This window comes from Dendrobates tinctorius, unplaced genomic scaffold, assembly GCF_039654945.1.
Source record: "Dendrobates tinctorius isolate UK_male_01 unplaced genomic scaffold, ASM3965494v1 ptg000030l, whole genome shotgun sequence".
NCBI lineage: Eukaryota > Metazoa > Chordata > Amphibia > Anura > Dendrobatidae > Dendrobates > Dendrobates tinctorius.
Window position 1 is genome coordinate 32,235,633 of NW_027361698.1, and position 144,179 is coordinate 32,379,811.

The 144,179-nt window shown below is 46.3% G+C and overlaps 1 protein-coding gene across 3 annotated transcripts; it reads right to left on the reverse strand.

Annotated features, from left to right (window-relative positions):
- Positions 1-18,085: 18,085 nt before the first annotated feature.
- ANXA5 (annexin A5) lies at positions 18,086-107,664 on the reverse strand. Of its 3 annotated transcripts, none has more exons than XM_073572004.1 (13): positions 107,511-107,664; positions 103,304-103,336; positions 87,916-88,000; positions 86,259-86,353; positions 83,113-83,226; positions 78,159-78,249; positions 77,909-77,988; positions 63,824-63,880; positions 63,615-63,708; positions 49,358-49,453; positions 22,910-22,968; positions 20,053-20,175; positions 18,086-18,798 (listed from the first exon to the last, which is right to left on the reverse strand). In XM_073572004.1, exons 2-13 carry the CDS (start codon positions 103,310-103,312, stop codon positions 18,736-18,738), a joined length of 966 nt encoding a protein of 321 aa, XP_073428105.1. In that variant the 5' UTR covers positions 103,313-103,336; positions 107,511-107,664; the 3' UTR covers positions 18,086-18,735. The 3 variants fall into 3 exon arrangements, 2 of the variants coding, with proteins under 2 accessions (XP_073428105.1, XP_073428104.1); XM_073572003.1 differs by lacking the exon at positions 107,511-107,664 and adding an exon at positions 105,310-105,393; XR_012231530.1 differs by lacking the exons at positions 18,086-18,798; positions 20,053-20,175; positions 49,358-49,453; ... (7 more) ...; positions 103,304-103,336; positions 107,511-107,664 and adding an exon at positions 41,403-46,762 and having other exon boundaries at positions 22,906-22,968.
- Positions 107,665-144,179: the final 36,515 nt, after the last annotated feature.

Sequence of the window (144,179 nt, forward strand, 5' to 3'; positions counted from 1 at the left end):
ACTTTTATTCTTCGGGTCAGTACGGTTACAGCGATACCTCATTTATGTCGTTTTTTTATGTTTTGTCGGTTTTATGCAATGAAAACTATTTTATATAAAAAATAATTATTTTTGCATCGCTTTATTCTGCGAGCTATAACTTTTTTATTTTTTCGCTAATGATGCTGTGTGGCGGCTCGTTTTTTGCGGGACAAGATGTTTTCAGTGGTACCATGGATATTTATATGCGTCTTTTTGATCGCGCGTTATTACACTTTTTGTTTGGCGGTATGATAATAAATCATTATTTTTTGCTTCGTTTTTTAATTTTATTTTTTAAGGGGTTCACTAAAGGGGTTAACTAATGTGATAGTTTTATAGGGCAGGTCGTTACGGACGCGGCGATACCTAATATGTGTACTTTTATTGTTTTGTTTTGTTTTTTATTTCCAAAAAAAGGATTTATTGGGGGAATATTTTTTTTTTTTCTAATTTATTTGGCGATTTTTTTAAATTTATTTTAACACTTTTTTTTATTTTTTTTTAACATTATTAAATAGTCCCAGGTGGGACATCACTGTCCTGTGACAGATCGCTGATCTGTCACATCACAGATCACTGTGACAGATCAGCAATCTGTCACAGGCAGTGCAGAAGGCTTCCTCATGCCTGCGCTTTGCAGGCACTGAGGAAGCCAGCTTCCTGCAGGCCCCTGAAGGCCCCCGTCGCCATCTTGGATTCGGGGGCCTGCAGGAAAGGAGACCCCCGCAGCAGCGCTGCACGTTGCGCTGCTGTGGGGGGCTCAGGGAAGCACGGAGGGAGCCCCCTCCCTGCCAATGCGTCCCTTTAACCCCCGGTACACCGCGATCGTGTTTGATCACGGTGTGCAAGGGGTTAATGTGTCGGGGGCGGTCCGTGACCGCCCCTGACACATTGTGCCGGGTGTCAGCTGTGATAATCAGCGGACACCCGGCCGCGATCAGCGGCGCTCACCACGTGGGCGCCGCTGATCGCGGTAGACGTACTATCCCGTCCATGGGCATAGGGGCCCGGGTCCCATGGACGGGATAGTACGTCGGATGTCAGGAAGGGGTTAAACAAGCATCTGAACAGTTGATGCAGGCTATCTCCCTCACTAGGACAGCTCTGACGGAGAAAATAGAGGATGTCTACACTGAGGGGGGCACATCACGGAGGTGGAGACATGAGTGTCCCAGGTGGAAGACACCATTATGCCTATGGAGGATAAGCTCACCAAGGTAGCGGGATGTATGCACGCCTGGGGGCAGAAAGCAGATGACCTTGAAAACAGAATGCGTCGGAATAACATCCGTGTCATCGGTCTGCCTGAACGCTCTGAAGGTCAGCACCCTGAGCAATTCCTAGAAGGCTGGCTTAAGGCCTCTCTGGGAGATGAATTCACCTCGGAGTTCGCTGTTGAGAGAGCTCACAGGGTTCCCACCAAACCTTTACCTCCGGGAGCCCCACCTAGAACCTTCTTGGCGCTTCTCCTCAACTGTAAAGACAGAGACACCATTCTACGCCTCGTACAACAAAAAGAGCCCCATCAAGTTCAACGACGCCGTGATCTCAATCTTCCCGGATTTCTCCATGGAACTCCAGAAGCAACGTGCGCAGTTCATCGACATCAAGAAGCGGCTCAGGGAAAAGAACATTGTATACTCCATGATTTATCCAGCTCGGCTTCGGGGTGTCCACGGGGGTTCCTCCGTGTTTTTCACGGATCCAGCGGAGGCTACTGAGTGGCTGTGGTCCCATAGAGGATCTCCTGCAAAGGAATCCTAGAGTGTCTACTTTCATCTGGATCCTTTCATTGCAAGCCTAATCGGAGCTCACCTGGCGGGCACCCAGAGATCTACAATACCGGACACTGCGCTCAGTGATGGTATCCCCTTGTTTGTTTTTTGATAGAGGAACGGGACTTTGCTCCTATGTTACTAGGTTTATATTTTGTTGTCTTTTTTCCAAAAGCTTTAGTTTTAGCTTTAAGTGTTACTTAGGTAGAAGTTGCAGCCAGTGGAAGTCCTGCTATTTATGTGATCTCTCTGAGTTCTACTTAGGCACCGATACGCAACATGCCCAGATAAATGGAGATGGGTTCTGAATTAATATGCATGACGTGGAATGTGAGGGGTATCGGAACCCCCCGGAAAAAAGTTAAAGTATTTATTTTATTTTCACAAATCAGGCACTATCACCCTCACATTGTGGCTCTGGTCGAAACACACTTGACCAGGGATACGGCTCGGAGTGTACAGAAACCATGGGTTCAATGGTCTATACATGCATTTCACACCAGCTATTCCAGGGGAGTCTCATTACTAATACACAAGGACGTTAGATGGGAGGTCCGGGAGGCCCGGAGAGACTCTGAAGGGCGCTTCATATTTGCGTATGCACTGATCAACTCTAAGAAATATGTCATTCTGTGTGTTTATAATCCCCCTCCAGCGGGTACGTCAATTCTCCAGAAAGCATTGAGTTTTGCTTTGAACTACCCAGACGCAGATGTCATTTGTATGGGGGACATTAATTTGGTTATGAATAAGGCTAGTTTCACATTTGCGCTTTTGAGCGCAGCGACGGCCTGCGCACGGCCGCCGCTAAGCCCCGCCCCCTGCCGCGCCTCCGCCGGTAGCTCCGCCTACCGGCGCATGACGCTGCATGCGTCCTGCATCCCCTATCTTTATCACTGGGGGCGCAGGCCGTGCGCAGTATGCGTTTGGCGGCGCATGCGTCCTTTTCAAAACAGCAGCAGGTTGCATTTGGCGATGGTCGGCGCACCGTGAAAAGGACGCATGCGCCGCCAAACGCATACTGCGCACGGCCTGCACCCCCAGTGATAAAGATAGGGGACGCAGGACGCATGCAGCGTCATGTGCCGGTAGGCGGAGCTACTGGCGGAGGCACGGCAGGGGGCGGGGCTTAACGGCGGCCGTGCGCAGGCCGTCGCTGCGCTCAAAAGCGCAAATGTGAAACTAGCCTAATTGTCTCGACAGATTGAGACTGGATGATGGGACACAGGGTAGGACCCCGGCAGCAGCTACATCCCAATTATCACAGTAGTGGATGGTTGGACCTATGGAGGACGCGCCACCAAGAGATAAGTGAGTATACTTGCCATTCATCCACTAAGCGCTCCTTATCTCGCATAGATTACATTTTTGGGTCTAGTGGTTTGGCGATGTGGGTGGATGGTATTGAACATGGAAATAGAGGGATTTCAGATCATAGCCCAATCATTCTTAAACTCAGGTTTGGCCCGCCAAGTGGTAGGATGACATGGAAATTAAATCCTTTCTGGTTGAAGTTGGTAAAGTCACCTGACAGAACAGTTGACCAATTACACAGCTTCGTCTCCTCCCACCCCGAACCCGGAATGTTAATTTATTTTGGGGCACCCTTAAGGCATACTTGAGGAGCTGCCTATCTTCTACGATCTCCTACATCAAACGGGTGACGCCGGAGGATGACGAAATAGAGCAACGATTGAAGGATTCAGAGGCTGCTTACATATCCAATCAAACTAGTGGTAATAGAGTGGAGTGGTTGGCTGCCCAAAGATTATATACTCAACATATAGACACCAAGTCCAAACGTAAATTATTTTTTACTCTCCAATCCTACTTTGAGCTAGGGAACCAGTCTAGTAAATTTTTGGCCTATTTGGTGCGGCAGCATAATACAACCAACACAATATTACAGATCCTGTAAGGGCTCTGTCCTGGGCCCTGTATTGTTCAACATCTTTATCAACGATTTAGATGAAGGAATTGAGGGTAAACTGATTAAATTTGCTGATGACACAAAGCTAGGAGGGATAGCTAATACTAGAGAAGAGAGAGGATTCAAAAAGATATAAATAAACTGGAGAAGTGGGCAGCAACAAACAGAATGGTTTTTAACAGGGAAAAATGCAAAGTACTACATCTGGGCAATAAAAATGAAAAAAGCATATACAGAATGGGAGGAATAGGGCTAAGCAACAGCACATGTGAAAAAGACTTGGGCATACTAATAGATCACAGACTGAATATGAGTCAACAGTGTGATGCAGCAGCAAAAAAGGCAAATGCAATTCTAGGATGTATTAACAGAAGCATACAGTCTAGATCACGTGAAGTCATTATTTCCCTCTACTCCTCTTTGGTCAGACCTCATCTGGAATATTGTGTCCAGTTTTGGGCACCACATTTTAAAAAAGACATCAGCAAACTGGAGCAAGTTCAGAAAAGAGCGACCAGAATGGTGACCGGTCTGCAAACCCTGTCTTATGAGGAAAGGTTGCAGGATTTGGGAATGTTTAGTTTGCAAAAGAGAAGACTGAGAGGAGACTTAATAGCTGTCTACAAATATCTAAAGGGCTGTCACATTGTAGAAGGATCAACTTTATTCTCATTTGCACAAGGAAAGACTAGAAGCAATGGGATGAAACTGAATGGGAGGAGACACAGATTATATATTAGAAAAAACTTTTTGACAGTTAGAGTGATCAATGAGTGGAACAAGCTGCCACGAGAAGTGGTGAGTTCTCCTTCAATGGAAGTCTTCAAACAGAGGCTGGACAGACATCTGACTGGGATGATTTAGCGAATCCTGCTCTGAGCAGGGGGTTGGACCAGATGGCCCAGGAGGTCCCTTCCAACTCTACGATTCTATGATCCACAGCTCAGACGGTACATTGGTATCCTCGAACGGAGAATTAATGGGATGTTTCCATGATTATTATAGTTCACTGTACAGTTCAAAAAATGACGTTGATAGCCAAGGGTGTCTAGACTAGTGTCTATCGGATATAACGTTTCCCACATTTCCTACTTTGGAAGAGATAGAAGATGCTATGAGGGACATGGCCTCTGGAAAAGCCCCTGGGCCGGATGGGTTTCCTATTGAGCTGTACAGGAAATACCGGAAGATTTTGGGGCCACTTTTGTTGTCAGTGTTCCCGGGGATCTGGGAGGGGGGGGTCATGCCGGAGTCCTTCTATGAAGCGAATATAATAGTGCTTAAGAAAGAAGGGAAGGACCCTCTGGACTGTGGATCTTATCGCCCCATATCTTTAGTAAATGTGGATTACAAAATTTTTACAAAAATCTTGGCTACTAGGCTAAACTCAATTATTTTGGAACTTATACACCCTGACCAGACTGGCCTTATGCCCGGTAAAAGCACCCCCATTAATATTAGACGGGTTCAATCGGTGGTCCAATACAGCTCCCTGGTACCGGACAATAGGTGGGCATTGGCATCATTGGATGCAGCAAAGGCCTTCGAATCCCTTGAATGGCCTTTCCTCCACGCGTGCTTGCTGAAAACAGGATTTTTTGGGTTGCTTACCGTAAAATCTTTTCTCGGAGCCTTCATTGGGGGACACAGAGACCATGGGTGTATGCTGCTGCAACTAGGAGGCTGACACTATGCACAAAAAAAGGTTAGCTCCTCCTCCGCAGTGTACACCCCACCGACCGGCAGGAAGTTCCTCAGTTACTGAGAAAGCAGTAGGAGAAGTAACAGAATAGATTGAAAGCAGAACAAACAACTCAACTGTGACAAACATAAGAACAGGAGTTGTAGAACATGGGAGGGTGCTGTGTCCCCCAATGAAGGCTCCGAGAAACAGATTTTACGGTAAGCAACCCAAAAAATCCTGTTTTCTCGTTCGCCTTATTGGGGGACACAGAGACCATGGGACGTCCCAAAGCAGTCCCTGGGGTGGGAAACAAACTTCCATCAGGCCAGTGGACTCGCCACCGCAGCCTGCAGAATCCTTCTACCTAGGCTGGCGTCCGCCGAAGCGTAGGTGTGGACCCTGTAGAATTTCACAAAGATGTGAACTGATGACCACGTTGCAGCATTGCAAAGCTGCAGCGCGGAAGCTCTGTGGCGCACCGCCCAGGAGGCACCCACCGCCCGGGTAGAGTGCGCTCTGATCCCTGGAGGGGCCACTCGATGCTTGACCCGGTATGCCTCCAAAATTGCCGATCTGATCCAGCGCGCAATAGTGGCCTTTGAGGCTGGGTGATGAACAGAGAGTCTGACTTCCGCAAGGAAGTCGTCCGGGCTAGATAGACTCTCAATGCCCTGACTAGGTCCAGCTTGTCCAAAGACCGCTCCCGAGGGTGAGCTGGGCTCGGGCAGAAGGATGGCAGAACAATGTCCTCATTGAGGTGAAACGAAGATACCATCTTCGGAAGAAAAGAGGGCGGAGGCCGCAGAACTACCTTGTCCTGATGAAGGACCAAAAAAGGAGAGCGGCAAGAAAGTACCGCTAATTCCGACACGCGCCGGATGGAGGTAATGGCCACCAGAAAGGCCACTTTCCAAGAAAGGAGGGAAAGGGAAACGTCCCTGAGAGGTTCAAAAGGAGGACCCTGCAGAACCTGAAGAACCAAATTAAGATCCCAAGGATCCACGGGAGCTCGGTACGGAGGAACCGTGTGAGCCACACCCTGGAGGAAGGTTTTGACCTGGGGCCGGGAGGCCAGCGTTTTCTGAAATAAAATGGACAGTGCCGAAACTTGACCCTTCAAGGAACTGAGAGCAAGCCCCGCATCCAGCCCTGCCTGAAGAAACGCCAGAATAGAAGGGAGCGAAAAAACCAAGGGGGCGATGTCATTGGCCTCACACCAGGAGAAATAGGCTTTCCAAGTACGGTAATAGATCTTCGAAGAAGAAGGCTTTCTGGCGCGGATCATGGTATGAATTACCCGATCAGAGAATCCTGCCCGTCTCAAAACCTCGGTCTCAACAGCCACGCCGTTAAATTGAGCGACCGAGAATTGGGGTGGCAAATCGGGCCTTGAGACAGCAGATCTGCCCGTCGGGAAGCTTCCAGGGGGCGTCCGCGAGAAGGTTGACAATGTCTGCGAATCAAGACCTTCTGGGCCAATTCGGGGCGATGAGGATGACTGGAATCCCCTCTGCTTTGATTTTCTTCAACAACTTGGGAAGAAGAGGCAGAGGAGGGAACAGGTAGGGGAGCACGAACTGTGACCAAGGGACGGCCAGAGCGTCGGCGCCCACTGCCAGAGGGTCCCGAGACCTGGACACGAATTGTGGGACTTTCCTGTTGAGGCGAGATGCCATGAGGTCTACATCCGGGGTTCCCTACTGACGGCAGAGCAGATGAAACACCTCCGGATGTAGGGACCATTACCCTGCCACGAGACCCTCGCGGCTGAGGAAATCGGCGGCCCAGTTGTCCACGCCGGGAATGTGAACCGCGGAAATCGTTGGAACAAAGGTCTCTGCCCATTGAAGAATTCTGGACACTTCCGCCAGGGCTGAGACACTCCGTGTCCCCCCTTGGCGGTTGATATACGCCACCGCTGTGGCATTGTCTGTCTGAATCCTGACAGGCAGGCCCTTGAGGCGCCTTTCCCAGTGGACGAGAGCTAGATGGATCGCCCGTATCTCTAGGACATTGATCTGCAGAGCTGATTCCTGAGTCGACCATCGACCCTGAACAGTGTGATTGCGGAACACTGCACCCCAGCCGATGAGGCTGGCGTCCGTAGTGACAATCTGCCAGTGAACGGGAAAAGACCGCCCCAAGAGAATGAGGGGAGACGTCAACCACCAGTTGAGAGACCGCCTGATCCGGCAGGAAAGGCGAACCGGACGATCCAGAGACAGAGCCGACCTGTTCCACCTGGACAAAATGGCCTGCTGGAGTGGCCTGGCGTGAAATTGGGCAAAGGGAACTGCCTCTATCGCCGCCACCATCTTCCCCAGGACCCTCATGGCTGACCTGAGGGATGGAAATCGTGTGATCTGTAATGATCGCACGCCCTGCTGCAGGGAAAGAATCTTGTCTTGTGGGAGAAATACCCTTGACCGACGAGTGTCGAACAGAAGGCCCAGAAACACAAGGCGTTGAGTAGGGACCAGACAGGACTTTTCCCGGTTGACGATCCACCCAAAACTGGACAGGGTGTCTAGAACGATCGCCACACTTAGGCGGGCCTGTTGAAAGGAGGGGGCCTTGATCAGGATATCGTCGAGGTACGGAAAAAGAACGAGACCTCTGATCCTCAACAAGGCCATCAACGCCGCCATAATTTTCGTGAAGACTCTGGGAGCGGTGGCGAGCCCGAAAGGAAGCGCGACGAACTGGTAATGTTCGTGAAGAATCGCAAACCGCAGGAACTTCTGATGTCCGGGAAATATGGGCACATGTAGATAGGCATCTTGGATGTCTATGGAACCCATGAATTCCTGCTCCTCCATGGAAGCAATTACCGAGCGAACTGACTCCATCCGGAGTGGCGAAGGCGAATTCTCTTGTTGAGTAACTTGAGATCCAAGATGGGTCGAACTGTCCCGTCCTTTTTCGGCACCACAAACAGGTTTGAATAAAACCCTGTGAAACGTTCCGATTCGGGAACGGGCACAATCACCCCGGAACTGAGAAGAGACGCGATGGCCGAACCGAACCCCGGGACCAAGGCCGGATCCCTCGGCGGACGGGATTGTAAGAAACGATCCCGTGGAAGAGAAATGAACTCTATTTTGTATCCTGTTGATACAACCTCTCTGACCCAAGCGTCCTCTACTGAGGCGAGCCAGACGTCGCTGAAGAAGAGAAGTCGACCTCCCAATTGGAAGGGACCCACGGGAGACCGATGGTAGTCATGCGGACATAGACCGTCCAGATCTAGATCTGGACGGTCTTCCCTGGGAAGAGTGGGACCGCCAGGACGGAGTGGGCCTGAAGGAAACCTTCTTTCTTTCCTGACGTGCCTGTGGCCTTTGCTGGTTGGAAGGGTTTTCCGCCGTATTGAAACGGCGGAAAGTCCGACAGGGACGAAACTGACGCCTTGGAGGAGGTCTGCGAGGCTTGGAGGGGAGAAGAGAACTCGTACCTCCGGTAGCGTCCTTAATAATCTGATCCAATTGTGATCCGAAGAGATGCACTCCCTGAAAAGGCAGATTGGTCAGAGACTTTTTAGAGGACAAGTCCGCCTGCCAGGCCTTGAGCAAAATTGTACGTCGGATTGCCACGATGTTACTTGACGCCTGAACTGCGCAAGATGCGGCATCCAAGGAGGCAGAAAGCAGATAATCCCCCGCATGGGAAATCTGATTGGCGAGATCGGCCAAATGCTCTGGTCGTGCCTTATCCAGAATGCCCTGCCGAAGGTCATCTGCCCAAGTGGATATGGCCTTTGCTGCCCAAGAAGAAACAAAGACTGGACATACCGCTGCGGATGCCGCTTCGAAGGCAGATTTTGCTAGAGATTCTATGATCCTATCATTAGAATCTTTTAGCGACGCCACACCTGACAGCGGAAGGACCGTAATATTAGAAAGTCTGGACACGGGAGGGTCCACCGAGGGAGAAGCGGCCCAGTTGTCCGTGAGCTCTTTAGCAAACGGGTACAGCACGCCGAGACGCTTTCCTCTTTGAAAGCGTCTGGTCGGATCTTCTCTCTCCTTTGTAAAAATCTTTCCAAACTCAGAATGGAAGGGAAACACCCTGGATGGTGTTTCCGCCCGTCTGGACGAAACCTCCTGATCTGAGGATTTCGCAGGGGCGTCAGCGATGTCAAAGGTATGGTGAATCGCGGCAATGAGGTTTTGCACCGTAACCTTCATGTTCGCATCCTGGTCCGAATCCAGCTCTAAGACCCCTTCCGATTCCGAAAGCGCTTCGCCTGACTCGGGGGAGGAGGCCCGAGAGGGAGACTGCTGGGGACTATGGGGTGAGGTAGGACGAGGGGAGGACTCCGCCTGGAGGTCCTGCCTGGGTCTCTTGCGACTGCCGCTGGCTGGCTCAGATGGGACGTCCTGAGACGTGCTGGGTCCCGCCGAAGCTCCCAAGGGCAACTTGTCCAGAACGGCTACTAGGGACTGAGACACCTTGATGAGGTCTGCCACTGACTGTGATTGAGAGGAGGCCCAACCCGGCATGGGGGGCTCACTCGCCCCTGGGGCTATGGATGGCTCCTGAGCGGCGTCGGGCTGGACGCAGAGCGGGTACGATCAGACTTAGCGTTGGACATAGTGAAAAGAGAGGCTGTGCCGGATGGTTGGGGGACAGAAGGCAGAGAAGGGTGTCAGTCTGCAGGTGCAGAGCTACTCACGGTCCGGTGTCCCCAAGGGCGACGCTCTCTGATCTGGCTGCAGGATGAGGCCAGGCCAATCCGGCTGAAAAAAAGGCCCAGCGACCGAAATCCGGCAGGGAATGAGGTCCGGCTGGCAGGCTGAGAAGATGGCGACCACCAGGGAAAGGGCACGCTGCCAGAGGGAGAAGGGCGGAGCTTGCCGCAGAGATCCCCTTAGCACCGCCCGCTGTCCAATAGCAGGCTGGTGTGAGGCAAGGGGGCTGGGAAGGCCTAGGACGGGCAGGAGAGAAGCCCGCTTAGAAGAAAGGGGCAGGGGGCTTGGCCGCGACGCAGCGGTAGGCCCGAGATGAAGCCGGGGCCTAAATTAATAGCGCCGGCCGCCTGTCAGCAGGGGGTCGGCGCGGAAGACGCGCCGCAACACCGGGCCACGTCCCTGCTTCCCACAGCCCAACCCCTGTATACCCCTGCCGGGATGAAGAAGAAACGGGGGGGCGCAGAACAAGGCCCGAAAGAAAAGGGGCCTTCATGGATGCGGCGACCGTGGGGAGAAGCGGGCGCGCAGGCCCTACCGTGGTCCCCTGGCGACCGCCTTAGGATGAAAACGCCGGGGGACCGCTAGACCGCATACTCACCCAGGCCGGGGGCCACAATAAAGGTACCTGAGAATCCCACGCTGTCTGTCGTCTTTATGGAATCCACGCCTCGTCCAACCGTCAGGCTCTGGTAGGCGAGATGGTGGGGGGGGGCAAGGACCGTCCGTATAGCTGGCACGCACCTGTGCGAGGCTCCTGGTCCTGCTGCGGAGACCTACGAGGATACGGGGTGGCAGTACACGCCGTACTCATAGTCTCTGTGTGGGAGTACGGATGTGACTGTTCACTCCGTATCCCTCCGAAACCTGTAAAGGAACTACGCACAATGAGGTAGATAGGGGTCTAATAAAAGACCCGTGTCCACCTCCTACTGACACTAAGCTAAACTGAGGAACTTCCTGCCGGTCGGTGGGGTGTACACTGCGGAGGAGGAGCTAACCTTTTTTTGTGCATAGTGTCAGCCTCCTAGTGGCAGCAGCATACACCCATGGTCTCTGTGTCCCCCAATAAGGCGAACGAGAAATTTCGTTTTGGGGATAGGTTCCTAAAATGGGTTAATACATTGTATATGAAACCTAAGACCCGTGTCATTGTAAATAGTTCCACTTCTGAGTCCTTTTCTTTGCACAGGGGAACTCGTCAGGGGTGTCCCCTTTCCCCGGCCCTCTTTGCTCTTGCAATAGAGGCTTTGGCAATTCGCATGAGAGCTTCCCCTATTATGGGTATAGAGATAGCAGATCGGGTGGATACCATAGGCCTATATGCTGATGACATGGTAATATTTATGGATAGGGCAGAGACACTGACGGAGGTGATTACTACTATAAACGAATTCAGTAAATATTCCGGCCTGTATATAAATTGGGAGAAATCTGCTCTGATGCCTCTTTCTCATACCCCGATGCCGCGACTTGGGACTCTCTCCTTGCTGCCTATTGTACCACATTTTAAATATCTAGGTGTTTATATCTCTCAGTCCAGCACGCTTGATCTGCAACTTAATATATAGCCATTACTAGAAATGGTTAAAGTCAAATTTGTGATCTGGAGCAAACTCCCACTGTCTGTAGCCGGACGCATTAATTTAATTAAAATGATACTACTCCCTAAGATCAGCTATTTTCTCCAACACAGTGCTGTGGTAGTGCCCAAGTCTTTCTTCACCAATTTGAATTCCCAGATTACGTCTTTTATATGGGGGAAGGCCAGGCCCAAGCTTAGGCTATCCACCATACAAAGGCCAAAAAAAGGGGGGGGGGGGGGGTGGCGCTGCCGGATTTTTTTCTGTATTACCTGTCCCAGGCCAGAGCTATAAATAAGTGGATGCCCGGTAATCATCTTCCTAACTCTGAAAGCCATCTGCATCATGCCGCACATGTTGATTGCCCGCTGGGGTTTTTGGAATTGGAGAAAGTAAATGTTCCACGTCTGCTACCCATGCTTCGTCTGGCAAGATTAATATGGAGACAGATTAAGAGGGTGGTTGGATTTAGTGATATCATAGCTGAAATGCCCTTATGGAATAATAGTTATTTTCCGACACTGCTTGCCCACCCGTCTGCCGAGTTCTGGTCTCAGTACAATGTTTCTACGATAGGGGATTTATGGGACTGCGGTACACTATTATCTTTTGAACAATTACAAGCCAAGTGTAATGCCCCGAGGTCGCAATTCTTCCGATATTTGCAATTAAGATCAGCCTTTCAATCGCACATGAGATGTCGGTATAAGTAATGCTATTTCGTCTCTACCCTTGATAGGCATTCTTAAATCACAAGGTCCCCAGGGTCTCGTCTCCTCTCTGTATACTTACATGCTATCGGTGGGGACAGAATCTGCCATATGCTTAATTAGGGGGAAATGCTCATCCCTAATGCGCAGGGAGAGGAGTGGGAGGAAAACCTGGAGTCACCAACGAAGGTGTCTCCGTCAATCAACAATTTTATATTATAAACCAATCATATTTGACTCGACTCTTTAAGATGGGTCGTTTCCAATCTTCGGAGTGTCCGAGATGTCAGATTTTATTCACAATTTGGCAATGTCCAATTATAGCACACTATTGGAAAGAGGTGACATCATTATTGACCTCCTTGGCACAAATTCCTGTTCCCCTTGAGCCATTGGTTTGTCTGTTTGGGGTGTGGGATGACGAGACATGGGGACATTATACGGGGATTTTCTTACAGGAGACATTGTTTATGGCGCGGAAGGTGCTAGCACTGCGGTGGATGGGGGGGGGGGGGTTCGGATCCCTCCCTTAGGGAATGGATTGAACTCGATCATACCATACGAGCGTACGCTGTACCAAAACAGAGGGTGCCCCGGTAAATTTGAGAAGATATGGGAGAGGTGGAATTCCTCTCATCTCACGTTGTAGGACAGAGATATTGCATGATAAGAGTTAACTATATGGACATAGGCTGCAAATAGTTGTTGTTTTGTAGAAGTAGTAATGGTTTAGTGGTTGGCAGACTTTATTATTTGAATAATAACACACAGACTAATGTGAGGCAATTGACAGTATGTTTTATTTTATACACAACTGGTATATGTACACTGACATTAGTGCTCGGTCGAATGTATGTGTTATGATATTTTTATCATTGTCAGTTTGCATATTGTATACCCTTGCTTTGGTTCAATAAACAAATTTAAAAAAAAAAAAATCATTCCAATGAATAGGCGAAGAAGAAAATAGTCAACTACAACTGTGGTTTGCCAACTATGTAAGGCGGTGGCAGGGACCCTCGGTTGCTCCCTCTCCCCTTGATATGGCCCCCCATGCAGTGCTGACTATGGGTCATGATTGTCTTGCCCTGTTCATTGTATTAATGTAATGTGTTATGCTGTGTTTGCCTTGTTTTACTGTATCACCATTATAACAAACAATGTATATAGTTTAGGGCTAGTGAGGGGTTAATACAGGAGGCTGACCCACCAGCCTCAAAGCAGACAGGAAGTTCCTGTCTGCAGTTCAGTGCCTAGGCAGGCTTGCCTGTGACAGGATGTGCTCCCCTGCTGGGTGCTGGACATACCCCTGGAGGGGGAGACAGAGCTGCCAGTCAACTGTCGGGCAGCAGTCACAGGCACTGCGCGTGTGCCCCACGAGAGACTTGCAGTTCCTGTGATCTGCCTGGGACTTACCCAAGAGACTAGCAGCTCCTGGAATCTGTCTGGAGCTACTGCCTCTGCAGCTGTTGCTGGAGATAGGGACAGCTCAGGAATTGTACCTTCCTTTCTTACCTTTATTAAATACAAGTTGCCACGGTTGGGCCAGGGCCGGACTGGCCATCTGGCAAATGCCAGAAGGGCCTGTCTGGTCGAGGGCTGCCTTGTCTGCTACATTGTTAACTGAATCAGTGATCTCAAGACACCCATACTGTTAACAATTGTGATGGAGCACAAAGTCACTGGCTCCATCACTTACCCCAGAAGGCCACAGGTATCATTAGAAATATTGGTCTTGTAGTAAATTTGTGGTTTGCCAACTATGTAAGGAGTAGATACCTGGGTTGAGCCCTACAATGTGTGACATATGGTGCATCCGTTCCAGCATGGAGCGGAGCCAGATGTCTGAGGTACCTACTGTGACCTGGGACTGAGACTAGAACTGTCATTTCATGTGCAAGGGGCTCACTAACTGTGACCTAGTGGAATCTGCTATGACTACCACCCCATGCCACCTTGTTACAACTACTGTTTGAATGCACAACACTAAGACCACGTGCACACATTGAGTACTTGGGTGTTTTTTTTATATCAGTATTTGTAAGCCAAAACCAGGCGTAGGCAAAGGAAAAAAAAAAAAAGTACATGTTGTGCAGATGATTCAGTTAGGCCGGGGTCACACTAACCAGCGCAAAATACGGTCAGTATTTTACATGCGTAATACGGATGACAGACCCCTAAATAGTGCTCCGTATGTCATCCGTAATCAAGGTGTGGTCGCGTATTTTGCGCATGTCAGCATCCGTATGGCGAGATTTTCTCGCAGGCTTGCAAAATGGACATATAATGGAGCCCTATGACAGGGTTTCTAAAAGACACCTCGTGCGCATTTCTCGCAAGTCACATCTGGTCCGTGTGTAATCCGCATTTTTTGCGCACCCATAGACTTGCATTGGCGTACTACGGGCGTAGTACGCTGACAATCGCAGCATGCTGCGAGTGGCACAGAGCGTAGGATACTGAGGAGAAATATACGGCTGATGGGAGCTGCCTCATAGCGAATCATTTGTCCGTGTCTAATGCATGCTTTTTGCGCCTCTCACTCTCCCGTATTCCTCGCCAGTGTAACCCCAGCCTTATACTTTTCCTCTGATTATTCAAATCATGGTTTTGGCTTACAAATACAGAGGTTAATAAAAAAAAACAAAAAAAAAAAAACACCAAATACTCAATGTGTGCACATAACCTTAGAGGGCAAGAGTGCAAAAAAAGGATCACTTTGACTGTGCAGTGTTTTTTTTTTCCATTGCAATCTAGTCTTCTATTGGCCCAGGTTTAATGGGAGGGTCAGAATTTGGCCTAAGAGCTGAAAGACATGTTTCACATGTTGTATATGCAATTTTCACAGTACTCATAACCCTGAAGTCTATGGGGCTGTTCACACATCTGTATATATTTGAGGACCAAGTGGTTTGAGACATCAGTTACAGCTCAAAGTTCCAAAACAAGTCGAAATGAAAAAAATATGGATTTGGACAGCACTCAAATAGCACCCGTGTCATCTACATTTTTCACTGAATGTTTGAGAGAAGCTTAAATAAAAAAAAACAAAAAAAAAACATTATTTTCATTTCCTTTGATTTGAGAAAAGCTGACCAAACATGGAGTCAGTTTTTTTGAGCAAAAAAAAAACAAAAAACACTGACTTCAAAAATGAAGCCGAAGCAGGATGCATCTATGGGCCTACAATCTTGTCACGGAGTCAACAGTGTAGGCTGGTATGCGAAATGTTTTCTTGGTGCACCCTGGGTCTACCTTTTACCTTATGTCAGGAGTACACATTCAGCATTCCTAGCTTGCCCACTTTTACATATAAATAAAGCAAGCTAGAGCTTACTCACCCTCCCTGGTTACATCACTGCCTCTCCAGTACAAGTCCCCATTGACCGGCTGCAACAACGTCAGATGGGATTGTCAAACATCCATGTGCTACTAGGTGGATGTCTCTAATAAAATGGCTATTACAGTAAGTGTGCAACTTTTTTAGGCAAGTATTGAACGAATATGAATGCTTCCAAAATTAGATATTTTAATAGCTGAACATCAATTCTTCTAGGTACACTTGCACAGTTTGTTAACAAACTCTTCAGGGAAGTTGCTACAATCATCTTGGATAACTAACCACAGATCTTCTATGGGAGTATGCTTGAGAAAATCCTACTCTCCAAGCAATCCCAGACAGACTGAATGTTGTCGAGATCAATGCTCTGTATCAGTCATATTATCACTACCAGGACTCCATGTTCTGTACTCTCAAGGTGGTCTTTAAGCCCTTTCTGACATGGGGCGTAATAGTACGCTGATGACGGACTCCCTCCCCTTGATGTTGGCTCCGGCGCTGAGCCCACATCTTCCGACACGTCATCTGTTTTGAAGAGCTTACATGTGTCTAACAGCCACGGGAGGAATCATGATCCACAAGCTGCTATCAATCTGACAGCAGCATTTAACGCACACTTCCAGCAAGAGCACCGGAAATCCCGCCCATCGGTGACCCCGTCCGTCACGTGAACGTGGGTCACTGATGGGTTGGCATGACAGCCAGAGGTCTCCAGTAGACCTCTTTGGTTGTCATATTCAGATTGCTATATGCCCCACCCGCTGGGTCAGCGCTCATAGCAAGTGAGCATTTCTGCTACATATAAGCAATCTGATCATCGCTTGTATGTAGCAGAACCGATCGGACAAGTGCAGCTTCTAGTCTCCCATGGAGACTATTGAAGTGTGCAAAAAAAAAACAAAAAAAAACACAACATACACATTTGGTATCGTGTGTTCAGAGTAGCCTGATCAATAAATAACACGATTGCTACACGGTGTAACGAGAAAAAAAAAAGTCAACACCAGAATTACGTTTTTTTTGTTGCCGCAACATTGCATTAAAATGTAATAATCAAAAGATTGTATCTGCCCCAAAAGGGTAGCATTAAAAACATCAGCTCTGTGCGCAAAAAATAAGCCCTCGCCCAACCAGAGATCACGAAAAATGGAGACGCTACAGGTATGGGAATATGAGGCAATTTTTAACAAACTTTGGAATTTTTTTTTTCACCACTTAGATAAAAAACAGACATGTTAGGTGTCCATGAACTTGTAATGACCTGCAGGTCAGTTTTAGCATTTACTGATCATGGTAAAAGAGAAACTGTTTTTGCAATTTTACCACACTTGGAATTTGCCAGTTTTCCAGTACACTATATGTTAAAACCAATGGTGTTTTTTGCGGGACAAGTTGTACTTTCGAAATAGAAGCCCTCACATGGTCATATTGACTGAAATAAAAAGTTATGGCTCTGGGAAGAGGAGCAAAAAACAGAAACGTAAATACCTACGGGGGTTAAGGACATAGACTGTATGTCATGAAGATGAAATGAGAGTGGACACTTTAGCCACAATGATCCAATCACACAGCCAAGGAAACTCAGTTGGTTTCCGAGAAAGAAAATAAAGCTGCTTGAATGGCCCAGCCAATCACCTGACCTGAATCCAATAGAAAATTTATGGAAGGAACTAAAGCTCACAGTTCATAGGAGCAGCAAACAGAGTCTTCAGGAATTGAAGAGTGTGTGGAAGACTGGGGTGGGGAGGAAATACATTAGCAAGGCATGTGACTAGTTTCTCAATACAGGAGGCGTCTGGAAGCTGTCACCGCCAACAAAGTTTTCTACGAAGTATTAATTCAATTTTTTTTTTTTTTGGAAGTATTAAATTTCAGTAAGAAAATTCAATACTTTTTCCCAGTGTTATTTCTCATTATTACACAAATTATATTATGGACATCTATGGTTTGACTTTCTTTGTGTGGATTGGATGGGTTGTTACCGACGTCTGATGAGAATTTCAAGTCACTAGAACTCTTAGAAATATATTTACTTAGAAAAATTGTGGTGTGTGCATATATGAACACATACAGCAAAGCAAAAGGTTTATAGATGTAAATAGTTTTTATCCTTTAGACAAACACCCCACACATTTGTTTCTCAGCTTTGACTTTTACGGACTAAAAATATTCAATTATTTTCTATATCTGGTTACCACAAACTGGAAAAAAATAAAAAAATTACGTTACAAAATCTGTTCAGTAAGAAGTGTTCCCTGCCTGTGATGTAAGTCAGCTGTAAAAGATTTCAGGTTTTGCTTTGCTCTACATTTCTTCAAATCGGACATTAATAAAAAAAAAAGAAAAATCACACCTTTATTTTAGGATATTTATTTCTCAAAGGAAAAATGCAAGTTTAGAGGATTCCATGTACATGAACGAGTCAGGCTGGGCTCGGATTAGTGCAACATCTGTCACTATGTTCATGACCAAATACTGTGAAAAGCAGCAGAAAAGGTGAGGAATAGTTAGAAAATCTACAGAACAGATATTGATAGAGTGACATACACATCTAATCTGAGCTGGAAGGGTCCCAGGTGACGGGAAATGGCAGCTACTGGCTTCAATGCAACTGAGGACATGACTAGATCAGTTACATTCTATAATATTAACGTCTGCTGTGACTGGAATGTATTAGCACCTAAAATATTGCCTCAAACTACAAGTAAGGCCAGAATCACAGAGTACAGGCACATTTCAACATATATTTTACCCTCCATCCCCCCATGACCCAGACACCCCCCAACTTATCTACTGAAACACTTCCATCCTGAACTAGGCTTACTATAAATTCCTTTCATGATATAAGAAGGGGTCTGGGTGAAAGCGAACATGAAGCACTAGTCTAGCCCAGAGACTATGGGACAATATGGTGGGCAACAATGACCTTAGCGATTAGATATAGTGAGTGTTCTCGTGTAATATACAGGCTTTACACATGGTTGCCTTCTTGGGAACAGTAATATTACTCATCATCCCCACCACACACAAGGAGGAGAGTGTTCCTGTAGTCTCCAGATGTGTCACCCTGCAAGAAAGAATCTTCAATGAGTCTCACAGAATCCACAGAAAAGAAAATTGATCTTGCTTGCATCAAGTTCTTTGATGGGTGTTGCACATTTTAGCAGTTAAAACATAGGAAACCTAGCATTATAGTATTAAAAAATGTGTACTTCTCTTAAAAAGGTTTACAATATCATGAACATACAGTTGGGTCCAGAAATATTTTCAAAGTGACGCAAATTGACATTTTAGCTGTTTACCAAAACATATCCAAGGTGTAGTTATTATGGGCATAAAGTGCAGACTAATTTGAGGGTACTCACATTCTAATTGTAAGTAAGGGTTTAGGAATTACAGTCCTTTAATATGTAGCTACCTCATAAAAAAAAAAAAAAAAAAAAAAACAAAGTGGGTCAATTCCCAAAAGCTCTTTATGAGCTGCATGGGCTGGTGAGCCTGGAAGTGCACGGAACTCCATGTGTCACCAAGGCTTTGCTATGTAATTGAAGAGCAGCATAATGTAGGGTCAGAGACCCAGATTCCAGCGATGTGTCACTTACTGGGCTGCTTGTTGCAGTTTCAATAAAATCACTGCTATCAGCAGGTGATTATCAGTACAGGACTAGTAAACCTGCTGCCATATAGTCCTCCCTATTCAGGACCTGCCCAGCTTTGAGCACACTGTGTGTGGGCAGAAAGCTGCCAATCCGTGGTATGGGAGGGGGGTTATATAGAGTACTGCACATCTAGTAGTCCTTTGAATGTTGAAGAGAAATCAGCAAGCAGACCAGAAAAGTATCGCAGTCTCAGACCCTACATAATGATGCCTTCAGATTACATACCAAAAGCCTGCTGACAGATTCCCTTTAATATATCATGGGCATGGGACTATTGGATGGAGGATGGGTATATGGGGACTAGACTATGGGATGGAGGATATGTATGATGGGTATATGGGCACGGGCCTATGGGATCGTGGATGTGTGATGGGTATATGGGCACGGGACTATGGGATGGAGGATTATTATAATTTGTTATAACTAACCACAGTTAGTTACTATGCCCGGGCAGCGCCAGGCTCTTCAGCTAGTATATCAATATTTTTAGAACTTGTAGTTTTTAGTGATGGCGAAGATGTAGGCCAACTCTATTTAACCTGGTAGGAGACAGAATGAAAGGAAACTATCCAAGAATTGTAAATTATAATGATCCTTTTAATGATGTCTGCACTGCATCAAAATACATGATGTTTGCAAATAACTAATGTAATATTATTTACCCTAATTGCCTGGTGCAGAGATTTCCCAAAGTTCTTTCGGTACTCCTTCCTGATGTCAAGCAAATCTATTTCACTCCTGGAAACCATAACTCTAACCAGAGTGGAATCATCAGTGCCAGCTCCCTGCATAGAGAGAAATGGAGACCAACATGAATATCATCATGAAAACATGGAGAGCACATTCTGGCATTCAAATCCATCTTTGAGCGCCTCAATGTTTATAAAAATAAAAAGATAAAAAAAACTGATCAGATCATTTGTAATTTTGATCACCACCACTAGGGGGTGCTCAGTGTACAATATCTGTAGCCTGTGTAATAAAAGAGAAGGTTATTCATTCTTTCCTGTGCGGCTCTCTGCACATTTGGCTTTTCAGCCATTGACAGATCCTGTACAGAGATAAAAATTTGTATCCTTACCCAATTTACCTGATAAAACACAATACACAAGACCATGTCCATCATACGGTCAGCCTTTTACAAGTAATGCTAATAAGACAATTCAAGGTTTGAGCTACGTTAACCAAAATGATGATCCTAAATCCAATAATATAAAGAAGCGGTTTTTATTCCACCATGCGCTTCCCCGCCGGATAGGAGTCTCTCAAGACGAAAAACCAACTGACCACTTGAGAGCGATGCCAGTCCAGCGTGGAAACGCGCTGCGGCAAGAGAAGCACGTCTTTAAATCATTCGATTAACAATCTCTTTCTCGGTTAGCGGATGAATTAGTTCCCCACAACTTCAAGCATCCTAGTGGCGTTTCATCCCCAGCCTCGGGCAGCAGCAGCCGCTATGGAGCTTTCCCAGGGATTGTGCCTAGACAGGTGAGCATATATCAAGATATTAGATCCCGGTTCTAATGGTATCACCTTATGGTCTGGTGCGCTTTATCCCTACAGATGGACAAAACATTATACATTAGTGTATGAATATATAGTGATTGTATATAGAGAGTAGAGACATGAAATCTCAGCATAAACCAATTTTACAAAATGCCTTCACTCACTGCTCTGCAATCATACACTTGTTTGTCTTACATAGAAAAACTTGGAACAATATTGAATTCACATTTACAAAGAACAGAACATCACAAGTTCACAGTTTGGCTTTATCACATGGTACTTGGTTATGCCACCAGATCTGCAAAATACAGTTACATGCTGATGTTTCTTGTGGCCACTAGAGGACACACATCTAATGCACCCAACATGCTAGTACATGGCGAGAGATCATACATGTGCCCTTATTAGCACTACTGGCATTTGTCAGTCCATCAAACCCCCCTCTTCTAGAGGCCAAGCATGCACAGTGTTCCTTCTGCCTTAGCCAGCCCATCTCTTCTGGCACAGCGCGGTACTGCCGGCGATTCAGCTGCTTCCACCGACACGTCAACAGCAGTGGCTTCTCTTCCGCTCTGCTGACGAGGCGTTACTGCAGATGTCATGCTGACTCACAGCCGGCTCCGCATTGACCAACTCCAGGAAGCCGGTTGGCAATCGGCATGACTTCGACAGTAACATCTGGTCAGCAGAGCAGCCCCGAAGAGGAAGAGCTGCCAACATGAAGCAGGAATGTAGTAAGGGACTATTACGGGAAGCTACTCTAAAGACATTGACTGGCAGTTGTGGGAATGATCACAAGAAGGCCCATGTGACCGCAATCTCTCCTATTCACCATGACATGGTTGGAGCACAAGCGAGCCGGAAAAACATAAGGCATTTCTTATTCTTCAGGTTTATCAACTTTAAACATTTTCTCTGAACATTTAGGCTGTGTTCACACGTAGCTTTTTTTTTGCGGCGTTTTTAAACGCGCGATTTTGCCGCAAAAAAACACACAAAAAAAAAACAAACCATCCCATGCAATCCCGCAATGCTGTGCTAATGCTGCGGATTTTTCCGCGGCGGAATCGCATCATGCTAATTTTGCGGAATCGCGGCGATTCCGCCCACATAGGAATGCATTGTTCTACTTACTTTCCGCATGTGGCTGTGCCCACCATGCGAAAAGTAAGCAGAACATTTGCGGATGGTACCCACGGGCTGGAGGAGAGGAGACTGTCCTCCGGGCTCTGGGTACCATATCCCTGTAAAAAAAAAAAAAAAAAAGCCATATTCTCACCTTACAATGTCCCTTGCAGCGTCACCAGGCCTCAGCGATGCTCCCGGCAGGTCCCATTCCCAGTGATGCATTGCGGCAATGACCTTTGATGACGTTGCGGTCTCACAAGACCGCGACGTCAAAGGTCATTGGCGCAATGCGTCACTGGGAATGGGACCTGCCGGAGCATCGCGATGATCGGGAACGCTGCGCGTGACGTCGGAGAGTGAGAAAAACACCATTTATTTTTTATATTGTTTTTAACATTAGATCTTTTTACTACTGATGCTGCATAGGCGGCCTCAATAGTAAAAAGTTGGTCACACTCGTCAAACACTATGTTTGACAAGTGTGACCAACCTGTCAGTTCTCCAAGCGATGCTACAGATCGCTTGGAAAACAATAGCATTCTGCAAGCTAATTACGCTTGCAAATCGCTAGTTTTTCCGCAGGAAATAGGCAGGAATTAAAATGCGGTTTTCTCGCATATTTCCTGCAGAATGGAATTACGGAATTCCCGTGGCAATTCCGGAACGTGTGCACATAGCCTTATACCTGTTTAAAAGCTTTTAAAACAGCAAAATGTGTCATGGCACATCCCCTTTTAGGTTACACAGCTTTAGTGTTGGCATCCATAGCTGATGGTAATTCAGTCATTTATCAGTTCCAGGCTGAGCAAGTCATAATCGCTCCAATTCAGATACAGGGTTAAATACCGTGAAATAAGTTAGGGTGGTTGGGTCGCGGTAACATACCTTTACTGCATTATGCAAAGTTTCTGCAAGATACGCAGGCACACTTCGGACACTCTTCACTGAAAACAAATACAAAGCAAAAACGAGTCGTCATTGCAGAATATTATTTTTTATATATCAGTGTATCATCTTCACTTAAGTGGAAAAAGTTCTTTTCTGTTATAAGTCATTTTTCTCCACATAGTGATCATTCACTCAAACTGCTCAAACCTGTCCACAGATCTGTCTTCACTGAGAGATGAGACGATAGTGCCTATAAAAGTCTATGAAGAAGCTTAAAGTAGACAGAAGTAGAGAAATTGCACCAGCTTCTGGTGCCTACAGCTTGCAAAGAGAAAAATACAGAATCCAATGACCAAAAATGGTGTTTTTCTCCTGAAACAGCTGCAGTTACGTGTATATCAATGTCAGCTTTAGCGCTCATTCACACAGCCAGTTACAGCTCTGCTATGTACCCATGTAGAATAAAAGTACAAGAGAATATCCATGCATCTATAAGTCTCAGGCTGTGTCATGGTGTACAAACGTTACAAAAAAAAAAAAACAAAAAAACAACACACACACCTCTATCTCCAGCATCGTACAGAAGATTAATACATAAGCATGTAAAATATAAAAAAGAAAAAAATATATATTATAAATGTATATTTTACACACACACCTCACATCTTAGAAGATCATTAAAAAGTTAACAAACAGTGATCTTTTCCAAGTGTTTATTTCTGTTAATGTTGATGACTACTTACGACCAATGGAAACCCAAAAGTTCTCAGTAAATTAAATACTTTATAACAGCTTGAAAAATTGGGATTTTTGTGTACTCACCGTAAAATCCTTTTCTCCGAGCCAATCATTGGGGGACACAGACCGTGGGTGTTATGCTGCTGGCCACTAGGAAGACACTAAGTAAACCAGAAAAAAAGTTAGCTCCTCTCCTGCAGTATACACCCTCTCGCTGGCTGAGATTCTCCAGTTCGGTGAAAAAGCAGTAGGAGCATAAACAGTTAACAATAACCATAACAATATCAACGCCTAAGGCTGGTTTCAGACTAGCGCATTTTACATGCAGCGCATGGCGCCGCTAAGCCCTGCCCCCTACCCGACCGGTCATTTCCTCCTATCATCGCACACGGCTGCGTACCCTATCTTTAGCATAGGGTGCACAGACCATGCGCTAGTAGGATTTTTGCGTGCACTGCGCACTTTTGAAGGTGTGCCGGTGTGCGCCGGACGCACCACGTTGCATTTTGCACCTTCAAAAGTGTGCAGTGCACGCAAAAATCCCACTAGCAAACGGCCAGTGCACGGTCTGCGCACCCTATGCTAAAGATAGGGCGCGCAGATCGCATGCAGCCGTGTGCAATAGTAGGAGGAAATGACTGGACGGGGGGGCAGGGGCGGGGCTTAGCGGCGCCGTGCGCTGCCTGTGAAATGCGCTAGTCAAACCAGCCTAAGAATGCTACAGTGTGCCAATAGGCTAAAAAGGGTGGGTGCCGTGTCCCCCAATGACTGGCTCGGAGAAAAGGATTTTACGGTGATTACACAAAAATCCCTATTTCTCCTACGCCTCATGGGGGGACACATCCTAAAGCAGTCCCTGGGTGGGGAGCATACATATGCTAATACCCCAAGTACCACTGCGTGAACACCATGGTACTGCCGATTGTAGGCTGCGTCTGCCGAGAGCTGCATCCACAGAAGCCTGAGAATTAATTGGTCCAGCTTACGTACCTTTACAAACATTGCCCAAGTCGCAGCCTTGCAGAGAGGCCCGAGAATGAATTTGGTAACTTTTTGTAAAAGTATGCAGACTGGACGAAGTCACAGCTTTGCAGCCCTGTTCTGCTGAGGCCTGGTGCCGAAAGATCGAAGAGGCGCTCCCTGACCGGGTAAAGCGGGACAGGCGCGTTCCTGACACGGTAGGATACTCGAGTCGCCAAGCGAATCAACCTGGCTAGAGATGCTTTTGACGCAGCTAGACCCTTCCTATGCCCCTCTGGAAGTATGAACAGGGCATCTGACTTGTGGAAAGGAGCCATCCGTGAGATGTACCGTCTCAGCGCCCTAACCACATCCAGAGTGTGGAGGGCCATCTCAATGAGATGGGCTGGCGCCGGAACAAAGGGAAGGCAAAACAATATCTCAGTTGAGATGGCAAGAGGAGAGGACCTTGTCCAGGAAGGACGGGGACGTCCTGAGAACCTTTTCCTGATGAAAATTCAGAAACTGAGAACGGCAGGAAAGGCTGCCAATTCCGAAACTCGTCTGATTGACGTAGTTGCCACTAGAAAGACCACCTTCCAAGAGAGGACGGTCAGTGACACTTCCTGCAGCAGTTCGAAAAGGAACCTCCTGAAAGGCCTCGAGAATCGGGTTAAGGCCCCATGAGTCAAATGGTCTTCTATAAGGAGATGCCACATGGGAAACTCCCTGAATGAACATCTTGAGCTGATGCTTGGTGGCAATTTGTGTTGGAAAAGCACTGACAAGGCCGAAATTTGGCTGTTGAACGAGCTAAGCGCGAGGCCCGATATTAATCCAGATTGAAGGAATTCCAATCTGGCCAGAATGGAAAATACCGGAGGTGATCGACCATGAACCTTGCACCACAAAAAAGGAAGGTTATCTAGGTGCGGTGATAGATGCGCATGGACACAGGCTTCCTAGTACTAATCATGGTGGAAACCACGTCGTGAGGGAACCAAGCCTGAGCTAAAAACCAGGATTCAACGGACACGCCGTCAAAGACAGGACCCCGGAGTTCTGGTGGTAAATTGGACCCTGCGAGAGTAGATCCATATGATATGAAAGTCACCAGGAGACGTCGGCGACTAGTTGTATTAGTTCTGCATAACATGCTCGGCCAGTCTGGCACGACTAGGATCACTGGCTCTACCTCCGCTCTGATCCTCTTGATGACCCTTGGAAACAAGGGAAGAGGGGGGAGGGGGATTACAGGAGCCGGATCCGGAGCTATGGCAGAACTAGAGCGTCCACTTTGATGGCGCAAGGATCGCGCGATCAGAAAATGGACCAAGAGACCTTGTTGTTTAGTCTTGAGGCCATGAGATCCACATCCAGAGTCCTCCAACGATGACAAATCTGCTGAAAGATTTCCGGATGAAGAGACCACCTACTCGAGGCAATGCCTCGGTGACCGAGAAAATCTATCTTCCAATTTTTCGAGCCCGGGATGTGGCTTGCTGAGATGGGCAAATGGTTGGTCTCGGCCCCATGGAAGATGAAACTCACTTCGGGCATGGCCATCCTACCCCGAAAACCTCCCTGACGGTTGATATACACTACAGCCGTGGCGTTGTGGGATTGAGACCTGATGGGGAGACCTGCGAAGAGATTGTGGAAACTCAGAGCTAATCTGATTGTTTTTATCTCCCAATGTTAATGGGGAGACGTGACTCTCGGGTTGACCAATGACCCTGAACCATGAGATGACGAGGGACCGCACCCCAACTGGGGAGACTTGCGTCAGAGGTTACTACCAACCATCTTACTGTGGGTAAAGACCTCCCTTGATTCAGGGAGGACCTCGGTGTCTACTCCCTGAGGGCTTCAGATACAAACCAGACAGGCCTAAATGCATCTGCACTAATACAGGGTGCAGCGGACCCAAGTAAAATGGCAGCTGCACAGGTGCATAAATACCAAATGAAACCGCCAGCCTACAATCAGGGATTGGCCGTGTGGTACACCAGTGCAGAAGAAATCAGGGAAAATTGAACGGGCAAGGTAGTCATTTTGACGATCGGAGGGGTTTCTGACCGAGAAACCCTCAGAAACAGATAGGAGCGTTGTGGAAGTAAGACGCGGTAGAGGAGGGTCAACCGGAGGGAACTGTAATCGATCCTTCATTAGGTCTGAATCAAAAAGGGTTTTTAGCCAGAGTAAACCTTTTGCCCAGTGAACCACTTATGTGGCTAATCTCTGTGATACTGGACGGCTGGTAAATACCAGCGCACACGCTTATTCCTTTAATGAGATAAGGAGTGCAGGAGCAGGAATATTCTTCCTCATTCAACTTCAGAATCATGTTGACTGATTCTACTTTATAAGAGAATCAAGCGACTCTTGAACAGTTGGGGGATTCTGAGGGGCTGACGTGACAGATACCAAATCAGAGTTATGCTCGCTGGGAACCTCAGGAGAGGGTGAGCAAGAGACAGGAGTCGCTGATGCGCAAACGCGACTAGGGGACGCGCCATGAGCCCGCTTTGGCAGAGACAGTCCTCCCGGAGGGAGAATATAGCCTTGGTCAGAGGCTCCACCGACTGACAGGGGCGCAGTCCACTTGGGGGTACCAGACGCAGGAGGCCCGTCAGCAGCGGCTGCGAGGGGCATTGGAGCGCAGGTCGGGGCGCGGTTCGGGCGCAGGCCGGGTCGCGGTCCGTGCATAACGGATTAGCTTGAGCACTGGAGAGTCAGGCTCGCTGTGGTGGTACACATGGTAGAAAAGCGCAGTGTGCTTCTTAGCAGCCCTGTGAGTGAGGCATAGCGCTCCAGAAAGGGTTAACGGCAGAGTGACTGCAGCTGCAGGGAATGCGCCGGGAAAGGGTCAAGCTTTAATCTGAGGGCAGATGCAGCTTACCCACGGTCCTGTGTTATGTCCCCCAGGAGGAAAATGGTGGCCCTGTGGCGTCACCAGTAATTCGGCTGCTGCTGAAAGGGTTAACTGCAGCAGAGGTAACAGAGATGGCCCCCGAGATTAGAAGTGCACATCTCATTAGGAATGAGGCGCCAAGAGGAGGGAGCGCGACGATAGCGGGGCTATACAAATTGCGGCCGGGGCTAAATTTCTGGCCTCCCCGCGGTAAGCGCCGGGCGGGGGGGGGGGGGGGGCGCCGCCGCGATCGGTACAAGGACCCAACCCCATACCTCCACTCCTGTGCTCAGTCGGGTCGTCGCTGTTCAGGGTCTTCCAGTCTCATCCTCCAGGCGATGTAGCAGAGCTGGAGGTTTTACAGGGGGGGTATTGCTCAATCGATCCTCCCTCTGGACAGGGGGACAGAGAGCTCTGGGGCTGATTCAGGGCATCCGAAAAAGCGCTGTTCAGGTCTGCTCCATGCACTCCTGTGCTACATCCTGTTGCGCTTGCCCTCGTATCCGTTGGCGTACCGACCATAAGGGAACCATCATCAGAGGAATCAGCCCCATACGTCACAGGAAAGTGTACGTGAAGGGTTACTCCACGTGCTTGCCTGTTGTTGGTTCAGGGGAGAGCGGGCCGTAGAAAGGAACCGTCGCCCCCTTCACTCCGTTAATTAAAAAATAAAAATGTAAATGTACAGAAATTTCAAAAATAAAATTAAAACGGTGGGGTCTGAAACCAGACCCAAGTGCCTCCTACAGACACTAAGCAAGAACTGGAGAATCTCAGCCAGCGAGAGGGTGTATACTGCAGGAGAGGAGCTAACTTTTTTCTGGTTTACTTAGTGTCCTCCTAGTGGCCAGCAGCATAACACCCACAGTCTCTGTGTCCCCCAATGAGGCGTAGGAGAAATTATTTTAAATCCGAAGTGTTGGCTTACTGAAATGTATGTTCAGCGAATGCACTAAATACTTGGTCGTAGCTCATTTTGCATTAATTAGTGCATCAATGTGGCGTGGCAAGGAGGCGATTAGCCTGTGGCACTGCTGAGGTGTTATGGAAGCCCAGGTTGCTTTGATAGCAGCCTTCAGCTCATCTGCATTGTTGGGTCTAGTGTCGCTCATCTTCCTCTTGACAATACTCCATAGATTCTCTATTGGGTTAAGGTCAGGCAAGTTTGCTGCAAAATCAAAGACCGTGTTTTTAAACCAGGTATTGGTACTTTTGGCAGTGTGGACAGGTGCCAAGTCCTGCTGGAGAATGAAATTTCAATCTCCAATAAGCTTGTCGGCAGAGGGAAGCATGAAGTGCTCTAAAAACTCTGGCAGATTGCTGTGCTGACTTTGGTCTTGATAAAACACAGTGGACCTACACCAGCAGATGACATGGCTCCCCAAACCATCACTGATTGTGGAAACTTCACATTAGACCTCAAGTAGCTGGGATTGTGGCCTCTCCACTCTTCCTCCAGACTCTAAATTTTGCATTTCATTTGGAAATCAAGGTCTCACTCATCTGAAAACACCTTGGACCACTGAGCAACAGTCCAGTTTTTTGTCCTTGGCCCAGGCAAGACGCTTCTGGCGTTGTCTATTGGTCACGAGTAGCCTGACACAAGGAATGCGACACTTGTAGCCCATGTCCTGGATGTGTCTGTGTGTGGTGGCTCTTGAAGCAATGACTCCAGCAGCAGTCCACTTCTTGTGAATCTCCCCCAAATTTGTGAACAGCCTTTTCATAACAATCCTTTCAAGGTTGCGGTTATCCCTTTTGCTTGTGCACCTTTTTCTACTACACTTTTTCCTACCACTCAACTTTCCATTAACCCCCTTTCTGTCAGCAGACGTACTATCCCGTCCATGTGCCCTGGGACTTAATTCCCAGGGATGGGATAGTACGTCATAGCGATCAGCGGCGCCCACGTGGTGATCGCCGCTGATCACAGACCGCCCCCGACACGTTAACCCCTTGTACACCGCGATCAAACACAATCGTGGTGTACCGGGGGTTAAAGGGAAGCATCGGCAGGGAGGGGGCTCCCTCCGTGCTTCCCTGAGCCCCCCACAGCAGCGCAATGTGCAGCACTGCTGCGGGGGGCTCTTTCCCTACAGGCCCCCAGATCCAAGATGGCGACGGGGACCTTCGGGGGCCTGTAGGGAGCCGACTTCCTCACTGCCTGCAAAGCGCAGGCATGAGGAAGTCTGCAGCAGTGCCTGTGACAGATCGCTGATCTGTCACAGTGATCTGTGATGTGACAGATCAGCGATCTGTCACAGGACAGTGATGTCCCACCTGGGACAATGTAAAAAAGTTAAAAAAAAAAAAGTGTAAAAATAATTTAAAAATCGCTGAATAAATTAGGAAAAAAAAAAAATATAATATATATATATATCCCAATTTGAAAATAAAAAAAAAAAAAAAAAAAAAAATATAATAAAAGTACACATATTTGGTATCGCCGCGTCCGTAACGACCCGCCCTATAAAACTGTCCCATTAGTTAACCCCTTTAACGAACCCCTTAAAAAATAAAAAAAAACCACGCAAAAAAATAAATTATCATACCACCAAACAAAATGTGCAATAACGCGCGATCAAAAAGATGCATATAAATATCCATGGTACCGCTGAAAACGTCAGCTTGTCCCGCAAAAAACGAGCTACCATACAGCGTCATCCGCAAAAAAATAAAAAAAAAGTTATAGCTCGCAGAATAAAGCGATGCAAAAATAATTTTTTATATTAGTTTTTATTGCATAAAACTGACAAAACATAAATGAGCTATCGCTGTAACTGTACTGACCCGAAGAATAAAACCGCTTTATCAATTTTACCGCACGCGGAACGGTGTAAACGCACCCCCCCCCCCCCCAAAAGAAATTCATGAAACGCTGGTTTTAGTTCATTCTGCGTCCCAAAAAATCGGAATAAAAAGCGATCAAAAAAGTCACGTGCCCGAAAATGGTACCAATAAAAACGTCAACTCGTCCCGCAAAAAATAAGACCTAACATGACTCAGTGGGTCAAAATACGGAAAACAGGATTTTTGGGTTGCTTACCGTAAAATCTGTTTCTCGGAGCCTTCATTGGGGGACACAGATACCATGAGGTGTATGCTGCTGCCACTAGGAGGCTGACACTATGCACAAAAAAAAGGTTAGGTCCTCCTCCGCAGTGTACACTCCTCCGCAGTGTACACCCCAGCGACCGCTAGGAAATTCCTCAGTTAGTGAGAAAACAGTAGGAGAAGCAACAGAATAGATTGAAAACAGAACAAACAACTCAACTGTAACCAATCAACCAAAGGAAGAACAGGAGTTAAAGAACATGGGAGGGTGCTGTGTCCCCCAATGAAGGCTCCGAGAAACAGATTTTACGGTAAGCAACCCAAAAATCCTGTTTTCTCGTTCGCCTTATTGGTGGACACAGACCATGGGACGTCCCAAAGCAGTCCCTGGGGTGGGAAACAAACTTCCATCAGGCCAGCGGACTCACCACCGCAGCCTGCAAAATCCTTCTACCTAGGCTGGCTTCCGCCGAAGCATAGGGGTGGACTTTGTAGAATTTCACAAACGTGTGAACAGATGACCAGGTTGCAGCTTTGCAAAGCTGCAGCGCGGAAGCTCTGTGGCGTACCGCCCAGGAAGCACCCACTGCCCGGGTAGAGTGCGCTCTGATCCCCGGAGGAGCCACTCGATGCTCAAGCCGGTATGCCTCCAAAATTGCCGATCTGATCCAGCGATCAATAGTAGCCTTGGAGGCCGGGTGACCTTTCCGCGCCCCATCTGGAATGACGAAAAGAGTGTCTTTCGCAAGGAAGTCGTCCTAGACAGATAGACTCATCGCCCTGACCAGATCCAGTTTGTTCAGGGACCGCTCCCGAGGGCGAGTTGGACTCGGACAGAAGGACGGCAGAACAATATCCTCATTGAGGTGAAAGGAGGACACCACCTTCGGAAGAAAAGAGGGCGGAGGCCGCAGAACTACCTTGTCCTGGTGAAGTACCAAGAAAGGAGAGCGGCAAGAAAGCCGCCAATTCCGACACGCGCCGGATGGAAGTGATGGCCACCAGAAAAGCTACCTTCCAAGAAAGGAGAGAAAGGGAAACATCCCTGAGAGGTTCAAAAGGAGAACCTTACAGAACCTCAAGAACCAGATTAAGATCCCATGGATCCACGGGCGCTCGATACGGAGGAGCCGTGTGAGCCACGCCCTGAAGAAAGGTTTTGACCTGAGGGCGGGAGGCCAACGTCTTCTGAAATAAAATGGACAGCGCCGAAACTTGACCCTTCAAGGAACTGAGAGCAAGCCCCGCATCCACCCCTGCCTGAAGAAACGCCAGAACGGAGGGAGCGAAAAGCACATGGGCGCGATGTTATTGGCCTCACACCAAGTGAAATAGGCCTTCCAAGTATGGTAGTAAATTTTGGAAGATTATGGCTTCCTGGCTCGGATCATGGTATGAATTACTCGACCGGAGAATCCTGCTCATTTCAAAACCTCGGTCTCAACAGCCACGCCGTTAAATTGAGCGGTCGAGAATTGGGGTGGCAAATCGGGCCTTGAGACAGCAAATCTGCCCTGTCTGGAAGCTTCCAGGGGGCGTCCGCGAGAAGGTTGACAATGTCCGCGAACCAAGACCTTCTGGGCCAATTCGGGGCGATGAGAATGACTGGAATTCCTTCTGCTTTGACCTTCAACAGCTTGGGAAGAAGAGGCAGGGGAGGAAACAGGTAGGGGAGCTCGAACTGCGACCAAGGAATGGCCAGAGCGTCGGCGCCCACTGCGAGAGGATCTCGAGCCCTGGATACAAACTGTGGGACTTTCCTGTTGAGGCGAGAAGCTAGCAGATCTACGTCAGGGGTTCCCCAACGACGGCAGAGCTGAAGAAATACCTCCGGATGTAGGGACCACTCTCCTGCCGCGAGACCCTCGTGGCTGAGAAAATCGGCGGCCCAGTTGTCTACGCCGGGAATGTGTACTGCGGAGATTGTCGGTACCGAAATCTTTGCCCACCGAAGGATCTTGGACACTTCTGCCAGGGCTGAGACACTTCGTGTCCCTCCTTGGCAGTTGACATATGCCACCACTGTGGCATTGTCTGTCTGAATCCGGACAGGCAGTCCCCTGAGGAGCCTCTCCCAGTGGACGAGAACCAGATGGATCGCTCTTATCTCTAGGATGTTGATCGACAGAGCAGATTCCTGAGTCGACCAACGACCCTGAACAGTGTGATTGCGGAATACTGCACCCCAGCCGAGGAGGCTGGCATCCGTTGTTACAATCTGCCAGTGAATGGGAAGAAAAGACTGCCCCAAGAGGATGATAGGTGACGTCAACCACCAGTTGAGCGACCGCTTGATCCGGCCTGAAAGACGAACAGGGCGATCCAAGGATAGAGCCGACCAGTTCCACCTCGACAGAATGGCGTGTTGGAGAGGTCTGGCGTGAAATTGGGCAAAGGGAACTGCCTCTATCGCCGCCACCATCTTTCCCAGGACCCTCATGGTTGTTCGGAGGGACGGAAATCGTGTGGTCTGCAGTGATGGTACATCCTGCCGCAGGGAGAGAATCTTCTCTTGAGGGAGAAAGACCCTTGACCGACGAGTGTCGAACAGGAGGCCCAGAAACACAAGACGTTGAGTAGGAACCAGACAGGACTTTTTCCTGTTGACGATCCACCCGAAATTGGAAAGTGTCTAGGACGATCGTCAAACTTAGGCGTGCCTGTTGGAAAGAGGGAGCTTTGATCAGAATATCGTCGAGGTATGGAAAAAGAACGAGACCTCTGATCCTCAACAAGGCCATCAACGCAGCCACGATCTTCGTGAAGACTCTGGGAGCGGTGGCGAGACCGAAGGGCAGCGCGACGAACTGGTAATGTTCCTGGCGAACCGCAAAACGCAGGAACTTCTGATGTCCGGAGAACATGGGAACATGTAGATAGGCATCTTGGATGTCTATTGAACACATGAATTCCTGCTCCTCCATGGAAGCGATTACCGAACGAACCGACTCCATCCGGAAGTGGCGAAGACGGACTCTCTTGTTGAGCAGCTTGAGATCCAAGATGGGTCGGACCGCCCCGTCTTTTTTCGGCACGACAAATAGGTTTGAATAAAACCCTGTAAACCGCCCTGCTTCGGGAACGGGCACAATCACCCCGGCACGGAGGAGAGAGTCGATGGCCGTAAAGAACCCCGGGATCAAAGCTGGATCTTTTGGAGGACGGGATTCGAAGAAACAATCCCGTGGAAGAGAGACTAACTATCTTGTATCCTGACGATACAACCTCCCTGACCCAAGCGTCCTCCACTGAGGCCAGCCAGACGTCCTTGAAGAACAGGAGTCGACCTACCAATTGGAAGGGACCCTCGGGAGTCCGAGGATAGTCATGATGATGTGGACCGTCCAGATCTGGGTCTGGATGGTCTGCTCTGCGAAGAGTGGGAGCGCCAGGAGGGAGTGGGTCTGAAGGAAACTTTCTTCCTATCTTGGCGTGCCTGCTGTCTTTGTTGGTTAGAGGAGGTCTCCGCCGTATTGAAACGGCGGTAAGCCCGAAAGGGTCAAAACTGACGCCTTAGTGGAGGTCTGCGAGGCTTGGACTGAGGCAGGAGAGAACTCGTGCCTCCGGTGGCATCCTTAATAATCTGGTCCAATTGGGAACCAAAAAGGCCCACTCCCTGAAAAGGCAGATTAGTAAGAGACTTTAGAAGACAAGTCCGCCTGCCAGGCCTTGAGCCAAATTGTCCGTCGGATTGCCACTACATTGCTTGACGCCTGAACTGCGCAGGATGCCGCATCCAAAGAAGCAGAAAGCAGATAATCCCCCGCATGGGAAATCTGATTGGCGAGATCGGCCAATCGATCTGGTTGTGCGTTCTCTAGGAAGCCCTGACGAAGATCCTCTGCCCAAGTAGCTATGGCCTTTGCTGCCCAGGTTGAAGCAAAGATTGGGCATACCGCCGTCGAAGACGCTTCGAAGGCAGACTTCACTAGGGATTCTATAATCCTATCATTAGAATCCTTTAGAGACGCCACGCCTGAAAGCGGGAGAACAGTGTTATTAGAAAGCCTGGACACGGGCGGATCGACCGAGGGAGAGGCAGACCAGTTGTCCGTGAGCTCTTTAGCAAACGGGTACAGAAGGCCGAGACGCTTTCCTCTTTGAAAGCGTCTGATCGGATCTTCTCTTTCCCTGGTAAAAATCTTTCCAAACTCGGAATGCAGAGGGAATACCCTGGAGGGTGATTCCTCCCATCTGAACGAAACCTCCTGATCTGAGGATTTCGCAGGGGAGTCCGCAATGTCGAAGGTATGATGGATCGCTGCAATGAGGTTCTGTACAGTAACCCTCATGTTCGCCTCCTGGTCCGAATCCAGCTCTAAGATCCCCTCAGATGACCTGTCCGAGAGCGCCTCACCTGCCTCGGGAGAGGAGGCCCGGGAGGGAGGCTGACGAGAAGGACGATGTGGTGACATGGGGCGAGGAGAGGATTCCGGCTGGAGATCCTGCCTGGGTCTTTTGCGACTAACGCTGGCCGACTCAGATGGAACCTCTTGAGGCCTGCTGGACCCTGTAGAGGTGTCCAGGGGTAACTTATCCAGAAGGGCTACTAGGGACTGAGACACCCAGGTGAGGTCTGCCACTGACTGTGATAGAGACAAAGCCCAGCCGGGCATGGGGGGGTTCACTCTCACCTGGGGCCCTAGATGGCTCCTGGGCGGCGTCAGGTTGAATTGGATTGCTACAGTTCAGGCATAGGGAAGTGGACTGACCTGAGGGAAGTTTGAGATTGCAAGAAGAGCATGCAAAGAATTTGACTAGAGTGCAGGAGGGAGCCGCAGGGCAGCTACGGTCAGATTTGGAGTTTGACATAGTGAAACCTGAGGTAGTGCCGGACAGTTGGGGGACAGGAGGCAGAGGAGGGTGTCAGTCTGCAGAGCAGAGCCTACTCACGGTCCAGTACCCTGTAGATGCTTCCAGCAAACGCTTGCTGAGTCCCCCAATGCTGCACCACTCGTTTGGATCTGCGGAGCCCTCGATGGGGAAGAAGACGGAGTCCGGCTGACAGGCAGAAAAAATGGCGGCCGCCTGAGAAAAGCCGGGTAGAAAAGCGTGCGCTTCCTTGATCCGACAGGGAGGAAGGGGCGGGCTGACCGCAGAAAGGAGGAGGAAGATGGCGCCGCCCGCTGCCTATAGGCAGTCTAGGGGGCTGAACACCGCCCCTGGAGCGCAGAGCCCGAGGAAGAGAGCGGTGGGCGGACTTAGAACGGGCGGAGAGAAGCCCGTCTGAGGAAGAAGGCGGGGGGCGTGGCCGCGACGCCGAAGTAGGCCCAAACTGAAGCCGGGGCCTGTAGTAGATGCGGCAGCCGCCGTGAAGCGCAGGGCGGCGACAGCGCCGCACTGCCACGGCGATCGCTCCTCAATGGAGCCATGACTAGCACGGCTGCTAACCATCGCTGAAGTGCAGCCGGGGAGGATGAAGGAGGTCTGACTGCAGCCCGGCTGCTGAAAAGCACTGAGGTAAGTGCAGCCGGGGAATTCAGGGAAAGGAAGAGGCTGCTGAGGGCTCGAGGTCCTATACTTACCCTCTAGTCCTGCCGCTGTTCAGTGTCTTCTGCTACCTGTGGAGAGAGAGGTACCTCTATCATCCAGCCGAAGGATGTCCGCGTCTCTTCCGGACTGACAGGCTCTGGTGGGCGAGTGGGTGGGAGACGGGGACCAGTTGGATCGCCTGACACGCGTCCGTGCTCAGGCTCTTGGTCCTTTCGGGAGACCTATGAGGATACAGGGTGGCAGTTCACGCTGTACTCATAGCCTCCTTGTGGGACTACAGATGTGACCGTTCACTCTGTATCCCTCTGCAAAACCTGAAAAGAAAACGACGCACATCGAGGTAGATAAGGGTCTAATGAAAGACCTGTGTCCACCTCCTACTGACACTAAGCTAAACTGAGGAATTTCCTGCCGTCGGTGGGGTGTACACTGCGGAGGAGCTAACATTTTTTTTGTGCATAGTGTCAGCCTCCTAATGGCAGCAGCATACACCCCATGGTCTCTGTGCGCCCCAATCAGGGCTGTGGAGTCGGAGTCAGTTTTGGTTGGAGTCGGAAGAAATGTACCGACTCCAGCTTTAAAAAAAATGTATTAATATTTCATAATTGAACTTTCATATGAATTTTATAAATGTTACTCAAATATATATGTTCTATCAAACTATGAACAACAGTGATAAGCAGTTCTGCTGGAGATAGAGACATGTCTAACTTCTTGTGTGTCACTGTTCTCCACTGCCCTTATCTAATCTTATACTTGGTTAACCTCATGCTGCCCCAACCCCCCTACTTACAATGTATGAAACTGAAAGTGAAAATGTGTTGCAAATTCTTAGTAGTAAAGCTCCTCCTCTAGACTAGATCATACTAGGTGTACGTCTTCCAAGCATCTCACAGCTGCCTGCTACTCAGAAGAGGAAGACTGTAAGAAGTATTATCCTTTCAACAAACTTTGCATCAGTTAACTGTGATTACATGAGGAATAATAACAGTATTACTGACCACTACATCAGTTGTACGACCTGGCAATAATTTTGTACAATTGTTTTTAGGAAAAACAATTGTCATTTGGATTGTGAATGCAGAATTAAAAACCTGAGAATGTCAAAGAAGCATGACATTAAATCAGCTGTATTTGAACATTTCACCATCACTCAAGATAGAAAACATTATGTCTGTCAGTGTATGACAAATGATCCAGACGAAAACAAATGCTGTGAAGCCAAGATGAGTGCATATTCAGGCAAAGATAAAAATGCTCCTACCAGAGCTTCTAATCTAAAGAGACATTTACAGCGCTTTCATCCAGAAGTACTGAAAGCAGTGGATGAGAAAGACTGCATCCAAACCAATGAACCAGTGCCCAGCTCTTCCAGCCAAACAAAGGAGCAGAGAACTTTGCAGCCATCAGTTGCAAGATATTTTGTCAGTGACAAAGTTACTGTGACAATGACAGTAGATACATTTAAAAAACAGATCATAGAGCTTGTTGTAAAGGATAGTGTGCCTATTTCATTATTTTCACGACCAGCTTTTATGTGTCTGAATGGGGAAATGGCCCGCAAGCTTGGTGTTTCTCTGGAGAGAGAGAGTATTAGAAAATTAGTAATCGAAGAAGCTTTTAAACAAAAGGAAGAACTTAAAAAAACTCTCAAGGGATGCTTTCTGTTTCTCAAAATGGATGCCTGCACACGTCACAGAGTGAACTATTTTGCCATCAATGTCCGGTTTGTGACAAAAATGAAATAGTTACCAAGACATTGGCAGTAAAAGACACCAAAGCTCATCACACCAGTGAGTTTCTCCAGGTCTTGGTGGAAAAGGTTCTGCAAGACTATGAACTTAAAAAAGAGCAAGTTCTTTCTGTCGTAACTGACAATGCTTCAAATATGATAAGTACTATTAAGCTAATGATTGAGAGTAATGATGGTGACCAGCAGCTAGAAGAACATTCTGGGTCCACAGACACAGAAATGTTTGAAATAGAGGAACACAGTATTCTAACTGAGGAGCAAACTGAAGTGGCTTCAAATGAACAGCAACATGATAGTTCAGATGATCGTGTTGAAACTGTCAATATGTTCTTTCATTCATCACATGTGCTGTGTTGTGCATACGCTACAGCTGGCTATAAGAGACAGTCTGCAAGAAGGACATGCTGCTGCACCGATTGGCAAGGTGAGAAAATTGGCTACTGTTGTCAGAACCCCTAAAGTTGACTCAATTTTGAAGAGACGTGCTGGAAAAGGGGCAATTATTGATCAAGCCACACGATGGGGCAGTACTTACTTAATGATTCAGCGCTTGGTTGAACTGAAAACCTTTCTTGTAGACATGGCTAACCCTCAACTGACGCTAAATGAAAGTCAGTGGAATCAGGTGACTGAGCTGGAAAAATTGCTAGAGCACCCATTTACAGTGACTAAAAAATTACAAGCAGAGGACTTAACTCCAGGTATTTTCTTAAAGGAGTGGAAGAACCTGATGTTTCGCCTGTCCCAAAGAGGAGGGTTAATTGCAAGTGGCATTGCTACATCAATGAAACGGAGAGAGGAGCTACTATTACAAAATAACATTCTTTTGGCAGCTGTTTATGTAGACCCAATGCATCGGATTCTTCTAGATGATCAACAGCTAAGTAAAGGAAAAGAAGCTCTGTTTGAAATAGCAGTAAGGATGAAAGGGTTGCAGAACAGTCAGGAGGAACAAGAAGAATTTGGTCGTCCTGCCACATCTTCACCCTCATCATCAACTGATGAAGAATTTAATTTTGAAAAATATTTGGATCACAAGGACAGTGCAAAGCGTTCCCGCATAGAAGAGTCATCCCCATCAAGGAACACAGCCAGTACATTTCAGCAGAATTTTTCATGTGCACTAAAAGAAATTGAGAAATTTGACCGTTCATCCAAAATAACAGTGCAACAAGCGGTTCCTCTGTATCCTGACATTGTCAGAGATGTTGCCCGAGTGGTTACTGCTTTGCCACCAACACAAGTTAGTGTAGAGAGGTTGTTCTCTGCTCTCAAAATAATTAGATCAGATTTGAGGGCATCCATGAAGGAGGATCTGACAGAGGCAATACTTTTTCTGAGGACAAATTTATAGATTTCTTCTTATTAACTGCATAAAAGTGTTTATTGCATATTTACTTACAGTTTAGAAAAGTTTATAAAAGTTATTTGCTATATTCTAAATTGTATTCTAATAAATGTAGTTTTTGCTCTAAGTGGTATGATTACTTATATGATGGTGAGAAACTGAATAAACACGATGTTTAATATTTTACAACAGTAAATTTGTTGTTATGAATTGGCCATTTATGAAGGAGTCAGAGTCGGAGCCTGATAAAATCCAGGAGTCGGAGTCGCAACTGTGGCTTACCGACTCCACAGCCCTGCCCCCAATAAGGCGAACGAGAAATTATAGCTCTCAATATGTGGTGATGCAAAAAATATTTTTACAATAAAAAGCGTCTTTTAGCGTGCGACAGCTGCCAAACATAAAAACCGCCATAAATAGTAAATCAAGCCCCCCCCCCCCCCCCCCCCCCCCCCCCCCCCCCCCGTTATCACCCCCTTAGTTAGGAAAAAAAAAAAAAAAATGTATTTATTTCCATTTTCCCATTAGGGTTAGGGCTGAGATTCGGGTTAGGGGTGTGTTGGGGTTAGGGTTGGAGTTATAATTGGGGGGTTTCCACTGTTTGGGCACATCAGGTGCTCTCCAAATGCAACATGGCGTCTGATCTCAATTCCAGCCAATTCTGCGTTGAAAAAGTCAAATGGTGCTCCCTCCCTTCCAAGCTCTGCCATGCGCCCAAACAGTGTTTTACCCCCACATATAGGGTATCAGCATACTCAGGACAAATTGCAAAACAACATTTGGGGTCCAATTTCTCCTGTTACCCTTAGGAAAATAAAAAATTGGGGCAAAAATATCATTTTTGTGGAAAAAAATGATTTTTTTATTTTCACGCCCAGGCGTTATAAACTTCTGTGAAGCACTTGGGGGTTCAAAGTGCTCACCACACATCTAGATAAGTTCCGTGGGGGGGGGGGGGGGGGTTTCCACTGTTTAGGTACATCAGGGGCTCTCCAAAAGCAACATGACACCCGCAGACCATTCCATCAAAGTCTGCATTCCAAAACATCACTACTTCCCTTCCGAGCCCAGACGTGTGCCCATACAGTAGTTTTCTCCCACATATGGGGTATCAGTGTACTCAGGACAAATTGGACAACAACTTTTGGGGTCCAATTTCTCCTTGTACCCTTGGGAAAATAAAAAAAATTGGTGACTAAAAGATCATGTTTGTGGAAAAAATACGATTTTTTTATTTTCACATCCGGGCATTATAAGCTTCTGTGAAGCACTGGGGGGGTTCAAAGTGCTCACCACACATCTAGATAAGTTCCTTGGGGGGGGGGGGGGGTCTAGTTTCCAAAATGGTGTCATTTGTGGGGGGTTTCCAGTGTTTTGGTACATCAGGGGTTTTCCAGTCGCGACATGGTGTCCGATCTCAATTCCAGCCAAAAACATCAAATGGCGCTGCTTCCCTTCCGAGCTCTGCCATGCGCCCAAATAGTGGTTTACCCCCACATGTGGGGTATCAGCGCACTCAGGACAAATTGCACAATATCTTTTGGGTCCTGTTACCCTTGGAAAAATAAGAATTGAGGGTGAAAAGATCATTTTTGTGGAAAAAATATGATTTTTTAAATTGTACGGCTGTAGGTTATAAACTTCTGTGAAGCCCTTGGGGGTTCAAAGCTCTCACCACATATCTAGATAAGTTCCTTGGGGGGGGGGGGTCTAGTTTCCAAAATGAGGTCACTTGTGGGGGGTTTCCACTGTTTAGGTACATCAGGGGCTCTCCAAAACGCAACAAGGCGTCCGATCTGAATTCCAGCCTATTTTGCATTGAAAAAGTCAAACGGCGCTCCTTCCCTTCTGAGGTCTGCCATACACCGAAACAGTGGTTCCCCCCCACATATCAGGTATCAGCGTACTCAGGAGAAATTGCACAATAACTTTTGCAGTCCAATTTCTCCTGTTACCCTTGGTAAAATAAAAAAAAAAAAATGAACCTGAATTATTTTTTGTGAAAAAGAGTTAAAACGGTCATTTTTTTTTTTTAAATATTCAAAAAATTCCTGTGACACACCTAAAGGGTTAATAAACTTCTTGAATGTGGTTTTGAGCACCTTAAGTGGTGCAGTTCTTAGAATGTGTCACTTTTGGGTATTTTCTATCATATAGACCCCTCAAAGTGGCTTCAAATGTGATGTGGTCCGTAAAAATAAAATGGTGTTGCAAAAACCGGATTACTTACCGGTAATACTCTTTTGTAGAGTCCACGACAGCACCCACTGAGAGGGGATCCGCCCCCGGAACAGGAAACCTACAGAGAGATAAATAGGGCGGTCCCCCTCGCTCCCTCAGTTTGTGTTACCGAGAACAACGGAGGAACCGCCATACATGTTTTAGTCAAACTGTTTGGGCGATTCATCTATCTTACCCCTATGCAGTTTTAAGCTTACTAAGTTTAATCACATATCTAACTTAAATCATAATCTCCACCACCAAGGAGACCCATGTGTGAAAAAAAATTCTTACGGGAGGGAAGTGAGCGGGTGCTGTCGTGGACTCTACAAAAGAGTATTACCGGTAAGTAATCCAGTTTTTCCTCTTCGCCACGACAGCACCCACTGAGAGATTTCCAGAGATAATCACTTGGGCGGGCACACCGTGTTAAGGACTGATCTACCAAAAGTTAGATCCTCGGTAGAGGACAAATCTAGTCTATAGTGACTATAAAAGGTAGACGGAGAAGACCAGGTTGCAGCCTTACATATTTGTTCAATTGGGACGTTCGCCCTCTCGGCCCAGGAGGATGATATGGCTCTAGTAGAGTGCGCCTTAATCCCCAGTGGAGGGTCTTCTCCTTTTGTCAGATACGCCATTGTGATCGCATCTCTAATCCATCTGGATATCGTGCCTGATGTAACTGCAGACCCCTTCCTGCTGCCCTGGAAGGAGACAAAAAGAGACCTACTCTGCCTCCAGGGACTGGTCCTGTCTAGATAGGCTAGCACGGCTCTCTTCACATCTAAGGTGTGATATTTCTCCTCGTCCTGTGTTGACGGGTTCTCATAGAATGAAGGTAGGCATATTTCTTGAGATCTATGAAATTTAGTTGCCCGTTTAGGCAGGTAGGACGGGTCCGTCTTTAAAATCAGACTGTCTCGTGTTGTTAACAGGAACGGTGGGTCTACTGATAAAGCGTGAAGATCACTCACTCTCCTGGCCGATACTAAGGCCACCAGCATAGCCGTTTTCAATGAGAGGCACTTTACTGATGCTGAGCTTATGGGCTCAAACTGTGCCTGAGTGAAGGCATCCAAAACTAGAGTAAGGTTCCACGCTGGTAGTCGAGGCACATGCACCGGTTCTGCTCGTTGACAGGCCGAGATAAACCGAGTCACCCATCCATTTGCTGCCACGTTATAGTTAAACAGGGCTCCTAGGGCTGACACGTGGACCTTAAGAGTGCTTACTGAGAGTCTAAGCTCTCGGCCTCTTTGTAGAAACTCTAGAATGGCCGTAATGGGTACTTCACCAGCTAGTTTTGTTGGGTGAAAGGCCAGGAACTTCCTCCACACCTTAGCATATATTTTTGTCGTGGACTCCTTCCTGCTTTGTAGCAGGGTATTGATTAGGTTCTTTGAGAAACCCTTCTGCCTCAGTAGCTCCCTTTCAAATTCCAGGCCGCTAGGTGCAGGGCTTTGGCCTGTGGATGGTAGCAGGGTCCCTGCGAGAGAAGATTCTGGTGCAGCGGCAGGATCCACGGGTCGGTTACCGACATGGCTCTCAGCCATGAAAACCACGGTTTTTTTTGGCCAAAACGGGGCTATCAAGATGACCCTCGCCCTCTCCTGTCTTATTTTCCTGACTACTGTTGGTAGTAGCACCATCGGAGGAAAGGCATAGGCTAGTTGGAATGCCCAGGGTGCTTGGAGGGCATCTAGAATATCTGGGTTGTCCGACCTGTAGAGAGAAGCAAACCTTTTTACGCGCCTGTTGGCTCTGGTTGCGAATAGGTCTATCTCCGTTCTGCCCCATTCTGACGCTATCATTTCGAAGACGTCTCTGCTGAGGACCCACTCTCCCTGGTATAGGGCCTGGCGACTGAGATAGTCTGCTCGGGAGTTGTCCACTCCTCTTATATGGAGCGCTGACAAGGAGAGAAGATGGACCTCGGCCATCTCCAGAATCTTTCCCGCGATAAACATCAGTGGCATTGACCGTGTGCCTCCTTGCCGGTTTATATAGGCCACTGCGGTGGTATTGTCTGTCTGGATCTTTACGTGGGCGCCTCTTAACTGCGGGAGGAAGTGAGATATCGTGTAAAAAAAAAAAAAAAAAAAAAAAAAAAAAAAAAAAAAAAATCGCTGTTAGCTCCTTTACATTAGAGGAGGCCTCTATTTCATTCTCACGCCACCAGCCTTGTACCATGTGCTCCTCTAGGTGGGCTCCCCAACCTAAGGGGCTGGCATCCGTGGTGAGTATCTTAGAGGGAGTCACCCACCACAGTACTCCCTTCGATAGATTGGAAGGAATTAACCACCATTTTAGGGATTCAACCACCTCGGGCGATAGGGACATCTTCCCTTCCAGCCGCCCCTGCAGTCTATCTCCTGCAGAATAGCCCACTGTAGTTCTCTAGAGTGGAACTGAGCCCATTGCACCGCTGGAATGCACGATATCAGTGACCCCAGCAAGGACATGCCCTGTCTCAATGATATTACGGGTCCTCCTGTAGCCTTCTGTACTTTGTCGATTATGGCCATTACTTTGGCGTTTGGCAGAAAGCACTCCTCAGTTACGGAGTCTACTTGCAGGCCCAAAAACCTTTGACAGGTCACTGGCTCTAGTCTGGACTTCTTCCAGTTAATTAGCCAACCCAGTGTTTGTAGGGATGAGATAATCCTAGCTATTCTTGCTTCACACTATGAAACAGAATTCCCCACTATGAGTAGGTCGTCTAAGTAAGGGACAACTAGGGTGTCATTCAGCCTTACATACGACATTACTTCCAGCATTAATTTGGTAAATACCCGAGGAGCCATGGATAGCCCGAATGGCATTGCCGCAAACTGGAAATGCTGAATCCGACCTCTGAACCAGACTGCTACCCGCAGGAACCTCTGGTGCCCTCGATATATGGGGAGATGGTAGTAGGCGTCCTTTAGGTCCAAGACCGCCATATAACACCTGGGAAACAAAAGCTTTATTGCAGACTTAATCGACTCCATTTTAAACGACCTTAGTCTTAGGAAGGTATTAAGTTTCTTTAAATTTATTATAGTCCTGTAAGAGCCATCTGGTTTTGGGACTAAGAATAGAGAATAAAAGCCCATCCCTGTTTCGTCGTCTGGGACCTCCACTAGGACCTGTTTAGTTAGCAGTACCGCAATCTCCATCTCCAGTGCTTCCTGCTGTGATCGGGACTTCATAGAAGTCAATAAGAAGGAGTTCGGTGGATACCGAACGAATTCTAATTTTAGGCCTGATGATACAATACTTAGGGCCCACAGGTTTGATGTCACCTTCATCCATTGGCAGCTGAATCTTAATAGCCTGCCACCTACCGGTGTAACGGTTTTATCGGGATCTGTCTCCTCTGAAGGGACGTTTCCCGAATAGGTTGCCTCTTTGCTTGGGGTCCTTATTTCCCCAGCGGTCCTGGGGTCTAAAGTCTTTTTACCGAACGGCGGCTTCCTGTAGGCCCTCCTGTTGAACGGAACATACGGGTTAGGGAACCCCTTCTTCCTCTCCCCCGCTTTTGTCAAAATCTCATCCAGTTCCGTACCAAACATGTATTTACCCTGGCAGGGTATAGCACACAATCTAGTTTTTGTTTGTGTGTCTCCTTTCCACCCCTTCAACCATAAGGCCCGCCTGCCTGCATTGGTCAGTCCTGCCGCTCTAGCCGACAACCGGAGAGTGTCCGCGGAGGAGTCGGAGAAGAAGGCCGCTGCTCCCTTAATGAGGGGCATAGAGGAAAGAAGCCTACTCCTAGCTACTACATTCTTAATATTGTCCTACAAGTCGTTCAGCCACACCAACATAGACCATGCCGTACACGTGGCTGCTATTGCGGGCTTAAAGGCTGCCGTACAAGCTTCCCAAGATCTTTTGAGGAATGTATCGGTCTTACGATCCGAAGAATCAGCCAAAGTTCCCGAATCCTCCACCGGCAAGGAGGATCTACGGGAGGTAGAGGCCACTGCCACATCCACCTTGGGGGCTCTCGACCAGGCCGTTAACTCCTCATCGTCAAAGGGATACTTACGCTTTGACGTTAAGGGGAGGAAGGTCCTCTGACCTGGTTTCTCCCATTCCCTCTTAACTAGGTCTTTTACAGCTGGGACCACTGGGAATGCTCGGACCTTTTTACGGGAAATACCCGCAAACATTATGTCCTGAGGGGTCTTGGGGTCCTTACTCTCCGGCAACCCCATGGTATTTCGGACAGACTTCACAAGATTACTGACACTGTCCGTGGGGAAACACGTCTGATCCTCGTCCTCTGAGGAAAGGTATTCCTGGGGCTTATCGGAATCTAGTTCTCCGGTATCTGACGCGACCTTGACGCCAGCGAGACTCCTCCTTTAGATGAATGTATTTCTCTCACGGAGGAGTGACCCCCTAGACTACTGGAACCGCCTAAGGCCCGTAGTTCCTCTCTTATCATTGCCCGGATATCCTCCTTCTTTCGTGAGGATTCCTCCTGCAAGGCCTCCTCAACACATGATTGGCATAATCTCTTTGGGTGGCCATCCGGGAGGGGCTGCGAACATAAGGCACACTCTCTATGTTTCGCCTTCTCTGTTCTTTTAGCCTAAAGGGGGTATGGACCAGAAAGAGAAGGCTATCAATTATCTAACCTGACCAAAAAACACTCACCCGTGAATTTCGTCAGCAACTACCGGCTGCGGTGTCCGGGACCCAGGCTGAGGCGAGGCATGGGACGACTTCTTTTCCTTACGTTTCTTCTCTAACGGATCATCTTGCCTGGAAGGCCCACTGGATTCCTTCCTAGAGCTGCCACTTCTTCCGGTGCTATTAGTTCTCCTCGTAGCACTGCTCTGTCTACTGCCAAGTGGGGATACCACTAGCTGACCTAATGGGAGCGAAGCTGGGTCATCTAAGGACGACATGACTGCGCACTAGCGCTGTGTCTGTGGCTTCCTTTTAAAGCCTTTACTATAGCTGCTCCTCCTTCTCTTTTTTTTTTTTCGTCCTCCATTTTTTTTTTTTGTTCCTTACTGCGCATGCGCGGGCGTTGTCCCGCGGTCTCTGCCTTCGGCCTGATCCCGGAAGTCCTCCTCCACTTCCGGGTTGCCTCTCCTGGAACGCTGAGTCACCGCAAATGAAAAAGCGGCCGGCGACACCGCACGTCTGCGCCCCCCCTCCACGCCTTCTCCTGCCGCAGGTATGACTCCCAGCAGCGCCGCTCAGCACACACCGCACAAGCCCTTCTGCCACTCTGGGGGGGGGGGCGCGCGGCCTCAGTACGCCCGATGGCGTTTGTAATGCATCTACCCCCTCGGCATGCCCCCAGTGAGCTTTGGCACCACTTTCGCCTCCAGCCTCACCTGCATTACACCAGCTCTGGGGGGGGGGGGGGGGGGGGGGGAAATCCACCTCTCCGCCTGACGCTGCCTCCGGTCCTGGGGCCCCTGCTGCTCATATTCTGCACGCAGGCGGCTACCAGACCAGGCATCCTCTTCTGCGGGTTCCTTTCCAGGAACAGGAAACCAAACTGAGGGAGCGAGGGGGACCGCCCCATTTATCTCTCTGTAGGTTTCCTGTTCCGGGGGCGGATCCCCTCTCAGTGGGTGCTGTCGTGGCGAAGAGGAAAAATGAGAAATCGCTGGTCAATTTTTAACCCTTATAACTTCCTAACAAAAAAAATAAATTTTGGTTCCAAAATTGTGCTGATGTAAAGTAAACATGTGGGAAATGTTATTTATTAAGTTTTTTGTGTGCCGTATCTGTGATTTAAGGGCATAAAAATTCAAATTTGGAAATTTTCGCCACATTTCCGTTTTTTTCACAAATAAACGCAAGTTATATGAATGAAATTTTACCACTACCATGAAGTACAATATGTCACGAGAAAACAATGTCAGAATCACCGGGATCCATGGAAGCGTTTCAGAGTTATAACCTCATAAAGGGACAGTGGTCAGAATTGTAAAAATTGGCCCGGTCATGAACGTGCAAACCACCCTTGGGGCTTAAGGGGTTAATATTGAGAATTCTATAGATATCTGCAGCAGAGACATGCCGTATGTACCAGTTCCCGCTTCCTAGAATGAGATTAACTAAATATCCATTGATAGGAATATTATCCACCCAGGGACCTATGGAATATTATCCACCCAGGGACCTACGGGGGTGATTTCTTCTCTTTATACCGAATTCTAAAATCGCATCCACTCAGCTCGCTGTAGAAAGTGGCGCCATTTGATACCGTCTATCACTGATGAACAATGGAATGACACCCTGGAGGCACACGATGGTCTCACCAGCTGGAAACAAGTTAATCCAATTGTATATTCTTCACCAGTTTTATTTGACCCCAAACAGACTTCATAAAGTCGGTAGAAGGGCAACGGATGAATGCCATAGATGTGGGGAATCAGGGGCAGATTTTTGGCACCTTATCTGAAGCTGTGGCAGTATACGAGGGTATTGGAATGATGTCATATATACATTGGAACGAATATTGGGAATACCGATTGAATGCACTCCTGAGCTGTGTCTCCTGGGTGTTGTGGATGAAGAAATGTGGGTTCATTATTATTTCTTCGAGAGGTTTTATTTAAGGCTAGGAAGGCAGTGGTGTTCAGATGGATGGGAGGGAGATCCCCTTCAATTAATCAATGGAAGAAATTGGTAAATTATATAATACCTTACGAGAACATCCTGTATTAAAACGGAAAATGTTCCCAGAAGTTCCATAAGATTTGGGAAAGGTGGTGTGATTCCCCTTTGACACACTTGGCTCCTAATGCTATGGTTTCTTCGATTTCGAGATATAATCCCTGATGTATATCACTTCTAGGCCATGCAAGCTTTGATCTGTGTGAATTTTGGAAGGTGTATCTTTTATACTCTGACCTAATACGAGCTCACGGATCCTTAAATTGACCCTGTAAACTAGAAGATACAACGAATGGTATAATGTATTGTGTAGAATACTATGTTATGTTTGTTTCTTATTACTGGAAATGTGATATAGTTATGTCACTATGAATAACTGACTTTATATTGTAATGTTCTATGTTTGATATACTATATTGTGGAATCCTTCAATAAAAAGAGTTAAAAAAAACAACTTTCCATTAATATGCTTGGATACAGCACTCTAACAGCTATCTTCTTTAGTAACGACCTTGTGGCTTACCCTCCCTTGTGGAGTGTGTCAATAACTGCCTTCTGGACATCTGTCAAGTCAGCAGTCTTCCCCATGATTGTGGAGCCTACTGAAACAGACTAAGTGACATTTTTCAACGCTTACGAAGCCCTTGCAAGGGGTTTTTCTTAATTACTCTAATTTACTGAGATGACTTGGGTTTTCATTGGCTGTAGGCCATAATCATCAACATTAACAGAAATAAAGACTTGAAATAGAGCCTCTGTTTGTAATGACATATATAGAGTCCCAATACTTTTTGTATTGAAGAACTGAAATAAGTTAACTTTTTGATGATATTCTAATTTTGTGAAAAGCACCTGTATCTTCATATATGATACAATGGACTTATGTCCACAAGTCTGCACTATGGACCAGAGACCGGGCTATTTAAAACAACCTTAAAAATAAAATATTCAATTTATAGTCTATGAAGTACACCATGGGTAAACAAGAATTAGGCCTATAGTTTATATTTTCCAGAAAAAAAAAAAACAAAAAAAAAACCAAAAAAAAAAAAAAAACCACACATTTCTTAAGTTAATTACAGACTGGGACTTGAGTATTCCCCTCTCAAAGATCCTAAGATACTCCAACACTCTGCACATGGGGTAGGCGACATACCTCAACAGGAGAACTATACTACATTTTTAATTGGAGACATTTGCAAATATTAGTATTACACCCACTACATATTGGGATAGAATCTTGGAGATGGAAACACCCCTTTAATAGCTTTACCAGTAGCTGCTATATCATGTGAAGACAGTAGAAAGAAAATTTAATGACTAGATCCTTACCTATGGCAAGAAGAAGGCTTTCTAGGTTACCGCACGTCTCCCGGCAAATGCTCTCTTCAATCTGGTACCCAGAGATGGTCATGTACTTATCAAATGCTGAAACAAAAGAGAACAGGTAATATTGTGTAGTGTAAAAGACATGACAGTTCTGGAGTCACAACATGTTACACTGCTAACCAAAAGTTAATGATTACAATTCACTGGCCAATTCAAACAAAAAAAAAATAAATAAAATAAATAAAATAAATATTTTTATCCATGGATCAATGTGATTTGAACCTGATGAAGAGTTTTGAAAAATAAACCTCATTCATGCTTAAGGTACTGTCACACTTAGCGATGTACCAGCGATCCCGACCAGCGATATGACGCGGTCAGGATCGCTGGTACATCGCTAAGTGGTCGCTAGTGAGCTGCCACACAGGCAGATCTCACTAGCGACATCGCTGGGGACGGGGGTCGCTACTTACCTGTCACACCAGGCAATCCTGCGTCCTCCCGCCCGGCTCCACGCGTCGCTCGTCGTCACAGCAGGAAGCGCCGCAGGAAGCAGACGACGAGAAACAGTCCTGAACGTTCTCGTGCGATCAGCGATAACCAGCGGGGGAGCCGGTTGTAGGTAAGTATCAGACACAGCGATATCGCTAGCAATATCGCTATAACGTCACTAGTTATAGCGATATCTCTTAGTGTGACATGCCCTTAAGTCTGTGTGTGATCGTATCTTTGAACGACCGTATTCCTCATTTTAAAAATCACATTATAACTCATTGGTGGTCCGGCAGTAGCCTTTACATTCTGCTATAGGAGCTGTGACTGTCACAACACTATCAGGTGAGCATACCTATAATATTTTATACCATCTGTGTGGAGTTACACAACTCTACATTCACAATCGATGAGTAATCGCAATGTCACCTCTGCTGATTAACTCTTGAGGACTATTGGCTGAATAGTTACTGACCAATCAATGCAAAAAAAAAAAAAAAAAAAAAAAAATGGTGGATTTAAAATAGCGATCACCACTCTGATGCCATCTTTTCCCCAGATCTGGCGTATAGCCCCTGTATACCTCTCAGAGAAAGGAAAATCATTGGTGACCTGTGTGATCCTCCCACTTCTGCCTGATCTGTGAAGCAGCAGTTTCCAAATCCCTGTTCCAGCTCCTCCCCCCCCAATCCTATTGTATTCTCAGCACACTTTCTTGCACCTTTTACATGTGCACGGTGTCCTGCACTGAGCAGTCATGCTCTTCCCATGGTCGCAGAACTCTGATCTATAGCACTGCTGATCAGAGTCTGTACCAAGAGACTCCACCACATTATTATCAGCCTGTTATTCTAGATTTCATTGGCAGCCCCGGAATCCAATTTGATGTTCGATGCCTCACTGACGTGGACTTTCAAATTCTTCCACCGAGGAAAATATAGACCTTATGGTGGCCAAAGAAAAAAATTGTATGGCCATCAATATGTCACACAAAATACCATGCCAGATGGACCCCTGTAAGTGCAGCAGAAATTATATTTTGGGACACTGTCCTGCATCTGGTCATAGTATGAAAAAAAAAAAAAAAAAATTAAGAAGGCCTCCCTACGCCACTAGGTGGGCAACTGCTTAGAAAGGGCAAAAGCAGAGCCCAATGCAGCAACAGCATGCTGGTGGTAAAGCATAAGGACAAGAGTGATGTCCTTATCTTGATCACCATACACCAGGGGTCCTCAAACTATGGCCCGCGAGCCACATGCGGCCCGCCGAGGACATTTATCCGGCCCCTGGGCCCGGCCAACATTGAACTTGACCACAGTTCAATGCGTACGCAGCACAGACCACGTGACTGTCATCATGATGACGTCACACCGCCTGTGCCAGAAGACAGTTGAGCGGGCGCTTCTTCAGAGCACCGGGGGGGGGGGGGGGGGGGGGGGGGACATAGGTGAGTACTGGTATTTTTTTTTTATGCCGGGTCGGGTCTATCATGTAGACCTATTCTGCCTATTGGGGACATTTAACTCCCTGTTGGGGATCTATACTGCCAACTGGGGACTCACACCACACCAGGCTGAGCCTGAAGTAAAAGCAGAGTTCCACCAATATGGGCACTGGTGAGGCTGAAAGGATATGGACTGGCAAGGGTGCATTGATGGGCAGTGCAGTCTGTATGTCTGTGTGGGCAACTTTATTGCTGGTATATTGTTTTTGTAGCGATGTATATATTGGTATTTTACTAATAGCAATTTGGAATTCCTAGGAAACCTTGATATCATTAAAGAACAATTGCTTCACTTGTTACAACTAGCAGTGACAAAAATGGAACCGGACATTGACCATCTCATTAGCCAAAAGCAGGCTCATAGTTCCCATTGAAATAGCGGCAAGTTTGTTGATTTAAAGTTTACTTGTTCTTAATTTTAAATATTGTATTTGTTCCCGTTTTGTTTTGTTTTTAATTTACTTCAAAATAAGATATGTGCAGTTTGTTTGTTTTTTTAACTATATTTCAGCCCTCCAGAGGTCTGAGGGACCGTGAACTTGGCCCCCTGTTTAAAAAGTTTGAGGACCCCTGCCATACACAGACAACAGCAACCTTGTCACTGTCAGAGGTACCTCAACACAAGTCCCAAAGCCAGATTGTATCTTGGCTTATAATAAGTACATGGGGGGGGGGGGGGTAGATCTCTCAGATCAGGTCCTCAAACTATAGACTGCCGTGCGAAAAGCTCAAGGGTGGTACAAAAAGTTGACTGCACATTATACAGATCACATTGTATATAATGCGTTTGTGCTCTTTCAATGTGCAGGCAATACGGGGACCATCCTTCAATTTCAGGATGTAGTCATCAAGGCACTAATATTTAGCACTCAAGGAGGTGAGGGTCCCAGTACTTTTGAAAAAGATAGTGCCCGCATTGTACCAGGTCAACAGTTTCCCCAAACAGGGAAGGGAAGAACATAAAAAGGTGCAGAGTATGCTCCAAGATAGGAATCCAAAGAGACCCAATTTACTATTGTGAAACCTGCCCTGAGGAACCTGGCCTTTGCATTAAGGATTACTTTAAAGCGAACCACACGTCCATAAATTAATAAAAATTGCTTTTACCCTGTTGACACAACACTTTTATAATTTGACTAGCTGAAGAGCCTGGCGTTGTCAAACATAGTAACTAACTGTGGTTAGTTATAACAAATTATAATGATTATATCTATCTATAAAACTGTATAGCCCCACCCACTCTGCATAGCCACTCTCAAATATCCCACATCATCCCGTCAGCCAGAGCCACCAGACTACTACCCCTAATATCCCACATCATCCAGTCAGAGCCAATTTTGTCAAGTTGGAGCTATTACACCGATTAAAATGATACCTGGGTTGGAGAAATCCATTTTGTTTCTTTTTTTAATCTGTCTGAATTTATAAGTTAATGAGGTGCTTCATGACAGACAAAGAAGTTCCTGATTCTGGGCACCCCCTGCAGTCTGTGTCAGAAGGTAGTCTGTGTAGGCACAGTAATAAATTGTGTCATTTCCAGCTTTAGAGAAGGACGATAACACCATAGCAATGATATGAATAGGCCTCAGTTACCACAACTGTCTACAAGGAAAACTGTTGCTCTTACCAACCAAGCACAGCTCCGCTTTCACTTTTAGCCAGCTCTGGTGAAATGAAAGATAATTAGCAATTGGTTGTGGAGTGGGCGTGGCTTGATACACAGAAATCAAAATTTATATATATCTCTTTGCGTGTGGAGTGAGTGTGGCTTGATACATAGATGTAGTCCGAACAGCTCAACCATAGCACCAGATTAAATATTCATACACCAGTAAAGGCAAAATAATTAGTATCATTACTATAACTATTCCTTTAGATATTTTACTAAGGGGTAAAGTTTCCAAAGATGGGGGTCACTTGTGGGGGGTTTCCACAGTTTAGGCACATCAGGGGCTTTGCAAACGCAACATGACGCCCGCAAACCATTCCATCAAAGTCTGTGCTCCAAAATGTCACTTCTTCCTTTGAGCCCTGCCATGTGCCCAAATACCGTCGTTTTCCACCACATATCACTCAGAAGAAATTGCAATTTCCTACTCGTGAAGATAAAATTTGGAGCTAAAAGGAACATTTTCTTTACCCACAAGAATGCTGCTTTAGATCAACTTTTTTCTTAATTTTTACAAGTCACAAGAGAAAATTGACCCCAAAATTTGTACAAATCCTCCTGAATACTTTGAGTGGGAAGGAGTATTTAAAACAGGGTCTTGTTTGTTTTAATTTTTTTTACATATAGGCCAACATAGTCTAGTCGCTTAAAACAAGTGTAGAGGCCCTCGGAAAAAAAATTAAAAATAATTGAAAATAATGCAGACCGAGTAGCCATATGGTAAAAGTTATATAACCATTAATCCCCTTGAGAAAGCTGACAATCTAAGCGAAATGCACGTCAGGGGTCCTTGTGGGTCCATTTCTGGTGTCTCACGCCTTCTCCCTACATTGGTAAGTGTTGCCACCATTGTATTTTTACATTGGTAATGGTAATTTATATTGTGCTCGCACTTTGATACTACATGGGAGCAACTTTTTGCCTGGGTATTATTACATTCAGTTGGCTGACAACATTGGAATTCCTTTCCCCTACTTTGTCCTTCCTTTTTTGTATCCTGTACTGTTAATAAAGATGGATTTTTGGTTCTTACCGTAAAATCTTTCTTGGAGCCTTCATTGGGGGACACAGAATACCATGGGTGTATGCTGCTGCTAGGAGGCTGACACTATGCAAAACAAGAAAATTAGCTCCTCCCCGGCAGTATACACCCACCGACAGGCACTAGGCACCTCAGTTGGTGAGAAAGCAGTAGGAGAAGCAACGGAAACTCTAAACATATGTACCAACCCAACAGGGGACTCAAAGACCCAACATGGTACAATTTAAACAGGGAGGGTGCCGTGTCCCCCAATGAAGGCTCCAAGAAAGATTTTACGGTAAGAACCAAAAATCCATCTTTCTTTATCGCCTTATTGGGGGACACAGAATACCATGGGACGTTCCAAAGCAGTCCCAAGGGCGGGAACAGCAATAAGAAACGAAAGAACAGGAAAGGCTTAGGTCGGCCGGTGCGCCACCGCCGCCTGCAGAACCTTCCTACCAACAACTGCATCAGACGAGGCCTGGGTATGAACCCTGTAGAACCCCGCAAATGTGTGCAAGGACGACCAGGTCGCGGCCCTGCAAAGTTGCAGAGCCGAAGCCTGGTGTCGAACGGCCCACGAAGCTGCCACAGCCCGGGTGGAGTGAGCTCTCACTCCCGGAGGGAGCCGTTTTTCCTGAAGTCGGTAAGCTTCCTGAATGGTAGAACGAATCCAGCGAGCAATCGTGGATTTGGATGCCGGAAGCCCTTTCCTGTGACCTTCAGAGATGACCAGCAATGAATCGGATTGACGAAGTGAAGCGGTCCTAGCGAGGGCTCTAACAACATCCAGCTTGTGGAGTGACCTCTCAAGAGGGTGAGAAGGAGCCGGACAAAACGATGGAAGAACGATATCCTCGTTGATGTGAAAGGAGGAAACCACCTTTGGCAGGAAGGAAGGAACGGGCCTGAGGACGACTTTATCCTGATGGAGCACCAGATAAGGAGAACGGCATGACAAGGCCGCTAACTCAGAAACTCTTCTGATGGATGTAATGGCGATCAAAAAGGTCACCTTCCATGACAAAAGTGACAAAGGAATGTCCTGGATGGGCTCAAACGGCGCCTTTTGGAGAGTGCCAAGAACGAGATTGAGATCCCACGGTTCTATTGGTGAATGATGAGGAGGAGCCACATGAGCGACTCCTTGGAGGAACGTCTTAACCTGCGGTAAGGAAGCGAACTCTCTTTGAAAGAGGATAGACAAGGCAGAAACCTGGCCTTTCAGGGTACTGAGAGACAGACCCGAATCTAAGCCAGACTGGAGAAAACCCAGTATGGACGGAATGGAAAAAGCCATTGGAAAAACTTTATCGTCGCACCAATGGAAAAAAGCCTTCCAACACCTGTGGTAAATGCGGGAAGAGGCTGGCTTCCTGGCTTTGATCATAGTCTGAATCACCTGGCTGGAAAAATGGAAAAACCTGATTCTCTTAGAACTGCGGCCTCAACGGCCATGCCGTTAAATTCAGAGACCGAGAATTCTCGTGGTAAAGGGGGCCTTGCGAGAGAAGATCCGGACGGACTGGAAGTCTCCAGGGAACGTCCGCGAGCATGTTCACCAGTTCCGCATACCAAGGCCGTCTCGGCCAGTCTGGAGCCACAAGAATTACTGGAACGCCTTCCAATTTTATCTTCTTGACCACTCTTGGGATCAAGGCAAGAGGTGGAAAAAGATAAGGGAGTTGGAACTGGGACCACGGAATTACTAGGGCATCGCAAGCGACGGCTAGAGGGTCCCTGGACCTGGCTACGAAGCGTGGAACTTTGTGGTTCATCCGAGATGCCATGAGGTCGACGTCCGGAGAACCCCAGCACTTGCATATCTGATCGAAGACTGAAGGATGGAGAGACCATTCGCCTGACGCTAGGCCTTGACGACTCAGAAAGTCGGCTGCCCAGTTTTCCACCCCTGGAATGTGCATGGCGGAGATTGCTGGGACGAAACGTTCCGCCCAGCGCAGAATCCTGGCCACTTCTGACATGACTTGGTGGCTGCGCGTGCCGCCCTGATGGTTTATGTACGCCACAGCCGTGGCGTTGTCCGACTGAATGCGGATCGGCTTGCCGACGAGAAGGGGTTGCCAGCGAAGAAGGGCCAGAAAGATTGCTCTGATCTCGAGCAGATTGATAGGAAGAAGAGCTTCCTGAGGGTTCCAGTGTCCTTGAGCCATCCTCTGATGAAAAACCGCTCCCCAACCCAGGAGGCTGGCGTCGGTGGTGATGACTTGCCACCGAAGCGGGAGGAAGGACCTCCTTTGGAGGACTGATGTAGACATCGTCCACCAAGTGAAGGATTGCCTCACTTTGAGGGGGAGAAGAATTGGCCGGTCTAAGGACCTCGTCGTCTTGTCCCAGGCTGAAAGGAGGGACAGCTGAAGAGGACGAAGGTGGAACTGTGCAAAGGGCACTGCTTCCAAGGAAGCTACCATCTTCCCCAGAATTTTCATGCAGAATCAAAGGGTAATGGGCGTTGGCCGTTTGAGGGCTCGAATCCCTTTGAACAGAGCCGCAATTTTTTCCCTCGGAAGAAACACCCGGGCCAGGTTCGTGTCGAACTCCATGCCTAAAAAGGTCAGACGCTGAGTGGGGCTGAGGACGGACTTTTCTTTGTTGACTAACCATTCGAGATGGTCGAGAGTATCCAGGGTTATCTGAAGACTTAGGAGACAGTCTTGACGGGACGAGCCCTTGATTAAGAGATCGTCCAGATAAGGAATGATGAGAATCCCTCTGGATCGAAGGATGGCCATGACCGTCGCCATCACTTTCGTGAAAACACGGGGAGCGGAGACTAGGCCGAAAGGGAGAGCCGTGAACTGGTAATGATCGTCCTGAATCGCAAACCTGAGATATTTCTGATGTTGCAAGCACACAGGGATGTGAAGATAGGCATCCCGTATGTCCACAGAGCAGAGGAATTCTCCGGGTTCCATTGAGGCTATCACCGATCGAAGAGACTCCATTTAGAAGTGAAGAATCTTCACGTGGCGATTGAGCAATTTGAGGTCCAGGATTGGCCGCAGGGAACAGTCTTTCTTCAGGACTACGAAGAGATTTGAGTAGAACCCTGAAAACCGTTCGTCTGAGGGAACGGGAACAATCACTCCGGCGGAAAGAAGGGAGGAGGCGGCCTGAAAGAATCCTGGAATGTGGGACCGTTGTCTCGGAGGACGAGACAGGAAAAAACGCCTGTCTGGCGGGGAAGAAAATTCGATCTTGTAACCGGATGCGATGATTTCCCTGACCCAAGCGTCGACAGCTAAGCGTCCACGAAAAAGGAAAGTCTGCCTCCCACCCTGGAAAAACTTCCAGGTGGGGGTGCCCCGTCACTTGGAGGCAAACCTACCGGAACGGGCACCTGAGGACCTGGAGTATTGTCCTCTAGATCTCCAGCGGGGAGCGGGCTTGTAAGAAGGTTTCTTCTGCTCTCGCTCCCTAGAAGCGGAAGGACGCTCTTGCTGGACAGATCTCTCTGTGGACGAGAACGTACGAAAAGGCCTAAAGGGCCGAAAACCCTTTCTATTAAAAATGCGTCTTGGTCGAGACTGGGGGAGAGAAGTACTTTTACCCCCAGTGGCATCGGAAATTATTTGATCCAGCTTGGCCCCAAAGAGCCTAGAACCATGGAAGGGCAGATTGATGAGTGACTTTTTCGAGGTGGTATCCGCATTCCATGACTTTAACCAAAGAACTCGGCGTACAGCTACTATATTGCTGTTAGCCCTAGCTACACAACCGGCCGCATCTAAGGAGGCGGCTAAAAGGTATTTACCCGCGTGATTAATTTGATCTGCTAGATCTGCCAGCTCGTCCTGGGGAGCTGCCGCTAAGATGCCCCTGCGAAGAATTTTTGCCCAAGCCGAAATGACTTTAGCTACCCAGGAGGAGGCGAAAATAGGGCAGAGGCACCGGAGGCCTCAAAGATAGACTTCGCCAAAGATTCTAACTGCCTGTCCGTCGGATCCTTAAGTGATGCACCGTCTGGAAGGGACAGAACTGTCTTAGAGGCTATGCGAGAAACGGGAGGGTCCACTTCAGGGGCTTTGGTCCATTTAGAAAGCAAATCAGCCTCAAATGGGTACAGAACATCCAAATACCTGCGGCCCGAAAAGCATTGCTCAGGGTGCTCCCAATGTTTGGCTAGAGTAGTATCAAACTCGTAGTGGTTTGGAAAAGTTTTAGATGGAGGTTTTGAACGTTTAAATGGAACAGAACATTCCTGAGGAAGGGGCTTGTCCTGCTTAATCTCCAGGGTTTGGAAAATAGCTGAAAGAAGACTATCGACCATACTTCGTGTTTTAGACATGTCATCTGCCTCTGAACTAGATCCTGATTGTGGATCGTCGTCTGACCCAAGGTCGTCCACTGAAGGAGACGGACACCTGGGTGAAGCAGACGGGCCTAGCGAACTGGAAGACGAGCCCGATAGAAGACGCTTCCTGGAAATCCTATTCGGCCTGTCCCTCTGAAGGTCGCGGTCAGGAGCGGACGACTCACCCTGAGAGGCGGTCGGAGCAGCGGTGGCTGAAGATAGCTGAGGCAAACGTTCTAGGACCTGGACCAGGGACTGAGAGACTTTGGTCAGATCGGATACCGACTGAGACATAGCTACGGCCCATTCTGGGAGAGGAGAAGTGCCCCCATCACGGGGATCTGTGTGCTCCTGAGAGGCCGACATAGCTGAAGGACTGCAGGACGGGCAGAAAGGAGATGGCTGACCCGAAGCCCACTTCCTTTTACAGCGCGCACAGGCGTAATGAGTAGCGGTGGGCCTGAAACAGAGCTCCCCTGCAGGGTTGGGCATAAGGAAAACTGCGCTGAATGTCCGCGGAAATTGGGGAAAGAACTGCGGAGGAGGGCTAATATCTCTGCATAGAGCAGAGCCTACCTAGTTCCGGCGAGCAGCAGAAACGCTGAAGTGTCCCCCAAGCAGCGCAGAAAGGCAGGACCGAAGAAACAGGAAGTGCCTGATGAGGCGAGCGGTGGGCGGAGCTTAGCGGCTGAGCTGCAATTGGAGCTGACATGAAGGAAGGGGATGAGGAGCCCTGTGATGGGCTAAAAAAGGCGCGAGGAAAGCGCGCTCAGAAAGAGGAGGAGGCGCCCTGAGAGCGGGAGCAGAACTGAAAGTGAAAGTGAAAGTCAGCACCGCAGCCCCGTGATTAAATCGCCCAGGAAAGAGAAGATAAAATCCCTGTAATGGAGGTACTGGCACGCAGGAGAGCTGTGGAAAACCATGGCCAGCTATGAAAACAGGGAGAGAAAATCCCTGTATTCAGCCCTGTAATATGAGTGGAGAGGCGCGCGGCTGGTGAGAGCGGCGCCCGTCAGGCAGGGAGAGGGGCGGGAAATTCAATTAGCCTGGTGATGTCCAGTTACCCACCAATGTGCCTCTTGGGGATGCTGCGGGCTGGAGGGATCGTTCAGGCACCACCTACCTGAAGTCCCTGAAGAGGATGACCACAGGGACCTCTCACAAAGGTAGTGGCCGCTGTCCTCTGTACCCGCTTTCTGTAGAAGACGGCATTAACCTCTTGATGGCGAGGGGAATCTTGCGATCGCCGTCTTCCTCTCAGCCCTGTCCCGAGAGAGGGGTGAGGAGGGGGATTTTGGCAAGGACCAGCCACCTGTCCGCATCCCATAGCACCCGGAGGTGATATGGGACAAAGTCCTGCCAGCGCACTGAGAGTTGCGATGTGGGATCACCACACTGCTCGCTCAGCCACCTGATATGGGAAAGCAGAGTGAACTTTCACCCTGTTTCCCGACTTGAATCTGCAAAATAAAAGACAAGAGAATTAAAAAGTTCACACTAGAAACACCTAAGGAAAGAAAAGGTTAATTGCGGATCTGGGAAGATCCCGGTCCGCCTCCTACAGACACTAAGCACAAACGGAGGTGCTCGGTGCCTGTCGGTGGGTGTATACTGCCGGGGAGGAGCTAATTTTCTTGTTTTGCATAGTGTCAGCCTCCTAGCAGCAGCAGCAGCATACACCCATGGTATTCTGTGTCCCCCAATAAGGCGATAAAGAAATATATTTATAAAGACTCCTATGATTTCTTTGCTATGGTACTAAATAAGTTTTGTATTTTACATATATGCTCAGTTTCCTCCTATTTCTTACAAGTTATACCCACCTAAATTTACCACTATCATAAATTCTAATAGGTCATGAAAAAAAAAAAAAAAAAATCTCAAAGTCATTGGGATATGTACTCGTAGAAGCATCCGACAGTTACTACTATAAAATGATACGTCAGGTTTAAAAGAAATGTGGCCTGGTCAGGAAGGTGAAAACTTGCTTGGAAGGGAAGGGGGTTAAACAAGTGAATTAAGATATATTTTCATTAAGAAAAAAATAAAATGAAATAAAACTAAAAGACTCAGCTTTGCTGTGTAAAACTAGCATTTTTTTTTTTTTTTTTTTTTTTTTTTATACAGGGTCCAAACACTTTTTTTCTAAGCACATGGAACAACTGTTATACGGAAAACTACTAATGCCAGAGATATTTTAATCTTTTCCATCTGTGAAGCCTCCGAAACTTTCCCAATACTGGAAACTTTTCCAGCTTCATCTGCTGGCCTCTGATGGTATTTAATGCCAGAAATGAACACAGAACCAAGTCAAGACTGAAATCCTGCACATTACACACAACCTCAGGGTTATAAGAGTTCAGTACAAAGTCTCCAGTTTATGTGGGGGTTTTTCTAGGCAAAATTAAAAAAAAAAAAAAAAAAAAAAAAAAAAATCTGCAGCAACCTTTGCCTGAAATCTTGATTATGTCAATTGGTGCTTGGCATACCCAATGTTTTACACATGCCAACATGTATGTTCACAATAATAGTTGCCTGGAATCACAAAGAAATCTCCACAAATGAACCCTTTAAAGGAACTGTTCCCCAACTCCAGTCCTCAAGAGTCACCAACAGATCATGTTTTCAGGATTGAATCTTGAGGACTGGAGTTGGAAACACTTCACTAATTTAAGTGCAAGTTCACTTAAAGCTGGATATTTTACAAGTGAAATTAAATCTTTGCATACATTTGAGAAGTCAATCTGGACCATACCAGTTTGAAATGGTTGACATTAGTGATTAGCGAGTATACTCGTTGCTCGGGTTTTCCAGAGCATGCTTGGGCGATCTCCAAGTATTTTCGTCGTCTCAGCTGCATGATTTGCGACTTGTAGACAGGCTGAATACATGTGGGAATTCCCTAACAAACAGGCATTCCACACATGTATTCAGGCTGTCTAGCAGTCGCAAATCATGCAGCTGAGACGACGAAAACTAAATCTCCGAGCACGCCAAAATACTCGGAGGACACCCAAGCAACGAGTATACTCGCTAATCACTAATTTACATGATCATGTAATATCTCAGGGCCCCGCAGAAAATAAAGGCCAAATTGATTTGGCCAAGATATGATAAAGTTACAGTATCTTGTAAAAATCCCAGAGCCACATTTTGCTGCTCTTTAGTTTTGTACAAGTCACTCCATTGCAGAAATACTCACTTGTCTCTTTTGGAGTACAGTGGGTGAAATCTCTGCATATAGACCAACTGGTCGTCTCTTGACATAGTCTAGGAAGTTTGGGGGGGGGGGGGGGGTAGAAGCACACCCCCAAACACAGTAAAATCTCTGCTTTTAGTGCAACTGGTAACGCTTCTCTTCATAGTGCGCTTCAAAAGCAACATAAGAGGAACATCTCAACATTAAGGGCATGTGCACACGCTGCAGATTCCGCTGCGGTGTACAGTACCAAATGAATGGTAAAAAAAAAAAAACCACGCTGTGTAGACGTTGCGGAAAAATACGCGCGGATTTGCTGCGGTTTTGAAACCGCAGAAAGAAGTGACATGTCAATTCTTTCTGCAGAATCCGCAGCGGGTTCCTATCTCCACCATTGTGGAGATGATGAATCCGCAGGACCAAACCGCAGTCAAAACCGGAGATAATCCGCAGGTCTTTTGACCTGCGGTTTATCTGCGGTTTTTGCAAAATCCGTGCGGATTAATCCGCAGCGGATTCCGCAGCATCTGCACACACCCTGAAGTGTCAGCACAAAATGGAAAAGAGCGGCAGAATCAGGGAAGCTCAGGGATTTTTTAGAAAGGATTTAACAATTTTTTTGAGCATATGGCAGGTCCTTTATTTAGTTTAGCTACTGCTTATTTCTATTGTAGGGAACCTGTCAGTAAGAATTTAACTAAACCAAATTTAGAGCAAGATCGGGCAGGGTGATATATTTACAATTATACATATTTCACAGACTTCCAGTACTTTGTCGCGTTAAAAGGTTTTACTCATACACCAGTTAGGCTCACAAGTGCCCTGGCGGGCGGATTGGTGTACTTGCAGTCTCCTTCTCTACACATTTCCAGGCCCTCCATTTCTTGATTGACAGTGGAGAGACGGGCTTTAATGCAGGATGTCACCTTTCCACTGTAATTCAAGAAGTGAAGGGCAGCACTGATGAGAAGTGAAAAGGAGCTGATGACGACAGGTGCACCGATATGCCCAGGAGTAAACGTGATGTCCTCTCCTCACTCTGAAGCTCTCCACTTCTTGATTGACACTGGAGAGAAAAGGTGACAAACAGCTCAGCCTGTCTAGAGCAAATTAGGAACTGGAGGGTGATGGAGCTACAGACTGCAAGTGCAATGTTACGCTCACCAGTATGGTGGAGTCTTTGTATGTTAAGAAAAATCATTTTGGCATAAAGTGCCAGAGGGTATCCTTGTAGAAGTTTCATCCTGCACAACATTGTTTATTTGGATAAAATCCTACTGACTGGTTCCCTTTCAGAAGAGACAATCAAGATTTAAGTACATTTATATCTATCTATACATGATAACACTTCCCAAGAGTCAGTAGGGCAGTAATACAACACTCTGCACCTCACATACTGTATAAACCAAATTACTTGCTTAACTTTTCATTAAGTGACCTGAATAAAATAAACGTTAAAAAAAAAAAAAAAAAAAAAAAAGTATTCAGGTACAAATTGTCAAACCTCTGCTGAAAGCATATCTATAGAAAGGTTATGAGTAAGGTGGAACATTTTACCATGAATCATGCGATACGTATAAAATGCTTCTCTTATGAAATAAGCCTTCCCTGGACCATTTTTTTATGGCGTTTACTATAAATGTGTTATTTATGTAATATAAACCTCAGTAGTTTACCTTTCTGGCTCCAGTACCAGATAGTAAAAAAAAGATGTAGTGTGCTTCCAAAATATGTAATGCAGTGTAGATTACACACATTTTATATGGCACAATATCAGTTAAGATTCTGCACCCGCAGCTCTGCTGTTCTAAGCATTGAGAAACCGAACGCTGCATGAAATATTAACTCCTTACTCAAGACACTGTCCCATCAGAAAGGTTGTGTTAGCAATGAATGTGTACATTTTCAGATATGGCCAGTTTAGGTATTCAATGTGCCTCTGAGGAAAGCCAAGCAGAATTCACAATGAAAGCACAGGGCAGCGCCATCTCAGCAGGAGAGGGAATACAATGCATCACACAGACACACGAGTAAAAACAGCACAAATGGCAATTTACTTTTCCTTAGGTGGGCAATGCTGCGTGTTCCCAGTATGGTGATGAACTTTTCTTCATCTGTACCCCATTTAAGTTCACCAGCTTGAAATAAATCCTGGCAGAAAAGATGAAATTCATTGAGATGTCAGATAGAAGCTCATGAACAAATATCTTCAGTGGACGAATGCAACTTTTATTTTAGTTCTTTCTTCAATAGAGAACTCACTGACCTGAGCGTCCTTCTCAACGAGAGCATCATTCACCTTGGAGTCAGGGTCCCTGTTTGCCTGAAGAAATAGATACAGAACATTTAGCTATGCCGACATGAAATGATGAAAGAAAAAAAACGAAGCACACTGCTTGGATAAGAGGTGCTGGCTGAAGTTGGGTGAACCCAAAGTAAACAGAAGGAAGGAAACAACCACACTCTGACAATGCAATACTACACAAAATTAATTCATGTTTATTACAAATGTAAGTGATGCCACAGCAGGAACAAAAAATTTTTTGTGAAGATAGGGTCGAAACGTAACCCTAACAGGGTCTTTGTCAAAACCTCACTGGGTAGTGGATGGATTTAACATAGATATGTTGTAAAGAGCATCCCGTTAAGTAAGGGCTCAGTATGGGGGGGGGGACAAAGCATGTCCTGCATCATCACCACAGGAAGCGCAGGATACGCTTTGTCTCCCCCATACCGAGCCCTTAAGGGGATCCTCTTTACAACATATGTTACATCTATCCACTACCCAGTGAGGTTTTGACAAAGACCCTGGTAGGGTCGAAACATTACCCTATCTTCACACAGGAAAAAAAAAAATAAAAATTTAAAAAAATTAAAATGTGTTCCTGCTGTGGTATCACTTAAATTTGAAATAAGCATGAATTAATTTTGCAAAGTATTGCATTGTCGATATGTAATGCTATACATAATGATGGCACTACAAAAACTTATAAGAGCACACTAGAAAGAAAAATTCATGAACGTAAATCAGAAAATTTTAATAAAACATTACACATCTGAAAGAAGCTGTCATGAGAAAATCTGAATGCATGAATAGATGAAACTCCGATTCCATATAAGCATTTCTTAGGTTCCTCCTCACTTGTAGTTCTCCACAGTAAGCCTGGAAAGGATTTGTGTTCTGTACCTAACTGCAGACGCCGAACAGTACAGCGGACTCCAAGATAATCAATATCTTACAGAGATTGGACCTCTTTGTGGGCTCCCGGTGAGATATTGGGCGTGATCTAAAGACCTATATGGAATCTGCACGTCTTATCTCTCCATTTAATGATAGCTGGTAAATTTTAATGATGTATGCTGTGTTCTATTGCTTATTTGCAGTGGGGAGATTCAACTGGTTCTCACCGGATCGGGAGAACTGGTTTTAAAATTGCAGCTGGCTCGCAAAACTGGCAAGAAGCAGTGTGCCAATATTGAAGACGGGGGGCCCACCAGTTACAACTGAATGTGCTTCCGAGCAGTGACGTCTGTCATCGACATGCAGGAACAGAGCAGTGCCGGCAGGTAAGAAGTTCATTTTCATTTATTTTTAAGAGCAAGCAATATGGAGGACATAGAGGCCCAAATTGAAGCATATAAAGGCCCTAGATTGGGGGGGGGGGGGGCAATTACTGTAATGGCCAGAATGAGGAACATATATTGCTTTATGATGGCAAGTGGGGAACATAATTACTGTAGGGGCCAATCAGGATACATTATTACTGCTATATTTTACTTTTGAGAACACTGTATGCCATAGGGGACCAAAAGGGAGGTCCTGTTACTGTGGAGGGCAGCACGGTCACTTTTTTTATTCTGAAGTAGTGTAGAAGTTGGGGAAAAAGTGAGGAATGTCCTCTAGAAGTGATCAGATATTGTTACTGTCTTATTTTCTGCCGAGATGAGACCTAGTTGGAAGTGATAGCGGTCTGCACTGGATAAAGAAGAGTGAAGATGAATGACGTTCACCTAGAGAAGTCACTGTATGAGGCCGGTTTCACACTAGCGCTTTTTCAGCGCGCGCACGGCCGGGGGTAGCTCCGCCCCCGAGCCGGCTCTCTGCCCGGCGTGCCCGCCCCTTCCTTGTAGCGCCGCCTGCGATCGACGCACCCTATCTTTAGCATAGGGTGCGCCGATCGTGCGCAGGCCGTGCGCTAGTTGCGCTTTGACCTGCGCTGCGCACTTTTGACGGTGCGCCGTGTGCGCCAAAATCCGAAAAGTTTGATTTTGGCGCGCACGGCGCACCGTCAAAAGTGCGCAGCGCAGGTCAAAGCGCAACTAGCGCACGGCCTGCGCACGATCGGCGCACCCTATGCTAAAGATAGGGTGCGCCGATCGCAGGCGCCGCTGTCCGCTAGGAGGCGGCGCTACAAGGAAGGGGCGGGCACGCCGGGCAGAGAGCCGGCTCGGGGGCGGAGCTACCCCCGGCCGTGCGCGCGCTGAAAAAGCGCTAGTGTGAAACCGGCCTTACTTGTATACTTGCACGCGCACACACACAGATATCCCTCTTGTGCGCTCTCTAAATTCTCAGCAGCCACAGGCCAAATATGCACGAAATGCACACCATTGCCAGGCCACATATTACCAGCACATAGTGGAGAGAGACAGATATATATATATATATATATATATATATATATATATATATATATATACACACAGTATCTCTATCTCACAAGCAAAGGATAAACACAGCCACACCGTGATAACACATACTGCCACCATATAGTGACCAACTAATACCTTTGATGATTAATAAAAACCACAATACTAATATTACCACTTACCTTATACATAGTATATTATAGTGTACAGGAAACACAGTGATCACTGTTATTACATACAGTGCTGGTGAGTCTCACAGTGAACTGCGCTGATCTCACCGCGGTCAGCACAGTTCAGCGGCCCGCTCTTCAGCATTAGTGGTAGCCTCAGGCCACTGCTCACACTGAAGAGCAAATGTCACACAGATGGATTATGGTGGGGGACATTTTGGATTCTTTTCAACTTCAGGCAGGTGAGAAATATGGTTTTTTTTACTGTTTATTTATGGGAACTATGGCTTCAGGGAAGTGTTAAGGAGTGTTTGTGTTTTTATTTTATGCTTCATTTTACACTCAATAGAAAGTGCGGGCGGAATACAAATCATTTTCCCCTGCTCGCACTGAGCTCTGAGGACAATGATGAGCGCTGCCTCCAGCACGCTAACAGCGCGAACAGTATTGCCGATTCCCAGGCGCCAGTAAGTGCCACACTGATGATACATCCATATGAACGTTTTTTGTTTTCACAGCCCGGGGCTGCTGATAAAACTGTCTCCGGTACGTGTGAAGACTGTCACGGCACGTACCGGAGACCCTGAAGCAAGCGTGAAGAGGGCCTTATAGGGAATAACTTGCTGATCTCTTGGAGTCAAGGGGGTCCAAGGTCAGAGCTCTGCAGCTCCATCTAGAATGAAGCAGAAGTGCACGTCCTACTTCTGCTCTATTTGTCCATGGGAGTGCCGGAAATGGGCAAGCACCTTACTCAGCAATCCCATAGACAATGAAGTGAAGGCCGATCAAACACACTTCTGCCTCCATGTGCTGGGTCTTATTTTCAGAATCGTTGGGGGTCCCAGCGATCAGAGCTGAGCTAGTTATTCCCCTTCTCATGGAGTGGGGATATATATTTTTTTGTTGAGGTTTTTTTTTTTTTGGGGGGGGGGGTGACAAAAAAAAAAAAAAAAAAAAAAAAAAAAAAAAAAACACGCAGCCACCCAGTTAGCTTATCAAATCTCTTTCCATCACAGCCAGCAATACCCGGGGCCCAAATCACATTTCGCTGCCACCAGTTAAGAGGGTCCGTAGCAAACCCCCAAATTAGTGGCAATTATCTTAAAGTTTGTTTCTTAGAGCATGGAGACAGATCTAATAAGTTTATTTATTCCCCAAAAGGGGGGCAGTGATTACACAGATAGAAGTTGTTACAAAGTTGAGACATTTGATATGTACAATGCAAATATAAAAGGGATTAACAGCAGAAATTAGACTTACAGTTGCTTAGATGGTCTGTAGGCTACCATGTCGGGAGGGGGAGGGGCAGCAGCCACACGTCACCCTGCATCTGGGTGTCCTTTAGGCATGAAAACCTCCAGCTCGTCTGAATGATTTTTGGCAGGGGATGCCTTAAAGCTTTGGCTGTGTGACCTCACGAAAGGGGCAGTCTGGAGAGGGTCAGCCCCCTACTCTTGGAGTTATAATCTAACTACAAAACGTATAACTATCTCGTAGAGGACACCTCGTATAAACTCGCACATGTATCATTCTTTGTGGTTTGTTGAATACAATAATTCAAAACCAAACATGCAGTAGTTATGAGACACCGTTTAGAAGGAATCCATTTCTCAGTTTCTATGGGGTGCTAGAACAGTGAAATTATGGACCAGAATGCTGGTTTCATGCCCTACGCAGAGATGTGATTTTCATACAGTAACATGGTTAGAAAGGCCGAAAAGAGACATTAGTCCATCCAGTTCAGCCTATAAAATTATGTCCGAATAAATCCCCAGATCTACGTCCTTCTAAAGAACCTAACAATAACTGTAAGATCCAATATTGTTACGCTCCAGGAAGACATCCAGGCCCCTCTTGAACCCTTCGACTGAGTTTACCATCACCATCTCCTCAGGCAGGGAATTCCAGATTCTCACTGCCCTAACTGTAAAGAATCCTCTTCTATGTTGGTGGAAAAACCTTTGCTCCTCCAGATGCAGAGAATGCCCCCTTGTGACCATCACCTTCCTTGGTATAAAAAGATCCTCGGAGAGATATATGTATTGTCCCCTTATATACTTATACATGGTTATTAGATCGCCCCTCAGTCGTCTTTTTTCTAGACTAAATAATCCTAATTTTGCTAATCTTTCTGGGTATTGTAGTTCCCCCATCCCCTTTATTAATTTTATTGCCCTCCTTTGTACACGCTCTGTACACAGTTCTCCATGTGCGGTCTAACCAGAGATTTGTACAGAGGCAGTATAATGCTCTCATCATGTGTATCCAGACCTCTTAATGCACCCCATGATCCTGTTTGCCTTGGCAGCCGCTGCCTGGCACTGGCTGCTCCAGGTAAGTTTATCATTAACTAGGATCCCCAAGTCCTTCTCCATGTCAGATTTACCCAGTGGTTTACCGTTCAGTGTGTAATGGTGATATTGATTCCGTCTTCCCATGTGTATAACCTCACATTTATCAGTTAAACTGCTTCTGCCACCTTTCGGCCCAAGTTCCCAACATATCCAGATCCATCCGTAGCAGAATACTATCTTCTCTTGTATTGACTGCTTTACATAGTTTTGTATCATCTGCAAATATCGATATTTTATTGTGCAAACCTTCTACGAGATCGTTAAATATGTTGAAGAGAATAGGTTCCAACACCGACCCCTGCAGTTCCCCACTGGTCACAGCGACCCAGTTAGAGAATATACCATTTATAACCACCCTCTGTTTTCTATCACTAAGCCAGTTACTTACCCATTTATACACATTTTCCCCCAGACCCAGCATTCTCATTGTGTACCAACCTCGTGTGGCACGGTATCAAACGCTTTGGAAAAAAAATCAAGATATACCACATCCAATGACTCACCTTGGTCCAGTCTATAGCTTACCTCTTCATAAAAACTGATTAGATTGGTTTGACAGGAGCGATTCCTCATAAACCCATGCTGATATGGCATTAAACAGTTATTCTCATTGAGATAATCCAGAATAACATCCCTCAGAAACCCTTCAAATATTTTACCAACAATAGAGGTTAGACTTACTGGCCTATAATTTCCCAGGTTCACTTTTAGAGCCTTTTTGAATATTGGTACCACACTTGCTATGTGCCAGTCCTGTGGAAGAGTCTCTAAATATAAGAAATAATGGTTTGTCTATTACATTACTTAGTTCTCTTAGTACTCGTGAGTGTATGCCATCCGGACCCGGAGATTTATCTGTTTTAGTCTTATTGAGACGGTTTTGCACCTCTTCTTGGGTTAGATTGGTGACCCTTAATATAGGGTTTTCTTTGTCTCTCGGCATTTCACCTAGCATTTCATTTTCCATCGTGAATAACGTGGAGAAGAAGGTGTTTAACATATTAGCTTTTTCCTCATCATCTACAACCATACTTTCCTCACAATTTTTTAATGGGCCTACACTTTCACTTTTGATTCTTTTACTATTGATATAGTTGAAGAATAGCTTGAGATTAGTTTTACTCTCCTTAGCAATGTACTTCTGTTTCCTTTTTGGCAGCTTTAATTAGTTTTTTTAGATAAAGAATTATTCTCCTTATAGTTTTTTATAGAGCTTCAACGGTGCCATTCTGTTTTAGTAGTTTAAATGCTTTCTTTTTACTGTTAATTGCCCCTCTTTTTTGTTTAGTCACATTGGGGGTTTTCCCATTTCTTGTCCTTTTATTCCCACAAGGTACAAACCGCTTACAATGCCTATTAAGGATGTTCTTAAACATTTCCCCATTTAGTTTCTGTATTCTTATTTCTGAGGACATTGTCCCAGTCAACCAGATTAAGGGCATCTCTAAGCTGGTCAAACTTTGCCTTCCTAAAGTTCAGTGTTTTTGTGACGCCCTGACATGTCCCCCTAGTGAAAGACAAGTGAAAATGTACAATATTGTGGTCTCTATTTCCTAGATGCCCAACAACCTGCAGATTTGTTATTCTGTCAGGTCATATCTGTCTCGTATCATTTTCGCGATCCAGTCTTTTTAATATCACCCATAGTTTTATTCAGCCGCATGGTGCTTAAACAAAAAAAAAAAAAAAAAAAGAGATCTTTTCCTGGCTGGGGGGGGATTGGGAGGAGAAGGGAGAAGATTCCTCACAGCTGTGGGTGAGGAAGGGGGGGGTTTTGCAGCTGTGACAGGCAAAGTCTCAGAGAATGGAAGATTCTGGAAGGTTCCAGAAGTCATACCTTACAGGCATATCTTACTTAGCAATACAATATCGCTAAAGCGTCACCGATTTTGTGACAACAGCGATATTGCTAGCGATCTCGCTACATGTGACACCTCCGACTGGCCCCCCCCCTGCTGGATATCGCTTGTCGCGCTGGAACGTCCTGGGCCATTTTCTCCTTGTTGGCGTCCCGCTGGCCGTGTGACTGGTAATAACGATCACCGAGCATCGCTGCTGCGTCGCTGGTGAGATCTGCCCGTTTGGCAGCTCACGAGCGACCATTTAGCGATGCACGAGCGATCCTGACCGGGTCATATCGTTGTCAGGATCGCTCATGCAATGCTAAATGTAACGGGACCCTAAGTGTGGTCGCACTAGTGACTTGGATAGAGGTAAAATTATGTTCCCCTCATGAGCATCTAATGCATCCCATTATTTTATTTGCCTTTGTAGCAGCTGCCTGACACTGGTCACTAAATGCGAGTTTGTCGTCCACCCATACACCCAGGTCTTTCATTGACGGTTTTGCCCACTGTTTTACAATTAGGGCTCATACTCACACGATTCTCATGCGAGTATCTCGCATGAAAACACGGCACTCTGCAGCTGCACAGAAATACATGTAGCCACACGCTCCGGTGAGAGTCTCTCACAAGTGAGTATGAGCCCTTAAGCACAATTATACATCTTACTTGCTCTACCCAAGTGCATGACCCCATTAAAGCTCATTTGCCATTCCATTTATCAGCCCAAGCTTCTAGTTTACATAAGATGGTGCTTTTATACAATAAAAACACCAAAATCATAAATGAGGTATCGCTGTCATCGTATTGACCCAAAGAGTAAGGCTGCCTTATCAATTTTACCACACATGGAACGACATAGACCCCCCCCCCCCAAAAGAAATTGATGAATTGCTGGTTTTACGTGTGCCGCATCAGTACCACACGGACGGGCATCAAGGAAGAAGCATTACAGTAAGTGTTGTTCCCCGGCACCGGTTGCTGAACACAGCTCTCATCATTCTCCCCTGCTCTGCCGGCGATCGGCGCGAGCATGGGATAATGATGAGAGTTACATTTAAGTAATACTAGAAACAGCAGGCAATGGCTGATGGGACTATTACTCCCATCAGCCTACCCCCTGCTGCTGCTAATAGCAGAGACAGCAGGAGCGGAGGATGGGAGTATTCATCAGCAGTTCCTGCGCTGTAATTAAAAAAAAACACACACGCAACGGGTTCCCCCTGTATGTTCTATAACCAGCCAGACAAAACTCACAGCTGGGGGCTGCGACCATCAGCTTCAGCAAGGCTAGTTATCAAGAACAGAGGGGTTCTCACACTTTTTTTAATTAAAAAACCCCGATGTGTGGTGCCCTTAATTTTTGACGACCAGCCTTGCTAAAGCTCACAGCTGGGGGTTGGTATTGTCAGGCTGGTATTGAACCCCCAGCCTAAAAATAGCAGCCCGCAGCTGCCCAGAAAAGGCACATCTATTAGATGCACCAATTCTGGCCCTTTGCATGGCTCTTTCCACCCTGTAGCGGTGGTAAGTGGGGTTCATATTTGTGGGGTTGATGTCACCTTTGTATTGTCAAGTGACATCAAGTCAGCGGCTTACTAATGGAGAGGAGTCTATAAGACACCTATCCATTATTAATCCTATAGTTGTATGGTAAATAAAAGACACAGCCAGAATAAAGCCCTTTAATTGAAAAAAATTACACAGACCCCTTCAATAGTCTAAAACCATACTTACAATCTCGCCTAATTCCATCGAAGCCCTCGATCTCCTGTAATAAAACTAAGACAATATACCATACCTCTCCGTCGTTCTGTCCCACACAGTAAACCATGTCTGGTCTGCGCAACAGAGGTTGCTGCAGTTTGAGTTTACGCAGTGCCAAATAGAAGCACAGTGGGTATGGGATTTTTATAAATTCCATCCACTGTCCATATACTGTACAACACGGCGTTTTGAGCACTTAGATGACGCGCTTTTTTGCGTAGAAAAAGTTTATAAAAAAAAAAAAACACACACCTCACCAACTTAAATTAATAAAGCCATTATCAGATGCAGGATACAACCAAAATGGATGTAGTGGGGAGTTACAGAAACATCACTCATGGAAGTGAAGTGTTTCACGTGCATTTACCTCGCATCTACAAGACACTACTGGCATGTCAGAAATTCCCCAAGATTGGCAGAAACTTGACAACCTCGTAATCCTGTATTAGAAGAATCCACCACAATACCCTTACCTTAACCCCTTCCTGACATGAGACGTACTATCCCGTCCACGGTACCCGGGCCCGTATGACCGGGGACGGGATAGTACGTCTACCGCGATCAGCGGGGCCCACGTGGTGAGCGCCGCTGATCGCGGCCGGGTGTCAGCTGATTATCACAGCTGACACCCGGCACAATGTGTCAGGGGCGCTCACGGACCGCCCCCGACACATTAACCCCTTGCACACCGCGATCAAACGCGATCGCGGTGTACCGGGAGTTAAAGGGAAGCATCGGCAGGGAGGGGGCTCCCTCCGTGCTTCCCTGAGCCCCCCACGGCAGCGCAATGTGCAGCGCTGCTGCGGGGGACTCCTATCCTCCAGGCCCCCGAATCCAAGATGGCGATGGGGGCCTTCGGGGGCCTGGGGAAGCTGGCTTCCTCAGTGCCTGCAAAGCGCAGGCATGAGGAAGCCTTGTGCACTGCCTGTGACAGATTGCTGATCTGTCACAGTGATCTGTGATGTGACAGATCAGCGATCTGTCACAGGACAGTGATGTCCCACCTGGGACTATGTAATAAAGTAAAAAAAAATTAAAAAAAAAAGTGTAAAAATAAATAAAAAAAAAAAAAAAAAAAATCGCCAAATAAATTAGTAAAAAAAAAAAAAAAAATATTCCCCAATAAATTCATTTTTTTAAAATAATAAAAAAAAAAAAAAACAATAAATGTACACATATTAGGTATCGCCGTGTCCGTAACGACCTGCCCTATAAAACTGTCCCATTAGTTAACCCCTTTAGCGAACCCCTTAAAAAATAAAAATAAAAAACGAAGCAAAAAATAATGATTTATTATCATACCGCCAAACAAAAAGTGCAATAACGCGAGATCAAAAAGACGCATATAAATATCCATGGTACCGCTGAAAACGTCATCTTGTCCCGCAAAAAACAAGCCGCCACACAGCATCATCAGCAAAAAAATAAAAAAGTTATAACTCGCAGAATAAAGCGATGCAAAAATAATTATTTTTTATATAAAATAGTTTTCATTGCATAAAACCGACAAAAACATAAAAAAACGACCTAAATGAGGTATCGCTGTAACCGTACTGACCCGAAGAATAAAAGCGCTTTATCAATTTTACCGCACGCGGAACGGTGTAAACGCACCCCCCCAAAAGAAATTCATGAAACGCTGGTTTTTGTTCATTCTGCGTCCCAAAAATCGGAATAAAAAGCGATCAAAAAATTTCACGTGCCCGAAAATGGTACCAATAAAAACGTCAACTCGTCCCGCAAAAAATAAGACCTCACATGACTCGGTGGGTCAAAATACGGAAAAATTATAGCTCTCAATATGTGGTGATGCAAAAACTATTTTTACAATAAAAAGCGTCTTTTAGCGTGCGACAGCCGCCAAACATAAAAACCGCCATAAATAGTAAATCAAACCCCCCATTATCACCCCCTTAGTTAGGGAAAAATAATAAAATAAAAAAAATGTATTTATTTCCATTTTTCCATTAGGGTTAGGGCTAGGGGTGTGTTGGGGTAGGGTTAGGTTAGGGTTAGGGCTAGGGTTAGGGTTAGGGCTAGGGTTAGGGTTAGGGTTAGGGTTAGGGCTAGGGTTAGGGTTAGGGCTAGGGTTAGGGTTAGGGCTAGGGTTAGGGCTAGGGCTAGGGCTAGGGCTAGGGCTAGGGCTAGGGCTAGGGCTAGGGTTAGGGCTAGGGTTAGGGGCGTGTTGGGGTTCGGGTTGGAGTTAGAATTGGGGGTTTCCACTGTTTGGGCACATCAGGGGCTCTCCAAATGCAACATGGCGTCTGATCTCAATTCCAGCCAATTCTGAGTTGAAAAAGTCAAATGGTGCTCCTTCCCTTCCAAGCTCTGCTATGCGCCCAAACAGTGTTTTACCCCCTCATGTAGGGTATCAGCCTACTCAGGACAAATTGCAAAACAATTTTTGGGGTCCAATTTCTCCTGTTACCCTTAGGAAAATAAAAAATTGGGGGCAAAAATATCATTTTTGTGGAAAAAAAATGATTTTTTTATTTTCACGTCCGAGTGTTATAAACTTCTGTGAAGCACTTGGGGGTTCAAAGTGCTCACCACACATCTAGATAAGTTCCGTGGGGGGTCTAGTGTCCAAAATGGGGTCACTTGTGGGGAGTTTCAATAGTTTAGGTACATCAGGGGCTCTCCAAACGCACATGACACCCGCAGACCATTCCATCAAAGTCTGCGTTCCAAAACGTCACTGCTTCCCTTCCGAGCCCCGACGTGTGTCCATACAGTAGTTTTCTCCCACATATGGGGTGTCAGCGTACTCAGGACAAATTGGACAACAACTTTTGGGGTCCAATTTCTCCTGGTACCCTTGGGAAAATAAAAAAATGGTGACTAAAAGATCATGTTTGTGGAAAAAATACGAATTTTTTATTTTCACGCCCGGGCGTTGTAAACTTCTGTGAAGCACTGGGGGGTCAAAGTGCTCACCACACATCTAGATAAGTTCCTTGGGGGGTCTAGTTTACAAAATGGTGTCATTTGTGGGGGGTTTCCACTGTTTAGGTACATTAGGGGCTCTCCAAAGGCAATATCACACCCGCAGACCATTCCATCAAAGTCTGCATTCCAAAACGTCACTACTTCCCTTCCGAGCCCCGACGTGTGCCCATACAGTAGTTTTCTCCCACATATGGGGTATCAGCATACTCAGGACAAATTGGACAACAACTTTTGGGGTCCAATTTCTCCTGGTACCCTTGGGAAAATAAAAAAATGGTGACTAAAAGATCATGTTTGTGGAAAAAATACGAATTTTTTATTTTCACGCCCGGGCGTTGTAAACTTCTGTGAAGCACTGGGGGGGTCAAAGTGCTCACCACACATCTAGATAAGTTCCTTAGGGGGTCTAGTTTCCAAAATGGTGTCATTTGTGGGGGGTTCCACTGTTTTGGTACATCAGGAGTTTTCCAAACGCGACATGGTGTCCGATCTCAATTCCAGCCAAAAACGTCAAATGGCGCTGCTTCCCTTCCGAGCTCTGCCATGCCCCCAAATAGTGGTTTACCCCCACATGTGGGGTATCAGCGTACTCAGGACAAATTGCACAATAACTTTTAGGGTCCTGTTACCCTTGGAAAAATAAGAATTGAGGGTGAAAAGATCATTTTTGTGGAAAAAATATGATTTTTTAATTGTATGGCTTTATGTTATAAACTTCTGTGAAGCCCATGGGGGTTCAAAGTTCTCACCACACATCTAGATAAGTTCCTTAGGGTGTCTAGTTTCCAAAATGGTGTCATTTGTGGGGGGTTTCCACTGTTTTGGTACATCAGGGGTTTTCCAAACGCGACATGGTGTCCGATCTCAATTCCAGCCAAAAACGTCAAATGGCGCTGCTTCCCTTCCGAGCTCTGCCATGCGCCCAAATAGTGGTTTACCCCCACATGTGGGGTATCAGCGTACTCAGGACAAATTGCACAATAACTTTTAGGGTCCTGTTACCCTTGGAAAAATAAGAATTGAGGGTGAAAAGATCATTTTTGTTTAAAAAATATGATTTTTTAATTGTATGGCTTTATGTTATAAACTTCTGTGAAGCCCATGGGGGTTCAAAGTTCTCACCACACATCTAGATAAGTTCCTTAGGGGGTCTAGTTTCCAAAATGGTGTCATTTGGGGGGGGGGGTTTCCACTGTTTTGGTACATCAGGGGTTTTCCAAACGCGACATGGTGTCCGATCTCAATTCCAGCCAAAAACGTCAAATGGCGCTGCTTCCCTTCCGAGCTCTGCCATGCGCCCAAATAGTGGTTTACCCCCACATGTGGGGTATCAGCGTACTCAGGACAAATTGCACAATAACTTTTAGGGTCCTGTTACCCTTGGGAAAATAAAAATTGGGGTGAAAAGATCATTTTTGTGGAAAAAATATGATTTTTTAATTGTACCGCTGTACGTTATAAACTTCTGTAAAGCCCTTGTGGGTTCAAAGTTCTCACCACATATCTAGATAAGTTCCTTGGGGGGTCTAGTTTCCAAAATGGGGTCACTTGTAGGGGGTTTCCACTGTTTAGGTACATCAGGGACTCTCCAAACGTGACATGGCATCCAATCTGAATTCCAGCCAATTTTGCATTGAAAAAGTCAAACGGCGCTCCTTCCATTCTGAGCTCTGCCATGCGCCGAAACAGTCGTTCCCCCCCACATATCAGGTATCTGCGTACTCAGGACAAATTGCACAATAACTTTTGCAGTTCAATTTCTCCTGTTACCCTTGGTAAAATAAAAAAAATTGAACCTGAAGTATTTTTTTTATGAAAAAAAGTTAGATGTTCATTTTTTTTAAATATTCAAAAAAATTCCTGTGACGCACCTAAAGGGTTAATAAACTTCTTGAATGTGGTTTTGAGCACCTTAAGGGGTGCAGTTTTTAGAATGGTGTCACTTTTGTGTATTTTCTATCATATAGACCCCTCAAAGTGGCTTCAAATGTGATGTGGTCCTAAAAATAAAATGGTGTTGTAAAAATGAGAAATCGCTGGTCAACTTTTAACCCTTATAACTTCCTAACAAAAAAAAATTTTGGTTCCAAAATTGTGCTGATGTAAAGTAAACATGTGGGAAATGTTAGTTTTCAAGTTTTTTGTGTGCCTTATCTCTGTGATTTAAGGGCATAAAAATTCAAAGTTGGAAAATTGCGAAATTTTCAAAATTTTCGCCAAATTTCCGTTTTTCTCACAAATAAACGCAAGTTATTTGAATGAAATTTTACCACTAACATGAAGTACAATATGTCACGAGAAAACAATGTCAGAATCACCGGGATCCATGGAAGCGTTCGAGAGTTATGACCTCATAAAGGTACAGTGGTCAGAATTGTAAAAATTGGCCCGGTCATGAACGTGCAAACCACCCTTGGGGGTGAAGGGGTTAAAGTCTAAAAATTCGGAAGCAATACATGACAAATTTTAAATTACTGTCATGAAGAAGAAAAATGGTGTTGATGGAAGACTTTCCTATGACAGCAGAAGTTTGACATTATTATTGCATAAAAAAAACGGGAAAATGAAGCTCTATAAATAATTAAAAAAGATACAAGTCGAAAAAAAAAAAAAGACTAACCTGGACAAGGACAACCAACATTCTCTGAAAGTAACCAGATGTATCTCCCGTGATGCTGTCCTCCAGTTCACGTTCATACTCTACAACAATATAGCAAATACAGACGAATATATTTTACTTTAATCGCTTTCTCTTTATACCATAGTGAATAGCTGTATTATATGACAAAGATACACTGTCCTGGCATAGGGCAGCATATTCAGAAAATAAAGCATATATATCTCAATGTGCAAGAACAGTTGGGCAGTACCTTCTTTATAAACTTTTTTGGTATGACTGATTTCAGCTGGAGTTCTTGAAGCAAGAATTTCACTGAGCACTTTTTCATCAGTGCCAGCACCCTGGAATACATGGAACATGCACATTAGAACTTGTCCCAAAAAAAGTATATAAAATTAAAATTGCAGCTCTATCATATACATATATGTGACTAAGTGTTCCAATAGAAACACTAAAGATAGGGGAAACATTTCAGTGTCCTCAGTGGTTGATACCCTTTAATGGCTAAATGAAATGGTAAAAGAATATCAAGGTTGAGACTACTCAGGTACAGTATAGTTACTAAGTCTTACAAAGTCCTGAGTAGTCTCGAAAGCTTGCCATTTGTTATCTTTCCAGTTAGCCATGAAAAAGGTATCAACCACTGAGGAATCTCTAATTGTAATATTCTATCAACTGGTTAACAGCACAAAGATAGTCTTTTTTTCTCCCAAAAAGGAAGACATTGAAGCAGTGGTGTACATAGAAATGTCCAGTCTATTTAGATGCCATGGTCACTGTGAAATTGGCAACTATAGCCGGACTTTTTTTTTTTTTTTTTTTTAACGGACACATTGGAAACTCAAATCATTGTGATTATTATTATTTATTATTATTATTTATTGTTCTAGCGCCATTTATTCCATGGCGCTTTACATGTGAGGGGGGTATACATAAAAACAAGTACAATAATCTTAAACAATACAAGTCATAACTGGTACAGGAGGAGAGAGGACCCTGCCCGCGAGGGCTCACAATCTTCAAGGGATGGGTGATAATACAGTAGGCGAGGGTAGAGCTGGTCGTGCAGCGGTTTGGTCGATCGGTGGTTACTGCAGGTTATAGGCTTGTCGGAAGAGGTGGGTCTTCAGGCTCTTTTTGAAGGTTTCGATGGTAGGTGAGAGTCTGATATGTTGTGGTAGAGAGTTCCAGAGTAGGGGTGATGCGCGAGAGAAATCTTGTATGCGATTGTGGGAAGAGGAGATAAGAGGGGAGTAGAGAAGGAGATCTTGTGAGGATCGGAGGTTGCGTGCAGGAAAGTACCGGGAGACGAGGTCACAGATGTATGGAGGAGACAAGTTGTGGATGGCTTTGTATGTCATGGTTAGGGTTTTGTAATGGAGTCTCTGGGCAATTGGGAGCCAGTGAAGGGATTGACAGAGGGGAGAAGCTGGGGAATAGCGGGGGGACAGGTGGATTAGCCGGGCAGCAGAGTTTAGAATAGATTGGAGGGGTGCGAGAGTGTTTGAGGGGAGGCCGCAGAGCATGAGGTTGCAGTAGTCAAGGCGAGAGATGAGGGCATGGACTAGGGTTTTTGCAGATTCTTGGGTGAGGAATGAACGGATGCGTGAAATATTTTTGAGTTGATTATAATGAGTTGATTTTGATTGAGTTGATTATAGTTATTGAGTTTGAGTTTGAGATTATAGATTATTGAGTTGAGTTGATTGAGTTGATTATAATGGCTACATATCCAAAGACCATAATTCTGATAAGACATCAGCTGCATTCACTGAAAATTAAAAAGGATTAAATAATCTATACAAGTTTCTTTAAAAAAAAAAGAATTTTTTTTTTTTTTTTTTTTTTTAAATAAATAGTGCAATAAAGTACCCGATTTTTTATTTTACAGTCCTAGAATTTATAGACAGATGGCAACCCTGACCATGTTATCTAAGGGATTAAACGGCGGCAATCAAATCTACCGTTAATGGAGCGGACTCAGCACGCGAGATTGTTACAAAATGAGCGGCAAAAGGCCCCTTCCCGCCCTACTCATGATGAGCTATGGCGTACCATATTCCACAAATCTTTCTCCATTCACTTTAATGACTAGTAGTTACAGTGCCTTGCATAAGTATTCGGCTCCCTGGAATTTTTCAACCTTTTCCCACATATCATGCTTCAAACAAAGATACCAAATGTAAGTTTTTGGTGAAGAAACAAGTGGAACCTAATTGTGAAGTTGAACGAAATTTATTGTTTAAAATTTTTGTGGAGATTCAAAAACTGAAAAGTGGGGAGTGCAATATTATTTGGCCCCTTTACTTTCAGTGCAGCAAACTCACTCCAGAAGTTCATTGTGGATCTCTGAATGATCCAATATGGTCCTAAATGACTAATGATGATAAATATAATCCACCTGTGTGTAATCAAGTCTCCGTATAAATGCACCTGCTCTGAGATAGTCTCAGGGTTCTGTTTGAAGCACAGTGAGCATTATGAAGACCAAGGAACACAACAGGTAGATCCGTGATACTGTTGTGGAGAGGTTTAAAGCCGGATTTGGATACAAAATGATTTCCAAAACTTTAAACATCCCAAGGAGCACTGTGCAAGCGATCATATTGAAATGGAAGGAGTATCATACTGAAATGGAAGGAGTATCATACCACTGCAAATCTACCAAGACCCGGCTGTCCCTCTAAACGTTCATCTCAAATAAGGAGAAGACTGATCAGAGATGCAGCCAAAAGGCATATGATCACTCTGAATGAACTGCAGAGATCTACAGCTGAGGTGGGACAGTCTGTCCATAGGACAAGAATCAGTCGTACACTGCACAAATCTGGCCTTTATGGAAGAGTGGCAAGAAGAAAGTCATTTCTCAATACATCCATAAAAAGTGTCTCTTAAAGTTCGCAACAAGCCACCTGGAAGACACACCAAACACGTGGAAGGTGGTGCTCTGTTCAGATGAAACAAAAAATAAAAATAAAACATTTCGAACTTTTTGGCAACAATGCCAAACGATGTTTGGCGTAAAGGCAACACAGCTCATCACCCTGAACACACCATCCCCACTGTCAAGCATGGTGGTGGCAACATCATGGTTTGGGGCTGCTTTTCTTCAGCAGGGACAGGGAAGATGGTTAAAATTGGTAGGAAGATGGATAGAACCAAATACAGGACCATTGTTGAAGAAAACCTGTTGGAGTCTGCAAAAGACCCGAGACTGGGATGGAGATTTGTCTTCCAACAAGACAATGATCCCAAACACAATGCCAAATCTATAATGGAATGGTTAAAAAATAAACGTATCCAGGTGTTAGAATGGCCAAGTCAAAGTCCAGACCGGAATCCAATCGAGAATCTGTGGAAAGAGCTGAAAACTGCTGTTCATAAACAATCTCCATCAAATCTCACTGAGCTCGAGCTGTTTGCCAAGGAAGAATGGCAAGAATTTCAGTCTCTCGATGTACAAAACAGAGAGATATACCCCAAGCGACTTGCAGCTGAAATCGCAGAAAAAGGTGGAGCAACAAAGTATTACGATAAAGGGGCCGAATAATATTGTATGCCCCAATTTTCAGTTTTTGAATTTCCACAAAAATGTAAAATAACACATACATTTTGTTCAACTTCACAATTTTGTTCCACTTGTTGATTCTTCACAAAAATTTACATTTGGTATCTTTATGTTTGAAGCAGGATATGTGGGAAAAGGTTGAAAAGTACCAGGGAGCCAAATACTTCATTCAAAAAGGAAAACAGTTTATGGAGTAGCTGGACAAGTATCATACAATACCTGATCTAATCTTCACTGAGCGTTCTATTAAAAATGTGATCATATTACAAGAACAAAACTGCACAACAAGAAGATTTTGGGTGGAATAATCCCTTAACATACACCAGGACTGGTCACAACAAGCAATTATTAGATTCAGAACGGTTTTATAACCCTGAAAATGTACATTAGGATTCTTTGTTTGCATTTGTGGCAGAAGTGAGCACAGTCGTGAAATGTCATTCAACCTATAGACCTATATTTTAACACAAAAAAAAAAAAAAAAAAAAAAAAAACCACCATAAACTGACTGAATGTGTCTTGTGTTGCAGTTTTTAGTGCATGTTCACAGTTTTTCAACCGAACAGTTTCATAGTGAACGTAGAAAAACACCATCAAGAGTATTGGAAGTGGATCAGCTTCAAATACACACATAATAAAACTGTGTGAACACGCTAGTGGAATCTTTCAGGATTTCAAGTTATATATGCGCGCATGATGCTCTTTCAAACACAAGTCCAGCATTACCTTTACAGGGTCAGTCTGTTCCTCCATTACGGAGAAATCTGCACTTGAAGTGGTATGTAAAGTCTGTCACTCAAGCTCTGTTCCCTAGATATTGCTGCTGCCTCCTCCTGCTTCACCGTCAGCCAAGTGTAACCTCAGACAAAGGAGCAGTCAGACAAGCACAAAGCAGCAGTGTCCAGGCGTAGAGCTGGAGTGACAGAGGCTTCAGATCTACCACAGTTCTTTAACCTCATTTGCATATGAATTCAAGAGATGTTTTCTCAGTAACAGGAACAGACTGGACATGTATTGTTCAACTATTTCTTTGAAAGAACTACATTCACATATAAATAGTTTGGTGAAATCCTGCTGACAGATCCCTTTATTACAGGTAGGATTGATTCAAATCTGTAGTTGGTGTTCAGCGTTTAGTCTTGAGAACTTCGACCTATAATCTGTGCTGCGAGATTTTAAAATTGTCTGCCGTAACAGATACAGTGATAGAAAACTATGGAGCAGAAAAAGCCCAATCGTGTCCTATCCGGTTAACAAGATTTAAAAGGGTTATGCCAATCTGATAAAGTTGTGTTCACACAGTGTTAAGGCATTGTGTATCCCAGCTGCTGCAGGTCAACGGGTCCTTAGACCAGAAATTCACATGAAAAGGAAGTTGTGGACATTATACACTGCTGGTGGGTAAATAGAATGGTAACTCCAGGTACACACAAATTGGTTTGAGTCTTTTAATTTGCCATTGTGTGTCAAAGTTTTACACACAGTCTTCAGGACAAACACCCATCTGGATACAAAACAGATACAGTAACATTCCTTGTTTAGTGGTGTAGAAGGGAAGTGCTCCAAAATGTTAGGTGAATGAATATACCACTTGAAATAGGGGGTGAAAGTTCCCTCTAAGTAGTAAGCTACATACCTTGATAGCATGTCTGAGTTCATATGCATCATACAGATTGGACGGAGTCATTAGTGCAATTACCACCTTCTCAAGTTTCCCAGTAAGTTCAGATTTTAGGTCGTCAACAAGATCCTGTTGTAGTATAAAACACAATATTGCTAAAAATTACTCTAGAAATTTTGTGCACAGTGTCACAAATCCATTTGAATACTATGGTTTTGCAAATCATGAAAAAAAAATTAAAAAAAAAAAAAAAAAAAAAACGCAACATCTGGTCTTTAGAAGGTCTTATAATGGAGTGGATGATACAAATACTGACCTAAGTGTAAGTCAAAACCAGGAATGGAACAGAGGAAAAGTACAATAGAAACATGTCCCCACTTCTGTATTTGTAAGCCAAAATCAGGAGCGTGTGAATGTGGCCTTGCAGTTCTGCAACTAAACTTTGGGAACAGCCGACTGGGCGTTGCACCCCAACTAATCTGATATTAATCAATATAATAGACAAACCATTTAAAAATTAGGTAAGCACAGCCTCAGATGAGCAACGCGACTACTCTGCATCATTTTTAACAAACACTAGTCAAAGATGCAGAAATAGTCCGTGAAAAATTACGGTAAGCACATCCTTCCCTAGAAATTAAGAGGGTTGGTGCTCTTTATCAAGTGCCCTTAATTGTTCGTCAGCAAAATATGATCACTTCTATAAAAGCAAAAAGGCATGTATCACACTGAGGTCTCCCAAGACTATATCCAACTCCATTCAAGTCAGTTAACGCAAATACATCCTTGGTAATGTGTAAGCAACCATAACCTATATTGACGGAGTGTAAACTGATGGCAACCAGTCTTTTTCTTCTTCACTGCTGTGCTATCAAACACCATCTGTTGAATTTCTTTACTGATTTTTACCCTTCTCTTAATCGCTCAATAGCAGACCTGGGCAAAGTGCAGCCCGTGGGCCACATCTGGCCCTCTGGCTGTCTCAGTTCAGCCCGCACACCGAGACAGCCGTGGGGCTGGAAACCAGAGGTCCACGGGCCACATCGTGCCACTTCCTCCACCAATCAGCATGTGAAAAAGCTGACGCGAATACATAATTTCATCGCGTCAGCCATGTACTGCGGAGAGTCAGCACACCGGAAGCAAGGAGAGAAGCAGAGCGCCGGGGAACGGGGCCGAGATGTGTATGTGGAGTTATTTTTTCATGTTTATGGGAGGTTTGCATGGGCACAGGGGGTGGCTGTGTGAGGCTCTTACAGTTTATATGGACCTGTACTCATGTTCAAATGATATATAGGGGGATGTCAGCATACTTACCGTAATACTGCTCAATATTAAGTGATACAATATTATAATACATCGATATTAATATTGATTAGAATTAATTCCGGCCTATTGGTTCAGCCCTCCACAACAGTCACGGTCTCAGGTTCCCCCTCGGGAAAATTAATTGCCCACCCCTGCGCTATAGCCATGTTTTGAGAGGTCACAGGCTCCCATTATCCAGAGTCACCCCAAATGGCTACTACAGTCTGTGCCTGTTTTTTAGTACAGGTTTTGGTCGTCCTTTAAACGTGGGAAAACTTTAGACAGTTGTCTGAGATTTTGACACAAGTAGATTAGAAGGCAATACATTTTTTGGACTGTCTATATAGAACTGCCACTGATTGTATGTGATGAATTCAGCTACATGTATATACTTTTCTAAAACGTGTTGAGTGACAAAAAAAGCAAGACTATTATTTTTAAATTTTGGTTCAAGTCACATTTGCAGTTTTTTTTCCCCCCCACATTACTCCAGAAAACTAGATTTGGGAGAAGGGAATGAAATTCAAACTCTTTCAGGCAGGAAACTTTTTGCACCTCATAGATTTTTGTCTTTAAAGGGAATCTGTCATCAATTTTTTTGCCCATCAGCTGCGGCCACCAGCATCAGGGGCTTATCTACAGCACTCTAATGCTGTAGATAAACCCCCGATGTTACATGAAAGAGAAGAAAAAGGAGTTAGATTATACTCACCCAGGAGTGTTCCGGGTCTGGTTCAGGTCTGGAGGGAGTCGGTCTGGCACCTCCCATCTTGCAGCGATGACGTCCTCTTCATTCCTGGCCGTCGCGGCTCAGGCGCACTGCTCTGCCCTGTTGAGGGCAGAGCAGATTACTGCAGTGCGCAGGCGCCGGAAGAGGTCCTGCGCCTGTGCACTGCAGGACTCTGCTCTCAACAGGGCAGAGCAATGCGCCTGAGCCGCGACGGCCAGGAATGAAGAGGACGTCGTCGCTGCAAGATGGGAGGCGCCGGCCCGGACCGTGACTCCCTCCGGACCAGAACGCCCCTGGGTGAGTATAATCTAACTTGTTTTTCTTATCTTTCAGATTACATTGGGGGCTTATCTACAGCATTACAAAATGCTGTAGATAAGCCCCTGATGCCGGTGGCCTCAGCTGATAGGTAAAAAAAATTGATGACAGATTCCCTTTAAAGGGAATCTGTCACCACATTTTAGGCTTATCAGCTAAAAATATCATTGGATTGAGTGTCAGCATGCGCCCTACTTATTTCCGTAGGGCAAAGCATACTGCGCACGCGCAAGAGAACACTGCAATGCGCACACGTGAAATATGGCCGCGAACTACGAAATTTACAAGAAATAATGTACAGCAGCCATGGAGGGGCAGAGTGAAGGACCAAAGACAACGCCCATCGACAGTACCCAACTCAGTAACATAGCACGGGTGAAATAAAAAAGGTATTTATGGGTGATACATGGAGAGACAGGGGGGTTTCAATAGTTGGGAAATGCATAGCTGACACTCAAGCCTAATATGTGGTGACAGATTCCCTTTAAAGAGAAACATGGCTACTGGACTATAGTTCCTTCCATGCATGATCTAAGACATTACTTCTATACTGGCAGTATTACCCAATGTAGTGCTGTAGGTTGTGAAATATGGCGCATCAACTGACTACATAGGCTTTGAAGGGAGAATGTTTGTAAGTCAGTGGGTAACAGCCATTTGTTGTAGTCATAAGTTGTGGAATAATACTGGTATAACTCCATTGATAAAGATATCTTAACATTTACTATGGGACATATACAGTAGGTGATATTAAATAAAGTGTTCATTTTATATGCAACAGGCACCATAATAACTGCCATCTTACCCTGCCAAATAAAGTCTTAAAAGCAACTCCAATTTGTTGACGCTGATCATTGCTTCTTGAGGTGAGGATTTTCATAATTGTGTCTTCATCAGTACCTATGAGTTAATAGAAGCAAAAAATTATTATCAATTGATCTGCGATAATAGGATGGGGCTGGCTTGGCTGTTATAAATGAGCAGCCAGCTGTCCCCCTTCAGACACTGCTCTGATTACATGCCACACAGGGACCAGACAAGGCAGTCAAAACTCGGAATGGTGTGAATAGCGGACAACAGCGTATTACTACAAATGGAAACTCTGATTCTAACTATAGAGCTAAGATGGCAAAGTGTTCTACTCTATTTAAAAAAAAAAAGGGGATATCGAGAGCCAATCTATTTATTTTACTATGGGCCTAATAACTAACCGTGAGGTAATTGCCAACTACCTGACAGTTCAGAGCAATCACAAACCGCTCCTGCCAGTGATTCTACGGCTTCCCTTGACATCACGTTAACAGAACAGCCACCTGTCTTCTCTGTTGACAGGTAGTGAGTGCTGATGTCATGCTGACTGACAACCGGCAGTCACTCCCTATCAACAGAGGAGCCCGGAAGATGAAGAGCTGCTCTATTGATGTGAGCAGCAGAAATCTCTGGCAGGAGCGGTCAATGACCACTGAGCCAGCAGTTAGCAACTTCCTGCCCATTTGTGTTTTTTGACCAAGGGCCTAAAAACTAATAGTTCAGGAAAAAACCCCTTTAGGCTATGTGCCCACGGAGCGTTTTTAACCGGACACTAAAAACCAGACTCCTTCCCAGAAATCGCACGTTTTTTCCACGCGATTTTACCTCGATTATGTTCACGATTTTCACGTGCGAAATTCAAGCACTTTCCAAGCGATTTGAAGCATCGCTTGGAAAGTGATTGACAGGTTGGTCACACTCGTCAAACAGTGTTTGACAAGTGTGAGCAGCTTTTTACTATTGAGGCCGCCTATGCGGCATCAATAGTAAAAGATAGAATGTTAAAAATGAAAAAAAAAAATAAAATAATCAAGGTATATTTACCTTCCGACGTCCCGCCCTGTCTCAGCGACGCTCCCGTTCCCAGCAATGCCTTGCGAGACCTGTGATGACGTTGGTCTCGCGTTGCTATAGTGATATCACGAGACCACGTCATCACAGGACCTTGCCGCAAAGCATTACTGGGAACGCTGAGGCCCGGGAAGGCTGCGCGTGACGCCGGAAGGTAAATATACCCCGTTTTTTTTTTTTGTTTTTTTTTTTTAACAGTGGGATGGTACCCAGGGCCTGGAGGATAGTCTCTCCTCCACACTGTGGGCACCATCCGCACATGAGACGCTTTGCGAATGGTGGGCATAGCCACATGCAGGAAGGAAGCGATTCTCATGCATTCCTATGGGTGCGGAATCACAGCAATTTAGCGATTCCGCAAAAAGAATGAGCATGCTGCGATTTTTTCTGCGATGCGATTCCGCCGCGGAAAAAAGCGCAGCATTAGCACAGCATGTGCGGAATGCCATAGGAATGCATGGGGTGCGTTCTGTACAAGTTTTTTTAAACGTTTTCGCGCCGAAAATCGCAGCAAAAACGCATCGTGGGCACACAGCCTTAAATACAGTAGAACCTTATACAATACAATACAGAAAGCCTACCCAATCCCTTCATAGCTTTGCGGAGAGCCTCTGCATCATCATTGGCTTTGAAACCGCTGAAATCCTTTATGGTTCCTCTTGTGGACTAAAAGAAAGGAATAAATAACCGGAATGCTAGTTTAAAAATACAAACACATTACATTACTTTTGTGACCAGCAAATTTCTTTTCTTTTTGAAATTATGCTACACGTTCTAAAAATAAAAAATAAGTGTACTCCCTCACCTCCTGCTTCTCAATAGTGGTGTCCAGGTCCCTCAGTGGTCTTTGCTTCCTCCTCTGGCAGAATAGAACAAGATGTTCTGAGATTGGCAATGATTAGCTGCAACGGTCACATGTACGGAAGAAGAAGCAAGGAGCAGAGGACCTAGGCACTGTTAAAGAGGTACATAGTTTTGAGCTATCCTGAGCTGCAGGTATGGACAGGCTACTATGCCAGAACTGGACAGTGCCCTCACAGAACTGCAAATATAGAGGATATGTCTCAAAAGCCTTTTCCAGTAAAGTATTGTTCCTAAAATATTAGTGGAATATAATAATTCACTTCTACACACCTGTTACAACTACCACTACTTCAGCGGTGACCAACCAGTCTTCATTGACTGGTCTGCTGCGATAATGCACTAACCATATGACCACTGCAGCCAATCACTGGACGCAGCAGTCACATCCTACCCTTATTTCTGAGGCCAGCGACTGCTTGTAGTGGTCACCTATATACATGGTTGGAGTGTCATTCCTACAGAACAATTAGCAATGACCAACAGAATCAGTCGAGGCACTGGAGTGACAGGGGATTTATCAGGTATTATGCAATATTACTGCAATCATTGCTTTATGGCCATGAAGGAAGGGGAAAAAAAAAAAAAAAAAATGTATACTAATATAAAGGAAAAAGTACAATCATAAGTGTAAGCCTAGGTTCCCAGTCATTTTAGTAAATTTTGAAACTGAACAGGACTAGTCCGAAAAGTCAGCTATGAAACTAATGAGGCGCAGATGCACAAGTACATCAATTACTTCCAGTGCCATGAGACTGTTCAAAAAAAAAATTTAAAAAAAAATTGTCTCCTAACATGTCTGTCAGTAAACACTTGTGTTCCTTATGAATTAGAAGTATAACATCACCCAGTTGACAGTTTATTCATAGTTTTTTGGGGTTTTTTTTTTTTGGGGGGGGGGGGGGGGGGGAAATGATGGAACAGCATAATGCAAAACATTAAGAAAACTTTTTTTTTTGAGGGAATCTGTCACCACCCAAGACCATACTCAAGAAGTTTATTAACCCTTCAGGCGCTTCACAGGAATTTTTTGAATGTTTAAATGTTCGTGTTTTTTTTAACTTTTTTTTTTTTTCCCCACAAAAAAATTACTTCAGGTTCAGTTTTTTTTTTTATTTTACCAAGGGTAACAGGAAAAGTTGAACTGCAAAAGTTATTGTGCAATTTCTCCTGAGTACGCTGATACCTGATATGTGGGGGGGAACCACTGTTTCGTCGCATGGCAGAGCTCGGAAGGGAAGGAGCGCCGTTTGACTTTTTTCAATGCAAAATTGGCTGGAATTCAGATCGGACACCATGTCACATTTGGAGAGCCCCTGATGTGCCTAAACAGTGGAAACCCCCCACAAGTAATCCCATTTTGCAAACTAGACCCCCAAGGAACTTATCTAGATATGTGGTGAGAACTTTGAACCCACAAGGGCTTCACAGAAGTTTATAACGTACAGCCGTACAATTAAAAAAAAAAAAAAAAAAAAAAATCATATTTTTTCCACAAAAATGATCTTTTCACCCTCAATTTTTATTTTTCCAAGGGTAACAGGACCCCAAAAGTTATTGTGCAATTTGTCCTGAATACGCCGATACCCCATATGTGGGTGTAAACCACTATTTGGGCGCATGGCAGAGCTCGGAAGGGAAGCAGCACAATTTGACTTTTTTGGCTGGAATTGGGATTGGACACCATGCCGCGTTTGGAAAGCCCCTGATGTTCCCAAACCGTGGAAACCCCCCACAAGTGATACCATTTTGGAAACTAGACCACCCCCCCCCCCCAAGGAAATTATCTAGATGTGTGTTGAGCACTTTGAACCCCTAAGTGCTTCACAGAAGTTTATAACGCCCGGGAATGAAAATACAAAAATCATTTTCCACAAAAATGATATTTTTGCCCTTAATTTTTATTTTCCTAAGGGTAACAGAAGAAATTGGACCCCAAAAGTTGTTTTCAATTTGTCCTGAGTAGGCCGATACCCCATATGTGGGGGTAAAACACTGTTTGGGCACATGGCAGAGCTTGGAACGGAAGGAGCACCATTTGACTTTTTCAACGCAGAATTGGCTGGAATTGAAATCAGACGCCATGTTTCGTTTGGAGAGCACCTGATGTGCCCAAACAGTGGAACCCACCCCCAATTCTAACTCCAACCCTAATGGGAAAACACATTTTTAATTTTATTATTTTTCCCTAATTAAGGGGGTGATAACGGGGGGTTTGATTTACTATTTATGGCAGCTGTCATATGCTAAAAGACGCTTTTTATTGTAAATAGTTTTTCCATCACCACATTTTGAGAGCTATAATTTTTCCCGTATTGTGACCCAGTGTCATGTGAGGTCTTATTTTTTGCGGGACGAGTTGACATTTTTATTGGTACGGTTTTTGGGCACGTGACTCTATGATCGATTTTTATTCCGATTTTTTGGACGCAGAATGAACAAAAATCAGCATTTCATGAATTTCTTTTGGTGGGGGGGGGTGCGTTTACACCGTTCCGCGTGCAGTAAAATTGATAAGGCTGGTTTATTCTTCGGGTCAGTATGGTTACAGCGATACCTCATTTATGTCTTTATGTAATGAAAACAATTTTATATAAAAAAATTATTATTTTTGCATTGCTTTATTCTCTGCGAGCTATAACTTTGTTTTTTCGCTGATGATGCTGTACGGCGGCTCAATTTTTGCGGGACAAGATGATGTTTTCAGCGGTACCATGGTTATTTTTATGCGTCTTTTTGATCGCGTGTTATTGCACTTTTTGTTCGGCGGTATGATAAAGCATTATTTTTTGCTTTATTTTTATTTTTTAAGGGGTGTTAACTAATGGGACAGTTTTATAGGGCGGTTCATTACGGACGCGGCGATACCAAATGTGTACTTTTATTGTTTTTGTTTTTTTTATTTCCAAAAAATGAATTAGGGAATTTTAATTTAGCAATTTTTTAGAAATTATTTTTACACTTTTTTTTTTTTTTTAACTTTATTACAATGTCCCAGGGGGGACATAACTGTCATGGGACAGATCGCTGTGACAGTTCAGCGATCTGTCACAGGCAGTGCTGCAGGCTTCCTCATGCCTGTGCTTTGCAGGCACTGAGGAAGCTGGCTCCCTGCAGGCCCCCGCCACCATTTTGCAGGGAAGGAGACCCCCGCAGCGGCGCTGCACTTTGTGCTGCTGCGGGGGTCGCAGGGAAGCACGGAGGGAGCCCCCTCCCGATGCTTCCCTAAACCCCCAGTACACTGCGATCGTGTTTGATCGCAGTGTGCCAGGGGTTAACGTGTCGGGGGCCGTGACAGCCCCTGATACATAGTGCCGAGTGTCAGCTGTGATAATCAGCTGACACCCGGCCGCCACCATGAGTCTAGCACGTCTATACCAGGCACTCGGACAGGAACGTGCAGCTGCAGTGCCGGGTATTGAGGTGGGAGACTCGTGCGAGTTTCTCGTAAAGCGTGACACCGGCCTAACAGATTTCCCCCCCCCCCCCCCCATCTATAGATATCCATCGATATATCTAGAAATAGATAGATACTGTATATCCATCCATGTGTAAAGGGAGTGTGGGTTGGGCAAATGTTAAAGAGGAGGTTGGACCAGAAATGACATCACAAATTTTTTTTTTTGTTAAATATATCTTTATTTAGCTTACAAAAAAACCGCATCCAAATCCGCATTATTGTGAACAGTTAACCCCTTCATGACCCAGCCTATTTTGACCTTAATGACCTGGCCATTTTTTGCAATTCTGACCAATGTCCCTTTATGAGGTAATAACTCAGGAACGCTTCAACGCATCCTAGCGATTCCGAGATTGTTTTTTCGTGACATATTGGGCATCATGATAGTGGTATATTTAGGTCAATAATTTTTGTGTTTGTGAAAAAAATGGAAATTTGGCAAAAATTTTGAAAATTTTGCAATTTTCAAATTTTGAATTTTTATTCTGTTAAACCAGAGAGTTATGTGACACAAAATAGTTAATAAATAACATTTCCCACATGTCTACTTTACATCAGCACAATTTTGGAAACAACATTTTTTTTCGTTAGGAAGTTATAAGGGTTAAAAGTTGACCAGCAATTTCTCGTTTTTACAACAAAATTTACAAAACCATTTTTTTTAGGGACCACCTCACATTTGAAGTCACTTTGAGGGGTCTATGGCAGAAAATACCCAAAAGTGTCACCATTCTAAAAACTGCACCCCTCAAGCTACTCAAAACTATATTCAAGAAGATTATTAACCCTTCAGGTGCTTCACAGGAACTAAAGCAACATGGAATGAAAAAATGGACATTTTAATTTTTCCAACCAAAATTTTATTTTAGCATCAGTTTTTTCATTTTCACATGGGTAACAGGATAAAATGTATCCTAAAATTTGTTGGGCAATTTCTCCTGAGTACACTGATACCTCATATGTGGTCATAAACCACTGTTTGGGCGCACGGCAGGGCTCAGAAGGCAAGGAGCGCCATTTTACTTTTTGAATGTAAAATATGCTTGAATGTTTAGCGGTTGCCATGTCTTGTTTTAAGAGTACCTGTGTGCCTAAACATTGGAGCTCCCCCACAAGTGAGCCCATTTTGGAAACTAGACCCTCCAAAGAACTTATCTAGATGCATAGTATGCTCTTTGAACCCCCAGGTGCTTCACAAATTGATCTGTAAAAAAAAAAAAAAAAAGTACTTTTTTTTTTCTTCACAAAAATTTTATTTGGCCTCAGTTTTTTCATTTTCACATGGGCAACAGGATAAAATGGATCCTAAAATTTGTTGGGCAATTTCTCCTGAGTACATCAATATCTCATATGTGGTCATAAACCACTGTTTGGGCGCACCGCAAGGCCCGGAAGGGAAGGAGCGCCATGTGACTTTTTGATTGGAAAATTAGCTCCAATCGTTAGCGGACACCATGTCGCATTTGGAGAGCCCCTGTGTGCCTAAACATTGGAGCTCCCCCACAAGTGACCCCATTTTGGAAACTAGACCCCCGAAGGAACTTATCTAGATGTGTGGTGAGCACTTTGAACCCCCAAGTGCTTCACAGAAGTTTATAACGCAGAGCAGTGAAAATAAAAAAATAATTTTTTTTCCTCAAAAATGATTTTTTAGCCCGCTATTTTTTATTTTCCCAAGGGTAACAGGATAAATTGGACCCCAAAAGTTGTTGTCCAGTTTGTCCTGAGTACACTGGTACCCCATATGTGGGGGAAAACCACTGTTTGAGCGCACGGCATGACTCAGAAGGGAAGGAGCGTCATTTGACTTTTTGAATGGAAAATTAGCTCCAATCGTTAGCGGACACCATGTTGTGTTTGCAGAGACCCTGTGTGCGTAAACTTTGGAGCTCCCCCACAAATGACCCCATTTTGGAAACTAGACCCCCTAAGGAACTTATCTAGATGCATAGTGAGCACTTTGAACCCCCAGGTGCTACACAGAAGTTTATAACGCAGAGCCGTTAAAATAAAAATATTTTTTTCCCTCAAAAAATAAATTTTTAGCCTGCTATTTTTTATTTTCACAAAGGTAACAGGATAAATTGGACCCCAAAAGTTGTTGTCCAGCTTGTCCTGAGTATGCTGGTACCACATATGTGGGGGGGACCACTGTTTGGGCACACGTTGGGGCTCAGAAGGGAAGTAGTGACGTTTTGAAATGCCGACTTGATGGAATGGTCTGTGGGCGTCATGTTATGTTTGCAGAGCCCCTGATGTACCTAAACAGTGGAAACCCCCCACAAATGACCCCATTTTGGAAACTAGATCACCCAAGAAACTAATATAGATGTGTGGTGAGCATGTTGAACCCCCAAGTGCTTCACAGAAGTTTATAACGCAGAGCCGCGAAAATAAAAAAATATTTTTTTTTCCTCAAAAAATTATTTTTAGTCCACTATTTTTTATTTTCACAAGGGTAACAGGATAAATTGGACCCCAAAAGTTGTTGTCCAGTGTGTCCTGAGTACGCTGGTACCCCATAAGTGGGGGGGGACCACTGTTTGGGCACACGTTGGGGCTCGGAAGGGAAGTAGTGACGCTTTGAAATGAAGACTTGATGGAATGGTCTGTGGGCGTCATGCTACATTTGCAGAGCCCCTGATGTACCTAAACAGTGGAAACCCCCCACAAGTGACCCCATTTTGGAAACTATATCACCTAAGGAACTAATCTAGATGTGAGGTCAGCACTTTGAACCCCCAAGTGCTTCACAGAAGTTTATAACGCAGAACCGTGAAAATAAAAAATCTTTTTTTTCCACAAAAATAATTATTTGAGCCCCCATTTTTTTATTTTCCCAAGGGTAACAGGAGAAATTAGACCCCTAAAGTTGTTGTGCAATTTTTCCTGAGTACCCTGATACCCCATAAGTGGGGGTACACCACTGTTTGGGCACACGTCGGGGCTCGAAATGGAGGGAGCACCGTTTGACTTTTTGAACGCAAAATTGGCTGGAATAAATGGTGGCTCCATGTCGCGTTTGGAGAGCCCCTGGTGTGCCTAAACAGTGGAAACCCCTCAATTCTATCTCCAACCCTAACGCCAACACACCCCCAACCCCAACCCTTAGTCCAACCCCAACCCTTAGTCCAACCCCAACCCTTAGTCCAACCCCAACCCTTAGTCCAACCCCAACCCTTAGTCCAACCCCAACCCTTAGTCCAACCCCAACCCTTAGTCCAACCCCAACCCTTAGTCCAACCCCAACCCTTAGTCCAACCCCAACCCTTAGTCCAACCCCAACCCTTAGTCCAACCCCAACCCTTAGTCCAACCCCAACCCTTAGTCCAACCCCAACCCTTAGTCCAACCCCAACCCTTAGTCCAACCCCAACCCTTAGTCCAACCCCAACCCTTAGTCCAACCCCAACCCTTAGTCCAACCCCAACCCTTAGTCCAACCCCAACCCTTAGTCCAACCCCAACCCTTAGTCCAACCCCAACCCTTAGTCCAACCCCAACCCTTAGTCCAACCCCAACCCTTAGTCCAACCCCAACCCTTAGTCCAACCCCAACCCTTAGTCCAACCCCAACCCTTAGTCCAACCCCAACCCTTAGTCCAACCCCAACCCTTAGTCCAACCCCAACCCTTAGTCCAACCCCAACCCTTAGTCCTGGACCTAACCCTAACCCTAGCCCTGGACCTAACCCTAACCCTAGCCCTGGACCTAACCCTAACCCTAGCCCTGGACCTAACCCTAACCCTAGCCCTGGACCTAACCCTAACCCTAGCCCTGGACCTAACCCTAACCCTAACCCTAGCCCTGGACCTAACCCTAACCCTAGACCTAACCCTAACCCTAATGGAAAAAAAAAAAAAAAAAAATATTTTATTATTTGTCCCTACCTATGGGGGTGATAAAGGGGGCGGTGATTTACTTTTTATTTATTTTGATCACTATGAAAGTTTATCATAGTGATCAAAATAAATGAATCTGCAGCGTTGCAGATTCGATTCGGCGCACTGCGCATGCGCCCGCCATCTTGCAAGATGGCGGCGCCCATGACGCTGGACGGCAGGACACCGGGACGGATAGCGGGAGATCGGAGGCACAAAGGAGGGTGAGGGGGTGATCGGAGGGTGAGAGGGGATGATCGGAGGGCTGGGGGGGCGGAGAGAAGGCGGGGGGGGCAGATCATGACGGCGGCTGCCGATCGGTGCCGTCAGAAGGTGGCGGCAGCCGATCGGTGCCGTCAGTCGGTGTGGGGGGGGGGGGGGTCGGGTCTCGGTGTCCAGCCATGTCCGATGCTATTTCAGCATCGGCCATGGCTGGATTGTAATATTTCACCAATTTTCATTGGTGAAATATTACAATCGCTCTGATTGGCAGTTTCACTTTTAACAGCCAATCAGAGCGATCGTAGGCACGTGGGGGCTAAGCCACACCCCCAGGTGTTAACTCTGAAGGGTCCTTTGTGTGCGGGTCGGGTGACCTTTCAGTGACCCCGGTCACCCGACCCGCAGGGGGGCTATTTATAGCATGACGCCTACGTAGGCGTCATAGGTCGTTTGGGCACTGCTTTTCATGACGCCTACGTAGGCGTCATAGGTCGTGAAGGGGTTAAGCAAGTTGAAGATAAAATGATCTCTAAAAGGCCTAAAGTTAAAGATGACACATTTGTTTTGTATTTTAGGCCAAAAAGTAATACACATTGTAATTTTTAAAATGTGAAAAAAATGACAAAAAGAAAAATGGTCTGATGCTAAAGTTTGGGCACCTTTGGAGATTTGCGTGCTCAGATAACTTTGACCAAGGTTTCAGACCTTAATTAGCCTGTAAGGGATATGGCTTGTTCACCCTCAATGTTAGGAAAGGCCAGCTGATGCAGATTCCACAAGTTTAGAAACACATAACCTCCTCTAACCTTGTGCGAAAAAACAGCCACCATGGGTTCTTTTAAGCAGCTGCCTAGCACTCTGAAAATGAAAATGGTGGAGGCCCACAAAGCAGGAGAAAGCTATAAGAAGATGGCAAAGCGTTTTCAAGTTGTCCTTTCCTCAGTTCAATATGTAATTCAGAAATGGCAGTTTACTTAAACAGTGGAGGTCAAAATAAGGTCTGGGAAGGCCAAGCAAAATTTCAGAGAGAGCTGCTCGCAGGATTGCTAGAAAGGCATATTAGAACCCCCACTTGACTGCAAAAGACCTTCAGAAAGATTTAGCAGATTCTGGAGTTGTGGTAATTGTTCTACTGTTCAGAGACACCTTATCAAATATGGCCTTCATGGAAGAGTCATCAGAAGAAAACCCCTCCTGCACCCTCACCATAAAATTCAGCATCAGAGGTATGCAAAAGAGCATCTAAACAAGCCCAATGCATTTTAGAAACAAGTCCTGTGAATCGTTGAAGTTAAATTCTTTGGTCGCAATGATCAAAGGTATGTGAAGAGAAAAAAAATTGCATAGAATTTCAGGAAAAGAACATCTCTCCAACCATTAAGCATGGGGGATGGATTAATTATGCTTTGGAGTTGTGTTGCAGACAATGGCACAGGGAACATTTTATGGGTAGAGCGAAGAATGGAGTCAATGAAATTTCAACAAATTCTTGATGCAAACATAACACCATGTGTAAAAAAGCTGAATTTGAAAACAGGATGGCTTCTACAAATGGATAATGATCACACACATCAAAATCCACAATAGACTACCTCAAAAGGCGATAGCTAAAGGTTTTTCAATCATTGAAAATCTGTGGCTAGTCCTCAAAATAGCAGTGCATGCAAGATGACCCAGGAATCTCACAGAAATGGAAGAATTTTCCAAGGAAGAATTGATGAAAATCCATCAAACAAGAATTGAAAGACTCTTGGCTGGCTACTAAAAGCTGTGATATTTTTAAAAGGGAGTGCTACTAGGTACTAACTATGCAGGGTGCCCAAACTTTTGCATTGGACTATTTTCCTTATTGTAATTTTTAATATGTAAAAAATGACAATATATAATTTTTTGGCCTAAAATACAGAGAAAATGTGTCATCTTTAACTTTAGCCCTTTTAGAGATCATTCCATCTTCAACTTGCTTAACTGGTCACAACAGTAATTTTGACCAGGGGTGCCCAGACTTGTACATGCCACTGTATAAAGAAAGCCTTTCCAGCAACTATTTGCCCTCGGTGCAGTTCCCTGACTGACCTGGAGCAAGTGGTAGGGCCAGAGAGTGCTGAGGTGAGCAAAGTCAATGCCCCCCCCCCCCCCCCGTTACTGCAAGATCCCTCACAAGGACTATGCGATGCAATTCCTCATGCAGGTGATCAGTCACATGACCGCATGAATGCAATTTGCATATATGTGGTCACATGCTGACAAGTCTCATGTGGCTTCTCCCACTAGTAAAGAAGTGTAGTTTACTCAGCGTGGAACCACAAGTAAGGAAGTCACATGACTGCCCACTCGTACAGGGCATATCGGGGAATCGTCAGAGTGGGAGCATTGCGTACATTACAATTCCACAGGCTCAGAGTGACTAGAGCGTTCACTTTTTAGAGCAGACATCCCCTTAATACGGTGGTGTTGGCACATTGTGATTTCAGCACAGACTGGTTCTCCGGCCTCCGCGATCCTAAGTAAACGTTTTACAGTTTATTGCATCACCACATGAGCCGTATCCTCTCTGAGGAACTGAAATAAGCAGCTGCAGGCTCATTAGAGCCGTGAAGGCAGCCAGTAGGAAATATTACAGAACAAGGTCACTTTCATGGGTGGGACCCAAATATGACCATTATGGGGACAAATACACACATTTTAGAATCCTAGTAGCTTTAAGAACAATCAGCTGGGGAACAAGGATTGCTGTTCACCTTTCAGGGAGCACGATGAAACCACAAATCATTAGCGCATGCGGTTACTTAGGTCTCATCATAAACACATCAGGAACTGCCAGACGGAAGCTACAAAATCAGCCTCCCAATGTCAGTGTCTGTAACCAATTAGTGCTATTAGATCTGATCGTATTTGTGATCCATGTCAGACCAGTCCCCATTAAAGTCTATAGGCCGGTCGAACTTTGTGTGCCATTTTATAGAAATATACAATACTGTGACATAAGGCGGCATGCACCGGTGGGACCACACTGATTACTATGGGGTCTGCTCACTTCCTCTTGATGTATGATATGTCCGAAGGCAGGGAAAGTGAATCTGGGGCTGATTGGGTGCAGGGCTTGTGTGACAATCTCACATAAGCACTGGGAGAGCGAGTGCCGACACTGCCAGAATAGCACTGACAGTGAGCAGAAGTGTTATTTTACTGGTGTAGACATACTGATTGAGACTGGGCTGTCAAAGCAGTGGATCACCCCTTCAAGAAGAGACTGTCAGCACAGAATGACTGTTCAAACCAAGTCCAGGAGCTCAGCGTTTCATGGTGGGGACAGTTGTTTCTATACACCTCCCCACCTGCTTGGTTTCCCTCTCTATACCCTTCTCTGGCCCTATGAAGCCAGAGATGTCAAATAAGAGGGTGGGGGATATAAAGGGACAACAAGCAGGTGGGAAGGTGTATTTAAGTGATTGGACCAACCCTTAAGGCTATATGCCCACATATGAAGAAAATTTCTGCATGAAAACCGGACTCCTTCGCGTCCCCAGACACATAAAAAACGTGGAGTTTTCCGCAAAATTAGTGAACATGCTGCGTTTTCTTCGTGGAAAAAACGCATCAATATGCACAAAAAGTGCAAAATGCATTAAAATGAATGGGATGCTTCTTAAGCAATTTTTGCTGGTAAAAACGCTTACGTGGGCACACAGCCTAAATACCGAGCAGCGGAGCTTAGTTTGAACAGTCTCTGTGCTGACAGCCCCATTAGTAGATACTTATATGTTTGTGCATAAAAGCGGAGGAGGTTGGCAGTGCATTGGGCCAGACAAATGCATGGCACCAGTCTTTCATTAATCTCCACATTGTGCTGCGTGAGGCCCATGAAATGATGGAAGTTTCCCCAAGTCACTTTTCTATGATTAAGTGAAGTACACAAACCCCAGCAACTCCCATAGTTCCTCATTATGAAGATAAATTGTGGTGATCTGGACAATAGCCCTAAACAGCAACATGTTACTCTTACAGTAACACCCGAAGTCAAAAATGCTTGTCACAATGGCTTTTCTACCATAATCTCATGAACCTGCCATAGATATACCATCTTTTTTGCCAAATATAGGAACAGGAGTGTTACAACAGGCAAAAACCGCCATTATAGGTGCAGACATTCTCATTAGATTAAATAAGGATCAACAGCAGGATACCCCCTATAGTTACATCATATAAAAACACCCCTCAAACACCACTGTGACAAAAAAAAAAAAAATAAAAAAAAACACGACAAGGAAACAATATCCCAAGTAGAATCAAACTTAATTAAAAATACATAAGGTTAACAACAAGTCTGCTCATCTACAAATGGGACAAAAGTAGATAAATATACAGTAATTGGATCAACCTTGCTTCTTTATTACAAATTATATTGCCATTACCTTATGAGCCAATTTAGTGTCCCATTTCTACATGAGCTTTAAAAGGAACCCATTTTGTCAAAAAGCGCTAATTAACCTGAAGGTTAATAGGTACAAAAGCCGGGCTGCACGATTATTTTGAATCCCACCCAGCAGCCTCCAGCTTTCAGTCATAGGGGTGCATAGTTTCAGTCACAGCCTTTTACGGAGTGAGTGGCGGCGGTAACCACAGCACCAACGGACAGCCAGCTAAGCGATGCACTGCAGAGTCAGCTGTCAGTGTCGTGGCTATAGATACCGCTCAGTACACAGTGACTGAAGCCACGCCTCTATAACTGAAAGCCAGCCAGAGGTTGCTGGGAGGATTAAAGTTAATTTCCTCTCAGCAGCTGCACAACTTTAAAACGCTAATAACCCCATATCTGCAGGTTAAGAGCATTTTTTTAGTGCAGCTCTGTTACAAATGTAAGTTCCTTGCCCCTACTCTCATACTTACCTGCTGCAGTCTTCAACTGTTTTCAGCGCCACTCCCATCGGTTTCCAACAATGTGACCTGCCAGATCTCTACAGTGTTTTATGGAGTGAGCCGGAGGTCACTTATCAATGCAGGTCTGAGAGCCTCCTTCAGGCCTCATTCTGGCTCTCATAGACTTGCATTGAGGGCTTGTGACGTTACTTCTGGTCAGTCAGACCTTGCGGTCACAAAATGGTGCCTTTGGACCGGAGTGAAAAGAGCTGAAGACAGCGAGTGGCAAGTAGACTACTAGCTGCAGGGATCTTGCATTAGTAGCACCACTCCAGCACTGATAGAAAAAAAAAAAGTTGAAGTGGCGCTTTAGGTATTGATAGTGCTTCCGTTATTGATATGCACTTGAATTTTGAGAAACCAGGAAAGAATACTTGTCACAGCCTATAGCAGGAGGGTGGAGTTATTAACGTGTGGTAATTCGTGTGCACTAGTCGAGGTCTTAAGTGTTCCCCAAAGTTTTTCTGACTGGATTACTACATGTAGTTTTCACTTTTATGAGGCTGAGCTGCGGTGCCAGACACAGCCCAAGGAAAGGCGGGGTGTACGGTCTCAAAATTCCAGCTTCAGTTTTATTTGCTTTGACCTACATGCTACAGAACTAAAAACTGTCCCACTAAAACTGTTCCAGTGGAAAAGTCAGACAGTATGTTATTAGGAACTTGGACAAGTCTATTACTGTTCCCAAGCATTATTTGCACAGATGAGGAAAGAGCAGCTGGTGTAAGGTTTCTAGACTACAGCACTGATGGGGTTACTGATCACACTGAGCATTGCCCTAGTAATGGAGCTCAGCCGCTTTTCTATTGGGTGGAGGTTCACACAGGAAGATAATTCTGCAAAGAGAAAGAACTGGAGACGTCAACATGAGCAGATCTTAGAGCTCTGAGGAAATAACACACACACATATATATATATATATATATATATATATATATATATATATCACAGTTTCAACAAACTGCATAAATCAATAGTATAAGCAAATAAGGTATATTACAAAGTTTCCTAAGTTTGTCAGAGAAAGAAGTTTCTTCCTTCATGTATAAACGACTGCACCCTCCCCTGTAAGCATCATTCACTGAAAACTTTTTAGCAGGTTATCCTATTCCAGACCAGACAGACTACCACCGCGCAGAGGAATGGTCTTACCACTGCCTAATGACGTCTATGGCAATACGGAGAGGGCAGGGAAGGAGGAGCACAGACAGAACACACTTCAGTTTTAGTGAAGAAGTTGTTTAGTCCTAAACTACAAGTCTGCAGTCACATTGTACGACGTGAGGATTCCCCGATGACTGCAATCATGTGAGCATAAGTACGTGACATGGATAATCCCGGCCACATTCCAATGACTGTTTTTGCCCTCGTTAAACACACTTGCATTGAGCGCGGCTGCACTCATCTAGTCGAAATGTGGCCGGAAGTATGTACATCACATACTTGCATTCACACGACAGCCGCCACTGAGAATCCTCATAGAGCATGCGATGTGAAGACTTAAGTCTGCAGTTACATAGTGATTGCAGATTTGTAGTTTAGGACCGGACAACCCCTATGGCTGAATTCACAGCTACACTGATTAGTCTTGCTATAGGATGTACTCTAGGCTGCTGTTAGAGACAGGAGGGGCTGGAGTCTCTCATCTATGTTTAGTGGAAAGAAAAAAAAAAAAAAAAAAAAAAAAAACCACTAGTCTCCACCCAATATCTCAGAAACTGAAAGCCAGAGATAGGTTATAGGATTCAAGGAAGAATGGCCAGAAATAATGTTAACACACATGCTTATCCTGAAGCTACAGGTACATTTTACTCCTGCCTAAAAAGTTCAATATTGCACAAAAGCAAGTTACATACCATATACAGCCATCTCTGGGGAACTATTGAACCGTGATATACCCTTGACAAATATGGTACATTTTTCTCTCTATGAATCATACGGTATTGGCCAGAAAAAATAAAAGCTTGTCCAAGACACAGAAGGGGGAGAAGTGAAGGGAAAGAAAACCCACACACAATACAATTCACTCTGTGGTCTGCGTCAGCCCAAAAGTGAAGAAGTCACCATTCAAGCAGCTTCTGAATCGCTGTAGCCAGATATTCATCCTCCCTTTGCTGATGAGCCAATCGCAGGTCACAGCGGAGAGTGTGCTAGGGTGAAAGGTGATGTGTACACGTTGTGTCCAAGTTGTGAAAGTATAAAATAAATAAAAAACACATCCTTTCCCCTGAACAAGGTCATAGTCTCCTGTTTCATTAGATGTTATATTACAGAGCACTGATTCTAGGGGAGAACGTCACCATAATACAAAGCTGTTCAACAGGCACCATCTAGCCAGAGGAAAAGCCCTTGGCCTGCAGCATTTCATTTTACGCTGGAGTACCCTATAGAGGTTTAGTCTCAATATTTTATTTCCATGTATCACAGCTCTTTAATGTCTATTTAGAAATCTGCAAGAAAAAAAAAAAAAAAAAATAGAATCGATACTAACTGCAGTGAGGGAACCTGGTCTTCCAGGCGCTCTCACAAGGGGCACCGTAAATACAGCACTATATAGAAGACTCAAGCCATCATTTTATAGTATAAGTACATACACCATTTGGCAATAGTAAGTGAAGGGCAGCTCACCTTCGCCATTGTGCTTCTGATGTGCTTCTGGGGCTGTAGAAGGAAGGACAGTAGAGGTTAGAGGAAAAGCTGCTATGGCCATTGTCGTAAACCAAGGTCTTTGGAGAAAAGCCTACATTTCCGGCATGTAATCAGCTGTGAGACAATACATGTAATATGCAGCGTTGCTTACTAACAGGAAGCTCCTCAGGCGATGCCAGGAAAGTCAAAGATACGTTAAAGGGAAACCATCAGCAGGTTTTCCCCGAAATAATGAATGCCCTGCATCTTACAGCATACTAGAATGTTGTATATAGTGTATGTCTACAAGGCATAAAGAAAATAGCTTGTTACAGACAGCGCAGTCCGGTGGGCGTCTCCGGCCTTGATCCGGCGCCTTCTTTTTACGATCGCAGTCCTCAGTCCCTGCTTCATGTAGAGGAGGATGCAGCCTGTGTCATACACACAGTGTCCTCCATCGTGCACCTGCACAGGCACACTTCTCTCGGTCCTGTAAAGTACTACAGTAAACATTCACCGGCTTTACCTCGGGGTCACTGCCACTCTTTGGTCTTCCCCAGTGTATGGGCATTATAGTACTTTGATCAGCAGGGCAGAGAGAAGTGCGCTTGTGCAGGAGAGCGATGGAGGACACTGATGTAGGTAGGACGCGTCATCTACATGAACCAAGGTAGATTCTAAAAAGAATCAAGACCAGAGAGACGCCCTTCAGACTGGACTGAGCCACCTGCGAGTATAATAAAAGCTCGTTTTTGTGCTGACTGACGTTATACAGCATTCTAGAATGCTGGAACAGAGGGCTGAAAGATACTGCCTGTACTTCATATGGCAAAGAACCTGGTGACAGGATCCCTTTAATATGCTAATAAGCAGAGGAGCCGTGGGCGCCAGCAGAGTCTACATTACAGAAACCATTATTCCTGCCTTGTATCCTGCTCAGGTGTAACCTTACAGTAATACGACTCCTACATGGAGAGCAGACAGACAACCTTGCCGTCCTACAACATGCTGATCCCTGGTTCTGCTGAACGATCGGCCAATAAATCCCCAATATCAGAATGGGCCCCAAAGTGTTTGCTCCATGTAGATTTCACACCTGGTTCTGACTTAACTAATGCCACGTGAAAGTTGCTTTAGTCTGAATAATAAATGCCTAAAATATGAGAAAAGCAGAAGCCTCCCCACTCTGATACAGGCAACTAACTTCATCTGCACGTTATTATTATGCACATAATTTGAGCCACAATTTTGTAAAAACACCTTTTAAGAAAAGGGGCCGATGACTGGTCAAAGAGTATTGTTTGCCACCAGCACACCACCTCGTGTAAACAGGGACGGCGTGCTGCCGACAATAATGATGTGCAGACTACTGATCAAATGTAGTGGCGATGATCGCTCCATGTAAATGAAGGTAAACGAGAGCCGATCAACGCTTGTATCAGGAAGAACTTGTTTTTTGTGGACTGATGATGGGGAAAAAAAAAAAAAAAAAAAAAAAAAAAATGCATTTTTTATTATTTTTTTTTCAGATTTGTGTATCAAAGTCACACGTTCATGTGAAAGAGTGCATTGAAGAAGAAAAGACAGCGATCACACTCACATGCCAACCATGTGCTGTTTTTCGCTAAGTAGCGGATAGAAGAGACCCCCCTCCCACGAGTAAAACTGATAACAGATGTGTCTGTTTTTATAGTCCAAAGACATCCAGTAAATCTTAAAAAAAAAAAAAACGTGAGCAACAAGGATATGTGAATGAGGCCATACAGGGGGCTAATTTCAGAGGCCACAGTTTCACAACAGGACTAGACTGGGGGGCTGCACAGCATCTCTGATCACAATACCTGTCATACAACCAGAGTTGGCAATCGCAGCACAAATTAATAAGGACCCAGAGGATGTGCGGACTGCAACAAGCAAGTCAGAAGAGGTTTAGTCATGTTGGATTTTTTGCGACTTGCTTATCACAGTTGTAGCACCCTCAGGGGCCGCAGTGTGACCCCATTTACTTGTATGTAGCAGACTTGTGTTACAGCCAACGTCAGAATAGCACCAGCCTGTGTGGGAATATACACCATCATCTGTGGATGTGGGAAAGCTCCACTAACCAATACGGCCCCTCCCTGGATGCGGAGATTGGGACCACAGGGTATAATACAAGGTTACATGGCAGATTGGAGGCCGGCAGAGGAGAAAAGTGAAGCTCATAGGCCCAAAACAAAATCTCCAACATGGCCCCCAACTATAACAGGGCTGTCATAGTTTTGTCTTTCCATATGGGGGCAAAGAAACCTCTCCAAACTCCAGTGCGGCTCCATCCCTCGCACCCTCTATATTTATGCCATCACAGAAGCCAAGTTGTAAAATCAACTGTTGCTCAAACACTGAGAGCACAGGGCTGCCTCCTCCTCACCCCCGGCACACTCTGCCCCATGCCAGAGCGCTGCCTCCTCCTCACCCCCGGCACACTCTGCCCCATGCCAGAGCGCTGCCTCCTCCTCACCCCCGGCACACTCTGCCCCATGCCAGAGCGCTGCCTCCTCCTCACCCCCGGCACACTCTGCCCCATGCCAGAGCGCTGCCTCCTCCTCACCCCCGGCACACTCTGCCCCATGCCAGAGCGCTGCCTCCTCCTCACCCCCGGCACACTCTGCCCCATGCCAGAGCGCTGCCTCCTCCTCACCCCCGGCACACTCTGCCCCATGCCAGAGCGCTGCCTCCTCCTCACCCCCGGCACACTCTGCCCCATGCCAGAGCGCTGCCTCCTCCTCACCCCCGGCACACTCTGCCCCATGCCAGAGGGCTGCCTCCTCCTCACCCCCGGCACACTCTGCCCCATGCCAGAGCGCTGCCTCCTCCTCACCCCCGGCACACTCTGCCCCATGCCAGAGCGCTGCCTCCTCCTCACCCCCAGCACACTCTGCCCCATGCCAGAGCGCTGCCTCCTCCTCACCCCCAGCACACTCTGCCCCATGCCAGAGCGCTGCCTCCTCCTCACCCCCGGCACACTCTGCCCCATGCCAGAGGGCTGCCTCCTCCTCACCCCCGGCACACTCTGCCCCATGCCAGAGCGCTGCCTCCTCCTCACCCCCAGCACACTCTGCCCCATGCCAGAGCGCTGCCTCCTCCTCACCCCCAGCACACTCTGCCCCATGCCAGAGCGCTGCCTCCTCCTCACCCCCAGCACACTCTGCCCCATGCCAGAGCGCCGCCTCCTCCTCACCCCCAGCACACTCTGCCCCATGCCAGAGCGCTGCCTCCTCCTCACCCCCAGCACACTCTGCCCCATGCCAGAGCGCTGCCTCCTCCTCACCCCCGGCACACTCTGCCCCATGCCAGAGCGCTGCCTCCTCCTCACCCCCAGCACACTCTGCCCCATGCCAGAGCGCTGCCTCCTCCTCACCCCCGGCACACTCTGCCCCATGCCAGAGGGCTGCCTCCTCCTCACCCCCGGCACACTCTGCCCCATGCCAGAGCGCTGCCTCCTCCTCACCCCCAGCACACTCTGCCCCATGCCAGAGCGCTGCCTCCTCCTCACCCCCAGCACACTCTGCCCCATGCCAGAGCGCTGCCTCCTCCTCACCCCCAGCACACTCTGCCCCATGCCAGAGCGCCGCCTCCTCCTCACCCCCAGCACACTCTGCCCCATGCCAGAGCGCTGCCTCCTCCTCACCCCCAGCACACTCTGCCCCATGCCAGAGCGCTGCCTCCTCCTCACCCCCGGCACACTCTGCCCCATGCCAGAGCGCTGCCTCCTCCTCACCCCCGGCACACTCTGCCCCATGCCAGAGCGCTGCCTCCTCCTCACCCCCGGCACACTCTGCCCCATGCCAGAGGGCTGCCTCCTCCTCACCCCCGGCACACTCTGCCCCATGCCAGAGCGCTGCCTCCTCCTCACCCCCAGCACACTCTGCCCCATGCCAGAGCGCTGCCTCCTCCTCACCCCCAGCACACTCTGCCCCATGCCAGAGCGCTGCCTCCTCCTCACCCCCAGCACACTCTGCCCCATGCCAGAGCGCCGCCTCCTCCTCACCCCCAGCACACTCTGCCCCATGCCAGAGCGCTGCCTCCTCCTCACCCCCAGCACACTCTGCCCCATGCCAGAGCGCTGCCTCCTCCTCACCCCCAGCACACTCTGCCCCATGCCAGAGCGCCGCCTCCTCCCCACCCTGCTTCCTGAAAGCAAGACAAAGTGGAGAAGGAAACTTACTGTGGTTTATGGCAAGACACAAGCAAGGAGATGCTCCCGAGGACCGAGCGGCAGACAGAGTGTGCAGTAGTGCTCCTCCCTGACTGCTGCCACACCCTGCTCCCCAGCACTGCCCGCACTTCCCTGCTCCAGCCCTTTTTAACCATTGGTCAGTTTTCATTTGTTAGTTTGGGTGAGGCTGCCCACTGTGGTGTCATGGCGGCATTTGTGGGGTGTGCGGCTATTTCCTGCTGGGGAGTCAGGATATTCAGCCACATGACACTTTAGTCATTTTTGGGTTTTTTTAAAGCCGCTCAAAAATGAAATGTTTTCCCGAACTGTTTCCGATACTCACCCATGTGCCCGCATATTGTGTATACAACACTGAATAGATCGAGCTCATCTGTACACAGCCATACACAGCACAGGGTGAAATAATGTTACACACACGCCCTGCCGGACACACCGTACTTACCGCACAGGACCGGCCTGGGGTTTTTACCGAGTGTCAGTGCCCTGTGAAACACATTTCTCCATCTTCTCCATTGTCTCTGTCTGCAGTAATCGCACTTTGATGACATCCAAGTGCAGTCCGATGTGTCACACACTGACTTGTATGGGTACATGTGAGCCGAGTCTCGCAGACACTTACAAAACGCTGCGATTATTTTTTTTTCTCATGCTGATTCGCCATGAGAAAACAATCACAGGTTTGAGCTGCCTCGCAGAACAACACTGGTCTGAGTGCTATCCGCTAATACATTACTACATCGCACAGCACTGAGCCATGTGAGTGAACCCTTAGGCTGAGTTCACACGTGGCGTTTTTTTCGCGTTTCCGCGGCGGTTTTAACCGCGCGATTTTGCCGCGAAAAATAAGCATCCCATGCATTCCTATGGGATTCCGCAATGCTGTGCTAATGCTGCGGAATCGCTTTGCGGTAAAAACCGCAGCATGCTCATTAATTTCGCGGAATCGCAGCGATCCCGCACCCATAGGAATGCATTGTTCCGCTTACTTCCAGCATGTGGCTGTGCACACCATGCGGAAAGTAAGCAGAACATTTGCGGATGGTACCCACGGTCCGGAGGAGAGGAGACTGTCCTTCGGGCTTTGGGCACCATATCCCTGTAAAAAATAGAATTTAAATAAAAAATATTGTTATTCTCACCTTCCGACGTCCTGCGCTGCCTTCCCGCCTCTCTTCACGCTCCCGGTCCCAGTAAGCCTTTGCGAGCGATGACGTCCGTTCTCGCGGGATTGCGAAGTCTCACGGTCATTCGCGCAACGTCATCGCGAATGACTGCGAGACGTCGCAATCCCGCGAAAACAGACATCATCGCGGTAATTGTCGCAAAGGATTACTGGGACCAGGAGCGTGGAGAGAGGCGGGAAGGCAGCGCAGGACGTCGGAAGGTGAGAATAACAATATTTTTTTTAATTATTTTTTACATTCTATCTTTTACTATTGATGCCGCATAGGCGGCCTCAATAGTAAAAGGTTGGTCACACTCGTCAAACACTATGTTTGACCAGTGTGACCAACTTGTCAATCAGTTCTCCAAGTGATGCTACAGATCGCTTGGAAAACGCTAGCAATTCTGCAAGCAAATTACGCTTGCAAAATGCTAGGTTTTCCGCGGGAAAATCGCGGGAATTTAAAATGCGATTTTCCTGCGGAATGGAATTCCGGAATTCTCGCGGTAATTTCCGCGAGAGTTCCGCTACGTGTGAGCCCAGCCTTATAGATAATGGTCACCGGAGTCAGGAGGCATAACATAAGCTAAAAACACAGCAACCCCCGACCAAGCGATCTCAGGGTATGTGCACTACATGTTTTTTTAAGATGGGTCTGCTTTGAAACCTGCTTGAAAGGGGCTCAAAAAACGCGGATGAACATGTTCGTTTCATGACTTGTTGTTCATATGTTCCGGCTTTTGAGGTACTTTTAACTGCTTCATGTTTCTGAAATTGTTAAGAGGTTAAAAAAAGAGATCAGACCATTCTTCAGGTGTTTTCTGCTCTGAAATCAGTCTGTACTTTATAATAGAAGTCAATAGGGGGGCTCAAAAGATGATCGTAACACGGGACAGATGGGGCAGGATCACAGGTCATCACAAGTGGGCAGAATGGATACTCATGAGGGCAGGATTGGAGAACATATGGGGCCAGGATGGGATGACATATGGCTGGAGCCAGGAATCAGACACACGGGGGCCAGGATGGGAGATATTATTACCACAGGGGCTAATTAAGGGATATTATTATGCAGTCATGTATTTATTTTATTTTTTGAGGATACTGTTTTAAATGGGCAGGATGGAGACAGATGGAGTAGGATGGAGACAGATGGGCAGGATCATGTGGCAGGATGGAGACAGATGGGGCAGGATGGAGACAGATGGTGCAGGATCATGGGGCAGGGTGGAGACACATGGTGCAGAATGGATATAATGGAGACAGATGGAGCAGGATCACGGGGCAGGATCACGGGACAGATGGAGCAGGATCACGGGGCAGATAGGGCAGGATCACAGGGCAGATGGGGCAGGATCACGGGACAGATGGGTCAGGATCACGGGACAGATGGGGCAGGATCATGGGACAGATGGGGCAGGATCACGGGACAGATGAGGCAGGATCACGGGACAGATGGGGCAGGATCACAGGACATCACAAGTGGGCAGAATGGACACACATGAGGGCAGGATGGGAGAACATATGGGGCCAGGATGGGAGAACATATGGCTAGAGCCAGGAATCAGACGCACGGGGGCCAGGATGGGGGATATTATTACCATAGGGGCTAATTAAGGGATATTATTATGCAGTTATGTGTTTATTTTATTTTTTGAGGATACTGTTTTAAATGGGGGGGCGGTCCTTTTACTGTGCAGAGCGACACTGTCACTTTTTTTTCTTCATCTGGTGTAGTGTACAAGTTGGGAAAAAATTAAGTAATGTGTTCTGCAAGCGGTGCTCTAGATAACTGTGTTATTTCATGAAGAGACAAACCTTGGCTGGAAGAAGAGATGGTGGTCTGTGCTGGATGAAGATGAAGGACTTCACCTAGAGACGTCACTGGTGAGTCAGTGTGTTACCTGTACACTGACACGATACACTGTGTACATAAGACCGCTGTATATAGTATAATGTCACCAGTAATCGCTGTATTACCTTTACACTGACAGTATATACAGAGCTCCTGTGTGTAATGTCATTGATCACTGTATAACCTGTACAATATATACAGCACTCGTGTGTATAATGTCACTGGTAATCACTGTATTACCTGTATGCTGATGCTGTCTTGTCATGCTCGCCATGTCTGTCATGTCCGCCATGTCTGTTTTGCCTCATGACCCATGGAGCGGTGTGCATGCACATCTCATGTCTGCTATCCTGCATGTTCCCTAGAGCAGTGTGCACACTCACCTCATGACTGTTGAGCTGCGGGATGCCTGCGTTTCTGCTCTGCCTTCTGGGATCGTCTCGTCATGTCTAGAACCCCTGATCATGTGTCCTTCCTATGTTCCAGCAGAGGCTGGTTCTGCATTCATCTCTGCATGTCTGAAACCCTGATCATGTGACCTTTCCTAGGATCCTGCACTGTCCGGTTCTGCAATCTTTTCTGCATGTCTGAAACCCTTATCATGTGACCTTTCCTAGGATCCTGCACTGTCCGGTTCTGCAATCATCCCTGCATGCCTGGAATCCTGATCAGGTGACTGCTCCCTGTGATCCTGGAGGAATGAACTGGAAGTTCTTCCCTGGTCCTGACCCGGAAGTGGAGGTGCTGTGCCTTATATCAGACCGCCCCTTCCTATGCTCAGGGCCTGAGTATTGTGTTGCTTCCCTGTATGGCTGCTTGGTCTGCTGGGTCGCTCCCTCTATTCTGTGCCCTTGCACTTTGCTCTGTCATGTGTCTCTGCACACGCTCCGTGCTCATACTCCGTCTCTTGTCTCGTGTCTTGTCTGGTGTTTGTCCTTCGTGCCATGTTTGTCCGTGCCTTGCTTTGCATTGTAGTACTTTCTATGTTCCCTGCCTTGCCTGTTTTCTCTATACCTTGTTCCGTACCTTGCCTTGCACTGCCTTGTTCCTCCCTATGGTCTCAGTCTTTGCTTTCTCTGCCTTGCTCTCTCCTATGGTGCTCTGTAGTGCCCCCTGGCACACGCACCATTCCTCCTCTTTCCTATTGTGCTCTCTTGCACGTTTCTAGGCTAGTCCCAAGGCTCTCCCTTGGCCCGGCTCTGGGCTTCGGCCTACGCTCCGCTGCTAGCTCCGTTCTCGCTCTGATCTGACTCCGTGTTTCTGCCTATGCTTCCGTTCCTGGTTCCGTCCTCTGCCTAAGCTCTGCCTGGTTTCTTGTCTTGTCTTCCCTTGCTGCTTCGTGTGCTCTTTGCATGCGCCTGGCCTTCCTAGCCTCCTGTTTGTGCCTCAGCCGTGCCTGCCTGCTTGTGCCTCAGCCGTGCTCGCCAGTCAGTGACAGCTGTGTCGCCTGCCATGCCTCAGCCGGGTTCGCTGGAGTCTTGCCTGTCTGTCAGTGCCGCAGCACTCTCTGTGCTTCCTTGCATTTCATGCTGTTTCCGCACTGTGCTTTCCGTGCTCTCTAAAACAAGCGCAGGCCCTTGCCTGCCCATGGCATACCTCTCCGTCCTTCTATAACAGTACGCGCAAGTTTTGCCATGTATCCTGTCGTGCCCTCTTGCACGCACAGATCCAAACCCTGTTCTCGTACTGGCGTGTCTCTTTGCACGCGCGGGACTCTGCTTTGTTACCTTGTGCCTTGGCGTGTCTCTACACACGCACTCTGTCTTGTCCTTGTGCTTTGGCGCGTCTCTTCACACGCACCCTGTCTTGTTTTGTGAACCCTGGCGTGTCCCCTACACATGCACCTTGCCTTGCACCTAGCCTTGAACCCTGGCGTGTACCCTACACACGCACCTAACCTTGGACCTTGGCGTGTTCCCTAACACGCACCATGCCTGGATATCTGTCGTGCCTCCTTGCCTGAACCCTGGTTTGCCTGCCGGATGCCCGCTGCCAGAGATCGTAAGCTGGATGACTGCGGCCTGATGTCCGGAGCTGATGTCCGCAGCCTGATGCCTTGATCATGTCGATCGTTGCCAGTGGTCCGGAGTCCGATGCCATTGTGCCTTTACCTGTACCTAGGCATGCCACCTGGCACGTACTATGCTATGGATCTTGGCGTGCCCACGCGCGCACCTTGCACGTTTTGCTTGTTTTCACTTTTGCATTGTATGTGATCCTGAAGATCTTAATGAAGATACCTTGCACTTACCTCTTGTCTTGTCTTGTTTCCTGCTTGTCCCTGGTCGTCAGACACTCCCATAGTGTCCCCCTGAGCCGGACGTCTAGTCCCAGCAGTCGTGGTGGCTCACCCCCTTGGTCTTGCCCCTGACACTCCCTGTATAGGGGGTGGTACCTCAAGGTCAGCTCGCCCTCGGTGGGTGGGTGCCACGACCCAGAGGGTCCACTCAAAAAATGGACTCACCAGAAGCTGAGTCCGTCACATGTATACAAAGCTCCTGTGTATAACGTCACTGGTGAGTCACTGTATTACCTGTGCACTGTACACTATATACATATTCTATGGGGGTGATTGCATCTTACTCTATGAGGGGCTACATTATACTATATGAGGAGGCTACATTAAATTCTATGTGCGGGCTGCATTATATTCTATTGGGGGCTAGATTATATTGTATGGGGGCATCATTATAGTTTATGAGGGGACTACATTATATTCTATTTGGGCTGCATTATACTATATGAGGAAGGCTACATTGTATTCTATGGAGGGGCTACATTATACTATATAAGGGGCTGCATTATCTATGGGGGCTGAATTATACTCTATGTGGGGGCTGCCATATATTCTATGGAGGGGCTACATTATGCTATATGAGGGGGGCTGCATTATATTCTATGGGGGTTACATTATATTCTGTGGGGTAGCTGCATTATGCTCTAAGGGGTGGCTGCATTATACTATAAGAGGGGGCTGCATTATATTCTATGGGGATTACATTATATTGTATGGTGTGGCTGCATTATACTCTGGGGTGGCTGCATTATACTCTGTGGGGTGGCTACATTATGCTCTATGGGGTGGCTGCATTATACTGTTTCGAGGACTATGGGGAATACATTATACTATATGAAGAACTATGGGGTGCATTATACTATGGGACGTGAATTGTACTACATAGATGACTGGCGGTGTATTATACTATATGGAGCACTATGAGGAGTGTATTATACTATATCGAGGACTGAGCTGTGTATTTTAATATATGGAGGACTGAGGAGTGTATTATACTATATGGAGGACTATGGACCACATTATATTATATGGATGACTATAAGAAGTGTATTATACTATATGGAGAACTATGGGGTGTAAACTCTAGATGTCCTGCTGATAACATAATACAGTAGGGTGATCTGTTAGTGATCCATTAGTGATTGTTTTGTTCCCATCATTCTTTCTCAGACGGTGGAAAAGGCCGGGAAACAAGTGTTAAGCGACTTCAATCTTATCAATCACACTCATTTAGCGTCCTGAACTCAGCGCATGTAAATACAATCTAAATGCTTCTGTGTGATGTGCAATATGTTAGCATTTGGGGCCCCATTTTAAACTTTGCCTAGGGCCCCACTTTGCCTAAAACCGGCCCTGGAAATTGGTAAATATAACAAAAAGGTGGTGCTTCACAGGATCTTGAAGGAGGTAGAAGGCTGACTGGAGGGCCCTTTCTCTGCCCCACTTTTAAAAACTTTACTTTAGCTCCACGTGAGTTAGGTCCCAAGAAGGATCCAAACACTTTCAGGTTGATACACCATTTGTCACATTCACTTAATTCGGCTTTAAATGATTTCATAGATAAATCAGAGGCTTCAGCTATGCTTCATTTGATAAAGCAGCAGTTTTGTTGAGGATGTACGGGCAAATAACATTATTAGCCATGTCAGATATCAAATCTGCCTTTAGGTTGTTACCGGTTTCACCCAAAGGCTTCAATTCTTTGAGTTTTCAGTTTAACGATGGTTTTTACTTTGACAGAGCACTGCCAATGGGTTTTACGATGTCTTGTTTTTATTTTGAATCGTTTTCCTCCTTTTTAGAATGGGTTGTTAGTATAGAGTATAGTGTTAAAGGGCATTGATGATTTCTTATTTCTCAACTTTGATGGATTATTTTAGCGTTCCATTGGCAACGGAAAATACAGGTTTTTTCCATGTAATTGTTTGGATTTCTTGGGAATCACAATTAGCATGGTAAAGATGGAATTTAGGCTACCCTCCAAGAAGTCAGTCAGTATAATTTACTTCTTGGACCTATTTTGTCATCTAAAATGGTTTTCTTAAAAGATTTGCAATCGGTACTGGGAATGTTAGCCTTTGTGACACTAGTTATTCCCATGGGCAGAAATTTTGCTAGAAGACTGATGTCTATTGGTGGTTTATCCTTCAGGCATGTGGATTTGGAGGGTTTTACAGATGGTTTATACGGAGTGGATTTACTTCATCTGTCCAATATTGACCTGGATATTTTTAACATTGGCATCCAGAATTTGTTTGAGAAGGCGCTGTTGTTGGGGGGCCTCACCGACTGTAGGCCAGTTACTGCTTGTGGGAGGTCGCCCAGCTATTACAGGGGTAGACAGTGGTTTTTAATAATATTAATAATAATTTAACATTATATGTTATTGGTATGAATCTTGATTCACTTGTTTTAATGAATACGTATTGATTGTTTATTTTGGGTTAACAAATAATTTACAGTCTTTTAATTACAAATTCTGGTGTTTATTATGGATTCAGGTTTTTGGGTTGGCATCTGCAGCACCATGTTAAGACCATGGATAACGTTTTTCCTTCTCCCTGTCTGTTCAGCAGTTATTTTTTATTATTCAAGTATTAATTTGTTGGGTTCTATCCCTCCCTTTTTTCTCATATATTGGTTTGTTCAGCTATATCTCCCTTTTTTGGGGGATTATGATGGTATTAACCTTCTACATCTTTCATTTTAACCCCTTAATGTCCATTGATGGACACAGTCCGTCATCAGACACTTCCCCTGCTTTGATGAGGGCTCCGGCGCTGAGCCCACATCAAAGCCGGGACATGTCAGCTGTTATGAACAGCTGACATGTGCCCGCAATAGGCGCGAGCGGAATCGACGTCCGACCGCGCCTATTAACTAGTTAAATGCCGCTGTCAAAGCTGACAGCGGGCATTTAAATAGCATTTCCGGCCGCCGGGCCGGAAATGACCTCATCGCCGACCCCCGTCACGTGATCGGGGGTCGGCGTCATGTTGCCTGGACAACCAGAGGTCTCTATGAGACCTCTATGGTTGTTCCAGGCATATGACTTTCAGCGCCACCCGGTGGTCGGCACTGAAAGCACAGCAGTAAATCTGCTACATATGGGCGATCTGGTCATCGCCCATATGTAGCAGAGCCGATCGGGTTGCGCAAGCTTCTAGCCTCCTATGGAGGCTATTGAAGCATGCCAACAGTAAAAAAAAAAAAATGTTTAAAAATAAAAAAAAATTAAAAAAGCCTAAAAGTTCAAATCACCCCCCTTTCGGCCCAATCAAAATAAAACAGTAAAAAAAAAATCCCACATACACATATTAGGTATTGTCGCGTTCAGAATCGCCCGATCTATCAATAAAAAAAAGCATTAACCCGATCGCTAAACGGCGTAGCGAGAAAAAAATTCAAAACACCAGAATTACTTTTTTTGGTCACCAAGACATTGCATTAAAATGCAATAACGGGCGATCAAAAGAACGTATCTGCACAAAAGTGGTATCATTAAAAACATCAGTCCGGTACGGAAAAAATAAGCCCTCACCTGACCCCAGATCAAGAAAAATGAAGACGCTACAGGTCTCAGAAAATTGCGCAAAATTTTTTTTTTTTTTTTTTTTTTTTAAGCAAACTTTGGAATTTTTTTTCACCACTTAGATAAAAGAGGACATAGACATGTTTGGTGTCTATGAACTCGTAATGACCTGGAGAATCATAATGGCAGGTCAGATTTAGCATCTAGTGAACCTAACAAAAAAGCCAAGCAAAAAACAAGTGTGGGATTGCACTTTTTTTGCAATTTCACCGCACTTGGAATTTTTTTCCCGTTTTCGAGTACACGATATGGTAAAACCAATGATGTCATTTAAAAGTACAACTCATCCCACAAAAAATAAGCCCTTACATGGCCATATAAACGGAAAAATAAAAAAGTTATGGCTCTGGAAAGAAGGGGAGGGAAAAATGAAAATGTAAAACCAAAAATACCCCTGGTCGTTAAGGGGTTAAGGTCACATCGCCAGGCAGATTTCTTTAACAGGTTCCTGATTGACAGGTGTCCAGTTTGGCGGGCGCAGTGCAGCTACTTAAACCTCTGTGCACCGACTTCCAGGCTATGTGACTGAAGATCTCACCCCACCTGCCCTCCCCGTGTAGCCGTCTGTTATTGTTACGCTGCTTGTCTGTGGGAGGTCGCACAGCTAATGCTGGGTGGACAGGTTTTTTTTTTAATAATCTTTTAATATTATATGTTATTGGCATGAATCTTGATTTAGTTGTTTTAATATTTAATTACTTATGAAAGTATTTGTCAACCCAAAATAAAGACTGCTGCCTTCTACTACCAAATTCTGGTGCTTTGGTCTTGTATGGGGTTCGGCAGCTGTAGCCCATGCACCTGAAAAAGATGCCATGTTCACATACTCAGGAAGTTTACGTATCGTTTTTTTTTCCTTTAAAAATTATGTATAAAGGCAGAGCTTGTGCTCTTTTAAGACTTTAATCAGTCCTGAAGCTTAAATTAAGTTGTCGCAAATGCGTATATATATATTACACTTTCCATAGCTACCGCTGGTGACAGTAATAGGAATTGTGAGAAAAGTATTTATTCTTTATATTTTTATACTTTTTTTAGTAGGTTCACCCACAATTAACTAATTTTGAAGTCAAAGAAGAAAATATGACTCTGACTCACTTGCCATGACTCATGACTTCATTTGAGTTCCTCCATTGGAAGGGTGTGCCTTGCCTTTATGTATAATGTGAGCAAAAGTAGAAGAAATAAGGAAATTCCAAAGTAGTTCATAATTTGCTATGGATCCTTACTTGGATCTAAGCATTATTTAAACCTTCTCCACCCATGGAATATGTGACTTACATGCATATTTCTAGGAAAACCAGCAATAACTAAGATAATTATTTAATGTGTAAAATAGTATAAAAGAGTGTAGAAAAAAAAATAGAAAAACGTAATTCTTACTAAGTCTCTTTACATTAGTAGATAAATCGCCCATATCGATCACCGTTCTTCAATCTAGCTAGTCAATCTACTGTACTCATTTTGTCATCTGTACACAATCTGTTTTTACACAGAGGCAGGTCTTAAAAATTTACAAGATCAAATACAGTATCCTATGTTAAAGAATTGCAATACAGTATATTCTTAGAAATGGGACAGTGTACAGTGGCAACATATGGAATCCGATTTTTCATTGAGCTCCTACATATTTTAATGGATGAGTTTCATCCGACTCATGGAAGAAACTAGTGTATGTGGCGATTTTTTTTTTATTTTTTTTTGTTCCCATACATAGATTTGGTCCATGGGAAAAAAAAAAAATCGCTCGTTTGAACTGCCCACACACAACATTGCCAAAAACAATGATTCATATTCTGTAAATTTTTTCACGTACAGCACACAGACTCAAAATAGGGTTGGGTGAACTTGTCCATTTATAAGTTTCTTTGCAAGAATATCAACAAATTAGTCTTTTAGTCAAAAGATCAAAAAACAGGCTGTTAGGACTGGAATCCCAGTTGTAAACAATGGCTATAGCAATATGGGGATGTAAAACATAACTTTTAATGTGGTAATTAAAATGAAAAATTAAAACACACAACAAGACACACAATACTGTACATACAACAGACCCCCATATGTAGAGGGTCATGTATCTTAACCAGTTACTTATTTTAGCATAACAGCCAGGGAGACATAAAAATTAACCTTGCCTCTTATCTGTATACAACAATAGGTATTGTAGAATATAGGAGAGAAATATGCACCATTAGAATTGCTGTCAAACAACTCATTATTAGTAACAGGAAGGCACTGTAACCCCTACACATGTATGTGTATTATTAGAGTGGTATAGGTTAAACCCTAAGCTCCCAACAATCACCTCCTAAAATGTGTAAAAAAAAAAAAAAATGTGCAGAAGAGCCAGTATCCTGAATAATAAATACAGACTAGTGGTGTACTATACAAACAAGGTGAGTGTCATGTTCCATTAAGAATGTGTGTATATCAAATCTATGGTAGATAATGGAACTTTCTCACCCAAGGTTTGATTGAAGTCCAACTCACAAGATATCACCCCTTTACAGAGCCCATCCGGACACCGAGGCAGATGTACAGTGGGGGAAATAAGTATTTGATCCCTTGCTGATTTTGTAAGTTTGCCCACTGACAAAGCCATGAACAGTCTATAATTTTTAGGGTAGGTTAATTTTAACATTGAGAGATAGAATATCAAAAATAAAATCCAGGGGGCGTGGCCTGGAAGCTCATGTTGCAGGCTGCATAGTCAGGGAGCTCCTGCAGACACGAGCTACCACTCGGCTTCAAGCGGCTCAAACAGGCTGATTTTGTCACCTTTGTCTAACTAGAGGACCCAGGGAGCACATAGCATGCCGCGAGGACCCCCGAAACTGCGCAGTAACCCGGCAAAGCTTACAGATTTCTACAGCAGGGAAGGGCTGCAGCAATCCAAGATGGCACCGGCATCTCACTCGCGCTCTGCATCCTCCCATCCCTCCTCTAGGGACATTAGAGAGACAGTGGCGATGGAAACAGAAGATATTCCTCTTACCCAGGCCACAATGCAGCGCCTCTTGTCCTCCCTCAGGAAGGCTCTTAATGACGATATGAAAGGTATGATTGGGGAGCTTAGGCAAGACATTGTTTCCCTGGGTGACCGCACAGACCATATTGAGCAGAAAATGGTGGAATATGCGACTGCTCATAATGTCCTGGCTGATGATTACTCTGCCCTAGAGGAACGTTTTTCGACCCAGCAACTTAAACTATGGGATTTGGAGGACAGATCCCGCAGATGTAACATAAGACTTCGTGGTATTCCTGAGACTGTTAAAGATGCTGATCTGTCTGATCACTTTACGGCCTTTCTCAAAGAGGTTCTCCCTGATGCTCAATCCAGGCCCCTGGGAATAGAAAGGATTCATCGGGTGCCCAAACCCTCCCACATTAATCAATCTCTTCCCAGGGATGTGCTTGCCTGTCTCCACTCTTTTAGGGTAAAGGAAGATTTCTTGCATGCAATGAGAGATCAGAGAACCCTTCCGGAGCCCTTTTCAAAAATTGCTGTTTTTCCGGATCTCTCGGCAGGGACCTTAGCCAGAAGAAGAGAGTTTGCACCCCTGTGTAAGGTGTTAAGAGAAAATAGCATTCCTTATAACTGGGGTTTTCCGGTGAAGATTCGATTTGTGCATATGGAGACAAGATAAGTTTTTCACTCACCTAAAAAGCTGGAACAAGCGCTTCGTGATTGGAACCTACTGGTCTCCCCAGAGAGGGGTAGTCCACAACCTGGCCGAGTACAGCCTTCGAGAAGAGTAAGAGCGGACTGGGAGACGACAGGTTGACCTTCCTAAAAACTACTCTAGGTGGCACACAGCCTTAAATTCTTCTTGTGGCCTCTGTCTGCAGATGGCTTTTCTTTCCCTGATGCAGCATGGGAGAATGGTGTATTCAAAGGGACCTGGTTTTCCCTTTTTTCCCTCTCCTGATGCTGTTTATCTGCCCCATTGCAGTATTCATACTGCGTGTTACGTTTACATAGATGTTTTTTTTTTTTGTCTGTTTACTTGTTCCCCTCTTTTTGATGTGTATCCCCTTTTGTCGTCCCTGGGTGTGTCTGGTGAGACGTGTTCACCATAGTTTCGAAACCTTTTTTACACATGACAGTGAAACTTGTTTCTTTAAATGTCAGGGGGCTTAACTCGCCGTTTAAACGCTCTATGTTGTGGGAGGAGGCTCGCCGTAATAAAGCAGATGTATTGTGTATACAGGAGTCCCATATGCTCGAAGGGGACAATCACCGGGTCCGTAGTCTCATGTATCCCACGGCCTTCTTTGCCAATAATACTTCAAAAAAAGCTGGTGTCTGTATCTTTGTTAAAAAGGATACCCCTTTTCAACTCCTCAATGAGATTGCGGACCCGGGAGGGAGATTTATTATTCTGAATTGTGTTATAGATGGTTCAGCATATTCTATTGTTAATGTGTATGCCCCTAACCTCTCCCCTGTGAAATTTATGAGAGAATTGTTAAAAGTTGTGGAGGTGGAGGCTAGAGGCGGAGTTATTATATGTGGTGACTTTAATGTTGTCCCTTTAAGGGCTTTAGACTGTTCACCGCGCTCAAAAGTGGGTCGAGGTGAACTGAGCTCTCTCTGTTTGGAAAAACATTTACATGATGTCTGGAGATTGGTGTTGAGCATTCCGATACCGCAAGTATCGGGTATCGGCCGATATTAGCGGTATCGGAATTCCGATACTTAATTCCGATACTTTTTTCATATCGGATTCCGGAATCGGAATCGGAATAGGAAGTTCCCATCATGCTATGAGCCTGCTTGCTTTGATTAAGCCAATGGGAATCCTCCGAAGTGTGGGCACATCCTGTTAGGCATGTAGGCATGTTAACTATTGGCATGGCTGTGATTGGCTGCCGAAATGATGTCATGATGCACTATAAAAGCCACCGCAGCCGCCATTTCTGGTCACTCTGCTGTGAATTCAGTTAGGGACAGGCTGCTGTAGAAGACTGTGAGGGACAGTTAGAAATAGCGATTCCACCAAACATCTAGTGCTTTACCCAGGCTACATAAACCACCACTGTAGCCTTCTTTGCCCTAGCAGCAGTGTTCACAGCTGTCTGCAAGGGCTGTGTGAGTGCAGCTCACGCTGTGGAGTGGGTCCTGCAGCCACGTCAGGCTGTAGGCCACCCAGTGTGATCACTGCTGCCTCATACATCTTTTATTTTTTGAGCTGCATTTTTTACATAATTTCAATCTAGTGTGCTTCCATCCGTATCCATATACGTTGGTTGCAAACACTAGTAGTAGACAGCGGAGCCTTTCAGTGCTAGTGTCCACTTTGCTGCACTGTTCACGGCTGTCTGAGAGGTCTCTGACTGTGTGTGAGTGCAGCTCACGCTGAGTAGTGTGTCCTGCAGCTACGTCTGGCTGTAGGACGCTCAGCGTGCGTCAGTGCCTCACACATATTTTTATTTGAGTGCAGCTCATTTTTTCTTCTATTAGTGTGCATCCATCCGTCTCCATCTACGGTGGTTGCAAACACTATAAAGGAGTACACAGCGGAGCCTTTCTGCAGCCTGTCAGTGCCAGTGTCCACTTAGCTGCACTGTTGACGGCTGTCTGAGAGGCCTCTGACTGTGTGTGAGTGCAGCTCACGCTGAGTAGAGTGTCCTGCAGCTACGTCTGGTTGTAGGACGCTCAACGTGCGTCACTGCCTCACACATATTTGTCTTTGAGTGCAGCTCATTTTTTCTTCTCCTATTAGTGTGCATCCATCCGTATCCATCAACATTGGTTGGTTGCAAACACTATATAGGAGTAGATAGAGGAGCCTTTTTTTCTGGCTTGTGCCCTGCCGGCGCAGCCAGATTAGTATTACCCAATTTTTTTGGAGCCTCATCTTTTGCATTGTAGGTTACCTGCCTGCATTGTAATAGCTCCAAAAAGTTGGTGATACTATCAGTTTCAATTCTTTGTTCACATACTTTGAGTTTGTTTCCAACAAAGAAACCACAAAAAAAGTTCACCAAACACTACATTTTGAACTTGTGTAGGCCACATCAGCTCCTATTAAAGTCTAGTCCACACACACACACACTTCATAAAATTAGTGTTTCTTGTACCTGTAACCAGCTGTTCAGGAATAAGCACACTAAGGCCCCCCTTTGTACTTTTTTGCCTATCTTAAGCAGTCTTGCAAGATGAAGAAGGCAGGGAGTAAGGTGCGTGGGCGTGGGCGTGGAGTTTCAGCAGGGAGAGGACGTGGGGATTCTGCAGGGAGAGGACGTGGGGATTCTACAGGTAGAGGACGTGGGGATTCTGGGCCTGCTGCGGGCACCAGTGGATCAGCATCCCCCAGTTTTAGCAGGCAACAGTCCTTTATGCGCAGCTTTGTAGGACCTCAACGTACCCCACTGCTGCGGGAGGAACAAATTGAAGCCGTTGTCGGATGGATGGCAGCTAACGCATCGACTTCAATTACTTCCGCATCCTCTCAGGGTCAGAGCACCGAAGAGCAACCATCTGTCTCTTCACCACCTGCCAAAGTGCCCAGGCAGTCAGAGAGACATGGACAGGAGCCATCACAGTCTCTACTTCTGTTCTCGGAATCTGTTGGCTTGGAAAGAGGGGGCCAGCCAAGCAGCATTCCTGAATGTGAAGAAGAGGGAGTATGCAGTGATGCGCAACTTCTTTGTCCCTCTGAATCTGAAGAGGCGAGTGGGCCAGTGCCTATGGTCAGCACACCTCAGTACGCATCAGATGATGACGAGACTCAGTTGCCACTTTCTGGTGCGTACGGTGCTGGCGAGACAACCCCGGAGAAGCAGCTGTTTGAAGAGGGGAGGGAAGATGATGAGGTCCTTGACCCATCATGGCGTGAGCAACAGGAAGGTGGTGGGAGCAGCTCGGAGGAAGAGATTCCCCTACCGGCCAAAACAGGAGGCAGAGGGAGGGGGAAGACTTGGTTGCCTGTACCCTCCACTTCGGCACCCGTTAGGAGCATTCCTCCTTCCAAAGGCAAACCGGGCGCTCACAAGAGTTGCAGTGCGTGGTCCTTTTTTGACACAGTTGCAGATGACATTTGCTTTGTCAAATGCAAGCTGTGTCATCAGAGAGTCAAAAGAGGGAGAAATGTCAGCAACCTCAATACCACAAATATGTGGAAACATGTGCGCACCAAGCACGAGTTGGAGTTGCAGAGACACCCTGAAGACGTAGGCCAACGTACAGCACCACCTACCACCTCTTCAGTTCGTGTTGGGCCCTCTTCCTCCAGCTCACACACTGCTGGTTCGGCTTCCTCACAGGATCGCCAAGGAAGAACCTCTGCCACTGTTGTCCGGAGACCCTGTCAGATTCCACCCATAGCAGCACGTTCCCATCCATCACAGCCATCGGTAGCACAGGCATGGGATAAAAGGCGCCCTTACTCGGCAAACCATCCCCGAGCACAGTCTCTGAATGCTGGCATTGCCAAACTTCTGGCAGTTGAAATGCTGTCATTCAGGCTGGTGGACACTGACACCTTCCGGGACTTAATGGCATTGGCAGTCCCCCAATACAACATGCCCAGCCGCTTTTATTTCAGCAGGCGAGCCGTCCCTGCCCTGCAGAAACATGTTGAGGGCAAAATAAAACATGCGCTACTAAACGCCGTTAGTAGCAAGGTCCACCTGACCACCGATGCGTGGACCAGTAACCATGGACAGGGACGATACCTTTCCCTCACTGCCCACTGGGTCAATGTTGTGGAGCCGGGTACGGATCTGGAGAGTGGAGCTGTACGTGTTCTTCCAACGCCACGGATTGCAGGACTCCAGTCTGTACACATAGACTCCTCCTCCTACTCAAGTTCCTCAGAAACAGCAGAGCAGGAGCCTGTTACGACCGATATGAGCACAGCCGTGGCCAAACGTCAACAGGCTGTACTCAAATTAATTTCTTTGGGGAATCGAAGCCACACAGCGCAGGAGCTCTGGAATGCTATCAAGCTGGAGAGCGATGTGTGGTTTGGGCCAGCGAATCTCCAGCCGGGCTTGGTAGTGTGTGACAATGGCCGAAATCTGGTGGCAGCTCTTGGCCTAGGCAACCTCACACACATCCCATGTCTGGCACATGTTCTTAACTTGGTCGTGCAGAGCTTTCTGAGGGACTATCCGGATCTTGCTGCACTGTTGCACAAGGTCCTCATAGAGTGCGCTCACTTGCGACGTTCCAGCACGGCAAGATCGCGCCTCGCTGCTCTGCAGCGACGATTTGGCATTCCGGAACATCGCATCATATGTGACCTACCCACCCGTTGGAATTCAACGTTACATATGTTGGAGCGGTTGTGTGAGCAGCAGGCAGCAGTCATGGAGTACCAGCTGCATCAGGCGCAAACAAGTCGCACTGTGCGCCGTTCACACTTCAGCACCATTGAGTGGGCCTCTATGAAGGACATCTGCCTCGTTTTGCGTGCCTTCGATGAATCCACGCGGATGGCGAGTGCAGATGATGCACTAGTCAGCATGACTGTCCCCCTTATCTGCCTGCTTCAACAAACACTGCAAGCACTAAGGGATGAGGTTTCAGAAGAGGTGGAGGATGAGGAGTCCCAAATGCCATCTGCTTCTGGACAGTCTGCGCTACGTGTTTCCTCACAAAGGCCTAGGCAGGGGACACTTTGTGAGGAGGATGAGGAGGAGTCGATGGAGGAGGAAGACATCTCTCCAGAGGAGGGAGGTACACAAACCTCTACTCAGTATGTACAGCGAGGGTGGGGTGATGCAGAGCAGGCCGAGGTCACGCCTCAAACAGGGGACAGCGGTTCTTTGGCAGTTGGGAGTCTGCAGCACATGGTTGATTTCATGCTGCAGTGCCTGAGAAACGACCGCCGCATCGCCCACATTCTCGTCTCGGCTGATTATTGGGTGTACACCCTCCTAGATCCTCGCTACCGGGACAGCGTACAAAGGCTCATACCAACGTTGAACCGGGAGCGTAAAATGCGGGAGTACGAAGAGTCACTGGTGCAGTCCATAATGTTTTCCATTCCACCCGACAGCATTGTTGCTAGTGCTTTACAAAGCAGCTCTGTGCGTCGAGGCAGTGGAGGAAACTCTGCACAAAGAGGGAGCAGAGGCAGCGCCGCAGCACAAGGCAAGACCACTATGGCCCAAATGTGGCAAAGTTTTGTGTGTCCACCACAATTGTCTACACCATCAGCGACGCCTCGAGTCAGCAGGAGGCAACGCTTCCGTCAGATGGTGTCAGACTACATGTCTTGCCCTGTCGCTGTACTCCCAGATGGCTCTTCCCCCTTCAAGTTTTGGGTCTCTAAGCTGGATACATGGCCAGAGCTTAGCCAGTATGCATTGGAGGTGCTGGCTTGCCCTGCTGCCAGTGTATTATCGGAACGTGTCTTTAGTGCCGCAGGTGGTGTACTAACAGACCGTCGCACGCGACTATCTTCCGATAATGTTGACCGGCTGACTTTTCTGAAAATGAACAAGGCCTGGATCTCCAAAGACTTTGCCATTCCTCTTACAGACTAAATTAGTGGTTGGCAACTGTATCCAGGTCTGCTGGTGTGTTCATTTTTCTACCACCTGAACTATAATCCCTTTGCTTCAACACAGCCAGTTGTCGCTCAGATGTGTCGTCTGCACAGAGAAACACACTAGCTCCTGTGTTAGTGGGGTTCAGTAATGCCAGCTGATCCCCTGCTGTGTGGACGGCAAAGTCACCAGCTCCATCAACATTCAAACCACTACTGATTTTTAACCGTGCCCAACTTAGGTCTCTGGCTCCACTGTCTCTACTATTTCCCCTGACCTCCAATCCCGCCATCTACATCTCTGAAGTGGCGTCAGCACAATCTACACTTGTTCCTGTGTTCCTGTGGCTCAGTCCCATCAGTTTATCCCCTGATGTGTGTCCGGCAAGGTCTCCTGCTCTGTCCACATTCCCATAACCAGTAGTGGGAATGAGGACAGAGCTGGCGAACTTGCCGGACAAACATCAGGGGATCAACTGACGGGACTGAGCACCAGTAACACAGGAACAAGTGTAGATTGTGCTGATGCCACTTCAGAGATGTAGCTGGCGGGGTTGGAGGCCAGGGTAAATAGTAGAGACAGTGGAGCCAGAGGCCTAAGTGGAGCATGGTTAGAATCAGTAGTAGTACACAACCTCCATAAAAACCGCTGCCCATTGGCCTCTGCATGCGGCATGCGTAATCCTGGGCTCCAACAGCTTCAGTTGGTGTTCAGAAGTGTCGTCTCCACAGAGCCAAACACCTTCGTTAGAGTGTTAGTGGGGTTCAGCACTGCCAGCTGTTCCCCTGCTGTGGAGATGGCAAGTCTCCTGCTGCCTTCACCTGCCAAAATCCAGTAGGCCCCAGCCTGCTCCTCGCCTAATCCTGGGCTCCAACAGCGTCAGTTGGTGTTCAGAAGTGTCGTCTCCACAGAGCCAAACACCTTCGTTAGAGTGTTAGTGGGGTTCAGCACTGCCAGCTGTTCCCCTGCTGTGGAGATGGCAAGTCTCCTGCTGCCTTCACCTGCCAAAATCCAGTAGGCCACAGCCTGCTCCTCGCCTAATCCTGGGCTCCAACAGCGTCAGTTGGTGTTCAGAAGTGTCGTCTCCACAGAGCCAAACACCTTCGTTAGAGTGTTAGTGGGGTTCAGCACTGCCAGCTGTTCCCCTGCTGTGGAGATGGCAAGTCTCCTGCTGCCTTCACCTGCCAAAATCCAGTAGGCCCCAGCCTGCTCCTCGCCTAATCCTGGGCTCCAACAGCGTCAGTTGGTGTTCAGAAGTGTCGTCTCCACAGAGCCAAACACCTTCGTTAGAGTGTTAGTGGGGTTCAGCACTGCCAGCTGTTCCCCTGCTGTGGAGATGGCAAGTCTCCTGCTGCCTTCACCTGCCAAAATCCAGTAGGCCCCAGCCTGCTCCTCGCCTAATCCTGGGCTCCAACAGCGTCAGTTGGTGTTCAGAAGTGTCGTCTCCACAGAGCCAAACACCTTCGTTAGAGTGTTAGTGGGGTTCAGCACTGCCAGCTGTTCCCCTGCTGTGGAGATGGCAAGTCTCCTGCTGCCTTCACCTGCCAAAATCCAGTAGGCCCCAGCCTGCTCCTCGCCTAATCCTGGGCTCCAACAGCGTCAGTTGGTGTTCAGAAGTGTCATCTCCACAGAGCCAAACACATTCGTTCAAGTGTTAGTGGGGTTCATCATTGCCAGCTGATCCCCTGCTGTGGAGATGGCAGTCTCTCCTGCTGTCTCCGCATTACAAAGACAGTAGGCCTCTGCCTACACCCTCCTATTTCCTGGGCTTCAACACAGCCAGTTGTAGTTCGGAAGTGCCGTCCACACGGAAAGAGATACTTGCTCCCGTGTCTCAGTGGGGTTCAGTAACGTCAGCTGATCCCCTGCTGTGTGGATGGCAGTCTCTCCTGCTGTAAACTCATTCAAAATACAGTAGGCCTCTGCCTACACCCTCCTATTTCCTGGGCTTCAACACAGCCAGTTGTAGTTCGGAAGTGCCGTCCACACGGAAAGAGATACTTGCTCCCGTGTCTCAGTGGGGTTCAGTAACGTCAGCTGATCCCCTGCTGTGTGGATGGCAGTCTCTCCTGCTGTCACCTCAATCAAAAGACAGTAGGCCTCTGCCTACACCCTCCTATTTCCTGGGCTTCAACACAGCCAGTTGTAGTTCGGAAGTGCCGTCCACACGGAAAGAGATACTTGCTCCCGTGTCTCAGTGGGGTTCAGTAACGTCAGCTGATCCCCTGCTGTGTGGATGGCAGTCTCTCCTGCTGTAAACTCATTCAAAAGACAGTAGGCCTCTGCCTACACCCTCCTATTTCCTGGGCTTCAACACAGCCAGTTGTAGTTCGGAAGTGCCGTCCACACGGAAAGAGATACTTGCTCCCGTGTCTCAGTGGGGTTCAGTAACGTCAGCTGATCCCCTGCTGTGTGGATGGCAGTCTCTCCTGCTGTCACCTCAATCAAAAGACAGTAGGCCTCTGCCTACACCCTCCTATTTCCTGGGCTTCAACACAGCCAGTTGTAGTTCGGAAGTGCCGTCCACACGGAAAGAGATACTTGCTCCCGTGTCTCAGTGGGGTTCAGTAACGTCAGCTGATCCCCTGCTGTGTGGATGGCAGTCTCTCCTGCTGTCACCTCAATCAAAATACAGTAGGCCTCTGCCTACACCCTCCGATTTCCTGGGCTTCAACACAGCCAGTTGTAGTTCGGAAGTGCCGTCCACACGGAAAGAGATACTTGCTCCCGTGTCTCAGTGGGGTTCAGTAACGTCAGCTGATCCCCTGCTGTGTGGATGGCAGTCTCTCCTGCTGTCACCTCAATCAAAAGACAGTAGGCCTCTGCCTACACCCTCCTATTTCCTGGGCTTCAACACAGCCAGTTGTAGTTCGGAAGTGCCGTCCACACGGAAAGAGATACTTGCTCCCGTGTCTCAGTGGGGTTCAGTAACGTCAGCTGATCCCCTGCTGTGTGGATGGCAGTCTCTCCTGCTGTCACCTCAATCAAAAGACAGTAGGCCTCTGCCTACACCCTCCTATTTCCTGGGCTTCAACACAGCCAGTTGTAGTTCGGAAGTGCCGTCCACACGGAAAGAGATACTTGCTCCCGTGTCTCAGTGGGGTTCAGTAACGTCAGCTGATCCCCTGCTGTGTGGATGGCAGTCTCTCCTGCTGTCACCTCAATCAAAAGACAGTAGGCCTCTGCCTACACCCTCCTATTTCCTGGGCTTCAACACAGCCAGTTGTAGTTCGGAAGTGCCGTCCACACGGAAAGAGATACTTGCTCCCGTGTCTCAGTGGGGTTCAGTAACGTCAGCTGATCCCCTGCTGTGTGGATGGCAGTCTCTCCTGCTGTCACCTCAATCAAAAGACAGTAGGCCTCTGCCTACACCCTCCGATTTCCTGGGCTTCAACACAGCCAGTTGTAGTTCGGAAGTGCCGTCCACACGGAAAGAGATACTTGCTCCCGTGTCTCAGTGGGGTTCAGTAACGTCAGCTGATCCCCTGCTGTGTGGATGGCAGTCTCTCCTGCTGTCACCTCAATCAAAATACAGTAGGCCTCTGCCTACACCCTCCGATTTCCTGGGCTTCAACACAGCCAGTTGTAGTTCGGAAGTGCCGTCCACACGGAAAGAGATACTTGCTCCCGTGTCTCAGTGGGGTTCAGTAACGTCAGCTGATCCCCTGCTGTGTGGATGGCAGTCTCTCCTGCTGTAAACTCATTCAAAATACAGTAGGCCTCTGCCTACACCCTCCTATTTCCTGGGCTTCAACACAGCCAGTTGTAGTTCGGAAGTGTCGTCCACACGGAAAGAGATACTTGCTCCCGTGTCTCAGTGGGGTTCAGTAACGTCAGCTGATCCCCTGCTGTGTGGATGGCAGTCTCTCCTGCTGTAAACTCATTCAAAATACAGTAGGCCTCTGCCTACACCCTCCTATTTCCTGGGCTTCAACACAGCCAGTTGTAGTTCGGAAGTGCCGTCCACACGGAAAGAGATACTTGCTCCCGTGTCTCAGTGGGGTTCAGTAACGTCAGCTGATCCCCTGCTGTGTGGATGGCAGTCTCTCCTGCTGTCACCTCAATCAAAAGACAGTAGGCCTCTGCCTACACCCTCCTATTTCCTGGGCTTCAACACAGCCAGTTGTAGTTCGGATGTGCCGTCCACACGGAAAGAGATACTTGCTCCCGTGTCTCAGTGGGGTTCAGTAACGTCAGCTGATCCCCTGCTGTGTGGATGGCAGTCTCTCCTGCTGTCACCTCAATCAAAATACAGTAGGCCTCTGCCTACACCCTCCGATTTCCTGGGCTTCAACACAGCCAGTTGTAGTTCGGAAGTGCCGTCCACACGGAAAGAGATACTTGCTCCCGTGTCTCAGTGGGGTTCAGTAACGTCAGCTGATCCCCTGCTGTGTGGATGGCAGTCTCTCCTGCTGTAAACTCATTCAAAATACAGTAGGCCTCTGCCTACACCCTCCTATTTCCTGGGCTTCAACACAGCCAGTTGTAGTTCGGAAGTGCCGTCCACACGGAAAGAGATACTTGCTCCCGTGTCTCAGTGGGGTTCAGTAACGTCAGCTGATCCCCTGCTGTGTGGATGGCAGTCTCTCCTGCTGTAAACTCATTCAAAATACAGTAGGCCTCTGCCTACACCCTCCTATTTCCTGGGCTTCAACACAGCCAGTTGTAGTTCGGAAGTGCCGTCCACACGGAAAGAGATACTTGCTCCCGTGTCTCAGTGGGGTTCAGTAACGTCAGCTGATCCCCTGCTGTGTGGATGGCAGTCTCTCCTGCTGTAAACTCATTCAAAATACAGTAGGCCTCTGCCTACACCCTCCTATTTCCTGGGCTTCAACACAGCCAGTTGTAGTTCGGAAGTGCCGTCCACACGGAAAGAGATACTTGCTCCCGTGTCTCAGTGGGGTTCAGTAACGTCAGCTGATCCCCTGCTGTGTGGATGGCAGTCTCTCCTGCTGTCACCTCAATCAAAAGACAGTAGGCCTCTGCCTACACCCTCCTATTTCCTGGGCTTCAACACAGCCAGTTGTAGTTCGGAAGTGCCGTCCACACGGAAAGAGATACTTGCTCCCGTGTCTCAGTGGGGTTCAGTAACGTCAGCTGATCCCCTGCTGTGTGGATGGCAGTCTCTCCTGCTGTCACCTCAATCAAAATACAGTAGGCCTCTGCCTACACCCTCCGATTTCCTGGGCTTCAACACAGCCAGTTGTAGTTCGGAAGTGTCGTCCACACGGAAAGAGATACTTGCTCCCGTGTCTCAGTGGGGTTCAGTAACGTCAGCTGATCCCCTGCTGTGTGGATGGCAGTCTCTCCTGCTGTCACCTCAATCAAAATACAGTAGGCCTCTGCCTACACCCTCCTATTTCCTGGGCTTCAACACAGCCAGTTGTAGTTCGGAAGTGCCGTCCACACGGAAAGAGATACTTGCTCCCGTGTCTCAGTGGGGTTCAGTAATGTCAGCTGATCCCCTGCTGTGTGGATGGCAAAGTCTCCTGCTGCCTACACAGTCGTACCACTACTGATTTTTAACCGTGCTCCAATTAGGCCTGTGGCTCCACTGTCTCTCGTATTTCCCCTGTCCTCCAACCCTGCCAGTTACAGCTCCGAAGTGGCGTCTGCACAATCCACACTTGTTCCTGTGTTACAGGTGTTCAGTCCGGTCAGTTAATCCCCTGATGTGTGTCCGGCAATGTCGCCTGCTCTGTCCACATTCCCATTATGGGAATGTGGACAGAGCAGGCGACATTGCCGGACACACATCGGGATTAACTGACCGGACTGAACACCTGTAACACAGGAACAAGTGTGGATTGTGCAGACGCCACTTCGGAGCTGTAACTGGCGGGGTTGGAGGACAGGGGAAATACGAAAATCAGTGAAGCCACAGGCCTAAGTGGAGCTTGGTTCAAATTAGTAGTCTACAACCGATCTTAAAATTTATTCAATGCAGCCTAAGCCTGCTCCATGCTTGTCCCTGGGCTTCAACACAGCCAGTTGTTGCTCGGAAGTGCCGTCTTCACAGAGTAAAACACTAGCTCCTGTGTTTGTGGGGTTCAGTAACGTCAGCTGTTCCCCTGCTGTTTTGATGGCAATCTGTCCTGCTGCCTCCCAATTGACAGCACATCAGGCCTCAGCCTGCTAAGTACTTGTCCTGGGCTCCAACATCGCCAGTTGCTGCTCATAACTGACTTTGGCACGGGTACTCCCTCCTGCCCAGCTTGGTTCCAGCCCTGCCTGCTGTTTCCGGGAAGTGTCAATGTCAGTTTGCCACCCCAAGTTGCCATGTCGTGTTGCGGTTGGGTTAGCCGAGGCTAGGGTGCCAGCAGTTTAGGTGCTTCCTATGTGGACTGCGGGTTCTGGTAAGAAAGGTTTGTTCCATAGTGCCAGTAGGACAAGCACCCCCTGTAGGACTGTGTGATTCGGTAACTGCGGCCAGCTTGCGGCATGCCAACTTTGCTTTTCAGGGGTAACTTCTGATACCCCTCCGGGTTCCAGCACCGTCAGCTGGTTCTCATCAGAGCCTTTGGCCTAGGTGCCTCCATCTCGGTATCCGAGTTCCGGCAACGTCTGCTGGTCCTTGGTAGTGCTTTGTAGCACAGGTACCTCCTGCTTAGTAACCGGGTTCCAGCACCGTCAGCTGGTCCTCGGTTGTGCCATTGGCTCTTATTCCTTCTGCTGCCCCTCCGGGTGCCAGCACTGTCAGCTGGTCCTCGCTATTTCCATTTGCTCTTGCAGCTTATGCTACCCCTCCGGGTTCCAGCACCGTCAGCTGGTTCTCGTCAGAGCCTTTGGCCTAGGTGCCTCCATCTCGGTATCCGAGTTCCGGCAACGTCTGCTGGTCCTTGGTAGTGCTTTGTAGCACAGGTACCTCCTGCTTAGTAACCGGGTTCCAGCACCGTCAGCTGGTCCTCGGTTGTGCCATTGGCTCTTATTCCTTCTGCTGCCCCTCCGGGTGCCAGCACTGTCAGCTGGTCCTCGCTATTTCCATTTGCTCTTGCAGCTTATGCTACCCCTCCGGGTTCCAGCACCGTCAGCTGGTTCTCGTCAGAGCCTTTGGCCTAGGTGCCTCCATCTCGGTATCCGAGTTCCGGCAACATCTGCTGGTCCTTGGTAGTGCTTTGTAGCACAGGTACCTCCTGCTTAGTAACCGGGTTCCAGCACCGTCAGCTGGTCCTCGGTTGTGCCATTGGCTCTTATTCCTTCTGCTGCCCCTCCGGGTGCCAGCACTGTCAGCTGGTCCTCGCTATTTCCATTTGCTCTTGCAGCTTATGCTACCCCTCCGGGTTCCAGCACCGTCAGCTGGTTCTCGTCAGAGCCTTTGGCCTAGGTGCCTCCATCTCGTTATCCGAGTTCCGGCAACATCTGCTGGTCCTTGGTAGTGCTTTGTAGCACAGGTACCTCCTGCTTAGTAACCGGGTTCCAGCACCGTCAGCTGGTCCTCGGTTGTGCCATTGGCTCTTATTCCTTCTGCTGCCCCTCCGGGTGCCAGTACCGTCAGCTGGTTCAAGAGGACAAAGAACAGGAAGACAACCACCAAGATGCAGAACAACAAGAGAGAGAAGACAAAGAAGCATAAAAAAACAAAGCAGAAGAACATTAAGCATAAGACTAATACTCTGAGCAAATGATATTATCTTATTTATAAGCAGAAGAAGACTAAGCAGTGTATGGGGGTGAGTCCGTTCCTCCTCGTGGTGCCCCTGGAAAAGGCCTGCTGCTGCAGGCCAAACTGAACGCGGACAAATCCTGTTGTAAATCTTTTGTGACAGGCAGAACGGAAGGTGTAAACTTATAACTTTTCTAGATAACAACTACAGGAATGCCTGACACAAACAAGAATATGATGAAGAAGAATAGGAAGAAGATGAATAAGCTGAATATGTAGAATAATAATTGTTGAATAAGAAGAATATGAAGAATGTAAGAAAAGGAAGAAGAAGAAGAAGAAGAAGGTGAAGAAGAAGAAGGTGAAGAAGAAGGAGAAGAAGAAGAAGAAGAAGAAGAAGGTGAAGAAGAAGAAGGTGAAGAAGAAGAAGGTGAAGAAGAAGAAGAAGAAGAAGAAGGTGAAGAAGAAGAAGAAGGTGAAGAAGAAGAAGAAGGTAAAGAAGAAGAAGAAGAAGAAGGTAAAGAAGAAGAAGAAGAAGAAGGTAAAGAAGAAGAAGAAGAAGAAGGTAAAAAAAGGAAGAAGAAGAAGGTAAAAAAAGGAAGAAGAAGAAGAAGAAGAAGAAGAAGAAGGTAAAAAAAGGAAGAAGAAGAAGAAGAAGAAGGTAAAAAAAGGAAGAAGAAGAAGAAGAAGGTAAAAAAAGGAAGAAGAAGAAGAAGAAGAAGGTAAAAAAAGGAAGAAGAAGAAGAAGAAGGTAAAAAAAGGAAGAAGAAGAAGAAGGTAAAAAAAGGAAGAAGAAGAAGAAGAAGAAGAAGAAGAAGAAGAAGAAGAAGAAGAAGAAGAAGAAGAAGAAGGTAAAAAAAGGAAGAAGAAGAAGAAGAAGAAGAAGGTAAAAAAAGGAAGAAGAAGAAGGTAAAAAAAGGAAGAAGAAGAAGAAGAAGAAGAAGAAGGTAAAAAAAGGAAGAAGAAGAAGAAGAAGAAGAAGAAGAAGAAGAAGAAGAAGGTAAAAAAAGGAAGAAGAAGAAGAAGAAGAAGAAGAAGAAGAAGAAGAAGAAGAAGAAGAAGAAGAAGAAGAAGAAGAAGAAGAAGAAGAAGAAGAAGGTAAAAAAAGGAAGAAGAAGAAGAAGAAGAAGAAGGTAAAAAAAGGAAGAAGAAGAAGAAGAAGAAGAAGGTAAAAAAAGGAAGAAGAAGAAGAAGAAGAAGAAGAAGGTAAAAAAAGGAAGAAGAAGAAGAAGAAGAAGAAGAAGGTAAAAAAAGGAAGAAGAAGAAGAAGAAGAAGAAGAAGAAGAAGAAGAAGAAGAAGAAGAAGAAGAAGAAGGTAAAAAAAGGAAGAAGAAGAAGAAGAAGAAGAAGAAGGTAAAAAAAGGAAGAAGAAGAAGAAGAAGAAGAAGAAGAAGGTAAAAAAAGGAAGAAGAAGAAGAAGAAGAAGAAGAAGGAAAAAAAAAGGAGGAAGAAGAAGAAGAAGAAGAAGAAGGTAAAAAAAGGAGGAAGAAGAAGAAGAAGAAGAAGAAAAAAAAAGGAGGAAGAAGAAGAAGAAGAAGAAGAAGGTAAAAAAAGGAGGAAGAAGAAGAAGAAGAAGAAGGTAAAAAAAGGAGGAAGAAGAAGAAGAAGAAGAAGAAGAAGAAGAAGAAGAAGGTAAAAAAAGGAGGAAGAAGAAGAAGAAGAAGAAGGTAAAAAAAGGAGGAAGAAGAAGAAGAAGAAGAAGAAAAAAAAAGGAGGAAGAAGAAGAAGAAGAAGAAGAAGAAGAAGAAGAAGAAGAAGGTAAAAAAAGGAGGAAGAAGAAGAAGAAGAAGAAGAAAAAAAAAGGAGGAAGAAGAAGAAGAAGAAGAAGAAGGTAAAAAAAGGAGGAAGAAGAAGAAGAAGAAGAAGAAAAAAAAAGGAGGAAGAAGAAGAAGAAGAAGAAGAAGAAGAAGAAGAAGAAGAAGAAGAAGGTAAAAAAAGGAGGAAGAAGAAGAAGAAGAAGAAGAAGAAGAAGGTAAAAAAAGGAGGAAGAAGAAGAAGAAGAAGAAGAAGAAGAAGAAGAAGAAGAAGAAGAAGAAGAAGAAGAAGAAGGTAAAAAAAGGAGGAAGAAGAAGAAGAAGAAGAAGGTAAAAAAAGGAGGAAGAAGAAGAAGAAGAAGAAGAAGAAGAAGAAGAAGAAGAAGAAGAAGAAGAAGAAGAAGAAGAAGAAGAAGAAGAAGAAGAAGAAGGTAAAAAAAGGAGGAAGAAGAAGAAGAAGAAGAAGAAGAAGAAGAAGAAGAAGGTAAAAAAAGGAGGAAGAAGAAGAAGAAGGTAAAAAAAGGAGGAAGAAGAAGAAGAAGAAGAAGAAGAAGAAGAAGGTAAAAAAAGGAGGAAGAAGAAGAAGAAGAAGAAGAAGAAGAAGGTAAAAAAAGGAGGAAGAAGAAGAAGAAGAAGAAGAAGAAGGTAAAAAAAGGAGGAAGAAGAAGAAGAAGAAGAAGAAGAAGAAGAAGAAGGTAAAAAAAGGAGGAAGAAGAAGAAGAAGAAGAAGAAAAAAAAAGGAGGAAGAAGAAGAAGAAGAAGAAGAAGGAAAAAAAAGGAGGAAGAAGAAGAAGAAGAAGAAGAAGGTAAAAAAAGGAGGAAGAAGAAGAAGAAGAAGAAGAAAAAAAAAGGAGGAAGAAGAAGAAGAAGAAGAAGAAGGTAAAAAAAGGAGGAAGAAGAAGAAGAAGAAGAAGGTAAAAAAAGGAGGAAGAAGAAGAAGAAGAAGAAGAAGGTAAAAAAAGGAGGAAGAAGAAGAAGAAGAAGAAGAAGGTAAAAAAAGGAGGAAGAAGAAGAAGAAGAAGAAGGTAAAAAAAGGAGGAAGAAGAAGAAGAAGAAGAAGAAAAAAAAAGGAGGAAGAAGAAGAAGAAGAAGAAGAAGAAGAAGAAGAAGGTAAAAAAAGGAGGAAGAAGAAGAAGAAGAAGAAGAAAAAAAAAGGAGGAAGAAGAAGAAGAAGAAGAAGAAGAAGGTAAAAAAAGGAGGAAGAAGAAGAAGAAGAAGAAGAAAAAAAAAGGAGGAAGAAGAAGAAGAAGAAGAAGAAGAAGAAGAAGAAGAAGAAGAAGAAGAAGAAGAAGGTAAAAAAAGGAGGAAGAAGAAGAAGAAGAAGAAGAAGAAGAAGGTAAAAAAAGGAGGAAGAAGAAGAAGAAGAAGAAGAAGAAGAAGGTAAAAAAAGGAGGAAGAAGAAGAAGAAGAAGAAGAAGAAGAAGAAGAAGAAGAAGAAGAAGAAGAAGAAGAAGAAGAAGGTAAAAAAAGGAGGAAGAAGAAGAAGAAGAAGAAGAAGAAGAAGAAGAAGAAGGTAAAAAAAGGAGGAAGAAGAAGAAGAAGAAGAAGAAGAAGAAGAAGAAGAAGAAGAAGAAGGTAAAAAAAGGAGGAAGAAGAAGAAGAAGAAGGTAAAAAAAGGAGGAAGAAGAAGAAGAAGAAGGTAAAAAAAGGAGGAAGAAGAAGAAGAAGAAGAAGAAGGTAAAAAAAGGAGGAAGAAGAAGAAGAAGAAGAAGAAGGTAAAAAAAGGAGGAAGAAGAAGAAGAAGAAGAAGGTAAAAAAAGGAGGAAGAAGAAGAAGAAGAAGAAGAAGAAGAAGAAGAAGAAGAAGAAGAAGAAGGTAAAAAAAGGAGGAAGAAGAAGAAGAAGAAGAAGGTAAAAAAAGGAGGAAGAAGAAGAAGAAGAAGAAGGTAAAAAAAGGAGGAAGAAGAAGAAGAAGAAGAAGGTAAAAAAAGGAGGAAGAAGAAGAAGAAGAAGAAGAAGAAGAAGGTAAAAAAAGGAGGAAGAAGAAGAAGAAGGTAAAAAAAGGAGGAAGAAGAAGAAGAAGAAGAAGAAGGTAAAAAAAGGAGGAAGAAGAAGAAGAAGAAGAAGAAGGTAAAAAAAGGAGGAAGAAGAAGAAGAAGAAGAAGAAGGTAAAAAAAGGAGGAAGAAGAAGAAGAAGAAGAAGAAGGTAAAAAAAGGAGGAAGAAGAAGAAGAAGAAGAAGAAGGTAAAAAAAGGAGGAAGAAGAAGAAGAAGAAGAAGAAGAAGGTAAAAAAAGGAGGAAGAAGAAGAAGAAGAAGAAGAAGAAGGTAAAAAAAGGAAGAAGAAGAAGAAGGTAAAAAAAGGAAGAAGAAGAAGAAGAAGAAGAAGGTAAAAAAAGGAAGAAGAAGAAGAAGAAGAAGGTAAAAAAAGGAAGAAGAAGAAGAAGAAGAAGAAGGTAAAAAAAGGAAGAAGAAGAAGAAGAAGAAGAAGAAGAAGAAGAAGAAGAAGACATACATGTCTGGCAAAATATAAATGAGGCTAACATAGTCAATATCTTTGTAACTCCTAACATCTTTAAAAAAAAAGTTTAATTCCTGCTATTCCATTTGATTGGGCTAAACCTCTATGGCTTTAATGTCTCCTCCACCTCCCACAATACATTCTACATTATTCTTAGTTGTTTTTCTTAGAGTTGAGCGATACCAGCCGATACTTGAAAATATCGGATCGGAATGGATCGGCCGATCTTTAAAAAAAGTATCGGTATCGCCGATTCCGATACCGGGAACCAATGCAAGTCAATGGGGCCAAAATATCGGAATTAAAAAAAACCCTTTCTTTCCTTGTAGGTTAATTCTACATGAAGAAAAACAACTAAGAATAATGTAGAATGTATTGTGGGAGGTGGAGGAGACATTAAAGCCATAGAGGTTTAGCCCAATCAAATGGAATAGCAGGAATTAAACTTTTTTTTTAAAGATGTTAGGAGTTACAAAGATATTGACTATGTTAGCCTCATTTATATTTTGCCAGACATGTATGTCTTCTTCTTCTACTTCCTTTTTTTACATTCTTCTTCTTCTTCTTCTACTTCCTTTTTTTACATTCTTCTTCTTCTTCTTCTTCTTCTACTTCCTTTTTTTACATTCTTCTTCTTCTTCTTCTTCTACTTCCTTTTTTTACATTCTTCTTCTTATTCCTTTTTTTACATTCTTCTTCTTCTTCTTCTACTTCCTTTTTTTACATTCTTCTTCTTCTTCTTCTTCTTCTTCCTTTTCTTACATTCTTCATATTCTTCTTATTCAACAATTATTATTCTACATATTCAGCTTATTCATCTTCTTCCTATTCTTCTTCATCATATTCTTGTTTGTGTCAGGCATTCCTGTAGTTGTTATCTAGAAAAGTTATAAGTTTACACCTTCCGTTCTGCCTGTCACAAAAGATTTACAACAGGATTTGTCCGCGTTCAGTTTGGCCTGCAGCAGCAGGCCTTTTCCAGGGGCACCACGAGGAGGAACGGACTCACCCCCATACACTGCTTAGTCTTCTTCTGCTTATAAATAAGATAATATCATTTGCTCAGAGTATTAGTCTTATGCTTAATGTTCTTCTGCTTTGTTTTTTTTATGCTTCTTTGTCTTCTCTCTCTTGTTGTTCTGCATCTTGGTGGTTGTCTTCCTGTTCTTTGTCCTCTTGAACCAGCTGACGGTACTGGCACCCGGAGGGGCAGCAGAAGGAATAAGAGCCAATGGCACAACCGAGGACCAGCTGACGGTGCTGGAACCCGGTTACTAAGCAGGAGGTACCTGTGCTACAAAGCACTACCAAGGACCAGCAGACGTTGCCGGAACTCGGATACCGAGATGGAGGCACCTAGGCCAAAGGCTCTGACGAGAACCAGCTGACGGTGCTGGAACCCGGAGGGGTAGCATAAGCTGCAAGAGCAAATGGAAATAGCGAGGACCAGCTGACAGTGCTGGCACCCGGAGGGGCAGCAGAAGGAATAAGAGCCAATGGCACAACCGAGGACCAGCTGACGGTGCTGGAACCCGGTTACTAAGCAGGAGGTACCTGTGCTACAAAGCACTACCAAGGACCAGCAGACGTTGCCGGAACTCGGATACCGAGATGGAGGCACCTAGACCAAAGGCTCTGACGAGAACCAGCTGACGGTGCTGGAACCCGGAGGGGTAGCATAAGCTGCAAGAGCAAATGGAAATAGCGAGGACCAGCTGACAGTGCTGGCACCCGGAGGGGCAGCAGAAGGAATAAGAGCCAATGGCACAACCGAGGACCAGCTGACGGTGCTGGAACCCGGTTACTAAGCAGGAGGTACCTGTGCTACAAAGCACTACCAAGGACCAGCAGACGTTGCCGGAACTCGGATACCGAGATGGAGGCACCTAGGCCAAAGGCTCTGATGAGAACCAGCTGACGGTGCTGGAACCCGGAGGGGTATCAGAAGTTACCCCTGAAAAGCAAAGTTGGCATGCCGCAAGCTGGCCGCAGTTACCGAATCACACAGTCCTACAGGGGGTGCTTGTCCTACTGGCACTATGGAACAAACCTTTCTTACCAGAACCCGCAGTCCACATAGGAAGCACCTAAACTGCTGGCACCCTAGCCTCGGCTAACCCAACCGCAACACGACATGGCAACTTGGGGTGGCAAACTGACATTGACACTTCCCGGAAACAGCAGGCAGGGCTGGAACCAAGCTGGGCAGGAGGGAGTACCCGTGCCAAAGTCAGTTATGAGCAGCAACTGGCGATGTTGGAGCCCAGGACAAGTACTTAGCAGGCTGAGGCCTGATGTGCTGTCAATTGGGAGGCAGCAGGACAGATTGCCATCAAAACAGCAGGGGAACAGCTGACGTTACTGAACCCCACAAACACAGGAGCTAGTGTTTTACTCTGTGAAGACGGCACTTCCGAGCAACAACTGGCTGTGTTGAAGCCCAGAGACAAGCACGGAGCAGGCTTAGGCTGCATTGAATAAATTTTAAGATCGGTTGTAGACTACTAATTTGAACCAAGCTCCACTTAGGCCTGTGGCTTCACTGATTTTCGTATTTCCCCTGTCCTCCAACCCCGCCAGTTACAGCTCCGAAGTGGCGTCTGCACAATCCACACTTGTTCCTGTGTTACAGGTGTTCAGTCCGGTCAGTTAATCCCCTGATGTGTGTCCGGCAATGTCGCCTGCTCTGTCCACATTCCCATAATGGGAATGTGGACAGAGCAGGCGACATTGCCGGACACACATCAGGGGATTAACTGACCGGACTGAACACCTGTAACACAGGAACAAGTGTGGATTGTGCAGACGCCACTTCGGAGCTGTAACTGGCAGGGTTGGAGGACAGGGGAAATACGAGAGACAGTGGAGCCACAGGCCTAATTGGAGCACGGTTAAAAATCAGTAGTGGTACGACTGTGTAGGCAGCAGGAGACTTTGCCATCCACACAGCAGGGGATCAGCTGACATTACTGAACCCCACTGAGACACGGGAGCAAGTATCTCTTTCCGTGTGGACGGCACTTCCGAACTACAACTGGCTGTGTTGAAGCCCAGGAAATAGGAGGGTGTAGGCAGAGGCCTACTGTATTTTGATTGAGGTGACAGCAGGAGAGACTGCCATCCACACAGCAGGGGATCAGCTGACGTTACTGAACCCCACTGAGACACGGGAGCAAGTATCTCTTTCCGTGTGGACGGCACTTCCGAACTACAACTGGCTGTGTTGAAGCCCAGGAAATAGGAGGGTGTAGGCAGAGGCCTACTGTCTTTTGATTGAGGTGACAGCAGGAGAGACTGCCATCCACACAGCAGGGGATCAGCTGACGTTACTGAACCCCACTGAGACACGGGAGCAAGTATCTCTTTCCGTGTGGACGGCACTTCCGAACTACAACTGGCTGTGTTGAAGCCCAGGAAATAGGAGGGTGTAGGCAGAGGCCTACTGTATTTTGAATGAGTTTACAGCAGGAGAGACTGCCATCCACACAGCAGGGGATCAGCTGACGTTACTGAACCCCACTGAGACACGGGAGCAAGTATCTCTTTCCGTGTGGACGGCACTTCCGAACTACAACTGGCTGTGTTGAAGCCCAGGAAATAGGAGGGTGTAGGCAGAGGCCTACTGTATTTTGAATGAGTTTACAGCAGGAGAGACTGCCATCCACACAGCAGGGGATCAGCTGACGTTACTGAACCCCACTGAGACACGGGAGCAAGTATCTCTTTCCGTGTGGACGGCACTTCCGAACTACAACTGGCTGTGTTGAAGCCCAGGAAATAGGAGGGTGTAGGCAGAGGCCTACTGTATTTTGAATGAGTTTACAGCAGGAGAGACTGCCATCCACACAGCAGGGGATCAGCTGACGTTACTGAACCCCACTGAGACACGGGAGCAAGTATCTCTTTCCGTGTGGACGGCACTTCCGAACTACAACTGGCTGTGTTGAAGCCCAGGAAATCGGAGGGTGTAGGCAGAGGCCTACTGTATTTTGATTGAGGTGACAGCAGGAGAGACTGCCATCCACACAGCAGGGGATCAGCTGACGTTACTGAACCCCACTGAGACACGGGAGCAAGTATCTCTTTCCGTGTGGACGGCACTTCCGAACTACAACTGGCTGTGTTGAAGCCCAGGAAATAGGAGGGTGTAGGCAGAGGCCTACTGTCTTTTGATTGAGGTGACAGCAGGAGAGACTGCCATCCACACAGCAGGGGATCAGCTGACGTTACTGAACCCCACTGAGACACGGGAGCAAGTATCTCTTTCCGTGTGGACGGCACTTCCGAACTACAACTGGCTGTGTTGAAGCCCAGGAAATAGGAGGGTGTAGGCAGAGGCCTACTGTATTTTGAATGAGTTTACAGCAGGAGAGACTGCCATCCACACAGCAGGGGATCAGCTGACGTTACTGAACCCCACTGAGACACGGGAGCAAGTATCTCTTTCCGTGTGGACGGCACTTCCGAACTACAACTGGCTGTGTTGAAGCCCAGGAAATAGGAGGGTGTAGGCAGAGGCCTACTGTATTTTGAATGAGTTTACAGCAGGAGAGACTGCCATCCACACAGCAGGGGATCAGCTGACGTTACTGAACCCCACTGAGACACGGGAGCAAGTATCTCTTTCCGTGTGGACGGCACTTCCGAACTACAACTGGCTGTGTTGAAGCCCAGGAAATAGGAGGGTGTAGGCAGAGGCCTACTGTATTTTGAATGAGTTTACAGCAGGAGAGACTGCCATCCACACAGCAGGGGATCAGCTGACGTTACTGAACCCCACTGAGACACGGGAGCAAGTATCTCTTTCCGTGTGGACGGCACTTCCGAACTACAACTGGCTGTGTTGAAGCCCAGGAAATCGGAGGGTGTAGGCAGAGGCCTACTGTATTTTGATTGAGGTGACAGCAGGAGAGACTGCCATCCACACAGCAGGGGATCAGCTGACGTTACTGAACCCCACTGAGACACGGGAGCAAGTATCTCTTTCCGTGTGGACGGCACTTCCGAACTACAACTGGCTGTGTTGAAGCCCAGGAAATAGGAGGGTGTAGGCAGAGGCCTACTGTCTTTTGATTGAGGTGACAGCAGGAGAGACTGCCATCCACACAGCAGGGGATCAGCTGACGTTACTGAACCCCACTGAGACACGGGAGCAAGTATCTCTTTCCGTGTGGACGGCACTTCCGAACTACAACTGGCTGTGTTGAAGCCCAGGAAATAGGAGGGTGTAGGCAGAGGCCTACTGTATTTTGAATGAGTTTACAGCAGGAGAGACTGCCATCCACACAGCAGGGGATCAGCTGACGTTACTGAACCCCACTGAGACACGGGAGCAAGTATCTCTTTCCGTGTGGACGGCACTTCCGAACTACAACTGGCTGTGTTGAAGCCCAGGAAATAGGAGGGTGTAGGCAGAGGCCTACTGTATTTTGAATGAGTTTACAGCAGGAGAGACTGCCATCCACACAGCAGGGGATCAGCTGACGTTACTGAACCCCACTGAGACACGGGAGCAAGTATCTCTTTCCGTGTGGACGGCACTTCCGAACTACAACTGGCTGTGTTGAAGCCCAGGAAATAGGAGGGTGTAGGCAGAGGCCTACTGTATTTTGAATGAGTTTACAGCAGGAGAGACTGCCATCCACACAGCAGGGGATCAGCTGACGTTACTGAACCCCACTGAGACACGGGAGCAAGTATCTCTTTCCGTGTGGACGGCACTTCCGAACTACAACTGGCTGTGTTGAAGCCCAGGAAATAGGAGGGTGTAGGCAGAGGCCTACTGTCTTTTGATTGAGGTGACAGCAGGAGAGACTGCCATCCACACAGCAGGGGATCAGCTGACGTTACTGAACCCCACTGAGACACGGGAGCAAGTATCTCTTTCCGTGTGGACGGCACTTCCGAACTACAACTGGCTGTGTTGAAGCCCAGGAAATAGGAGGGTGTAGGCAGAGGCCTACTGTATTTTGAATGAGTTTACAGCAGGAGAGACTGCCATCCACACAGCAGGGGATCAGCTGACGTTACTGAACCCCACTGAGACACGGGAGCAAGTATCTCTTTCCGTGTGGACGGCACTTCCGAACTACAACTGGCTGTGTTGAAGCCCAGGAAATAGGAGGGTGTAGGCAGAGGCCTACTGTATTTTGAATGAGTTTACAGCAGGAGAGACTGCCATCCACACAGCAGGGGATCAGCTGACGTTACTGAACCCCACTGAGACACGGGAGCAAGTATCTCTTTCCGTGTGGACGGCACTTCCGAACTACAACTGGCTGTGTTGAAGCCCAGGAAATAGGAGGGTGTAGGCAGAGGCCTACTGTATTTTGAATGAGTTTACAGCAGGAGAGACTGCCATCCACACAGCAGGGGATCAGCTGACGTTACTGAACCCCACTGAGACACGGGAGCAAGTATCTCTTTCCGT

Bases quoted from the DNA above. Each gene is read 5' to 3' on its own strand.
- ANXA5 (XM_073572003.1), bottom strand. From the start codon at position 105,381: ATGATGGTGTATATTCCCACACAGGCTGGTGCTATTCTGACGTTGGCT. The intron at 103,337-105,309 runs GTAAATGGGGTC...TTCCTTCTACAG, and splicing joins CACAAGTCTGCTACATACAA to CCCCAGAAGCACATCAGAAG. The intron at 49,454-63,614 runs GTAAATTGCCAT...CTTTTGTTTCAG, and splicing joins CATTGCCCACCTAAGGAAAA to CATTTGATAAGTACATGACC.